This window comes from Salmo trutta, chromosome 16 (genome assembly GCF_901001165.1).
Source record: "Salmo trutta chromosome 16, fSalTru1.1, whole genome shotgun sequence".
Classification (NCBI taxonomy): Eukaryota; Metazoa; Chordata; class Actinopteri; order Salmoniformes; family Salmonidae; genus Salmo; species Salmo trutta.
Genome location: NC_042972.1, coordinates 30,710,280 through 30,854,458, shown reverse-complemented (window position 1 = coordinate 30,854,458; position 144,179 = coordinate 30,710,280). Strand labels below are relative to the sequence as shown.

Here is a 144,179-nt window from a genome sequence, read left to right as displayed (position 1 = left end):
ATTCAAACAGTTTTAGAAACTTCAGTGTTTTCTATTCAAATCTACTAATTATATGTATATTCTAGCTTTTGGGCCTGAGTAGCAGACATTTTACTTTGGGCATGTTTTTCATCCAAGCTACTCAATACTGCCCCCCTTTCCTAGAGACGTTACACTTAACACAGGTAGGGCCACTCAACCCTGTCAAAGGCCTTCTCTGTGTCCAACGACAGGATCGCAGTGTCTGACAACCCAATTCTAGCATGTAGAACATTTAGCACTTTCCTAACATTATGAAATCCTTGACGACCTTGAATAAAGCCATTTTGGTCTCAACCCACCACATCCGGGAGAAAACCCTCCAACCTCCTCGCAAGTGCTTTACAAAGAACCATAGTGTCAGAATTCAAAAGTGAAATAGCACAATAGGAATCACATTTGGTATGCTCTCGGTTGCTGGCCCTTGCTTCATACTCGTCGCCAAACCAACTGGCTCCAGGTCATATACAAGACCCTGCTAGGTAAAGTCCCCCCTTATCTCAGTTCGCTGGTCACCATAGCAGCACCCACCCGTAGCACTCGCTCCAGCACGTATATCTCACTGGTCACCCTCAAAGCCAATTCCTCCTTTGGCCGCCTCTCCTTCCAGTTCTCTGCTGCCAATGACTGGAACGAACTACAAAATCTCTGAAACTGGAAACGTTTATCTCCCTCTAGCTTTAAGCACCATCTGTCAGAGCAGCTCACAGATTACTGCACCTGTATATAGCCCATCTATAATTTAGCCCAAACTACTACCGCTTCCCCTACTGTATTTATTTATTTTGCTCCTTGCACCCCAGTATTTCTACTTTGCACATTCATCCACTGCAAATCTACCATTCCAGTGTTTTACTTGCTATATTGTATTTACTTCGCCACCATGTTTATTTATTTACTTATTTATTTTGCTCCTTTGCACCCCAGTATTTCGACTTTGCACATTCATCCACTGCAAATCTACCATTCCAGTGTTTTACTTGCTATATTGTATTTACTTTGCCACCATGGCCTATTTATTGCCTACCTCCCTTATCTCACCTCATTCGCTCACATTGTATATAGACCTATTTTTCTACTGTATTATTGACTATGTTTGTTTTACTCCATGTGTAACTAACTCTGTGTTGTTGAATGTGTCGAACTGCTTTGCTTTATCTTGGCCAGGTCACAGTTGTAAATGAGAACTTGTTCTCAACTTTCCTACCTGGTTAAATAAAGGTGAAATAAAAAAAAATAAAAATGCCGCTTTCCAGGTTTTAGGAGCAGAGTGATCAGAGCTCCTCTCAAAGAAGGGGGCAGGAGACCATTTTCGTAAGATTCCAAAAACATCTCCAGGAGGGGAGTGCACAGTGTGTTCTTAAATCTCTTGTAGATGTCAATGGAGAGCCCTTCTGGGCCAGATGCCCTCCCCGCCCTCATACTATCAATTGCATTGGAAATGTCCTCCACAGTCAGCTCAGCATTAAGAATATCCTTAGATTGGAGTTTCCCAATATTTCAGATGAATCTATCTAAAAAGCTAGCCTGAGTGTCAGTTTCAGGAGGATACTCTGATGCATATAATTTTTCATAAAAGGATTCAAAGGTATTGTTTATCCTGTTGAGGACCTGATCCCGCTATTAGGATTTATTGTCAAGAGACCATGGCAGGAAATTCAAAACTGCAAGAATCTAATAATTTCAATTTCTCAAACAATCAACTATTTTTCACCATTTGAAAGATAAACATCTCCTAAATCCAACCACATTGTCCGATTTCAAAGAGGCTTTACGGCGAAAGCATAAAGTTAGGTTATGTTAGGAGAGTACATTGAAAATAGCCGTGCGTAATGTTTTGTCAATTCAAAGACAGGCGTCACCAAAAGCAGATAACCAGCTAAAATTATGCACTAACCTTTGACAATCTTCATCAGATGACACTCCTAGGACATTATGTTATACAATACATGCATTTTTTGTTCCATCAAGTTCATATTTATATCCAAAAACAGCATTTTACAGTAGCGGTGAAATTCCGAATTTTTTTTCCCTCAAATGCTTCCAAATGCTTTACAAAATTACTATTCGAAAACATTGGTAAATTATAATATTGTCATTCAAAGAACTATAGATTAACATCTCGTAAATGCTACCGCATTGCCAGATTTCAAAATAACTTTACTGGGAAATCACACTTTGCAATAAACGGGGTGCTATGCTAAGAACATGCTAAGAACAATAGGCTAGGATATACAGGTTAGCACCATCTAATATCAATAATACTAATGTAAATAATCGCTTACCTTTGATTATCTTCATCAGAAGGCACTTCCAGGAATCCCAGGTCCACAACAAATGTGGTTTCTTTCGACAAAGTTCATAATTTATGTCCAAATAACTCAGTAGGCTCCTCAAAATGTAGGGCGGGGGGGCAAAAGTCACGACGAAAAGTAAAAAAAAAAAAAAAATCTATTTACGTTCGTTCAAACATGTCAAACGTTGTTTAGCATCAATCTTTAGGGCCATTTTTAACGTGAAACATCAGTAATATTTCAACCCGACCTCTCATGTTTCTTGAAAAAACGTTTTTGAAAAATGTCTCGCCTCACATGCACGCGCATGAAGTGACGACATCCCAGGGACGTCAACTTCCCTGCATTCTAATTCGGTCTCTGTTCATCATAGACGCTTCAAACAACTTTATAAAGATCGTTGACATCTAGTGGAAGCCGTAGGAAGTGCAAAATGAATCCTTTGTCACTGTGTGATCTATTAGCAATGACTCGAAAATAGTACAGCCACAAAATTCTCATTTCCTGGTTGTATTTTTCTCAGGTTTTTGCCTGCCATATGAGTTTTGTTATACTTACAGACACCATTCAAACTGTTTTAGAAAATTCATAGTGTTTTCTATCCAAATCTGTTAATAATATGCATATCCTAGCTTCTGAGTTGGTGTAGGAGGCAGTTAAAAATGGGCACATATTTTTTTCAAAATTCTCAATACTGCCCCCTAGCCCGTAGAGGTTATCACCCGAGGGTCTACCATCACAGCTCCCCCTGCATCCTGTATTGATTGCTCTCTCTGCTTGCTGCTGTTTGATTCGCCAGGCCAACAGCTTCCCAGCTTTTTCACCCTTGTCATAATATTATCGGTTTAGTCTCAATAAGCTTGCTGCAGCTCTACCCATAGAAATTATGTTATATTGAGCCCTGAGCAAGAGCAACTCCTTGTGTGCACCTGCGGAAGTAGTGAGGAAAATGTCTCTCTCCAGAGTCTTAAGTAATTTCATTTTTTGACGAGTATTTTTTTACTTGGAGCTGGTGAAATGTATAATTTGACCCCTTATGAAAGCTTTACAGGTGTCACGACTTCCGCCGAAGTCGGCCCCTCTCCTTGTTCGGGCGGCATTCGGCGGTCGACGTCACCGGCTTACTAGTTATCACCGATCTATGTTTCCCTGTTCGTTTGGTTTTGTCTTTATTATACACACCTGTTTCATATTCCCTGATTATGTTCATTATTTAACCCTCTGGCTTTCATGTTTGTCTTGTCCGTGATTGTTACCTGTTTTGTAGTTGTTGGAGGATTTTCTCCCAGCCATGTTTTATTGCTGCGGGAGAAGTTGGATTATTGTTTTTGAGTAAAATGTTTTGTTTGCACTCATCCCTGTGTCCTGCGCCTGACTTCGCTACTTCTCCTATGAAAAAGCATTACAGAATCACGGACCACTATAATGGAGTCAGCAGGAGCAGCCAGTACTCCTAGTCCAGTAGTAAAGGAGCGCGTCCAGCAGCACGCGATCATGTTACAGAGTCTCGGGACAGCCATGGATCGCGTGCTGCAGATTATGGACAGTATTGAGAGAAGAGGATTTCCCTTCGACCCAGCCATTCCATCGCCACCAGAACCACATCATGCACACATGCTCAACCATCCGTCGTCAGTATCCAGTGGGATTCGGCTCTCGCTCCCGGGAACGTATGACGGAACAGCTGCCGGGTGCCAGGGGTTCCTACTCCAGCTGGAGCTCTACCTGGCGGCTGTCCAGCCGGCACCTTCGGGACACGAGAGAGTGAGCGCTCTCATCTCCTGTCTGACTGGTAAAGCCCTGGAGTGGGCCAACACCTTCTGGGAAGGGGAAGGCCCTACTCTGGATAACTACGAGGACTTCTCCCGCCGCTTTCGGGCAGTATTTGATCATCCACCAGAAGGGAGAGCGGCGGGGGAGCGATTGTTGCAGTTTAGACGGGATGAGGAGCGCTCAGGAATTTGCGCTGGACTTTAGTACTCCGGCGGCGGGTGCGGGATGGAATGAGCGGGCCCTGATCGACCACTACAGGTGTGGTTTGCGAGAGGACGTTCGTCGGGAGCTAACCTGTAGGGACACCACCATCCACCTGGACCAGCTGGTGGACTTATCGATCCGGCTGGATAACCTGTTGGCCTCCCGCGAATGTCCGGATCGGGGTTCGTTGATTCCATCCCCCAGCCCCTTAGACCCAACACCTATGGAGTTGAGAGGGGCTGGTACGAGGGAGACCGGAGGGGGAACCATTCCATGCACTAGCTGTGGCCACAGAGGACACACTGCTGGTCGGTGCTGGGGAGGTTCTCCAGGAAGTTGAGGTGGTAGGCGGAACACTGGTGGTTCATCTCAGGTCAGTAGGCACACGACTCACCCAGACCCCCCTGTTGCTCACATGTGGTTATCTATAGGATTTCTGGGGTTCTCCCCGCATTCCCAGCATAAGGCGCTAGTAGATTCAGGCGCAGCTGGGAACTTTATTGATTGGTCTTTGGCTCATAGATTAAGGATTCCTATTGTTCCCGTTGATGTTCCCTTCCCTGTACATGCCCTAGATAGTCGTCCTTTGGGGTCGGGGCTGATTAGGGAGGTCATGGCTCCCATTGCTATGGTGACGCAGGGGTGTCATGAGGAGAGAATTAGTCTCTTTCTGATTGACTCTCCTGCGTTTCCGGTTGTTTTGGGTCTTCCCTAGTTGGCTTCTCATGATCCTATTATTTCGTGGCAACAGAGGGTTCTCAAGGGATGGTCCTGTCAGTGTTCAGGGAGGTGTTTAGGTGTTTCCTTAGGTGCCACTACGGTGGAAAGTCCAAACCAGGTTTCCACCATGCACATTCCCCCCGAATATGCCGATTTGACAATCGCCTTCTGTAAAAAGAAGGCGACTCAATTACCACCCCATCGACCGGGGGATTGTGCGATAAATCTCCGGGAGGGCGCTGCACTTCCCAGGAGTCACGTGTATCCTCTGTCACAGGAGGAGACGGAGGCTATGGTGACATATGTCACCGAATCTCTGGGACAAGGATACATTCGGCCCTCCATTTCACCTGTCTCCTCGAGTTTCTTTTTTGTGAAGAAGGATGGAGGTTTACACCCGTGCATTGACTATCGAGGTTTGAACCAGATTACGGTAAAATACAGTTACCCGCTGCCTCTTATCGCTAGTATGACAGAATCATTGCACGGGGCGCGCTTCTTCACAAAATTGGACCTCAGGAGCGCGTACAACCTGGTGCGTATCAAGGGAGGGGATGAGTGGAAGACGGCATTTAGCACTACTTCTGGGCACTATGAGTACCTCGTCATGCTGTATGGGTTAATGAATCCTCCATCCGTCTTCCAATCATTTATGGATGAGATCTTCAGGGACCTGCACGGGCGGGGTGTAGTGGTGTATATAGATGACATTCTAATATACTCCACTACCCGTGCTGAGCATGTGTCCCTTGTACGCATGGTGCTTGGTCGACTGTTGGAACATGACCTTTACGTCAAGGCGGAGAAATGTCTGTTCTCCAACAGTCCATCTCCTTCCTTGGGTACCGGTTGTCCGCGTCAGGGGTAGAGATGGAGGCTGACCGCATTTCAGCCGTGCGTAAATGGCCGACTCCAACCACGGTAAAGGAAGTGCAGCGGTTTTTAGGGTTTGCCAACTACTACCGGAGGTTAATCCGGGGTTTTGGCCAGGTGGCGGCTCCCATTACCTCCTTACTGAAGGGGGGACCGGTGCGACTGTGGTGGTCGGCTGAGGCGGACAGAGCTTTTGGTAACCTGAAGGCTCTGTTTACCACGGCTCCAGTGCTGGTGCATCCTGATCCCTCCTTAGCGTTCATAGTTGAGGTGGATGAATCCGAGGCTGGAATAGGGGCTGTGCTATCTCAGCGCTCGGGTAAGCCACCAAAACTCCGCCCCTGTGCTTTCTTTTCGAAGAAGCTCAGCCCGGCGGAGCGTAACTATGATGTGGGGGATAGGGAGTTGTTGGCTGTGGTCGGGGCTCTGAAAGCGTGGAGACATTGGCTTGAGGGGGCTAGACACCCTTTCCTCATTTGGACTGACCACCGAAATCTGGAGTACATTCGGGCAGCGAGGAGACTGAACCCTCGCCAGGCTAGGTGGGCTATGTTTTTCACACGCTTTGCTTTCACCCTTTCCTACAAACCAGGTTCCCAGAACGTGAAGGCAGACGCACTGTCCCGGCTGTATGATACAGAGGAGTGGTCTACGGAGCCCACTCCCATAATTCCAGCTTCTTGCCTGGTGGCACCGGTGGTATGGGAGGTGGACGCGGACATCGAACGGGCATCACGTGCAGAACCCACTCCACCCCAGTGTCCCGTTGGGCGCGTGTACATTCCGTTTGATGTTCGCGATCGTTTGATCTGTTGGGCCCATACATCACCCTCCTCTGGTCATCCTGGTGTCGGTCGGACGGTGCGCTGCCTTGCGGGGAAGTATTGGTGGCCCACGTTAGCTAAGGACGTGAGGGTTTATGTCTCCTCCTGTTCGGTATGCGCACAGTGCAAGGCACCTAGACATCTGCCCAGAGGGAAATTACAACCCCTTCCCGTTCCGCAATGACCGTGGTCACACCTATCGGTGGATTTCGTGACGGATCTTCCCCCGTCACGGGGTAACACCACGATCCTGGTCGTTGTGGATCGTTTTTCTAAGTCCTGCCGTCTCCTTCCTTTGCCCGGTCTCCCAAACTGCGGAGGCCCTGTTCACCCATGTATTCCGGCACTACGGGGTGCCTGAGGACATAGTGTCTGATCGGGGTCCCCAATTTACGTCTAGAGTCTGGAGGGCGTTTATGGAACGCCTGGGGGTCTCGGTCAGCCTTACCTCGGGTTTCCACCCTGAAAGTAACGGGCAGGTGGAAAGAGTCAACCAAGAGGTGGGTAGGTTTCTGCGGTCCCATTGCCAGGACCAGCTGGGAGAGTGGGCCTCGTTTATCCCCTGGGCGGAGATGGCCCAAAACTCCCTACGCCACTCTTCGACTAATCTTACCCCTTTTCAGTGTGTGCTAGGTTATCAGCCAGTCCTGGCTCCATGGCATCAGAGCCAGATCGAGGCTCCTGCGGTGGATGAAGTGTTTCGGCACTCGGAGGAGACATGGAACGCTGCCCATGTAAGTCTACAACGAGCCATCAGGCGGCAAAAGGCGAGTGCCGACAGCCACTGCAGTGAGGCCCCGGTTTATGCACCGGGGGATCGGGTCTGGCTCTCGACCCGAAACCTGCCCCTTCACCTGCCCTGCCGGAAGCTAGGTCCGTGGTTTGTGGGGCCTTTCAAAGTCCTGAGGAGATTGAACGAGGTTTGTTATAGGTTACAACTCCCCCCTGATTATCATATTAGCCCCTCGTTCCATGTGTCTCTCCTCAGGCCGGTGGTGGCTGGTCCGCTCCAGCAGTCTGAGGTACGGGAGGTTCCTCCGCCCCCGGCGTGTACAGTACGAGCCATTATGGACTCCAGACGTCGGGTGAGGGGCCTTCAGTACCTTGTGGAGTGGGAGGAGCGAAGCTGGGGACCGGCGGTCCGGAGGAGCGAAGCTGGGTACCGGCGGAGGACATCTGCTCCCCGGCCTCCGGGTCGTCCCCGAGGCCGGTGTCGGCACGCTGCTGGAGCTGCGCGTCGGGGGTGGGGGTACTGTCACGACTTCCGCCGAAGTCGGCCCTTCTCCTTGTTCGGGCGGCGTTCGGCGGTCGACGTCACCGGCTTACTAGTTATCACCGATCTATGTTTCCCTGTTCGTTTGGTTTTGTCTTTATTATACACACCTGTTTCATATTCCCTGATTATGTTCATTATTTAACCATCTGGCTTTCATGTTTGTCTTGTCCGTGATTGTTACCTGTTTTGTAGTTGTTGGAGGATTTTCTCCCAGCCATATTTTATTGCTGCGGGAGAAGTTGGATGATTGTTTTTGAGTAAAACGTTTTGTTTGCACTCATCCCTGTGTCCTGCGCCTGACTTCGATACTTCTCCTATGAAAAAGCATTACAACAGGCTTCCCATCTAGTACAAGCTGAAGTCTGTGTAGTATTATTTGAAAGTATAGGTCAATTTGCTGTCCAATGTATTCTGTAAAACTTGTATCTTGTAGCCATTTAGGTTGGAAGCACCATTTAAGTGGGTCACCTACTAAATTAGAATCGGAATGTATAAGAGATGCTGGAACATGGTCAGAGATGACAATACTGTCATAAAAGCAATCTTCAATTTTAGAGCGTAACGCTGCTGAGATCAAAAATGTGTCTATTCGGGAATAGGTCTGGTGAGTGCTAGAGTAACAGGAGTATTCCACATCATCTGGTTTCATTTCTCTCCAAATCTCTATTAAGTTTAAATCCTTCATAAAATGCTCTATGGTTTTCCTAGATTTGGTGTAGGAGTAGTTTGAACCCGAGGTGTGATCTTTAACAGGATCTAAAGTGCAATAAGTCTCCTGCAACAATATAATTACCTGGAAGTGTGGAAAGGTTTAAATACAAATTGTTAAAGAATTTAGAATCATCTTCGTTGGGACCATACACATTAATTAAATTCAACTGCTCGGACAGCAAGATACCCCGTATAATAATATATCTGCCGGCGGGATCACAAATTGTTTGCAATATCTGATATGGAATGGACTTATGGATAAGAATAATAACTCCACTTGCATGGGAACTAAATGAGGCTGCAATGACCTGCCCAGGCCACCTCTTGCGTATCTTAGGAATGTTGTCAGATAATAGATGTGATTCTTGCAAAAATATGATCTTCGCCTGATGTTGCTTTAATCTACTTATTACCTGTTTTATTTTGGTGATTTTATTTAATCCCCTACAGTTCCATGATGTAAATTTAACCTTAACACTATGAGTCATCAAATTTACCAGGGAACTAAAACATTGCACCATAAGAGCACATTGGATCAGCCTAATATACCAATAGATCTCTGTTACCACCATAAACAAAAACACAAAGGACGCTTTAAAGCACGTCATTGTACAAAAACACATGCCTAACAATCAACCACGAATGTGTGAATAACCCTACCTTGGGTGGCAGGTAGCCTAGTGGTTAGAGCGTTGGACTAGTAACTGAAAGGTTGTAAAATCAAATCCTTGAGCTGACAAGGTAAAAATTTGTCATTCTGCCCCTGAACATGGCAGTTAACCCACTGTTCATAGGCCTTCATTGAAAATAAGAATGTGTTCTTAACTGACTTGCCTAGTTAAATAAAGGTCAAATAAAATAAAACCCTCTTACCCCAAAGTCTCTGAAAGACCTCAGTGACACTCCTTATAAGTTGCTCAACAGATCCACACACATGAGGAGCTGCCTCTGTCTTTTTTCCCCTCTGTACAGCTACTGCCCAAATCAAATCAAATGTTATTTGTCACATACACATGGTTAGCAGATGTTAATGCGAGTGTAGCGAAATGCTTGTGCTTCTAGTTCTGACCATGCAGTAATATCTAACAAGTAATCTAATCTAACAATTTCACAACAACTACCTTATACACACAAGTGTAAAGGAATGAATGAGAATATGTACATAAAAATATATGAATGAGCGATGGCCGAACGGCATAGGCAAGATGCAGTAGATGGTATAGAGTACAGTATATACATATGAGATGAGTAATGTAGGGTATGTAAACATTATAAAAAGTGTCATTGTTTAAAGTGGCTAGTGATACATTTATTACATCAATTTTTCATTATTAAAGTGGCTAGAGATGAGTCAGTATGTTGGTAGAAGCCACTCAATGTTAGTGATGGTTGTTGTCCTTGATGATCTTTTTGGCCTTCCTGTGACATCGGGTGGTGTAGGTGTCCTGGAGGGCAGGTAGTTTGTCCCCGGTGATGCGTTGTGCAGACCTCACTACCCTTTGGAGAGCCTTACAGTTGTGGGCGGAGCAGTTGCCGTACCAGGCGGTGATGCAGCCCGACAGGATGCTCTCGATTGTGCATCTGTAAAAGTTTGTGAGTGTTTTTGGTAACAAGCCAAATATCTTCAGCTTCCTGAGGTTGAAGAGGCGCTGCTGCGCCTTCTTCACCACACTGTCTGTGTGGGTGGACCATTTCAGTTTGTCCGTGATGTGTACACTGAGGAACTTAAAACTTTCCACCTTCTCCACTACTGTCCCGTCGATGTGGATAGGGGGCTGCTCCCTCTGCTGTTTCCTGAAGTCCACGATCATCTCCTTTGTTTTGTTGACATTGAGTGTGAGGTTATTTTCCTGACACCACACTCCGAGGGCCCTCACCTCCTCCCTGTAGGCCGTTTCATCGTTGTTGGCAATCAAGCCTACCACTGTAGTGTCGTCTGCAAACTTGATGATTGAGTTGGAAGCGTGCATGGCCACGCAGTCATTGGTGAACAGGGAGTACAGGAGAGGGCTGAGAACGCACCCTTGTGGGGCCCCAGTGTTGAGGATCAGCGGGGTGGAGATGTTGTTACCTACCCTCACCACATGGGGGGCGGCCTATCAAGAGTCCAGGACCCAGTTGCACAGAGTGGGGTCAAGACCCAGTGTCTCGAGCTTAATGACGAGTTTGAAGGGTACTATGGTGTTAAATGCTGAGCTGTAGTCGATGAACAGCATTCTTACATAGGTATTCCTCTTGTCCAGATGGGTTAGGGCAGTGTGCAGTGTGATTGCGATTGCGTCGTCTGTGGACCTATTGGGGCGGTAAGCAAATTGGAGTGGGTCTAGGGTGTCAGGTAGGGTGGAGGTGATATGATCCTTGACTAGTCTCTCAAAGCACTTCATGATGATGGAAGTGAGTGCAACGGGGCGATAGTCATTTAGCTCAGTTACCTTCGATTTCTTGGGAACAGGAACATGGTGGCCCTCTTGAAGCATGTGGGAACAGCAGACTGGGATAAGGATTGATTGAATATGTCCGTAAACACACCAGCCAGCTGGTCTGCGCATGCTCTGAGGACGCGGCTGGGGATGCCGTCTGGGCCGGCAGCCTTGCAAGGGTTAACACGTTTAAATGTTTTACTCACGTTGGCTGCAGTGAAGGAGAGCCCGCAGGTTTTGGTATCGGGCCGTGTCAGTGGCACTGTGTTGTCCTCAAAGTGAGCAAAGAAGTTGTTTAGTTTGTCTGCCCCGCCACTTGTCATTACAGAATATCGTGTTCACCATTTAACAAAGAACCAAACAAAATACCAGGAGTGAGCCAGAATATAAGACCACTGTGATCTAGCCTCATATAGGCCTAAATAAAACAAACCCGCACCAGGATGTTCCATTGCATAAAAGCAAAGTTTCATGGTACATAAAATTATAATAAGGCTGTCTACTTGTAAACTGGCCATGTTATTATAGTTCAATAGACAGTGCTACTATGCTACCAGATAAATTATAACACAGTGAACTGGCTCAAACTTAAAATACATGTTTAGACAAAACCGAAAGCAGTTAAAAAAATGTCAAAAAAATAGTTCAAAGTGTAACTTTACATTGCTATTTCCTCTTCTTCAGCGTTGCACTGCTTCCACACTTCTGCCTAGCTTCTCAATAAACTGCTGCGTCTTGGCTGGTGTTTCAAAAATGTAGGAACGATCGCCATGGGAGACCCTCAGGCGTGCTGGAAAGATGATTTCACACCGGATGGCCTTAACCCATAGCCGCTGCTTGACACTGTCGAAGCGTTTCTGCTGCTTGTGGACTTCCATGGAGAGATCTGGGAAGAACATAACTTGCCGATTCTTGTAGAGTACGCTCCCTTTCGCCCTGGCTGCAATCACCACGTGCATCTTATCTTTATAGTTTAAGAACTTCATTATCAGAGCCCTCGGGGGTGTGTTGGGGTCGGATCATGGGCCAGAAATCCAATGAGCTCTCTCAATGATCAAAGGAGAGCGGAGTGGCTCCATCTCCAGAGCCTCGGGAAGCCACAGCTCTAGGAATGAGCAAGCATTGCTCCCCTCAGCGCCTTCGGGGAGATGTACTAGTCTCAAGTTCGACCTCCTGCTGCGGCCCTCCAAATCAACTAGTTTAGAGGTAAGCGATTCAACCTTTTCCTCAAGTGCGGTGGTTGTTGCCTGCGGGGCTATAATGTTGTCTTCGGTTCGAGATGCGTACCTCAGCCTGAGAGGTTTGCCCAGCACATTCTTTGACTTCCTTTTTAACGTTGTCCACTGCAGACAGTACATTTTGGAATTTGATAGAGAATTCTGCATTCATATCTTTGATGGCCTTGAGGATATCTTCGGAGCTAACGGTACTGCATGTGTTTATCGCCTCAGTCCTGCTTCCACCACTAGCACATGAAGCTAGCACTGCGCCTTCATACTCAGACTCTAAACTTTCCCTTGTTAAGTCCGGCTTTTTGGTGTGACTTTTCTTTGTCGGCATTGTGGGTTTCGGAAGCTAATAAACTATTACTGCCTTTCCTGGTAGATTAAGCTTAAGGGTGCACTTATTTCTGGATTTATTTCAATTTTTTTGCGGAGCTAAAAAAAAGATGCGCATGATCAGCTCTGCGCCATACCGGAAGCCCCCAATAATCCACTTGTTAAACTACATAACATGCTGGCAAAATGTTCTAATAAATGAGCCAACTAGACAAGATGACAATGAGCAGCCCTCACCTCAATTAAGCTAACATTTTCCCAGCCTAATTGTAGCCTAACCAATATCCAAACAGAGATTCAGTGAAATCAAAATTCTGACATTGATTGATTTATCAAGTCCCCACGGTTGTCTCAAAGCAGCAATCAAAACGGTGCTGCCTGAAATTATCATCTAGTTTATATTTGTATTTATTATGGATCCCCTTTAGCTGCTGCCTTAAGGCAGTTATACATTTTTAAAAACATGACAATAAATTCACAACAGATTTCACAACATATTATCGATGGGGCTGTAGTGGAGCAGGTTGAGAGCTTCAAGTCCCTTGGTGTCCACATCACCAACAAACTATCATGGTCCAAACATACCAAGGCAGTTGTGAAGAGGGCACGACAAAGCCTATTCCCCCACAGGAGACTGAAAATATTTGGCATGGGTCCTCAGATCTTCAAAAAGATCTACAGCTGCACCATCAAGAGCATCCTGACTGGTTACATCACTGCCTGGTATGGCAACTGCTCAGCCTCCGACCACAAGGCACTACAGAGGGTAGTGCGTACGGCTCAGTACATCACTGGGGCCAAGCTTCCTGCCATCCAGGACCTCTATACCAGGCAGTGTTAGAGGAAGGCCCTAAAAATTGTCAAAGACTCCAGCCACCCTAGTCATAGATTGTTCTCTCTGCTTTCGCACGGCAAGCGGACCCGGAGCGCCAAGTCTAGGTACAAAGGCTTCTTAACAGCGTCTACCCTCAAGCAATAAGTCTCCTAAACAGCTAATCAAATGGCTACCCAGACTACTTGCATTGTCCCCCCCTTTTTACGCTGCTGCTACTCTCTGTTTATTATCTATGCATAGTCACTTTAACTCTACCTACATGTACATATTATCTCAATTACCTCGACTAACCTGTGCCCCCACACATTGACGATGTACCGGTACCCCCTGTATATAGCCTAGCTAGTGTTATTTTACTGCTGCTCTTTCATTTTTTTTTTTTGCTTATCTATTTTTAACTTAACACTTATTTTTCTTAAAACTGCATTGTTGGTTAAGGGCTTTTAAGTAAGCATTTCACTGTAAGGTCTACTCCTGACCTTACACTATTCGGCGCATGTGACAAATAAAATGTGATTTTGATTGAGTTTGTGCCCTCAGACCCCTACCCTACTACCACATATCTACAACATAAAATGTATGTGTATGTGTGTGTATAGTACATACACTAGCGGACAAAAGTTTTAGAACACCTACTCATTCAAGGGTTTTGTAATTTTGACTATTTTCTACATTGTAGAATAATAGTGAAGGCATCAAAACTATGAAATAACACATATGGAATCATGTAGTAACCAAAAAAGTGTTAAACAAGTCAAAATATATTTTAGATTTGAGATTCTTCAAATAGCGACCCTTTGCCTGGATGACAGCTTTGCACACTCTTGGCATTGTCTCAACCTGCTTTTTTTATTTACATTTTTTTATTTCACCTTTATTTATTAACCAGGTAGGCCAGTTGAGAAAAAGTTCTCATTTACAACTGATGTCACGCTTGTCGTCGGTAATGGAGGATCAAAACGCAGCAGGTATGTGTATGCTCATCTCGACGTTTTAATGAATACAAAAATGAACACCAAAATAACAAACAGAAATAACGATCGACAAAACAGTCTGGCAAAGCATAAGGCTTACACACAGAACAATTTCCCACAAATGACAAACACACCCCAATATATGGGACTCTCAATCAAAGGCAAAGAGAAAACACCTGCCTTCAATTGAGAGTCCCAACCCCAATTAATCAACCATAGAAACACAAACATAGACCATAAACCAAAAACCCGGAAATACTAAATCAAACACCCTTTTAACAAACACACCACCCTGAACTACATAAAACAAATACCCTCTGCCACGTCCTGACCAAACTACAATAACAATTAACCCTTATACTGGCCAGGACGTGACAACTGCGACCTGGCCAAGATAAAGCAAAGCAGTGCGACACAAACAATAACACAGAGTTACACATGGAATAAACAAACGTACAGTCAATAACACAATAGAAAAAGTATATATGTACAGTGTGTGCAAATGGCGTGAGGAGGTAAGGCAATAAATAGGCCATAGTTGCGAAGTAATTACAATTTAAGAAATTAACACTGGAGTGATAGATGTGCAGATGATGATGTGCAAGTAGAAATACTGGTGTGCAAAAGAGCAAAAAAGTAAATAAAAACAATATGAGGATGGGGTAGGTAGATTGGATGGGCTATTTACAGATGGGCTGTGTACAGCTGCAGTGATCGGTAAGCTGCTCAGATAGCTGATGTTTAAAGTTAGTGAGGGAGATATAAGTCTCCAACTTCAGCAATGTTTGCAATTCCTTCCAGTCATTGGCAGCAGAGAACTGGAAGGAAAGGCAGCCAAAGGAGGTGTTGGCTTTAGGGATGACCAGTGAGATATACCTGCTGGAGCGTGTGCTACGGGTGGGTGTTGTTATCGTGACCAGTGAGCTGAGATAAGGCTGAGCTTTACCTAGGAAAGACTTATAGATGACCTGGAGACGAATATGTATCAAGGGCCAGCCAACGAGAGCATACAGGTCGCAGTGGTGGGTGGTATATGGGGCTTTGGTGACAAAACGGATGGCACTGCGATAGACTGCATCCAGTTTACTGAGTAAAGTGTTGGAGGCTATTTTGTAAATTACATCGCCGAAGTCGAGGATCGGTAGGATAGTCAGTTTTACGAGGGTATGTTTGGCGGCGTGAATGAAGGAGGCTTTGTTGAGAAATAGGAAGCCGATTCTAGATTTAATTTTGGATTGGAGATGTTTAATATGAGCTTGCCTGAGGTGCACCCGTGACCAGCTCGGAAACCGGATTGCACAGCGGAGAAAGCACGGTGGGATTCAAAATGGTCAGTGATCTGTTAATTAACTTGGATTTTAGAAAGGCAGGGCAGGATGGATATAGGTCTGTAACAGCTTGGGTCTAGAGTGTCACCCCCTTTGAAGAGGGGGATGACCGCGGCAGCTTTCCAATCTTTATGGATCTCGGCGATACGAAAGAGAAGTTGAACAGACTGGTAATAGGGGTTGCAACAATGGCGCCGGATAATTTTAGAAAGAGAGGTTCATGAGGTAGTCACCTGTAATGCATTTCAATTAATAGGTGTGCCTTCTTTAAAGTTTATTTGTTGAATTTCTTTCCTTCTAAATGCGTTTGAGCCAATCAGTTGTGTTGTGTCAAGGTGGGGAGTTTACAGAAGATGGCCCTATTTGGTAAAAGACCAAGTCCATATTATGGCAAGAACAGCTCAAATAATCAAAGAGAATCAATAGTCCATCTTTACTGTAAAGACATGAAGGTCAGTCAATACGGAAAATTTCAAGAACTTTAAAAGTATCTTCAAGTGCAGTCAAAAAAAACATCAAGCGCTATGATGAAACTGGCTCTCATGAGGACCACCACAGGAAAGGAAGACCCAGAGTTACCTCTGCTGTAGAGTTCATTAGAGTTACCATCCCCAGAAATTGCAGCCTGAATAAATGCTTCACAAACTGTTCAGAGGAGACTGTTTGAATCAGGCCTTCATGGTCGAATTGCTACAAAGAAACCACTACTAAAGGACACCAATAAGAAAAGACTTGCTTGGGCCAAGAAACACGAGCAATGGAAATTAGACCAGTGGTCTAAATTGGAGATTTTTGGTTCCAACCACCGTGTCTTTGTGAGACGCGGTGTGGGTGAACGAATGATCTTCGCATGTGTTTTTCCCCACCGTAAAGCATGGCGGAGGAGGTGTTATGGTCTGGGGGTGCTTTGCTGGTGACAAGGCACACTTAACCAGCATGGCTACCACAGCATTCTGCAGTGATACGCCATCCCATCTGGTTTGTGCTTAGTGCGACTATCATTTGTTTTTTAACAGGACAATTACCCAACACACCCACAGGGTGTGTCAGGGCTATTTTACCAAGAAGGAGAGTGATGGAGTGCTGCATCAGATGACCTGGCCTCCACAATCCCCCGACCTCAACCAAATTAAGATAATTTGGTATGAGCCGGACTGCAGAGTGAAGGAAAAGCAGCCAACAAGTACTCAGCATATGTGGGAACTCCTTCAAGACTGTTGGAAAAGCATTCTAGGTGAAGCTGGTTGAGAGAACGCCAAGAGTGTGCAAAGCTGTCATCAAGGCAAAAGGTGGCTATTTGAAGAATCTAAAATATAGTCGTGACCACACGACTGAACAGTAGTCCAGGTCCGACAAAACTAGGACCTGTAGGACCTGCCTTGTTGATAGTGCTGTTAAGAATGCAGAGTAGCACTTTATTATGGACAGACTTCTCCCCATCCTAGCTTCTGTTGTATCAATGTTTTGACCATGACAGTTTACAATCCATGGTTACTTCAAGCAGTTTAGTCTCCTCAACTTACTCCATTTCCACATTATTCATTACAAGATTTATGGCTATTGCTTCAAATTTATTACAATGATTGGATGACTTTGGCCTTTGGGAGTTTCAGTAAACAACAATTTGATAAATGCCTTCAATTGCATCAGCCTACTTTATTCCAATATTTTCATCATTCAGTGATATTTATTCCCACAGTAATTCTTTATGGATCCATCCAGTTGTGGTTAAGAAAACACTGCATGATTGGTGGGATATGCAAAGAGATGGGAGAAGTGACATGCCTCAAAGTTAATTAAGAACTGGCAAGAGGATGGTTAATAACTGCCGCTGCCTAGCAATTATCAAGAGTTTAAGAGCATAGTGTGTGCCAATGCTCAGCATTACGGCTACACTTCATACTGTTGGGGTAGGTTCCTTGTTCCTTGTCAATCATTTGCTTATTGGTGAAATCAGCAATCAGACAATATCTTTAAGTAAATCAATCAAAAACCTTTATTAATGCAATTGCAGACAGAAGTTGACAACAGGAACATAGCACGCATGTTTCAGAGTAAGTTCTGCAAAATAGGAAAGGGTCCAAGTTGCTTTATTGTGCTTACAGTCAACCCCTAATGATGTCACTGCCCATGTCAACACCCTCTACTCATGAGACCAAGCCCATGCACACACAGCTATACAAACAATAGTTCCAGTGTTATCTAAAAGCTCAGCAGTAATTGTCCACTCCCCAAGTTGATTTATAGTGGTATGTCCTTCTTGTCTCTTATCTCTTTCACTCCCCTGCAGGGTTCTGTGTCTATGAATCTCTTTTAGCCTTGAGGCGCTTTCTCACAGACACCCAGTTTTGACTGCAATAACTCACATCTCTCAGGACCGTTTCTTTATAAGAGGCAGAGACTAGAAAAGAAAAGTGGAACAATATTAAACCTAGTATTGAATATATAGATTGTTAATATGTAGTCTAGGACCCTATAAATGTAGTGGGGGAGGGGTCTTATAGCCCTTCCCCTTCTATTAATACAACATAAGCATAATCAATTATTATAATACATCAAACATTTGGTACATGTCACGTCCTGACCATAGAAAGCTGTTATTTTCTATGGTAGAGTAGGTCAGAGCGTGACAGGGGGGTTTTCTAGTTGAGTTTTTCTGTGTTATGTTCTAGTTTTGTATTTCTATGTTGGGTTTTGTTTGGGATGAACTCCAATTAGAGGCAGCTGGTCATCGTTGTCTCTAATTGGATATCATACTTAAGTAGGTGTTTTTCCCACCTGGGTTTGTGGGAGATTGTTTTTGAGTTAGTGTATGTTTCACCTCTGCGTCACGGTTTGTTGTTTTGTTCTTTAGTTTATTTGTATGTATTGCATAGTTTCACAGTTCAATAAACTATGTGGAACAATAATCACGCTGCACTTTGGTCCGCTTCATCCTACGACAACCGTGACAGTGCAGCCCGTATCATGACCCCAAGGTGAACCCCATCAATACTATGTTGTAGGAAGACATTTACCAAAATGATTAGGCTACTAGGTTGTAGGTGGGAAATAATAGTTAGGGCTTTGATACCGGCAATTGCTTTCAGATATAAGCAAAAGGCGGAAAAAAGTTAGTGATATGAAAAAGGTCTTATAAAGATTCATTAAAAAAACTACTACAAGGCCTCCCGAGTGGTGCAGAGGTCTAAGGCACAACATTGCAGTGCTAGCTGTGCCACTAGAGAACCTGTTTCGAGTCCAGGCTCTGTCGCAGCCAGCCGCGACTGGGAGACCCATGGGATGGCGCACAATTGGCCCAGCATCGTCCGGGTTAGGGGAGGGTTTGGCCGGCAGGGATGTTCTTGTCCATTTGTGCACTAGCGACTCGTGTGGCGGGCTGGGCGCAATGCACACTGACACGGTTGCCAGGTGTACGGTGTTTTCTCCGACACATTGGTGTGGCTGGCTTCCGTGTTAAGCGGGTGTTGTGTCAAGAAGCAGTAAGAAGAAGAAGCCTGGATGGGTTGTGTTTCGGAGGATGCACAGCTCTCGACCTCCGCCTCTCCCGAGTCCATGTAGGAGTTGCAGCGACGGGACAGGACTGTAACTACCAATTGGATACCACGAAATTGGGGGAAAAAAGGGGTAAACATTTTTTTAATAAATAAAAACAAACAAAAAAAGATATAAAACTAATACATGTCAAGAGGACAGATCAAGAGGGATGCTTAGATAGGCAGAAAAATATACAGAATTAACTATAACGATTATATGGCTCTATTGAAGGAAAAAGCTGTTTCAGGTGTTTGAAAAATACAAAATTCTCCAACTTCCCAACTGGGGGCCTAGCCCCCCTCCTGACCACTCACCAGTCATCCTCATGTACTTTGTGCCCCATCAGACTTTTGGGGTGCATGATGGCCCTGCGGGACCTTGTAAGAGAGTAACACTCTAGACTTCCTAAATCTCTTTCCATGCTGCTCCATGTAAATTGCTGATACACAAGACAAAATGTCTGTTGTTCCTCTTATCATACACTATTCATCTATCAGTTAGTCACAGTCAATGGTACCTCTAAGTGAACATGGAAATATTTGAGATGAGGACATTTCAATAACACAATAAGATATTCTATTTCAGGGGTACATGGCTACACTGCAAATTGCTAATTTTCTACATCAGTATTATGAAGCTTATACTCTTTAATTTGGGTGAGTGCATATGATCACACCAATAAATAGGAATAGCTGGCTATGAATACAGTCTGTGTGCCAATATTGGTGAGGGCAATCACACTAAAAACCAACCTGGTCTCAGAGAATTTCGTATTATTCTAAACCGAGACACTCCATGAACCTGTTGAGGACAGACGTTCCGCTAGCGGAACCCCGTTCCACCTGCGGAACCCCTAGCCAACAGCCAATGGCATCGCACGGCGCGAAATACAAAACCAACTAAAATACCACAATTCAATTTCTCAAACAATCAACTATTTTGCACCATTTTAAAGATAAGACTCTCGTTAATCTAACCACATTGTCCAATTTCAAAAAGGCTTTGCAGCGAAAGCAAAACATTAGATTATGTTAGGAGAGTACATAGACACAAATATTCACACAGCCATTTTCCAAGCAAGCATATATGTCACATAAACCCAAACCACAGCTAAATGCAGCACTAACCTTTGATGATCTTCATCAGATGACACTCCTAGGACATTATGTTATACAATACATGCATGTTTTGTTCAATCAAGTTCATATTTATATAAAAAAACAGCTTTTTACATTAGCATGTGATGTTCAGAACTAGCATACCCACCGAAAACTTCCGGTGAATTTACTAAATTACTCATGATAAACGTTGACAAAATACATAACAATTATTTTAAGAATTATAGATACAGAACTCCTTTACGCAATCGCTATGTCCGATTTTAAAATAGCTTTTCGGCGAAAGCACATTTTGCAATATTCTGAGTACATAGCTCGCCATCACAGACTAGCTAATTTGACACCCACCAAGTTTGGGGCTCACTAAACTCAGAATTACTATTAGAAAAATTGGATTACCTTTGCTGTTCTTCGTCAGAATGCACTCCCAGGACTTCTACTTCAACAACAATTGTTGTTTTGGTTCCAAATAATCCATAGTTATATCCAAATACCTCAGTTTTGTTCGTGCGTTCAGGTCACTATCCGAAGGGTAACGCGCGAGCGCATTTCGTGACAAAAAAATTCAAAATATTCCATTACCGTACTTAGAAGCATGTCAAACGCTGTTTAAAATCAATTTTTATGCTATTTTTCTCATAAAATAGCGATAATATTCCAACCCGGGCGACGTTGTATTCATTCAAAGGCTGAAAGAAAAAAAATGGAGAAGTCTCGTGAATGCGCATCTCAGTCTCACTGTCCCCAGGCTGACCACTTACAAACTCTGCTGTTGTACTTTGCCCAGAGACAGCAGACACCCCATTCCACTTTCTGGCGGCTTTAGAGAGCCAATGGAAGCCTTAGAAAGTGTCACATTACAGCACAGATGCTGTAATGTCGATAGAGATGCAACAGAAGGACAACAAATTGTCAGACAGGGCACTTCCTGTATGGAATCTTCTCAGGTTTTGGCCTGCCATATGAGTTCTGTTATACTCACAGAGACCATTCAAACAGTTTTAGAAAATGCATATTCTAGTTTCTCTGCAGGAGTAGTAACCAGATTAAATCGGGTAGGTTTTTTATCCGGCCGTGAAAATACTGCCCCCTATCCCAAAGAAGTTAAAAGGGAAAGGTGGATACCTAGTCAGTTGTACAACTGAATGCCTTCAACAGAACTGTGTCTTCCGCATTTAAAACAACCCCTCTTTAGTATGCTATGTTATGTTTCGTATGGTATGAATTAATTTGTCAATGCCCATGACCTATTTCGTATGATATGTTATGAATTTCAATTCGTTTTATATGTTATGAATTTGCAAAACATACAACATGTTACGAATTTGCAAAATGTACAATATGTTACAAATTTGCAAAAAATGTATGATATGTTATGAATACTATCTAGGTGGCTAATTTGAGGCACCTGGCTAATGTTATCTAGGTTAGGGGTTAGGGTTAAGGTTAGGGTTACGTTTAGGAGTTGGGTTAAGGTAAGGGTTAGGGGAAGGGTTAGCTGAAAGGGTTAAGGTTAGGGTTAGTGGAAGGGTTATCTAGCATGCTAAGTAGTTGTAAAATAACTGAAAAGTAGTAAGTAGTTGAATATTTGCTCATTAGCTAAAATGCTAAAGTTGTGCATGATTTGGGTTGCTAGACATTCGTGTTATACGCCCACCAGACCACCCACCCACCCTACTTTCATTTTTGCCTTTAGTAACTATCTGTCTTATATAAACATATCAAAAGTAACATTTCATACTAATTTGAGTGTCCCGAATTAACATTTACTATGTTTCGTCCAGTCTATGAGACCAGGCTGTAAAACTGGTCCTGACACCTGGTCCTGACACACAGTCACTTGTTAACATAATTGAGTAACCATAAGAGACATTCCAATCATGCACTGCAAAGTTGATAAGGTCTGTTAATATGAGTAATAGAAGAGTTTTAGGTATAGAGAGCTCTCTGTTTAAAAGTTACACCGGCTACACTTTCCCCAGTGATTGGGCAATATAGTGTGCCATAATCTGAGCAAATATTAACCTATATCATGATACAGTACTATATGATATGACCATTTAAAATAAAACAGTGTAGGGCAGGCAAATCAAGTTGTACATGAATGGCCAGACCATGGTTGATAAAACAGTCACACCTGCCACCTGAGTCAAAGAGGACAGTGTGCAGCTGTGATTGGGTGCAATCTGGAGGCTGGCTCACCCATCACTAGTCTCCTTGAGGCAAAGGTCATGTCAGTAAGGCAGGACTCTCAGAGGCTGCTGTAGGGTCAGGTCAGATACTGTAGGTAGGCTGGTGTAAATCACATTCAAGCCAGAATCCAGCTGGGGCCGGAGTCTGCCTTCCACAGGTATGCGAGACATTTTGGAAAACAAACAGAAACCTGAATCCTCACATTGCACAAGTTGAATTCAATGTTTTGACAGCTTGTACCCAACTACTCTCAGGTTGAAGTTACAGGACAGACAGAGACCAGGCAACTCTGATCAGAACAACTCTAATTATGCCATCTTTAGCAGTCTTCTTCTTCTTCTGTATAATGGTGTTTGCAACAATAGCCTACCTGTAGTAGTTTGGTAGCAGTCCCTTATTTATGAGGACCAATTGCCAATGCGTTTTCAATGCCTGATAATACTTTTGTATTCAATACAGAATGGCAGAACATTGAATTCAGAAATTCAGATTGAATTCCCTATCAAATAAAGTGCACATGTAGGTCTCAGTGTGTAATATGAATTACGGACCACACCTTGAATGGACAGTCTCTCTATAACCGGGATGGGCAACATTGATAGGGGGGTGGCCACAAAAAATCTGAACTCATCATGAGGGGCAGCAGTGGCTCTTGGGTCTGCAGTATCCACATCCATACCCACACATGCACTCAAAGCCGGCACTAGCCGGCTTTGGCCCCAAAGCATTTTAGCGGCCCCCCTCTTGACAGCAGAGAGAATTTTCAGAGTTCATTTTCTGCAATTCTACACATTTTGCCATGGGGCGTAGAGAAAATGTTGTACTTTTTTTTATCCCTTGGGCCTCCAGTTGCCCATCCCTGCTCTATAATGTACATTTGTATCCGCAACTTTCTGAATGCCGCTTACCCCGCCCCCTCTAAAAGCGGAAGTGGAACTTCCTCGACAGTCGGTGAGAAGTGTGTCTGTCAAAATATTGTGTTCTGCTACTTCTGACAGTGACCGCTCGACCTGCCGAATACCTGCTCTAAGGTAAGTAGCAAGTCGATAAAGGTTCGCAAATGATTTAGCTAGCTTCCAATTTCTGTCAACTGTAGCGGCATCCATAGCCTTGTAGTTAGTTAGCTAACGCGTGAACATCTCGATACCAACGGCGTTTAGCTAACGTTAGCTAGCTAGCTACACATCTACAAAATGAAGTTATTGGACTTTGCGCCAAGCTAACTAAACTAGCTAGCTATCTACCTAAACATTACTGAGGGGTTGTACATGGAAATACAGCTAGCACAGCTGCTGTAGCTAGCTAATTAGCACTCGCTCAACCTCCTCAGTGCCTCCTTAGACAGGTCAGGGAATTTACCAGCCACGTCAGAGCTTGTCTGCTGTTTCTACTGTGTCTGCTGCTGCTACTTCTGTGTTACTGGAAGTACCACGCCTCACTCAGCTGTATCAAAACACCACTGCCATTGGCCAGTGTGCCAGAAAAAGGTGAAAGGGGATTAGGTGAAAGGCTCCTGCCTCAATACTATCATTCATTCTTCAAAGTTTAGTGTGTTGATGCATAATGTTTCTCTTTTCTGCAGTAATTGAAATACGGATAAGGGATGGCACCAAAGAGAAGGGCTGCCTCATCCACCAAAGCCAATAAAACGGGTGGAAAGAAGGTCAAGCAAGAGCCTGACACACCAAAGGATGCCTTTACCTCTGCCAAAGAGGCTCTGAAGGCTGCAGGGCCAGAAGTTAAGGGCAAAAGGAAGGCTGATGAGCACTGCTTGCTGTCAGAACAGCATTCAGGAAGGGTGAGTTGGACATCATGCCATATCAAGGCAGGGAGTAGACAATTTATTGGGCTGCCTGTGCCACCAATCATATAAATGTATTGTGTACTATTTCAGCTCAAAAGTCCTCCTGTGCAGTCAGTATTACTCATTGAGGTACTTTGAACGTGTTACTGTGATTGAAGCACTTGTCACACACTGACTGTAAAGGCTATGACAATGAATGGCTGTGTGAGTTTAGTTCAGCCACACCCTTCATTTAGAATGAGGTTTGACTACTTTCCAATATACAAACCTTAGAAGTGACATGTAGGGTACAGTAATAGTTTCAGTTGGAAGTAAACTCCCTGAGAGTGAGAGACACTTGCCTCTTGCATTCATCTAATACAGAAGGGGACTATTCTCTTCTTTCCTTGTTCAAGACATTACCTCTGCTCAGTTGTAATGTACGCTCCCCCAAGATACCTGAGATAATGAGTGTGTAAGGTCACTCATATCTACTGTATATGCTGCATTCAGTTACAGCTGTTTCAATAGACCAATGTGTTGCTACAGCCTGTTTGCTAATCATTCATATGTAGCAGAATCTGAGAAACTGTCACTAGTAACTGGTATTTGACTTGATTTGTTTGATCAGCCTTGCAGTCACGTCAGTAGGACAGACTGCTGTGCAGTGCAATAGATGAATGTCCTCCTTTAATCTCCCCCACAGGTGTATGAAGATTATGATTGCATGCTGAATCAGACCAACATTGGAAATAACAACAACAAGTTTTATGTCATTCAAGTGTTGTGTATAGATGACTCTTACTACTGCTGGACCAGATGGGGGAGAGTGGTAAGCTTAATTTCAGACAAAGACACGATGGTAGTTTACTACACATTCCTGTGTATACTTTAGTAGTAAATCTAAATGTAATTAATTATGTTAAATACTAAGCTATTAATTTCTTGAGCACCCAGAATTGAGCATCATCTTCTCCTCTCTCCCTTAAAGGGAGAAACAGGCCAGTCAAACCTATCAGACCTCTCCAACAGCCCAGACAAAGCCATCAAAGACTTTGAGAAGAAGTTCAAAGACAAGACGAAGAACAGCTGGAAGGAGCGGGACAACTTTGTGTCTCACCCGGGGAAGTACACACTGATAGAGGTGGATGGAGACCAGGATGCAGAGGTCAAGGTAAAGTGGTGGCTGGGTCTCAGTAGGACCACGGATTCTAAAGTAGGGTTTGGCAATTTTATGTATCAATGATGTTTGACAGTCATTGTCGATGGTAATGAAACTATGTTTTAGCATATTTGAACTTGAATTCACCACCGGAGTCTGGCAGCGCAATGCTGAATACACAGCATTGCGACAAGCCAAATGGCCTATTCCCTATTTGCCATAGAGTACATTTTTTGTATACTCAGCAAAAAAAAACGAAATGTCCACTCGCTGTCAATTGCGTTTATTTTCAGCAAACTTAACATGTGTAAATATTTGTATGAACATAAGATTCAACAACTGAGACATAAACTGAACAAGTTCCACAGACATGTGACTAACAGAACTGGAATAATGTGTCTCTGAACAAAGGGGGGATCAAAATCAAAAGTAACAGTCAATATCTGGTGTGGCCACCAGCTGCATTAAGTTCTGCAGTGCATCTCCTCATGGACTGCATCAGATTTTCCAGTTCTTGCTGTGAGATGTTAACCCACTCTTCCACCAAGGCACCTGCAAGTTCCCAGACATTTCTGGGGGGAATGGCCCTAGCCCTCACCCTCCGATCCAACAGGTCCCAGATGTGCTCAATGGGACTCGTCAATGAAGAGCACTTTTTTGCCAGTCCTGTCTGGTCCAGCGACGGTGGGTTTGTGCCCATGGGCAACGTTGTTGCCGGTGATGTCTGGTGAGGACCTGCCTTACAACAGGCCTACAAGCCCTCAGTCCAGCCTCTCTCAGCCTATTGCGGACAGTCTGAGCACTGATGGAGGGATTGTGCGTTCCTGGTGTAACTCGGGCAGTTGTTGTTGCCGCCATCCTGTACCTGTCCCGCAGGTGTAATGTTTGGATGTACCGATCCTGTGCAGGTGTTGTTATACGTGGTCTGCAACTGCGAGGACGATCTGCTGTCCGTCCTGTCTCCCTGTAGCGCTGTCTTAGGCGTCTCACAGTACGGACATTGCAATTTATTGCCCTGGCCACATCTGCAGTCCTCATGCCTCCTTGCAGCATGCCTAAGGCACATTCACGCAGAAGAGCAGGGACCCTGGGAATCTTTCTTTTGGTGTTTTTCAGAGTCAGTAGCAAGGCCTCTCTAGTGTCCTAAGTTTTCATAACTGTGACCTTAATTGCCTACCGTCTGTAAGCTGTTAGTGTCTTAATGACTGTTCCACAGGTGCATGTTCATTAATTGTTTATGGTTCATTGAACAAGCATGGGAAATAGTGTTTAAACCCTTTACAATGAAGATCTGTGAAGTTATTTGGATTTTTACGAATGATCTTTGAAAGACAGTGTCCTGAAAAAGGGACGTTTCTTTTTTTTTTTGTTTACATACAGTGCCTTTGGGAAGTATTCAGACCCCTTGACTTTTTCCACATTTTGTTACGTTACAGCCTTATTCTAAAATGCATTAAATAAATTATAATCCTCAGCAATCTACACACAATACCCCATAATGACAAAGTAAAAACCTCATATTTATTCAAATATTCTTTACATAAGCATTCAGACTCTTTGCTATGAGATTAGAATTTGAGCTCAGGTGCATCCTGTTTCCATTGATCATCCTTGAGATGTTTCTACAACTTGATTGGAGTCCACCTGTGATAAATTCAGTTGATTGGACATGATTTGGAAAGGCACACACCTGTCTATATATGGTTCCACAGTTGACAGTGCATGTCAGCGTAAAAAAAAAGTAATGAGGTCAAAGAAATTGTCTGTAGAGCTTCGAGACACACTTCGAGGCACAGATCTGGGGAAGGGTACCCAAAAATGTCTGCAGCATTGAAGGTCCCCAAGAACACAGTGGCATTCATCAATTTTAAGTGAAAGAAGTTTGGAACCACCAAGACTCTTCCTGGAGCAGGAGCTGTCTTTACGCTGACATGCACTGTCATTCCAGGGTTTTTCTTTAATTTTCCTTTTTTTTTCTTTGTAGAATAATGGTGAAGGCATCAAAACTATGAAATAACACATATGGAATCATGTAGTAACCAAACAAGTGTTAAACAAATCAAAATGTTGAATATTTGAGATCCTTTAAAGTACCCACCCTTTACCTTGAACAGCTTTGCGCACGCTTGGCATTCTCTCAACCAGCTTCATGAAGTAGTCATCTGGAATGCATTTAAATTAACAGGTGTGCCTTGTTTAAAGTTATTGGTGGATTTTCTTTCCTTTATAATGCGTTTGAGCCAATCAGTTGTGTTGTGACAAGGTAAGGTTGGTATACAGATGATAGCCCTATTTGGTAAAAGACCAAGTCCATATTATGTTAAGAACAGCACGGCTGGGCGTCCAAGAAAGTCCAGCAAGCGCCAGGACCGTTTCCTAAAGTTGATTCAGCTGCGGGATCGGGACACCACCAGTACAGAGCTTGCTCAGGAATGGCAGCAGGCAGGTGTGAGTGCATCTGCACGCACAGTGAGGCGAGACTTTTGGAGGATGGCCTGGTGTCAAGAAGGGCAGCAAAGAAGCCACTTCTCTCCAGGAAAAACATCAGGGACAGACTGATATAATGCAAAAGGTACAGGGATTGGACTGCTGAGGATTGGGGTAAAGTCATTTTCTCTGATGAATCCCCTTTCCGATTGTTTGGGGCATCCGGAAAAAAGCTTGTCAGGAGAAGACAAGGTGAGCGCTACCATCAGTCCTGAGTCATGCCAACAGTAAAGCATCTTGAGACCATTCATGTGTGGGGTTGCTTCTCAGCCAAGGGAGTGGGCTCACTCACAAATTTGCCTAAGAATAAAGAATGGTACCAAAACATCCTCCGAGAGCAACTTCTCCCAACCATCCAGGAACAGTTTGGTGACGAACAATGCATTTTCCCGCATGATGGAGCACCTGCCATACGGCAAAAGTGATAACTAAGTGGCTCGGGGAACAAAACATCAATATTTTGGGTCCATGGCCAGGAAACTCCCCAGACCTTAATCCCATTGAGAACTTGTGGTCAAGCCTCAAGAGGCAGGTGGACAAACAAAAACCCACAAATTCTGACATACTCCAGGCATTGATTATGCAAGAATGGGCTGCCATCAGTTAGGATGTGTCCCAGAAGTTAATTGACAGCATGCCAGGGCGGATTGCACAGGTTTTGAAAAAGAAGGGTCAACACTGCCAATATTGGCTCTTTGCATCAACTTCATGTAATTGTCAATAAAAGCCTTTGACACTTATGAAATGCTTGTAATTATACTTCAGTATTCCAATGGTAACATCTGACAAAAATATCTAAAGACACTGAAGCAGCAAACTTTGTGAAAATTTATATTTGTGCCATTCTCAAAACTTTTGGCCACGACTCTGTGTGTGTGTGTGCGCACACAGTTTGTGGTCACTTAAAAATGTCCTTCTTTTTGAAAGAAAAGCAAAAAATGTCCATTTTAAAACAACATCAAATCGATCAGAAATACAGTGCAGACATTGTTAATGTTGTAAATTACTATTGTAGCTGGAAAAGGCTTTTAATGGAATATCTACATAGGCGTACAGAGGCCCATTATCTGCAACCATCACTCCTGGGTTCAAATGGCACATTGTTAGCTAATCCAAGTTTATCATTTTAAAAGGCTAATTGATCATTAGAAAACCCTTTTGCAATTACGTTAGCACAGCTGAAAACTGTTGTTCTGATTTAAAGAAGCAGTAAAACTGTCCTTTAGACTAGTTGAGTATCTGGAGCATTAGCATTTGTGGGTTCGATTTACAGGCTCAAAATGGCCAGAAACAAACACCTTTCTTCTGAAACTCGTCAGTCAATTCTTGTTTTGAGAAATGAAGGTTATTCCATGTGAGAAATTGCCATGAAACTGAAGATCCCGTACAATGCTGTGTACTACTCCCTTCACAGAATAGCGCAAACTGGCTCTAACCAGAATAGAAAGAGTGGGAGGCCCCGGTGCACAACTGAGCAAGAGGACAAGTACATTAGTGTCTAGTTTGAGAAACAGACGCCTCACAAGTCCTCAACTGGCAGCTTCATTAAATACTACCCCGCAAAACACCAGTCTCAACGTCAACAGTGAAGAGGCGACTCTGGGATGCTGGCCTTCTAGACAGAGTTGCAAAGAAAAAGCCATATCTCAAACTGGCCAATAAAAATAAAAGATTAAGATGAGCAAAATAACACGCACACAAAAGTCAGCTCCTGAAAAACGAATTATTTAGCCTATAACATTCTTTAACACTTGAATGAACATTGGTGTAGGCAAAAAATGAATAGGCCAATTAGCATATACTTTTTTGCATTTCGAACTGTACAAATCCTAAGTATAGGCCAACAAGTTAGAAAATAAATAAAGTAGCCTAAACAAAATATGTACCAAAATAACAAATGAGTCCAAAAAAACTATGCATGTATGGTTTGACAGCCTATAGATTAGGCTAAAATATTCTATATCTTTCGAATAAGATGCATCTGGATCTGAATATAGGCTACATTTAAATAAAGTGCAATGAGGAACCATTAGGTTTAGTTGTTTTTTACCATGTCTTAGACCTACCTGAAGGTTTCTGGCAGCAAACGCCAGCATGTTCACCTTTTCTGCCCAGAGTAACTCCGCAGGATGATGGACTTGTAAATGTTGGAGGTTTGTAGTCTGTCCATCCATTGCCTGAAACCGAAGGACTGCTTAACACCAAGTCAGCCATTGTTTTTTTTCTGATTTGATATCAGGCAGGCTATTCTAAAGTTACTAAGTGAAATGTTTTTTTATTTTTTTATTATTTACAGTCTGAAGTAGCCTAAATGAAGAAAGAATTATGCAAATGCCCTTACCCAGATCCTCAACATGATGCAATAGCCTGCACTTGATATGGCTGTAATATATATATATATATATATATATATATATATATCTCTTTCTCTCTGATATCAAATAATAGCTGTAATTTCAGACATCGCCCAACCATACTCTAAAGAATAACAACATTTTACCTTCCTGGTTCCTGTAATTAGTATATCTTACAATACGCTCAGGCGGTCAGGCTGACTCATTATAGTTTTGCTGTGTCCATTTCTGTTCCCTCTCTATAACATGCTCTCTTCTGGCTTTTGCAGGTGGACTGTGTTGATGGGAAGATTGTCAAGGGCCCCAGAAACATCCTCCCTTGCACCCTGGATAGCCCCACGCAGAAGCTCATCCAGCTCATCTTCAGCAATGACATGTTCAAAGAGGCCATGGAGTGCATGAACCTGGGTGGGTGTCAATCTGTCCAGCACACCACCTGTACCCCTCCAGCACTGAAGCAACTTTCTGTTCCTCAGTCAGTAAGCCTGGGTGCTGTCTGTCTATGTACACATGTTCTGTTATGTAACATACCTGTTGGACTGGACTGCTTGTTGTATTGTGTTTTACTCTGTCAGTGCAATGATATACTAGGCTGTTAAACTGAAATCAGGGAAGCCCAGGCATCTGTTCTATGTGATCAGAGAAGAGTATCCTAAATCATTAGTCATTTTAAATGGAGGGTAAAGCCTGGCAATCTGGAGCTAAATGTCTAATCCATATAAAAACCTAGTTTGTCTGATCGATAATGTAAGTATGACTGTAAAATGTATACAATGTTTATTCAGCTGTGTTGCAAGTTCCCTAACTACCACATTTACCAATGTAGAGGAGAGCAGTCAACATAGGCCTATATAAACTTTGCAGGTGTCTAACATATGAACTCATATCCCCCCTTTTTGTCTCTCTCTTTGGGCCACCAGACATAAAGAAGATGCCCCTGGGGAAGCTGAGCAAGATGCAGATCGCTAAGGGCTTTGAGGTGCTGGAGGAGATCGAGGGAGCCATGAACGCCAGCAGGCCCAAACTGGAGGAACTCTCCTCCAAGTTCTTCACCACCATCCCACACAACTTCGGACGCACCAGGCCCCCGGTCATCGACAGTTCTGAGATCGTGGAGAATAAGAAGGAGATGCTTCTGGTGAGATCACCTTGTACTTGATTAGACGCTGTCACAGTATTGTGCTTTATGGAATGACATTGATCTTGGTCAGTACTATTTAGGGCCAATAGTTTTTTAATAGCCTAAAATAAGAAACCAGTTTTCCCTGATCAGGTCTGGTGAAACTCCTGGCCCTAATCATGAGTGGTCTTGTCCAGGCCTGATCCCATTCCTGACTGTGCTGTCCCCTGCAGGTGCTGGCTGATATAGAGATAGCCCAGAACTTGAAGGCTGAGACTGAGAAGGCCCAGGAGCAGATGGAGGTGGAGAAAGTACCTCATGCACTGGACCAAAACTATCTGTCTCTCAGCTGCAAACTCAGTCTACTACAAAGAGATGCACAGGAATTCAAGGTACTGTGGTCTCTAATAGAAGTTGAATTCTATACAAACACCACTGTATTGTTCAAAATCAGACAAGTCTTTAGTGATATACTGATGGTCATATTTAAATGGGTGACTATATTTACTGTGACAAAGCATCATTTGTATTACAAAGAGAAGAATATTGCAAATGTTAAGCTTCCATTGTATTTCCATTCTTGCCTCATTTAAAGGTAATAGAGAAATACCTGAAGGCCACTGCATGTAGTCACAACCAGCCAAAGATTATAGATGTCTGGGAGGTGGACAGAGAGACTGAGGTGGGTAACATATGGCACAACAACTTCATGTCATAATCCTTGTAGCGTGTAATAGAGCATTTTTTTTTTTTTTACTAATTTGCTGTGATCTTGATTTTTGTGCTGATGAATGTACAAGATAAATAAAAAATAATATATTGTTATAACTGTAGGTTTGTTTGACTTAGCATTAGTATTTAAAGTGATTGATCTTTCTGTGGGGATTGTTCTCCCCAGGCGGAGAGATTCAGGGAGAACGACGGTCTAGAGAACCGGCGTCTGCTGTGGCACGGTACCAATGTGGCGGTGGTGGCAGCCATATTGAAGGGCGGCCTTCGGATCATGCCCCAGTCAGGGGGCCGTGTGGGCAGGGGCATCTACTTTGCCTCGGAGAACAGCAAGTCAGCTGCATACGGTGAGGCTATAGCTACCATGTGGCTGAACTACCGGTATCTCTTTTAGACGTCATCTTCGGAATATTCAGTCAATTTCCAAATGAATGTTCATGTAGTGAGTATAAGACTGTTAGGTGCACTACTACACACTGTTTGTTTTGTGAAGAAATAACGTGCTACTTACTACATATGTGTCCTGTCCCTGTGTAGTTCGTACATCTAAAGACAGGGGGGTGATGTTTCTGAACGAGGTGGCGCTGGGGAAGGAAAACACCATCACTATGGACGACAGCTCCCTGAAGGAGGCTCCTACCGGCTACGACTGCGTGGTGGCTAGAGGACAGTTGGAACCAGGTACAGTAGCCTGAGCTATGTTGATGTCAATTAAGAAGAGCGTGGGTCCTAGAATCGCGCTTTGGGGTACTCCCTTGGTGACAGGCAGTGGCTGAGACAGCAAATGTTCTGACTTTACACACTGCACACTTTGAAGAGGTAGTTGGCAAACCAGGCCAAATACCCCTCAGAGACACCAATACTCCTTAGCCGATCCACAAGAATGGAATGGTCTACCGTATCATAAGCTTTGGCCAAGTCAATAACAGTAGCAGCACAACATTGCTTAGAATCAAGCGCAATGGTGACATAATATAGGAACTTTACATTGCAGTGACACATCCATAACCTAAGCAGAAACCAGATTGCATACCAGAGAGAACACTGTAGACCAAGAACTAGTCAGTTGACTTTTGATAAAAAGGACAAGATAGAAATTGACCTATGACAGTTAGGATTTCCCAGTGCCTTCCAAGCACTGGGAAACTCCCCAGAGAGGAAAGACATGTTAAAGGTGACAGAGGCTCAACGATGATGGGGGCTGCAACCTTAAAGAAGAAAGGGTCTAAACCATGTTAGGTAGGGCAGTTAGGGTATAAGCGGGTGCTGATGGTGGATGATGGCAGTCAACAGTCAACAGTCAACAAATAGCTATTTGAAAGCTTAAAACCAGCTAATCAAGTTGTTTGGGAACAGACTTAGTGGAGACTACCGAGCACTGAATGTGTTCCTTGGTAAAGATTGCCACTCCACCACCTTTGGAAGATCTGCTTGCCGAAAAAGGATATAACCAGAAAGGTTAACATCAGTGTTCAGAACACTCTTTCTTAACAATGTCTCAGTAATGACCAACACATCTGGATTGGAGCTGTGAACCCACACTTTAATGTACTTGTTTTCTTGCTCAGTTGTGCACCGGGGCCTCCCACTCCTCTTTCTATTCTGGTTAGAGCCAGTTTGCGCTGTTCTGTGAAGGGAGTAGTACACAGCATTGTACGAGATCTTCAGTTTCCTGACAATTTCTCGCATTGAATAACCTTCATTTTTCAGAATATGAATTGACTGATGAGTTTCAGAAGAAAGGTCTTTGTTTCTAGCTATTTTGAACCTGTAATTGAACCCACAAATGCTGATGCTCCAGATACTCAACTAGTCTAAAGAAGGCCAGTTGTATTGCTTCTTTAATTAGCACAACTGTTTTCAGCTGTGCTAACATAATTGCAAAGGGGTTTTCTAATGATCAATTAGCCTTTTAAAATGATAAACTTGGATTAGCTAACACAATATGCCATTGGAACACAGGAGTGATGGTTGCTGATAATGGGCCTCTGTACGCCTAAGTAAAAAATCTGCAGTTTCCAGCTACAATAGTCATTTACAACATTAACAACATTAACAATGTCTACACTCTATTTCTGATCAATTTAATGATATTTTAGTGGACAAAAAATTAGCTTTTCTTAAAAAACAAAGGACATTTCTAAGTGACCCCAAACGTCTGAAACTGTAGTTATATTCTTACCCGTATACATGGATTAAAGCTTCACAGCAGACTGCAACCCCTTTCATCTTTTCCATTTAGATTGCACAGCTTGTTTGGCCCGTTGTGTTCCACTGATTTCAAAACTCGGGTCAACGTCTTCCGTGACAACAACACTGTTGATCGTCGTTTCTTCCCCATCACAGTCATCAGAAGACTACAATGTCTTCTTCAATGAAAATGTTTTTACCTAAATCAGGGATTTCCTCATCGTCTGATACATTTACAGAGTCCGAGAGAAAGTCAGCATGGCACGGTCGTCCTCCAGAAAGTAGTCCATCACAACTTTTTCCCACTGACCTTTGTCGATAGCGCCTGATAAATTCTGGGCAGCGGTGTTATTGAGAGCAGTAGCAACATATTTGCAGTTCTCCATGGCTAAAGTTATATCTTTCGAACAAACTGCAGTAGAAAGGATTATTTACGCATAACGAGCAGCTCATTTTAAAGACACAAGATGCTACACCACAGAACAATCTGAAACTCATCTCTCGGCATGTCTGGCCCACTCATTATCTCAGCTAGTCATGGTTACCGGGAATGTTCCTGGCTTTTTCTTTGGCTAAACCAACTAGGCTATTAATTTAACAACTTTATTTGTGTTTACAGATGGCATAAAAGTTTGTTTTTAAGGCACTTGAAAGTTCATGTTCGAGAAGACATTTCTGCCAGAAAACGCATTTTGATCAAATATTTTTTTACGTTCTAAAGTCTCTCCTGTGAAGTCGTGACTTGTGACATATGCCTAGTTTCCTGAATCGGGTCACATATTGTACAGCATTTTCATCAGGTAACGTGAATAAAAAGCCAGAGGGAGGTAGTTGAATAGGATGGGAAACCAAGAGTCTGTGTAAGAGAGTTGTAGTTGCAAGTGTCTTTCTCCATATGCACTACTGAAGTGGTCACTCTGTCTAAACATCCGGTAGATGATTAGCAGATATCCAGAAGACTGCATAAGTCTAGTGAACACTTTTGTTGTGTATATCAGTACAGTGTTTGTATAGTGTTTGTATACTCTACCAATTAGACAGAGTAGGAGACATCTCCTAAACACTTGTGTGTTTCAGCTGTATGGTTGTGTAGTGAACACTGTGTGTTGTTTCAGACCCGTCTAAGGACATCTTCCTGACTCTGGATGGTAAGCAGGTGGCTGTGCCTCAGGGTGAGCCCATTAAGCAGCCCCAGTACAAGGACAGCTTCTTCTCCAACAGCGAGTATCTGGTCTACAAGGAGAACCAGTGTCGCATCCGCTACCTGCTGGAGCTCAAGTTTTAACCGGAGAGGGGAGAGGCACCTATGCCATCTAGGAGAGAGATGTCTCCTACTCTGTCTAATTGGTAGAGTATCAAGAGTATTATTCAAATGAAGGTGGTTGTTAGACATCACTGTCACTGAGTACCATATTCAACCAAAGTTGTCTATAATGTATCTGATATACTTATCTGTGCCTTATGCTTTACACAACAGGCTTTGAAGTCTTCCATTGTCAGTTTTAGTTGCAAGTCGTTGGTGATTCTACTCTTAACCGGAGTATAAATACTGCACTCACTTAAAATTATAATCCTTATTGTAATTCTATTAGTCTACAATATTTACTTTGAGCAGACCATAGTATTGTGGATTTTCAATGTTATTGTACTATTTGGCCACTCATTTCTGTTATGGGAGGACTATTCTCTTTACCTTTACTGGATTTAATGTGAATACTGTACCTTTACTAATATGCAATACAATACCTACCTGTATCTTTATTCTGCACTATATGTTTTCATTTAGCTCTGAGTATTACTCTGAATATACTTGTATAAAGCTTTATTTTCACTTACCTACTTTGTGAAAACATCTCTCTTCAATAACTGTTTGAATGTTAGTACATGCAACATAATTCAATACACTAGATAGGCCTATATGCTGTATTGGCATGAAATAAAATGCATGTTTGAAGGAATAACTGTAGAGTTGATCTGTATGCTTATAGAAATTTGATTTGCATGTAGTGTGCGTTTATGAAGGAGACCATGCAGCTTTGCAAATCTATAATCCCAGTGCACTGTGTATATTAATATTCGTGTGTTACCTAGCAAGGCTCTGAAAGTTCCTGTGGTGATGGTCAATGCTCTTGTTTCAGTTTATACATTTTCCTGGGCCTCAAAGCGTCTTGAGTAGGAGTCGTGATCTAGGATCAGTTTTGCCTTTTAAATCGTAATGAATAATTGGAAGTTGATCTGATTCTGGATCAGCACTCAAACTCTGAGACGCTGTAAGACTATTGGGCTGTTTATTGCACATAGCATCCTGTTGAGAGAATGTCCTTCTGCCTCGTAACCAGGAGGTGTCACTAGTGAACACTCAGTCTCAGACCACCTCTCTGAGCCTTTTTGCACCTGATCTATTTACTTGAAGGCTCAATAAACAAATAACCCTCCAGCTGGCTGTCAGACCTCTCTCTCTCTCTTAGGAGACTGCATATGCTTTCAACTATTTATGTAACTCAGCCCAGACCCCAGTGTTTTGACAAATCACTCTTAAGTTATTTTTTTCAGCACTTTTGATACTTCTGTGGGTTGCCACTATTTAGTGGTTGTTGCTCAACATGTTTGCAACATGCTGTAGATGCACAGTTGGATGTGTTGACCACATTCTTCAGACAACACATTCAACATTTCCATAAACAGCAACACCAACACAGATGGTTACCATTAGTTTCTTCCATAAACCTATATATTGAACAGTGTCATCCAGAGATTGGTGGAAATGTTCTCATATCACCACAGCTGGGTCAATCACTAAATCCAATATAGGAAAGTTCAGGAGTCACGACAATATTATACCTCATGTTTTAATAACCCTCACTCTATGAGTAATGTGATATTTGGTTGTAAAACATTTGTGCGGGGGGTGGGGGGGGGGGGTATTTGCATCTAAGTAGTACAGACACACATTGTTGGAAAAAGCCAACATGTTAGCTGCAACTGGCATATACATGTTAATGCAGAGCTGATGTCAGTCTTTTGAATTGGTGTGCTCTAGGGCCCAGGGAATAACTCTCTTTAAGGGACAGTGGAGTGTGTGTCTGTCTGGGAGGGAGGGAGGGAGGGGGGGAATCACACAGTGCACAATGTGTGACAGTCACTGCCTTCCACAGTGATAGAGAGGAGGAGGAGGGATGGAAAGCGCATCCTCACATCTGTCGGACTTAGACACCATCCTGAGTGAAGTGAAGTGATCACCCTCTACACACCTGCTCACACACCAGTGTCCCTCTGTGATCACAGCCTGGTCTGGACCAGGGAGATTCCCTCTACACCTATACCAGAGACTTCAAAACCTCCGGAAAACCCACTGGCTAACTCTATCCTCAGCAGTATGGAGCTTGTCCTGCTCATCCAGTGGAAATACCCAGTGTAACTGGTCTATGTGGACCTGTTCAGGTCTGGATCTACTTAACTGAGGTCTCCTCACTAAAACAACACCTGGGATATCCAGAAAGGACGAATCATAAAATCCTGGTCTCTTTGAATTGGACTGGACATATCATAATCTCATATGGGTAGGTTACAATACTTCTTATCATTCTACTTATTTTGACTCAGTTCACAAGTTCACAAATCCATAAAATGTATCTTCAACAGGGGGCATAGCTAACAGGTGTACATTCTGTTGGAGATGCACTGTGCATTTTTACATAGAGTGAAATCACTTGAATGTTTCATCAGATAATCATAGATGAGCTGAAAGTTGAGGCAACAAGCTATTTTAAGAGTCATTGTTTTTTGGGGAGTGGGTTTTCTAGTTCAGGTGCATGTGTTTCAAATACAAGGTAATGTATAGTATATCTCCAGTGTTAACTATGTCTATGTGCTCTTAAGAAATTACTTCATCTTTTGAGTAGAATAGTATATGGTAATTTCCTGAATGGAAATTTAACAGAAATGTTTTTATATCCCATCTATTATCATTCATAATACACAGCCTTACAAGACATTTGCCTCTAAAGCTATCTTTAGCTACATCCTAAATACAAAATGTACATTTTAAGAAAATACTTGTAATATATTAACATTGAAGGATATTATAGTGACTCATCTCAGTGGGTTACCCAGTTGACAGTAGCTGTGCAGGGACAGCTCGAGCTGAAATGGCTGGGGGAGAGGGAAGGGGTGGGCTCAGAGAAGGACAGGAAGTGGGGTGGGGGCAGTGAGGGGTACATTGGAGGGACAAGCATGAGTGACTCATGTGACCTCTCAAAAAATAGCGCCATTTAACAGAAGTCATTGATCCTTCAGTGCAAAACATATTATTTTTAAGTGTTATACTTTTTCTCCTGTCTGTAGAAAATACACCTTTCTAAAGATGGAAAGGACCAGGACATTAATTAAAGGGACTAATACTGGGCTTATGAATCAAAGTCAAAAGGCAAGGACAAAGTTGTTTTGCTTTCCTCTGTGAGTGAAAGGTTGTTGTTGCTCAATGTTTGAAGAGAAAGTAGGAAAAGCACCACAATCCATCCATATGCCCCGTGCACCACACCGTATCTAATGTGCCCTTTGCTGTTACCTACTTCGTGTTCCCCAAATCCATGCAATGCTGACACCATGTAGCAAGGAGTAAGGACTATATGTTTTAGACAAACTGTAGTAACCCACTGGGCATAGACGGCAGTTCGTCTAGTTTTGATTTACATTCAACTAACATGAATTCAACAAGAAATGTAAAACAATTATTCACCATGTCATTATATTTAGGTTAAAAGTTAGCTGAAGAAAATAAAAAAATGCCCTCATGTTTATAACTGTTTGGAAATCTAATAATTTTTCCAAGTTGGTTCAACTTCATCACATTATTGAGGTTTTGAAATGACATCTAAACAACATTGATTCAACCAGTTTTTGCCCAGTGGGAAGTACTTTATCTGAACTAAAACAGTTTTTTTCTAATTCAGAATCAACTTATGCATCTGTTTTTCTTATCAAAATAGTGAAAATGCATGTGTATTCTCATTTCTTTAGCTGTCTTGGTTTTAGGTCCATGTGATCTGGTAGTTTGGCTTGTCAGATAACCTCCAGGCAGTGAAATAGAGAGCGCTCAGGCCATCCTCTTATGACTATAATGCTGTAGAAATGTAAATAATATCCAACATTTTACAAATTCATTTGCTTTGTTTTATTTTTATTCTAACTTCATTACTATATTAGATTATACACTGAGTGTACATAACATTAAGGGTTAGGGTTAGGCATGGACTCTACAAGGTGTCAAAAGCGTTCCACGGGGATGCTAGCCCATGTTGACTCCAATGCTTCTTGGCTGGATTTCATTTGGGTGATTTCATTTTGGATTTCATTTTGTATTTTATCCCCCTAATTTCATGATATACAATTGCGATCCAATTACAATCTTGTCTCATAAACACAGCTATTTTTACTCTTATTTTACCCTAAATGTTTTTTTTATTACCCTCTCATCCTCTTCTGTGTGAGCAAGGCAGAGCAAAGACGTCATGAAGATTCAACTTGTAGAATATTTTTTTCTCAAGAGCCTGTCAGACAGAATGTCTTTGAAGGCTTAAAGGGTTATTTAATGTAGAACATATTCCTTGTCAATACAATGGGGTCTCCAGGGCCTTCTGAAATGGAATAAATCAGTTTGGGTGTCCCTCACATGACAGGGATGAAGACTGATTTAATAGAAAAAGATTACTAGGCATCAAAGCACTATGTACTGTAAGAGTAAACCATATGTTCAAAGCACTATGTACCGTAGGAGCAAACCATATGTTAAGCTGCATCAGCATGACATTTCAATCTCCTATACAGTAAATGTTTAAATTGTGTTTTTGTCTCCTTAACAGGACATATCCAGCATGATGACAAGTACGTGAAAAGAGAAGAAAGTAAACATTGCAATGGGGCCTGCTGCTGTAGTGATGCCTCTGACTAGTCTTCTGTGAAATATGGAGAAATCTGGTCCGATGCTGGCCTCTATTCCTAATCGCACAGGGGACAACCTCACAACCGGTCTATGGGGACCCAACCCCACAGTCCCTGCAGAGGTGGGAGTGGTCACCAGCTCCCAGTCTCAGATTAAAGATCTGATTGGGCTGTTTGCAATGGTGACCCTTAATCTCATCGCCCTATTGGCCAACACTGGAGTCATGGTGGCCATCGCCCGCGCCCCACACCTGAAGAGGTTTGCCTTTGTGTGCCACCTGTGTGCAGTGGACCTGCTGTGTGCCATCCTCCTCATGCCCCTGGGCATCATCTCCAACTCACCCTTCTTTGGCACCGTGGTGTTCACCGTGTTGGAGTGCCAGGTCTACATCTTCCTCAACGTGTTCCTCATCTGTGCCTCCATCCTCACCATCACCGCCATCAGTGTGGAGCGCTACTACTACATCGTCCATCCCATGCGCTACGAGGTGAAGATGAGCATTAATCTAGCCATCGGCATAATGCTCCTCATATGGGTCAAGTCCATCCTTCTGGCCCTGGTCACCCTGTTTGGTTGGCCTGCCTACGGGGCCCACAGCTCCATCGCTGCCAACCACTGCTCCCTCCACTGGAGCCACAGTCGGTTGAGGAAGGTGTTCGCCGTGCTCTTCAGCGTGGTGTGTTTCCTGTTACCTGCCATTGTCATCTTTGCTGTCTACTGTAACGTGTACAAGGTGGCGCGCTCGGCTGCCCTGCAGCACGCACCCGCGACCACAACCTGGGCCTCGTCCAACCCAGCCAAACGTGCCAACCGTTCTGACTCCATCAACAGCCAGACCACCATCATCACCACCACCCGCAGCCTGCCCCAGAGACTGTCCCCTGAGAGGGCATTCAGCGGGGGTAAGGCTGCCCTCACCCTGGTGGTCATTGTGAGCCAGTTCCTGCTCTGCTGGCTGCCTTACTTCTCCTTCCACCTGCACTTGTCCTTCAGATCGTCCCTGCAGAGTCCTGGGGACGTGGAGGAGGCCGTCACCTGGCTTGCCTACTCCTCCTTCGCTGTCAACCCTTTCTTTTATGGCCTTCTCAACAGGCAGATCAGGGAGGAGTTGGTCAAGTTCCGGCGCTGCTGCTCCTCCGGGCCAGTGGAGCTGGTGGCCTCCAGCCATGAGGGCTCCTTTCAGGAGAACTTCCTCCAGTTCATTCAGAGAAGCAGCAGCACGGCCGACAAGCGCTCCAGCTGCACCAACTCCAGCCCCAGGAATACTCTGGACCAGGGGGTCAGAATACCTGGCCAGATACCAGAGGAGCATGGCTAAACAAAGGACAGTGGACAACACACTTCAATTTGGACTGTTAATATGACAGCTCTCTGTACTCTCACCCTGAGTTTTTCCTGATTATGTGTCCTGACCAGGAAAACTATAGGGCCCTGAGGTTTTTCAGGTCAGATCATGTGGTTGGTAAAAACTCAATCCTGTACTCATAAGCTGTCTGAGTAGGTGTCCATTATTTATTGGTATGGGATTCATTCAGGTAAGGTCTCCAACACAAGACCAGTGTTTTAATGTGAAATAAGAAATAATTGTGACAGAATTTAATTGACTTTACCATTGTTTCATGACAGGCCTAAACCGAAACATTATGTTAAACAGTCTCCATATATACTTCCATTCATTGTTTCAACTGGTAGCAAGGGACCTTCAGATGAGTTTCGTGAGGCCTGTGGCCTCACCATCATGTTCGTTAGAGTCTCATCTTTCCATAGTTTGTAGGCCAAACCGTTGGTACGCTACAGATGATTTTGTGAGCAGACCGATTTTCGGGATTGTCTTGTGGTCTGACGAACACTGCTCTAGTTCTGTCACCTTTCACCACAGATGCAGAATTGTGATATAGGCAGATGTGGTGGACTGAGAGGCATCCATTCCCCCCCAAAACACATCTCTAGCTTAAATTGACAGATTTTTATGGGGATTTTTTTATTATTACAATTAGATTTACACAGGGGCGCGGTCATCGACCTTAGGGGGTTAAAATGTATGCTTGTTTTATATAATGTTGTATGAATCATAATCTCAGCAAAAAAAGAAACATCCTCTCACTGTCAACTGCGTTTATTTTCAGCAAACTCAACATTTGTAAATATTTGTATGAACATAACAAGATTCAACAACTGAGACATAAACTGAACAAGTTCCACACACATGTGACTAACAGAAATGTAATAATATGTCCCTGAACAAAGGGGGGGTCAAAATCAAAAGTAACAGTCAGTGTGGCCACCAGCTGCATTAAGTACTGCAGTGCATCTCCTCCTCATGGACTGCACCAGATTTGCCAGTTCTTGCTGTGAGATGTTACCCCACTCTTCCACCAATGCATCTGCAAGTTCCCAGACATTTCTGGGGGGAATGGCCCTAGCCCTCACCCGCCGATCCAACAGGTCCCAGACGAGCAGTATGGCTGGTGGCATTGTCATGCCAGGATGAGCAAGGATGCCAGGATGTCAGGATGAGCCTGCAGGAAGAGTACAACATAAGGGAGGAGGATGTCTTCCCTGTGACACACAGCGTTGAGATTGCCTGCAATGACAACAAGCTCAGTCCGATGATGCTGTGACACACCGCCCCAGACCATGACGGACCCTCCACCTCCAAATCAATCCCGCTCCAGAGTACAGGCCTCGGTGTAACGCTCATTCCTTCGACGATAAATGCAAATCCGGCCATCACCCCTGGTGAAACAAAACCGCGACTCGTCAGTGAAGAGTACTTTTTGCCAGTCCTGTTTGGTCCAGCGACGGTGGGTTTGTGCCCATAGGCGACGTTGTCGCCATTGATGTCTGGTGAGGACCTGCCTTACAACAGGCCTACAAGCCCCCATTCCAGCCTCTCTCAGCCTATTGCGGACACTCTGAGCAATGATGGAGGGATTATGCGTTCCTGGTTTAACTCGGTGTTACGGGAATTAAGTTATCAATGTTCTTAAACCGAACTTCAATTTAACTACTCAGTTTGTATACCAGAAGGTGTAAGGTTCTGGTTGAAAGAAACAGACTGAGACCCAGCTAACAATGGTCAGAACGTTTATTTACGAGAGCTCTAAAATCCATACAATGCACACAGCTTTTTATATTACCACACACACCCAAATGAACTCGCATCAGTAGAGAACTCCACCCCGCTTTAGGCGGCTGTATTTTTCCACAGTACACATACATTCATTATCAAACCTTGCAACCTGTCTTCTAATCTCCTGCCAGCTAAGCCGTTCTCAGGCAGTTGTTTCTCTCCCTAACTTAGGGAGGCCTCTTCTCCTGTTCCTTTCCCAAGGTCGTCTTATCAACTCTACCCTGCTCATTTTGAAGTAGTAACAGTGTCCTAGTCTTAAAAATCTACTCACACACAGCATTGGATTATAGTCTTTAACACCTTATTATAGCCTTATAATTTCTAATACATTTCAACAGGTTATATGGTTTCTGAGTGAAATCATTTAGTCAAACCTTTAATCATATAATTTCCATTACACTCGGACAGTTGTTGTTGCCATCCTGTACCTGTCCTGCAGGTGTGATATTCGGATGTACCGATCCTGTGCAGGTGTTGGTACACGTGGTCTGCCACTGCGAGGACGATCAGGTGTCCTTCCTGTCTCCCTGTAGTGCTGTCTTAGGCATCTCACAGTACGGACATGGCAATTTATTGCCCTGGCCACATCTGCAGTCCTCATGCCTCCTTCCAGCATGCCAAAGGCACGTTCACGCAGATGAGCAGGGACCCTGTGTTTTTCAGAGTCAGTAGAAAGGCCTCTTTAGTGTCCTAAGTTTTCATAACTGTGACCTTAATTGCCTACCGTATGTAAGCTGTTAGTGTCTTAACGACTGTTCCACAGGTGCATGTTCATTAATTGTTTATGGTTCATTGAACAAGCATGGGAAACAGTGTTTAAACCCTTTACAATGAAGAGCTGTGAAGTTATTTGGATTTTTATGAATTAACTTTGAAAGACAGTGTCCTGAAAAAAGGAAGTTTCTTTTTTTGCTCAGTTTATATTCTGAAATAACATTTATGGACGTGTTTACTCATGTTTCCAATGAACAGGAAAAAAGGTATTGGAATACTTTCCTATTATAAAATTGTACAGCGGGAATGTAAAGCTTCTAATTTACTTTCTCTCATTAACACATTATTTAAATAAAGCATAATTACAAGAGTAACAACAATGGATTTATCTTTTCTAATAATTACAATAATTAAAACCATCTTACAGTGAAAAACTATATGTCATGTGCAAGTACATATCAATGCAAGTGATACAAGGCAAAACTAGTATAAAACATCAAAAAAGCAACATGGAGATTTAGAAATGGAACCATCCACCATGAATCTGAGGGATGCCTTAAATGTCGTCTGTGCCTGTCGCCATGGAAATGCAGTGAGGCAGTAGGCAGGGACACATAGCAACAATGCTGGATGCAGTGCTGCAGTGCTGGATGCTAGGCTTTTGATCCAGTTTGGGAGAGCATAGAGCGAAAGATAGAGAGGCCTGAACCTGCTCTTCACATTACATAGGCTGTGTGTCTCATAACCCACAGCCTATAGCTACAGACATACAGAGAGACAGAGCTTATTATCATCTGAATAAAGCCAGTGAAAAAGGACAGGCCAGCATGAGACTTCTCAGTGATTGAATCTACCTGACTACATATAGTGGCACAGTTCCAGTGAGAAAGAGAGAGTGAATGTCCAATGGAAATCATTACTTGGTGACGTTAACGCTCTAGGAGTGATGACACTCATTTTATGACTGCTCTTAATCTGGATTGGGGCTCAGGGTGGATTCTTCCCAGCAAATAATGTCACATAGCATCGCCATAGAACAGGTGTATTTGCGTATTGTTATGTAACCTGCGTTGTATGACCGATCCATGAGTTAGTAAGAACAGGGAGGTAGATTCTCAAACACACACACCAGACCTGGGTTCAAATACAGTTGCAAGAAAAAGTTTTTGAACCCTTTGGAATTACCTGGATTTCTGCATTGATTACTCATAAAATGTGGTTTGATCTTCACCCCTTAAAATTAGTGGATTCGGCTATTTCAGTGACACCCGTTGCTGACAGGTGTATAAAATCGAGCACACGGCCATGCGATCTCCATAGACAAACATTGGCAGTAGAATGGCCTTACTGAAGAGCTCAGTAACTTTCAACTTGGAAACATCATAAGATGCCACCTTTCCAACAAGTCAGTTCGTCAAATTTCTGCCCTGCTAGAGCTGCTCCGGTCAACTGTAAGTGCTGTTATTGTGAAGTGGAAACATCTAGGAGCAACAACGGCTCAGCCGAGGTGGTAGGCCACACAAGCTCACAGAACGGGCCGCCGAGTGCTGAAGCACGTAGTGTGTAAAAAGGGTCTGTCCTCAGTTGCAACACTCACTACAGAGTTCCAAACTGCCTCTGGAAGCAACGTCAGCACAATAACTGTTCATCGGGACATTCACAAAATGGGTTTCCAGCCGCACAGAATCCAAAGATCATCATGTGCAATGCCAAGCGTCGGCTGGAGTGGTGTAAAGCTCGCAGCTATTGGACTCTGGAGCAGTGGAAATGTATTCTCTGATGAATCACACGTCACCGTCTGGCAGTCCGACAGACTAATCTGGGATTGGCGGATGCCAGGAGAACGCTACCTGCCCCACTGCATAATGCCAACTGTAAAGTTTGGTGGATGAGGAATAATGGTCTGGGGCTATTTTTCATGTTTCGGGCTAGGGAAATCTTAACTCTACAGCATACAATGACATTCTAGACGATTCTGTGCTTCCAACTTTGTGGCAACAGCCTGGGGAAGGCCCTTTCCTGTTTCAGCATGACAATGCCCCTGTGCACAAAGTGAGGTCCATACAGAAATGGTTTGTCGAGAACTTGACTGGCCTGCACAGTGCCCTGACCTCAGCCTCATCGAACACCTTTGGGATGAATTGGAACGCAGACTGCGAGCCAGGCCTAATTGCCCAACATCAGTGCCCGATCTCACTAATGCTCTTGAGGCTGAATTGAAGCAAATCCCCGCAGAAATGTTCCAACACCTAGTGGAAAGCCTTCCCAGAAGAGTGGAGGCTGTTATAGCAGCAACAGGGCAACAAACTCCATATTGATGCCCATGATTTTGGAATGAGATGTTCGACGAGCAAGTGTCCACATACTTTTGGTCATGTAGTGTATTTCATCCGTTAAAACATGTTTAAATTATTTATTTAAAGGTAGACTCAGCGATATGACATAGATGCATTAAGTAAACAGCATAGTAGGTCAATTTCCGGAACAACTAAGAGTGTTGATCGCGAGGCACAACTTCTCCGCTGTTTTGGTGGCCTGGCTACCACACTGTACCAACGTGAAGTGCACCCGTGCACATGCGAAGATACTGTGTACGACGGTTTGAGAGTGTAGTCTTTCATCTCAATATCTGCGGTGCTGCTTGTGGCAATGTCATTTCGCTGAGTCTATCTACCTTTATGTACATTATTTATTGAAATGTCTTTTAAAATGCCAGTCCGATGCATCCGGGGATCAGACACACACACTTTAGATCTACTAATGGGTCTAAAGGTTGGATAAAGCAGATGTTCCCTTTAAAGCACCCTGGGAATCCACTGTGCCAAAACTGGTAGGGGGTAATGTGCTAAGAGCAAATTCAGACAGAGTTGTCTATTTGAACCTGTAGTCAGCTGGAGGTCCTGGCCCAAAGCCCCTCTCTCTGATGATCTACAAAGATAACATAGAGTAGTGTCTGGCAAAGGTGAGGGCCACAAAGGGCTGCCTGCTAGCTTAGTAGTTGTATAATTCAATGTTTCTATCCACACATTACTTGATTACAGTGCTTTCAGAAAGTATTCACACCCATTGACTTTTTCCACATTTTGTTGTGTTAGTCTGAATTTAAAATTGATTAAAAAAATATAATAATGTGTCACTTGCTTACACACAATACCCCATAATGTCAAAGTGTATTTAAAAAACAAAAAATGTTTACAAATTGATACAAAATAAAAGCTGAAATGTCTTGATTCAATAAGTACTCAACTTCTTTATTATGGCAAGCCTAAATAACTTACAAATGTGCTTAACAAGTCACATAACAAATTGTAGGGACTCACTCTGTATGCAATAATGGTGTTTAACATGATTTTTGAATGACTACCTCATCTCTGTACCCCACACATACAATTATCTGTAAGATCCCTCAGTTGAGCAGTGAATTTCAGTCACAGATTCAACCACAAAGACCAGGGAGGTTTTCCAATGTTTCGCAAAGAAGGGCACCTATTGGTAGATGGGTAAAAAAAGAAGCAGACATTGAATATACTTTTGAGCATGGTGAAGTTATTAATTACACTTTGGATGGCGTATCAATACACCCAGTCTTTACACATATACAGGCGTCCTTCCTAACTCAGTTACCGGAAGGGCACTCCGGGATTTCAGGGATTTCACCATGAGGCCAATGGTGACTTGAAAAAAGTTATAGTTTAACTTCTTAAAGTATAGGGGGCAGTATTTTCATGGCCGGATGAAAAACGTACCCACATTAAACTGGTTACTACTCTGGCCCAGAAACTAGAATATGCATATTATTAGATTTGGATAGAAAATACTCAAGTTTCTAAAACGGTTTGAATGATGTCTGTGAGTATAACAACTCATATGGCTGGCAAAAACCTGAGAAAAATCCAACCAGGAAAGTCTGAGAATTGTAGTTCTTCTTTTGAATCTCTATCGAAACTACAGTGTCTGTGGGGTCACGTTGCACTTCCTAAGGCTTCCATTGGCTGTCAACAGCCTTCAGAAAGTTCTTTCAGCATTCTCCTGTCACTGGGCAGATAATAGTAGCTCAGTCAATCAATGGACTGCCTGGGGACAAAGGGATTGGATATGCGCGATCCCGCGAGCGCACCGTTCCTTCTTTTTCTTCTTGAATGAATATGCTATTGTCCGGTTGGAATATTACAGCATTTTTACATTAAAAATACCATAAAGATTTATTTTAAACAACATTTGACATGCTTCTAAGAACGGTAATGGAACATTTTGACTTTTCGTCTCTGGTACCGCGCTCGCGCGTTATGCCTTTGGATAGTGCTCTGTACGCACGAACAAAACAGAGGTATTTGGACATAAATATGGATTATTTAGAACAAAAACAACATTTCTTGTGGAAGTAGCAGTCCTGGGAGTGCATTCTGACGAAGATCAGCAAAGGTAAGAGAATATTAATAATACTAATTCTGAGTTTAGGTGACCCCGAACTTGGTGGGTGTCTGTATAGCTTGCTGTGATGGCTGAGGTCTGTACTCAGAATATTGAAAAATGTGCTTTCTCCGTAAAGCTATTTTAAAATCTGACACAGCGGTTGCATCCAGGAGTAGTCTATCTATAATTCTTTAAATAGTTGTTATATATTTTGTCAACGTTTATGATGAGTATTTTTGTAAATTGATGTGCACATTCACCGTCCGTTTTGGTGGGAATACATTTTCTGAACATCACGAGCCAATGTAAAATGCTGTTTTTGGATATAAATATGAACTTTATCGAACAAAACATACATGTATTGTATAACATGATGTCCTAGGAGTGTCATCTGATGAAGATCGTCAAAGGTTAGTGCTTCATTTAGCTGTGTTTTGGGTTTTTGTGACATATATCCTTGCTTGGAAAATGGCTGTGTGGTTATTTTTGTCTATGTACTCTCCTAACATAATCTAATGTTTTGCTTTCGCTGTAAAGCCTTTTTGAAATCGGACAATGTGGTTACAATAAGGAGAAGTGTATCTTTAAAATGGTGTAAAATAGTCATATGTTTAAGAAATTGAAATTATGATATTTTTGCTATTTTTTTATTTCGCGCCATGCTATTTCACTGGCTGTTGAATAGTGTGGGACGGTCACGTCCCACCTAGGCCAGAGAAGTTAATGGCTGTGATAGGAGAAAACTGAGGATGGATCAACAACATTGTAGTTACTCCACAATACTAACCTAATTGACAGACTGAAAAGAAGGAAGCCTGTACAGAATAAAAATATTCCAAAGCATGCATCCTGTTTGCAACAAAGCACTAAAGTAATACTGCAAAAAATGTGGCAAAGCAATTAACTTTTATTCCTGAATACAAAGTGTAATGTTTGGAGCAAATACAATACAACACATTGCTGAGTACAACTCTCCATATTTTCAGTCATAGTGGTGGCTGCATCATGTTATGGGTATGCTTGTAATGGTTAAGGACTGGGTAGTTTTTAAAGATAAAAAATTTATGAAATCCTAGAGGAAAACCTGTTTCAGTCTACTTTCCACCAGACACTGGGAGATGAATTCACCTTTTAGCAGGACAATAATCTGAAACACAAATCGGCCAAATCTACACTGGAGTTGCTTACCAAGAAGACAGTAAATGTTCGTGAATGGCGGAGTTACAGTTTTGACTTAAATTTACTTGAAAATCTATAAAAAGACCTGAAAATGGTTGTCTAGCAATGATCAACAACCAATTTGACAGAGGTTGAAGAATTCTGAAAGGAATAATTGGCAAATGTTGCACAATCCAGGTGTGGAAAGCTCTTAGAGACTTACCCAGAAAGACTCACAGCTGTAATCGCTGCCAAAGGTGCTTCTACAAAGTATTGACTCGGGTGTGAATACTTATGTAAATGAGATATTTCTATATTTAATTTTCAATACATTTGCAACATTTCTGAAAAGCATGTTTCACTTTGTCATTATGTGTTATTGTGTGTAGATGGGTGACATTAAAAAAAAAAGTTAGGCTACATAATTTCTGTTGTGTGATAAAGAGCAGGCACATCTCTATCTCTGTCTGTGCGGCTCACCCACCAAGATGCCTGGTACACTCCATCACCATGATTTCACCACACATCAGTCATCCCATCCAGTCTCAAAACCCTACCCCAGAACGGCTGCTGTAAAACCAATCAACCCATCAAGACACTCCATTCAGTACACTATATCACCAAGTCAAAGCTTATTTGATGATGATTGTTGTCTGTATATTTATCTACACTTTGACTCAAGTCTGCAGTAAGCAGAAATGGGTAGTGGTACAGTACAGCAGACAAAGATGTGTGAGGAAACTAATTCTAATTCACCCTGCATGTTTGGCAATAATGTTTCATAGGCTACTAAATAGACAAATGCAGAGTACAAGGTCTTGGCCAGCAGAGAGCGCTATAAAGCCATACGTTCTATCTCACTTTCAATGGCTCTATTACAAGACTTTGAAGGGCATACTGAAGGGCATACTGCGTCAGCTCCGTCTCCTGTGCTGTTCAACCAGGCGATGACAACAAAATCACATCACATCCATGTGAATCATGCTGGGTGTGGATCTATTGAAGCAATTCAATGTCTGACACTTGTATATGCCCTGCGATACACTAGATGACCAAAAGTATGTGGACACCTGCTCAATGAACATCTCATTCCAAAATCATAGGCATTAATATGAAGTTGGTCCCCCTTTGCTGCTATAACAGCCTCCACTCTTCTGGGAGGGCTTTACATTAAATGTTGGAACATTGCTGCAGGGACTTGCTTCCATTCAGCCACAAGAGCATTAGTGAGGCCGGGCACCGATGTTGGGCGATCAAATCAAATCAAATGAAATGTATTTATATAGCCCTTCTTACATCAGCTGATATCTCAAAGTGCTGTACAGAAACCCAGCCCAAAACCCCAAACAGCAAGCAATGCAGGTGTAGAAGCACGGTGGCTAGGAAAAACTCCCTAGAAAGGCCAAAACCTAGGAAGAAACCTAGAGAGGAACCAGGCTATGAGGGGTGGCCAGTCCTCTTCTGGCTGTGCCAGGTGAAGATTATAACAGCACATGGCCAAGATGTTCAAATGTTCATAAATGACCAGCATGGTCAAATAATAATAATCATAGTAGTTGTCGAGGGTGCAACAAGTCAGCAACTCAAGAGTAAGTGTCAGTTGGCTTTTTCATAGCTGATCATTGAGAGTATCTCTACCGCTCCTGCTGTCTCTAGAGAGTTGAAAACAGCAGGTCTGGGACAGGTAGCACATCCGGTGAACAGGTCAGGGTTCCAGCAGGTCTGGGACAGCAGGTCTGGGACAGGTAGCACGTCCGGTGAACAGGTCAGGGTTCCATAGCCTCAGGCAAAACAGTTGAAACTGGAGCAGCAGCACGGCCAGGTGGCCTGGGGACAGCAGGGAGTCATCATGCCAGGTAGTCCTGAGGCATGGTCCTAGGGCTCAGGTCCTCCGAGAGAGAGAAAGAAAGAAAGAAAGAGAGAAAGAGAGAATTAGAGAGAGCATATTTAAATTCACACAGGACACCGGATAAGACAAGAGAAATACTCCAGATGTAACAGACTGACCCTAGCCCCCTGGCGTAAGCTTTTGCAGCATAAATACTGGAGGCTGAGACAGGAGGGGTCGAGAGTCACTGTGGTTCTGTTGAGTTTATGGACCCAGTTTTCCCATCTCGAGGCCATAATACCCACTTTAAAATACCCACTTTATAATACCCACTTTATAATACCCACTTTATAATACCCACTTTAAAATACCCACTTTACAATACCCACTTTACAATACTCATTTTATAATGCCCACTTTACAATACCCACTTTACAATACCCACTTTATAATACCCACATTATAATACCCACTTTAAAATACCCACTTTATAATACCCACTTTAAAATACCCACTTTATAATACCCACTTTATAATACCCACTTTATAATACCCACTTTAAAATACCCACTTTATAATACCCACTTTATAATACCCACTTTAGGAGGGGTCAGGAGACACTGTGGCCCCATCCGATGAAACCCCCGGACAGAGCCAAACAGGCAGGGTATAACCCCACCCACTTTGCCAAAGCACAGCCCCCACACCACAAAGCACAGTCCCCACACCACACACCACGCGATTAGACCTGGCTCGCAGGCTACATTCCAATTCATCCCAAAGGTGTTCGATGGGGCTGAGGTCAGGGCTCTGTGCAGGCCAGTCAAGTTCTTCCACAACGAACTCGACAAACCATTTTTGTATGGACTTCACTTTGTGCACAGGGGCATTGTCATGCTGAAAAAGGAAAGGGCCTTCCCCAAACTTTTGCCACCAAGTTTGAAGCACAGAATCATCTAGAATGTCATTGTATGCTGTAGCGTTAAGATTTCCCTTCACTGGAACTAAGGGGCCTAGCCCGAACCATGAAAAACAACCCCAGACCATTATTTCTCCTCCACCAACCTTTACAGTTGGCACTATGCATTGGGGAAGGTAGCGTTCTCCTGGCATCCGCCAATCCCAGATTCTTCCTTCAGACTGCCATATGGTGAAGCATAATTAATCACTCCAGTGAATGCTTTTCCCCTGCTCCAGAGTCCAATGGCGGCGAGCTTTACACCACTCCAGCCGTCACTTGGCATTGCGCATGGTGATCTTAGGCTTATGTGCGGCTGCTCGGCCATGACAACCCATTTTATGAAGCTTCCGACGAACAGTTTTTGTGCTGACGTTGCTTCCAGAGGTAGTATGGAACTCGGATGTGAGTGTTGCCACTGAGTACAGACGATTTTTATGCGCTTCAGCACTTGGGGGTCCCGTTCTGTGAGCTTGTGTGGCCTACCACTTTGCGGCTGAGCCGTTGTTGTTCCTAGACGTTTCCACTTCACAATAACAGCACTTGCAGTTGACCGGGGCGGCTCTAGCAGTGCAGAAATTTGACAAACTGACTTGTTGGAAAGGTGGCATCCTATGATGGTGCCACGTTGAAAGTCACTGAGCTCTTCAGTAAGGCCATTCTACTGCCAATGTTTGTCTATGAATATTGCATGGCTGTGTGCTCGATTTTATATACTTGTCAGCAATGGGTGTGGCTGAAATAGTAAAATCCACTAATTTGAAGGGGTGTCCCCATACTTTTGTATATACACTGCTCAAAAAAATAAAGGGAACACTTAAACAACACAATGTAACTCCAAGTCAATCACACTTCTGTGAAATCAACCTGTCCACTTAGGAAGCAACACTGATTGACAATAAATTTCACATGCTGTTGTGCAAATGGAATAGACAACAGGTGGAAATTATAGGCAATTAGCAAGACACCCCCAATAAAGTAGTGGTTCTGCAGGTGGGGACCACAGACCACTTCTCAGTTCCTAAGCTTCCTGGCTGATGTTTTGGTCACTTTTGAATGCTGGCGGTGCTTTCACTTTAGTGGTAGCATGAGACGGAGTCTACAACCCACACAAGTGGCTCAGGTAGTGCAGCTCATCCAGGATGGTACATCAATGCGAGCTGTGGCAAGAAGGTTTGCTGTGTCTGTCAGCGTAGTGTCCAGAGCACGGAGGCGCTACCAGGAGGGCAACAACCCAGCAGCAGGACCACTACCTCCGCCTTTGTGCAAGGAGGAGCAGGAGAAGCACTGCCAGAGCCCTGCAAAATGACCTCCAGCAGGCCGTAAATGTGCATGTGTCTGCTCAAACGGTCAGAAACAGACTCCGACGTCCACAGGTGGGGGTTGTGCTTACAGCCCAACACCGTGGAGGACGTTTGGCATTTGCCAGAGAACACCAAGATTGGCAAACTCACCACTGGCGCCCTGTGCTCTTCACAGATGAAAGCAGGTTCACACTGAGCACATGTGACAGACGTGACAGAGTCTGGAGACGCCGTGGAGAACATTCTGCTGCCTGCAACATCCTCCAGCATGACCGGTTTGGCGGTGGGTCAGTCATGGTGTGGGGTGGCATTTCTTTGGGGGGGCCGCACAGCCCTCCATGTGCTCACCAGAGGTAGCCTGACTGCCATTAGGTACCGAGAAGAGATCCTCAGACCCCTTGTGAGACATTTACATTTTACATTTTAGTCATTTAGCAGACGCTCTTATTCAGAGCGACTTACAGTAGCGAATGCATACATTTCATATATTTTTTCTCCGTACTGGTACCCCGTGGGAATCGAACCCACAACCCTGGAGTTGCAAACACCATGCTCTACCAACTGAGCTACACGGGACTATGCTGGTGCAGTTGGCCCTGGGTTCCTCCTAATGCAAGACAATGCTAGACCTCATGTGGCTGGAGTGTGTCAGCAGTTCCTGCAAGAGGAAGGCATTGATGCTATGGACTGGCCCGCCCGTTCCCCAGACCTGAATCCAATTGAGCACATCTGGGACATCATGTCTCGCTCCATCCACCAACACCACGTTGCACCACAGACTGTCCAGGAGTTGGCGGATGCTTTAGTCCAGGTCTGGGAGGAGATCCCTCAGGAGACCATCCGCCACCTCATCAGGAGCATGCCCAGGCGTTGTAGGGAGGTCATACAGGCACGTGGAGGCCACACACACTACTGAGCCTCATTTTGACTTGTTTTAAGGACATTACATCAAAGTTGGATCAGCCTGTAGTGTGGTTTTCCACTTTAATTTTGAGTGTGACTCCAAATCCAGACCTCCATGGGTTGATAAATTGGATTTCCATATAATTTTTTTGTGTGATTTTGTTGTCAGCACATTCAACTATGTGAAGAAAAAAGTATTTAATAAGATTTTTTCTTTCATTCAGACCTAGGATGTGTTGTTTAAGTGTTCCCTTTATTTTTTTGAGCAGTGTATATAGTGTATATCATTGTCTCACTATGTATTTTGTGTCTTAAAATCCGGCAAAATATGTTTTGCAGGATGAAGCAGCATTACCAACATCATTGTAATTAGCACAGTGTTATCAATGGACTCAAATCAACATGTGTGCCTCAGATATTTTTTGTATATAATTCGCTAATTTTACTCTGTCAATTACAATGTGGAGGACAGCTCCTACTTTAGGAAAGTTCTCACACAGGTCAAAATTAGCTCCTTCATTTGACCTGTCAGTTGTAGAATGTCATGCGTTATGGGCCTGTGAAAGCCAATTTGGGAATTCCACATTGAGGGAGTATGCACAGACGCAGTCACCAGTCCACTATGTCCCACTGGGGTGTCAGCGACTGGGCTGCTGGGGTGAGAGGAGTAGGATTGGTCTATGGTGGTCAACCTCCAGAGCGACCCCCGCCTTCATCCTCTGTCCCAGCCCAGTGAAGGTGCATGCCTCTGAGACACACACACCATGGCCACGGGACATACGCCAGCCAAGACCAGGCTAGACCTGGAGGACATAGTGGAGCAGGAGACTCCTCTGTGGGTCCCACCCCTGGGGATCCCTCCAGACAGATACACAGCAGAGGGACTACTGGAGGAAGTAGTCGAGGTAGAGGCAGAGGAACCAGCCCAGGAGGATGACTCTGTTTCACTCTCCATCTCTATCCACAGTTACACCAGGCCTCTGGTGAAGGACAGGGACCCAAGGGGAGTCAACAAGTGTCTAAAGGTAACTGACACACACGGCTGCACAGCCCGGTAAACAGCGAGTTAATGTGAAGGTTTATACAGACAGAGAGCACTCTGTGGGAGATAAAAGCACTGCGTGTGCTTGCAAATACTCCACATACCACACATCCCCTGTCTGTTGACTTCCAGATAGGGGAAGGGGAGGTTAAAACACAGGGATGACATAAGAGAGACAGTATGGATATAATCACGTATTGATGTTCTGAGATCCTCTGGAAATGTTATGGTTGAGATAGGGAAGGATTTGGGTTACCTACATAGAGCTCTCAGTACGACATGAGCCTTTAATGGTAAACTTGTTAGATAATGTCTATACAATGCATACAATGTTCAGTGGTATGGATTAACTGGCTAGGATTTTATTGAGATAAGCACTCATGTATCTCAAACCCCATAGCTTTAATGGTAAGCTGGACATACATCTGAAGGCAATAGAGAGGGAGATCTGGCATCCAACATAGTGGAATCTGATGTTGAAAACTGGTGTGCTGAGCGATGCTGACCTCATGTGGACACAGTTTGAGCTATACCTTGTTTTTCATCTCGCACCGTGACCATATTATAAGTAATGATTCAGTCCCATTGTAATGTGGTTATTGCAGTGAGTGTGATTAAGTTCATGTCTGTGGCTTCTCTGCATCACATTAAATAAATAAAAAATAAAAAGTATTTGAGAACCTCCCAACCTCCTTATTCTGACCATCCCTATACATAGAACTTCACTAAAGTCCCATTCTAAAGAGAGCTCGCACCAGGCCATGCCCTGACTGTACTCTGTGTCTCCTGAGGTGACGTTTGAGGACGTGATAGCCGAGCCCCCCTCGGTGCGGAGCTTCGATAAGGTGTGGCTGTGGAGCCACGCCCTGTTTGAAGTGTCCCGTCTCTGGTGCTACCGGCTCATCTCCCTCCTCCTGGCTGTGCCCATCTCTCTGGTAGCAGGGATCCTCTTCGCTGTCCTCAGCTGCCTACACATCTGGTGGGTCCTCTCACCTTTGACCTCCTCTGATGTGGTCCATTCAATGTTTTCAGTTGGTGCTTGATGGAGTTGAATGATGCGCCTGTTGTTTCAGTGCATTGTGTATAGTATAAACTTGCTTTAAAAGATATTGCACTGGCCTGTTAATGCTCAATCTGTCTGTCTGTCTGTCTGTCTGTCTGTCTGTCTGTCTGTCTGTCTGTCTGTCTGTCTGTCTGTCTGTCTGTTTGTCTGTTTGTCTGTTTGTCTGTCCGTCCCCAGGCTGATCATGCCCTGTATGCAGCTCTTCCTGATCAACATGCACTGGGTTCAGACCGTGTGGAGCAGTTTGTTAAACATCGCCATCACTCCCTTCTTTAAGAGTATGGGAAAGTGCTGTGGTAGCATCAACATCCGACTAGCCAGGGACTGATGTTGGGCTTTGCCACCTTCTATGGGAGTGTGGAGGGATGGTGGAGGGAGGGTGGAGGGAAGGAGGGAGGGAGGGTGGAGGGAGTGGGCTGGGCTGAAGCACACGACATTGGCACTGGTTGTTTGCAGTCATGTCTTATTCTCAAAGAAAAAACTACTTTGCAACCTTTACTCTGCAAAGGACAAATTTTGAAAAGCAGAACTTGTCATATTTATTTAGTAAATCTGTTCAATTATATTACACAGTATCTAAAAAGGATATAATTTATGTTTTTATTTTAGTACAAAATACAAATTTAGAACTATTATTGGTTCATTGGAGTCAGTTTCATCTCTAAACCATAGCTTGATAAAACAGAAGGAGCTACTGACTTGCCTCTGGAGCCTAAATAGACTTAGGCAATTATAGCTGCCCCAGCAATTCAAATTATGTAAACTTTAAAAGCACCGCACAGCTGTTGTGAGATGTTAATGCACTCTACCGTACTAATCATTGGTATTTCTGACCCTTAGCATGCATACACTACCATTTTCTGGAGCTAGGAGCTGTGCAAAGATACAGCAGGGGAAAGGGCCAAACTTATGAAGCAACTATTTTTGTGATACAGTTCATTTTCAATGGAAATTGCAGTGAACCTTGCCTATACCACAGGGATACATTCTTCAACTTCTCTGGGATTGTAAGAAACCCTTTTAAGTTGTCTGGTGGACCGTACTGTTCAGTAAAGAAGTCAACATCAACGTCAAAACATCTAGGAGTCTTAGACAGTCAATTTCACTCCCATGAGGTCTATCTGTGGGGGTGCCATCTGTCTGTCTGTCTGTCTGTCTCAGTCTGTCAGTCAGGACCCACTGCAGTTTACAGCATTGACACACACAGGAGACACAGGCATGCCCTCCGTGACAATCAGGGATCTATTTCTATCCCTCCTCCTTCTCCGTGCCTCGACCCCCAGCCCACCAGACCCCAGACCACACTCTGATCCCATTCCACCACTCCCTTTTCCTCTCTCCTACCCCCTATTTCCATCTCTCCCACTCTCTGCCTCTCTGCCCAAAGGGAACTGGTACAGGGAACATGATCAAGCCACTGCTCTTCCCTAAAGACACACTTCACTTGACTCAATACAGTATTTTTTGCATGCTACTGGACAGCAGTCTGTTGATGGAGATAAATTGCAACAGGCTTACAATAGTGATACACTGCTATTACTGTTGCTTGCTTAGCTAACGCTTCTTTTTCCTCCTCTCCTTCCTCCCTCTTTTCCATATCATCATAATGTATCTATGGTCTTGTTTATGCAACAAGTAAATATAGGATGCAATGACTGATCGTGACAACTGTAAGGAATCCTAAATCAGATGATACATTTATTTTGAGAGAGTATTGCGTTTTATAGGGGTATGTAAGCAGTTGGACAGAGCTGACACTGTAAATCATGAAAGATCCCAGTTGAAATTATTTTTTGTGCATTGGTGTCATCATCTCAACATAATATGCATGTGAGAGGGACCAAAATTGTTTCTGTTCTACTATGGGATATATTGGTAGTGGTATATACTGTATAAGTTTATTTTTCATATTAGGAGGTCAAATCTGCTTACTCATCTTTAACTAGTTAATCAAAACATTTGTATTTCAATCAAATGTATTTATAAGGCCCTTTTTACATCAGCCGATGTCACGAAGTGCTATACAGATAAGCGCTACACCGGATAAGACAGGAGAAATACTCCAGATATAACAGACTGACCCGAGCCCCCCAACATAAGCTTTTGCAGCATAAATACTGGAGGCTGAGACAGGAGGGGTCGAGAGTCACTGTGGTTCTGTTGGTTTATGGACCCAGTTTTCCCATCTCGAGGCCATAATACCCACTTTAAAATACCCACTTTATAATACCCACTTTATAATACCCACTTTAAAATACCCACTTTATAATACCCACTTTATAATACCCACTTTATAATACCCACTTTATAAGACCCACTTTAAAATACCCACTTTAAAATACCCACTTTACAATACCCACATTACAATACCCACTTTAAAATACCCACTTTATAATACCCACTTTATAATACCCACTTTAAAATACCCACTTTACAATACCCACATTACAATATCCACTTTATAATACCCACTTTATAATACCCACTTTAAAATACCCACTTTATAATACCCACTTTATAATACCCACTTTATAATACCCACTTTAAAATACCCACTTTATAATACCCACTTTATAATACCCAATTTATAATACCCACTTTAAAATACCCACTTTATAATACCCACTTTATAATACCCACTTTATAATACCCACTTTATAATACCCACTTTAAAATACCCACTTTATAATACCCACTTTATAATACCCACTTTAAAATACCCACTTTATAAGACCCACTTTAAAATACCCACTTTAAAATACCCACTTTACAATACCCACATTACAATACCCACTTTAAAATACCCACTTTATAATACCCACTTTATAATACCCACTTTAAAATACCCACTTTACAATACCCACATTACAATACCCACTTTATAATACCCCCTTTATAATACCCACTTTAAAATACCCACTTTATAATACCCACTTTATAATACCCACTTTATAATACCCACTTTAAAATACCCACTTTATAATACCCACTTTATAATACCCACTTTAAAATACCCACTTTACAATACCCACATTACAATACCCACTTTATAATACCCACTTTATAATACCCACTTTAAAATACCCACTTTATAATACCCACTTTATAATACCCACTTTATAATACCCACTTTATAATACCCACTTTAAAATACCCACTTTATAATACCCACTTTATAATACCCACTTTAAAATACCACTAAAACTGATGATGTCCATAAGAAGTAGAGATCATTTGTGTGGGCTTATAATACAGAATAGATACAAAATGCACTGGTGAGTTAGTTGAGCTTTTAAGGATGATAAATAATACAAATAATAATAAAGGCTTATGCGAAGTCAATGACATGCTCTTGCTTTCTTCATACAGAATGCATGCCATCAAAGAGGTGGATCCCTAGTATCTATCACCTACAGTACAATGACGAGTTTGAGTATGCTCTTTCCCTGGTAGAAGATGGATGTGCCTGGGTTGACGGGAGACATGGGATAAAACACCCAATTTCTTGTCTCCAAAGTACTCTAATTTAATATTGATTTTGATTTGTCAATGAAATCAGCTACTACTAACTAGGGTTGCAAAATTCTAGGAAAATTGAATGAATTCCCTGGTTTTCCAGATGTTCTATGGTCCCACTTGTTCTGTTCTGTCTTGCCCTGAGACTCACAAGGACATTCTCCTCTGCAGATAAAACAGGCTTTGATGACATCAGCTGTTCCAGTAAAGTCAACACCGCCAACACTCTCCTTGTGAGATAGATACTTCGTACTTCATAGTGTAGAGGAGTCTAAACAGAGAGTGCAAAGGGATTTTGCCAATACTCTGATTTTCTTTTGCACACAAACTGTTTTGAGTTGACTTTAAGTCGAATACTTAGAGACAATATCATAAAGGGTGATTGCTACAGAGACATACATAATCATACATTGATTCAACTGTGTTGAATTGTATTTTTTTTATTGTATTATTTTGTCTGGTTTTGCAATGGAATTGCCACTGTAGTGTTGTGGAAGCTATCTTTAAAATACAGCACCAACCATTTAGGTACATTAAAACATTTAAATGTAAATAATAATAATAATTAAAGGTTTGATTCCCTTACAATCCCATTTCAAAACGAACTGTATATTTACAAACATATACAGTTATTCTCAATACTTAATCTAAAAGGGCATATAGCCTATATCTATTATATCTGGAATATCAAGGTGGAATTGTCGTGTCCTGTACATCCCTCATTGCTTCCTTGCCTATCTTTTTAATAAAAACTTTCAGCATCACCCTGTCTCAGCATGATCAACTTATACCACTGTTAAATAAACAGTGGTTACCTCAATCAGCAGCACTTTTATTAGTAGTATCTATTCATATTTTATTGATGATTATTTATGAACATTATTATTACGTTTTACAGTAACTAGTCTTCCCAAAATACATTGGCACTGACTCACTACTATGTGCTGTCCAGCTATATGCCATAGGTCAATGAAATACTTTATAGTGGACGTATTGAGACAGTGACACACTGCACAGTGTTCTCCCACCAGTGAGGCTTGACTCATAAATTAAAATGTCATTTTATTTTTTATTCTAATTGCTCGCTGTACAGCCCATAGAATTTGTTAATAGACATAAAGGAAGTTGTATAATATGTCACTGACAGCTTGTTAACTGTAACATTTTCAATGTCAGCGGTAGTTTATCAATATAAAGCTGGACAAGATTCTCAATAAAATATTTTTTTTATCACAGTGGGTGACAGCTTACTGATGACTGAAAATGAGCACCTCAACAGGGCATTTGCCTACAGGGCTAGCTGAAACTCATTTGACATTGTATAATGATGGTCAGTTCACGGCTGAACTGCACATCATCCGTTGCTTATTAAAAGTAATTACATTCCAAAAGATGCATATGTAAAGTGCATGTTTCTAATTGTTAATGTAGGTATGCGTCAACACCTGCTGAACTACAGTATGCTTTCTTGTGCTTTCATCAATACATGGATGAGTAGAGGTGGACGAGTTTTACTTCAATGACCGGTGAGGATACAGAGAGAGGATCACGTTCACCTTTTATGAATGAAGGGAAGCGGTAAAGACACCAAGCTGGGATTACAACATAAACCTTGTGCTAGTGACCAGAGGGCTGAGGACTGTTACATAGTCAAACAACATTCAATTACTTTTGGCCTCTATAAAAACAAAAACAAATCATACAACAACAAAACATGGATGAATGATGAATGATCTGGTAAATCCAATATGTATCAATTAAGTATCTTGTTTTGAAAATGTTCTATGCATTCACATATACTTTGTTGACTAAGCATAATACAGTGGATTTCTGTTTATGACAAAGTCCTACATTCTTCCTGTCTGGAAGTTGTTGGTCAGTGGGGATGGTACTGTAGTGAACTGTTGGTGTTAGTGGGAGCAGGAGTAGGAGAGTCATCACTGCATCACCCTAGAGTGGAAATTCATGCTACCATGTAAGCCCTGCCCTGCTGACCCCACAGCCCAGTGTGAAATTTGACACGGCCATGGGGTCCCCTTTAAGACATGCTTTTGCTGTGTGTGTGTGTGTCTAGGTGTGTGAGTCTAGGTGTGTGAGTCTAGGTGTGTGAGTCTAGGTGTGTGAGTCTAGGTGTGTGTGTGTGTGTGTGTGTGTGTGTGTGTGTGTGTGTGTGTGTGTGTGTGTGTGTGTGTGTGTGTGTGTGTGTGTGTGTGTGTGTGTGTGTGTGTGTGTGTGTGTGTGTGTGTGTGCATGAATGTGTGTGTTTGTGTGTGCGCATGTGGGGGCAGCAGCTGTCCACTGGAATTTCAGCCGTGTCGTCACAGTAGTAACAGGGAGGATCAGTGTGACTGAGGGGGCTGCCTGCAGTCTGCTTCAGTGGGTTCACACTCACTGTCCTCTGCCCCAGCCCTCCACGCCCCACTACTCTCCCTGCCTCTGCCCCAGCCCAGGCCCACGGCCCCACCATGGCCGACCAGTACCAGTACAACACCAATGAGGAGAAATTTGTGAAAGACAGCCACACCAAGGAGATCGACCTGATCAACAGAGACCCTAAATTGATCAATGAGGATGTGATCAAGGTAGGTAAACCATGACGACACCACCCACTCACACACACACTGAATCTACAGGTTGAACTCTTTTTACCTCAAGTAAGGAAAGACAAGTTTTAAACCTTTAAAATTAAGTCTAAAGTCTAAACTTAAAGCCAACACTGTACACTTCAGTATGTTGCTGTGTTGCTGCCATGAAGGTCCCAAAATAGTCCCAGGCCTATTCCTGGGTGCCCCAGCACGGCACCCAGGGTTTATTTCTGGAATGGGGCTAAAGGGCTGTGACAGACAGGGATATTATGAGGTGGTTTCTTTTCAGAGCTTTATCGCTTCTTTTCCTGTGTTTGTTGTCATGTTTACATACAGTAATATCTATCATGCGCTACATTTCCCCAGAGCTCAGGAGAGCGTGGAAGAAGATAGTCTACTGCCTGGCTAAACAGGGTGTATGGAAAAACGTTTATTGACTTGAGTGAGTCATCTGTTAAGTATAGCATGTACAGTGGGGTCAGAAATTATTGATGAAGATGAGCAATAATGACTGTATAAAATAAAAAACATAAATACTAAACTATATTGTATGCAAATCATTTTTGGGGGGAAATTATATTATTTTATACTAATATAATTGCTCAGAGAAGGTAATGTATTTTTTCTCAAAAAGGTAGGGGTCAAAATTGTTACCCCTAAAGATTTGTATAAATAAATTAATCGAAAGTTTAGTATTTGGTCTCATATTCCTAGCATGCAATGACTGCATCAAACTTGTTGGAAGCATTTACAGTTCATCTTGGTTATGTTTTAGATTATTTTGTGCTCATTATAAATTAATGTTAAATAATGTATTGAGTCATTTTGGAGAGACATTATTTCTAAATAAGAGTAAACCATGTATCTAAACACTTCTACATCAATGTGGATGCTACTACGATTACAGATAATCCTGAAAGAATCGTGAATAATGGTGAGTGAGAAAATTACAGAGGGTCAAAGATTGTAATGTACCCCCAAGACATGCTAACCTTTCCTGTTATTGGTAATGGTTAGCATGTCTTGGGGGTGTGATCTTTGACCCTCTGTGTTATTCACGATTCCTTCAGGATTATCTGTAGTCATGGTAGCACCCACATTAATTAATGTAGAAGTGTTTAGAAACCTATTATTTACAATAAAAGTGACTCCAGAATGACACAATACATTATTTAGCATTTCTATAGTGCACAAAATTATCTAAAACCCAATCCAAATGAACTTCAAATGCATCCAAAAAGTTTGTAGTCACAAGCTTGACGTAGTCACCGCATGCTAGGAATATGGGACCAAATACTAAACTTTTGACTACTTTATTTCTAAGAATCTTTCGGGGTGTCAATATTTTTGAGAGAAATATTTTATATATTTTTATAGAGAAAAAAAGTTTGACTTGTTAAACATTTTCTTTCAGCGTATACTATAGCTCAGTATTTTCATGACTTACAGTGGCTTGCAAAAGGATTCACCCCCTTGGCATTTTTCCTATTTTGTTGTTAAAATGTATTTTGGGGGGGGTTTGTATCATTTGATTTACACAACATGCTTACCACTTTGAAGATGCAAAATATTTTTTATTGTGAAACAAACAAGAAATAAGACAAAAAAACAGAAAACTTGAGCCTGCATAACTATTCACCCTCCACCCAAAGTCAATACTTTGTAGAGCCACCTTTTGCAGCAATTACAGCTGCAAGTCTCTTGGGGTATGTCTCTATAAGCTTGGCACATCTAACAACTGGGAATTTTGTCCATCCTTCAGGGTTGCAGCTCCTTCAGGGTTATCTTTGGTCTCTTTGTTGCCTCTCTGATTAATGCCCTCCTTGCCTGGTCCGTGAGTTTTGGTGGGCGGCCCGCTCTTGGCAGGTTTGTTGTGGTGCCATAGTCTTTCCATTTTTTATAATGGATTTAATGGTGCTCTGTGGGGTGAGCAAAGTTTCTGATATTTTTCATAACCCAACCCTGATCTGTACTTCTCCACAACTTTGTCCCTGACCTATTTGGAAAGCTCCTTGGTCTTCATGGTGCCGCTTGCTTGGTGGTGTGCCTTGCTTAGTGGTGTTGCAGACTCTGGGGCCTTTCAGAACAGGTGTATATATACTGAGATCATGTGACAGATCATGTGACACTTAGATTGCACACAGGTGGACTTTATTTAACTAATTATGTGACTTTTGAAGGTAATTGGTTGCACCAGGTCTTATTTAGGGGCTTCATAGCAAAGGGGGTAAATACATATGCATGCACCACTTTTCAGTTTGGAAAGCATGCCTACAGCCAATTTTAAAGTTGTGTTAATTAAAATGAATAGACTGTGATTCAGTAGTAATATTTCAAATTCTAGAAAATGGTTTACATGTGTTAGGCATCTGTTGAGTGTAACAAGTTAATTACCATTCAGATGTCTATGCAACAGTGAGTCAGGATTTTGTAAGGACCAGGTGTTGGATACTGAATACAACAAGCAATTACAAACTGGGCCATCATAGACATGCATTTTACGTGAAGAAACTCTGGGTTTCCAGAAACTTTATCCAAATCGTCCTCTGAGAAAAGTTTGGACTATGCATATTCATCAATAGTGCGAAACTGTGGGACATTTTGAGCAAATTTTTGAGATAAATGCAAAGTAACAAACAATACCATATGAGGGTGAAAGTTGACAGGGTTCTCATCACTCATAAATAAACAAAGATATAGGCCCCTTTTCGGTACACAACACAATGACGTCACGCACTGACTTTTGGAGGCAGAATGAAAGCCATCACCATCTGCGTCCATTCAACATAGACCGCATTTACATACTGTAGTTATTACTTCTAAACAAAACAAGTTTTTGGGGTTCTCATACGCTTACAATGTTGTTTTGGTTATTGCTTGAGCAGTTGCTAAGAGTATATTTAGTTGTGATCTTTACCAAATACCTATTTTGGATTCAGTAGTTAACGCTCATTGATATAGTCTGTAGCAAAGTTAGCAAAGGGTATGTTTACTGGTTGAAGTTTAAGTGTTGTTTAGTTTTTTTTCCGTATAATGCAGTTGATGGGCAATGATGACACACACATTATAATAAGCAGGTCATTCATACAAGCTTTACAATCCAATCATAATCCAAGGTAGTGTGAAATGCACTCATAAGCAACATGTAAATGGAGGCTTTTTTGCTAGTGGTCTATAAGAACTACCTGTGTCCCTCGTGTGGCAATGTTTGCACAGTACACAGAACAGATTTAAGGGTGGTATAGGTCCTAGGTATAGTTGTGTTTATTTCATCCACTATGTATCCCAGGCACTACTAATGATAACAGTAATATCGTTAAGTCACAATAACGCATGTCTTTTTGCATAATCATAACCATTGATTTGTGAGGAAACTGGGCAGGGATTCAATCAAGGGTGCACTGTTGCCAAGCGCATTGCTCTTGACTTTAAAAGGGAATTTACACTTGTACCGACATTCACAGCATTTACCATGACTTTTCCGTGAATATTATGAAAATTACCGTCGAAAGGCATATTGTCGACAGTGCAATGGGTTTGTTGACAACAAGTCGTTGATTAAATCATGGCCCTGGTGTTAGGTACTCAGAAAACACTAGACTTCCTTTCATCAGTGAGAATTCACTAACGTCGTCCATGGTATTCCTTCCCTGCAGGTAGAGTTTGAGGATGTAATCGCAGAGCCCGACGGCACACACAGTCTGGATGGGGTGTGGAAGCTCAGCTACACCACCTTCACCGTGTCCAAGTACTGGTGCTACCGCATCCTCTCAGCCATCTTCGGCATCCCCGTGGCTCTGCTCTGGGGCTTCCTCTTCGCCTGCATCTCGTTCTGTCATATCTGGGCCGTGGTGCCCTGCATCAAGAGCTGCCTGATCGAGTCACAGTGCATCAGTCGTATCTACTCCCTCTGCATCCAGACCTTCTGTGACCCCTTCTTTGAAGCCCTGGGCAAGATCTTCAGCAGTGTGAAAGTGGCCCTGCGCAAAGAGGTCTAGACACTCACACCAGAGGTGGCTGGTGAGGGGAGGACGGCTCATAATAATGAATGAAATGGAGTCAATGGAATGAATCAAACACATGGAAACCATGTTTTTAATGTGTTTGAGACCATTCCATTATTCTGTTCCAGCCATTACTGTAAGCCTGTCCTCCCCATTTAAAGTGTCACCAGCCACCACTGACTCACACCCACCACAGTGTTTACATGTGTTTGGATGAAATGTTGCACCCTTTTTATATGCCAGACCAGATGACCAGTCCTGGTGTCCTCATATTTCCCAAGACAACCCCCGTTACCCTCACCCTGCCCGAAGCCCTGGGCCCCGCCCTGCCCGTCTTGCCCTTTGAGTCCTGACATGCTACGAGCAACCAGCGCCATTAGAGGCTCTGTGATAGCTGCAGCATGGTTGGGTGACAGCTCTGGCTCCGTTGGAAGGCAGAGAGCTGCCTGTTCATTGAGGGAATAGAGTGCTGGCAGCCATGGCATGACCAGGACTAACATAGCGAATGTATCTTGAGATGCTGAGGACAGTGGCTTCTCGGTCACATGACATAAACACCCGAGTTACTCTAACAACATTGCAGCACCTGTAGGACAATACTGTCTACACAGGGCTCTCCAACCCTATTCCTGAAGAGCTCCCATCCTGTAGGTTTCCGCTCCAACCGTAATCTAGCACACCTGATTCTAATAATTAGCTGGTTGATAAGCTGAATCAGGTTAGTTACAACTGGGGTTGGAGCGAAAACCTACAGGAGGGTAGCTCTCCAGGAACAGGGTTGGAGAGCCCAATTCTGAATTAATATACAGTATATTAAACAGTCAGATGTGTGTGTGTGTGTGTGTGTCTATGTGTGTGTCTATGTGTGTGTATTGTGTGTGTGTGTATTGTGTGTGTGTGTGTGTGTGTGTGTGTGTATTGTGTGTGTATTGTGTGTGTGTGTGTGTGTGTGTGTGTGTGTGTGTGTGTGTGTGTGTGTGTGTGTGTGTGTGTGTGTGTGTGTGTGTGTGTGTGTGTGTGTGTGTGTATTGTGTGCCTGCTGATAAACTAGTTGATGTTGTACAATAGAAAAGAGAATTGTACTGCTTCAACAAGATTATATCACCTTTAACAGAATCAATAAGATGCATGTTCTCTACTGAATAATTTTGATTAAACACATTCTAAATTGTAAATTTTGCTTCACATTTCTTTCACATAAGCTACCAATAGCTTGACTGTGTGGCTGTTGAAACTGTAAGAATGTTAGAAAGAAAGGAGACTCAGGTTTTAAAATGATAAGTGGAATTTTCTATTTGCAGGTCCTACAATTCAGCCAAGTATGTGGCATCAGAGTGTATGCCAACTATCTCACTAAAGATATACGACATTGGTATTATTGCATTTGTTTATATATTGATTGAGAAAGAGAAGTACAAATATCTGTTGTCGATTTATGATGAGTGGGGCCTAACCTAATCTGTGGGGAATTTGCTCTATCAGCATTTGCACATAATTATTTGATGGATAAGACTGTGGCTATAAATATTCCAGAGCAGTATTTGTGTTTCTTTGAATTGATATCACAGATTATTATTATTTCTAAACATTCACAAGAGTCTTGAGACCTTGAGACCACAGTACAATAGTGCAGCATCCTCTTGGCCTCTATAGATGTAGGATCTTAATTTGAACCAGTTTGCTACAGTAGTAAAATAATCCTGCAGGCAACAGGACATTTTAATTATTATGTGGATTATAATACATTTTTGTAGGGGTTGATAAACTTTTTGTAAGGGAAAATCAAGTCTGAGATTTTAAAGTGGAAATTACAAACTTATTTTTGTAACCAGGTGGACCAGTCATTCTCATTGGAAGGTAGGGATAGAAAAGCCATCTGAGAACCAGTGGTCTGGATCCAAACACGTAAGGCCATGCCTATAAAAGTAGCATTATCCCATCCCAAGTCTTTTTCCTATCTTTCTATGACATGTATGTATGTGCACAATAATTACAATTTAAGATTACAGAAGTTCAACATACTTTATGAGCTGGGTCATTCCTACAATGTGGTGCCTTTTCTGTCCCCAGGAAATATCACTTATTATTTAGTGTAAAATGTGGATTCCAAAAGGCTTTAATAAGTAGAAGGTCAGTGTCCTTTACCTTAAAAACACAAAAATATGTATCTTGACAGGGAATTCTATGCATTTTGAACACTTTTTTTCACTGGATATAGGTGTTTTTGACATGTCCCTGGGTGTTATCAAATCAAATCAAAGTTTATTTGTCACGTGCGCTGAATGCAACAGGTGTAGACCTTACAGTGAAATGCTTTCTTACAGTCTCTAACCAATGGTGCAAAAAATGTGCTAGGTGAACAATAGGTAAGTAAAGAAATAAACAACAGTAAAAAGACTATAAAGGCTATAAAAGTAGCGAGGCTACATACAGACACCGGTTAGTCAGGCTGATTGAGGTAGTATGTACATGTAGATATGGTTAAAGTGACTATGCATATATGATAAACAGAGAGTAGCATCAGCATAAAAAGAGAGGTTGGGGGGGCACAGAAATGCAAATAGGCCGGGTAGCCATTTCATTACCTGTTCAGGAGTCTTATGGCTTGGAGGTAAAAACTTTTGAGAATCATTTTTGTCCTAGACTTGGCACTCCGGTACCGCTTGCCATGCGGTAGTAAAGAGAACAGTCTATGACTGGGGTGGCTGGGGTCTTTGACAATTTTTAGGGCCTTCCTCTGACACCGCCTGGTGTAGAGGTCCTGGATGGCAGGCAGCTTAGCCCCAGTGATGTACTGGGCCGTACGCACTACCCTCTGTAGTGCCTTGGGGTCAGAGGCCGAGCAATTGCCGTATCAGGCAGTGATGCAACCAGTCAGGATGCTCTCGATGTTGCAGCTGTAGAACCTTTTGAGGATCTCAGAACCCATGCCAAAGGTTTTTAGTTTCCTGAGGGGGAATAGGCTTTGTCGTGCCCTCTTCACGACTGTCTTGGTGTGTTGGACCATTCTATTCATCAACTTCCACGAGAAATATTAGCATTGAAATAATAATATATTTATTTTATAGTCCTAGTTAAATTCTCTATCAACAATAATGTTTTTTTCATGATTATTGTATTTATTATTATTTTATTTAAGATTTGCTGTGTGCCCTTGATATCACTTTGAACCGTGTTAGTTTGTTATAGTTCTCCATTAACATTTCAAAATGTTAAAATATGTTTGGTAGAGAAGTAAAAATCCTGTTGAGGGGTTATGCAAGCTCAATCTTGCTCACTCACAGAGCTATGGCTAATTTGGGCTCCAAATTTACACCCTGTTAGGATTATGGACCTAACAGGTAGAAAAATGGCCACCCTTTTTTATCATAGAATAGTATTTTTTTTAAATAAAATATATTTTTTTCTAAAGTTATGAGGTCTAAAAGGCTCAACTCCATTTGATGCACAAAAAAATTCATTTCAGACTCACTTGATAGAACACAAACAATTTATTTCAAATAAATAAGAGATACATACAGTACGTACTTTCCAAAATACAACACTCTAAATGCAAATAAGGTAATTATGTTTTCTATTAAAAGTTCAGTAGGTTTAAGGATAAATTGAAAATCATGACGTTTACAGTAAAAGCAGAAGCCAACTTTGTAAAAAGTAAAATAAAATAATACTGCCATTTGTGATGTGCAGAAGGACCAGAGTTTCAAGTAGCTTCATAATTAAGGCAGGTCACCCTCTTTATGCAATAGGTTCTAAATTACATTGAATAATCCAGATAGATCAAAGCAGGATTCATGAAATTGCTCTCCCAATTCTGAGTGTTCTGAGTGTGTGTAATCCATTTTCTCAATCCTATTTTGCAATGAAGAAGACGTCAGCCTACCACTCAAAAAGTACAGACAGAGTCATTATGTAGGAACATTTTTGCCAATGTACACCACAATCTTCATAGAAATACATTTGGATGTTTGTGTTCATCCTAGAAGAAAATGGTAGCTAGTTTATTGAGTTGCCTTCTGTAAAATTAAGTAAGTAAACATTTACAGCATGACAGATATGGCAGTTGTCATTTCACAAACTGTGTAATAGTTGAAACCTACTGTGTGTGTGACCTAACGGATGGTGTGATGCAACAGACATGAGCAACATAGCACAGAAGACATCCTATATGTCAATATGTGCAAAGGAATGTAAGAGGAGAGTAGCTTTACCTTCAGGCTGACAAAATTAATAAGAATTGTCACTCTGTCTTGGTCAGTATTCACAATCCAAACCACCATAAAAGATCTGATTGACACGAAGTCTGTGGCATGGGAGGCCTATGTTAATGGACTTTAAGTCCATGGTGAGGAGAACACAGCTCCCTCCTCTCCTTGGTTGGGAGTGACAGACAGTCAGTGCTTCATTTTTCATTTACCATCTCCTGTCCTCCTCCACAGACCAAATATGTAAATCCATCAGTCTGAAAACACAATCAATGGATGACTCACTCTGAACTGCGACAGGATATTTCCCTGTAAGTGGAGGCGTTCAACATGTCCCCAAATAAATCTCCATCAGTACAACAATCAATTGTTCAATTTACTCTTGACAAACCATGTCTGAGACGAAATATAAAAATCAGTGCAATAGTTTTAGGTGAGCCTCCCCCGGAGCAGGACAACAGTAGGGGAAGGAGAAATGTGGGTCTGGGGCGGTGTTGGAGGGTGTGTGTGAGGGGTTTACAGTTCTGACTGGGGGGGTACCATTGTGGGGAGTGAGGGCGTCTCATGTGGTGGAGGTCTGTGTGACGCTCCTCTGGCTACTGGTGCTCTTGATGACGTAGGTGGAGGAGTTGCTTTTGCGGCTGGAGTCATTGTCACGCTCGCAGTGGCACTGGGAGGACTTGAGGTAGCGGGCCGAGCAGCACACAAAGTTCTGCCTCAGGTCTGAGAACAGGTGGCCCGCAAAGCACATGTAGATCCACGGGTTACAGCAACTGTTCAGACTGGCCAGCAGCATGGAGATGATGAAGGGCATGGCTGGGGAAACAAGACACACACAAACACTTAGATTTTTATTGATTGCAAATTGCCTATACATTTTTAAAGATGATATCTGATTGGATCGATCGATTTCCATTGATCTCATTCACACGTTGTAATGATCTACATTTCAGACAGTGCTTAACATCTTATAAACATGACTGCTGGTCTCATTATGAAATTATCCTCTGGTTCTTCTAAGGACAAACATGAGGAAACCATTTACATCTTAATTATCTCTCCCTTTCTCCTTTCTCCTTTCACCCTTTCTCTCTCTTTCTCTTCCCCAGGGATTTTACCCACACACCGCTACTGATTGGATAGCCTATCTATGGGGCTAGTTTGGGTCCGTCAATGTGTCATTAAATGCTTTCAATATGTGTATATGCAGTGGCGGATTTAGGTATAGGAGACATGGGCAGACGCCCAGGGTGGCATCTTACCGGGGTGAGCTGCACAAAAAAAAAATCGTAAGGGTGACATTTGCGCGATTGGTTTTCTATCGCTCATTTGCACGTCACGTCAATGATATCATGTCACTGTGTGAGACTGTGGGTCAATTAACTTTGTCGGAGTGGGCGGCCTTATTCTAGTTTGTGAGCAAGGCAGGCTACTGCCTGGGAAGGTCTCCCATTCAGAAGTACGAGATGGGGAGGGGGGCTGAGGTAGGTTGACCTCAGGTCTCCCCACTGGAATCCCGAGGTAGGGAGAGCGGGGGTAGGTTGACCTCAGGTCTCCCCACTGGAAGCCCGAGGTAGGGGGTGCGGGGAAATCTATCAAATAGCGCACCTCTAACTTTGAACAGTACTAATGCAATTAGTAAAATCATCACTACGAAATGCTACCAAATAAACCACAATTCATTCATAACACTGTGAATATATAGTTTCACAGACATATTGATGCATTTTTTTTATGGTTTGTGCGAAATTGTTAAGAATAATATAAAACCAGTCTGCACACCACCAAGGTGAATTGGTTTAGTCTTGACTCTTGGTTGACAGTGTTGGGGGATGGGTAATGTATTGATGCCTGAGTGCCAAATCAACACAAATTTGTTTCTATTTGTCTTTGTTACTTCTTTTTGATATTTAAGAGGCTTATTTTTGTATTTATTTTTATATTTATATCGTTTTAAATGTTATGATTATTTATTTGTGTTGTTCCGAATGTCTGAATAAAAATGACAGTTAGTGCAGAATGGTGCTTTTCATTTTTTGGCGGGGGGCTGAAGGGGGGGGTTCGCCCAGGGAGCCATACAAGCTAGCACCGCCACTGTGTAAATGAATTTCAAAAATGTATAGTAGATTTCATTTTTTTAAGTCATTGGATTTTGGTGATGTTGACATTTAAAAATATTGTTCCATGTACATTGTCTAATATACTGAAGGTCCCTAACTAGCCCCGTAAGGATATCAAATGCCAAACCAAATTGACCATGGGCATTACGATTGGGTCGCGTGCAGTGCAGCTGCGTTCCGAATTGATGATTACTTGGGTGCTGCCAGCTGTGGGCATTTGGGCAAGATTGAAATAAATCCAACCCAATGAAAACTGTTACGGTATCCTTCATTCTGTGACATACCATTTTTTCCTACCATCTCGCAAATCTCTGTTTGGGACGAGACTGACTTTATGACCAATTTTATCCTATTTACACTTAGTAGTCAATTTTGACACTAGAAAACATTTTCTGAATTGGAATTCTTTAATGGAATTGTCTCATATCCTGTATTTAACCTCTTCTTGGTGATTGCTAATCTCTCTCCATATGTCCCTCTCCTCCAATATTCCTCTCACATCATCTTTAATGGCTGGCCCTCTAGCTCAAATACGAAGGTTGCTCAAATCTAAATCACTGGGAGCAATCAGCAGAAGGGCACAGGAGCACAACCGAGTAAATAGGGACTAATTGATCCGTCAGTCATTAAGGCTGTGAGTTATATGAGCACAAGTGTCCCGATGTGAACACTGTAACCCATTCTTTTGTCTGGTGATTACAGTGTCAGAGCAGGGAGGACACACATTTACCGGGGATAGGGCCGACATGTGGGAAACAACTTTCAGTATGCAAGAGTGAAGTGGAATTGATCTACTAGATAACTACAATGTAAAGGTAATACAAAACAAAGTAAACTCAGTCATATGACAAGTCATTATGTCCTGCAGCATTAGGATGTCCTGCAGCATTAGGATGTCCTGCAGCATTAGGATGTCCTGCAGCATTAGGATATCCTGCAGCATTAAGATGAACTGCAGCATTAGGATGTCCTGCAGCATTAGGATGTCCTGCAGCATTAGGATGTCCTGCAGCATTAAGATGTCCTGCAGCATTAGGATGTCCTGCAGTATTAGGATATCCTGCAGCATTAGGATGTCCTGCAGCATTAGGATATCCTGCAGCATTAAGATGAACTGCAGCATTAGGATGTCCTGCAGTATTAGGATGTCCTGCAGCATTAGGATGTCCTGCAGCATTAGGATGTCCTGCAGTATTAGGATATCCTGCAGCATTAAGATGAACTGCAGCATTAGGATGTCCTGCAGTATTAGGATGTCCTGCAGCATTAGGATGTCCTGCAGCATTAGGATGTCCTGCAGCATTAGGATATCCTGCAGCATTAAGATGAACTGCAGCATTAGGATGTCCTGCAGCATTAGGATGTCCTGCAGTATTAGGATGTCCTGCAGCATTAGGATATCCTGCAGTATTAGGATGTCCTGCAGCATTAGGATGTCCTGCAGCATTAGGATGTCCTGCAGCATTAGGATATCTTGCAGTATTAGGATGTCCTGCAGCATTAGGATGTCCTGCAGCATTAGGATGTCCTGCAGCATTAGGATGTCCTGCAGCATTAGGATATCCTGCAGTATTAGGATGTCCTGCAGCATTAGGATATCCTGCAGTATTAGGATGTCCTGCAGCATTAGGATGTCCTGCAGTATTAGGATGTCCTGCAGCATTAGGATATCCTGCAGTAATAGGATGTCCTGCAGCATTAGGATGTCCTGCAGCATTAGGATGTCCTGCAGCATTAGGTTATCCTGCAGCATTAAGATGAACTGCAGCATTAGGATGTCCTGCAGCATTAGGATGTCCTGCAGTATTAGGATGTCCTGCAGCATTAGGATGTCCTGCAGCATTAAGATGAACTGCAGCATCAGGATGTCCTGCAGCATTAGGATGTCCTGCAGTATTAGGATGTCCTGCAGCATTAGGATGTCCTGCAGCATTAGGATGTCCTGCAGCATTAGGATGTCCTGCAGCATTAGGATATCCTGCAGCATTAGGATGTCCTGCAGCATTAAGAGGCAGCATTAGGATGTCCTGCAGCATTAGGATGTCCTGCAGCATTAGGATGTCCTGCAGCATTAAGATGAACTGCAGCATTAGGATGTCCTGCAGCATTAGGATGTCCTGCAGCATTAGGAGGAACTGCAGCATTAAGATGAACTGCAGCATTAGGATGTCCTGCAGCATTAGGATGTCCTGCAGCATTAGGATGTCCTGCAGCATTAGGATGTCCTGCAGCATTAGGATGTCCTGCAGCATTAGGATGTCCTGCAGCATCAGGATGTCCTGCAGCATTAGGATGTCCTGCAGCTAGTGAAGTAGGTACTCTGTAATTCCATTGCTTTGTAGCTTACTTTGAGCCACAAAATGACACAACTTAAATCTCAAAGGAACACAAGGCAGTATGAAAGATGAATTAATAACTCAATACGTTTCCTCTCTCACACTCATAACCGTGCTCTTGGATAGATGTGAGGTAGGGAGGGATATGAATGAATGCATCTTGGCATTGAATCGATTATCTTTTCACTGAGGCATGACAGGTGGTTGAGACCCAGAGACACCACAAGGGGCACTAAGCAGCAGTCAAACAGACAAACACGGGCTAACACTTACACACAGCTTCTTTGAAGCTCTGGCAAATCCAGAGCTTCCGTGTTTGGAAGTATTTACCAGTAATAATAATGGTCCAAATGTAAATGAATGTTCTGTGTATGCTACAGTACATTCAATATATACTGTATGCTATGCTAAATAGCATACAGTATATGGGCTCCTGAGGGGTACAGCGGTCTAAGACACTCCATCTCAGTACTAGAGGTGTCACTACAGACACCCTGGTTCAAATCCAGGCTGTATTACAACTGGCTGTGATTGAGAGTCCCATAGAGCGGTGCACAATTGGCCCAGCGTCATCCAGGTTTGGCCGGTGTAGTCCGTCATTGTAAATAACAATTTGTTCTTAACTGACTTGCCTAGTTAAAAAAATGTCTTGCCAGATCATGTCTATAAAAATGTTTTATGGCTTTGTAAAAGGTGGAGCACGGGTGAGAATGGGGCCAAGATGTCATTTGAAGGAAGGAATTATGATGATAAATAACCTTTGGTAGATTAGCTCATGGTGCCATTTACCAAGAGACAATCAATCACACTAAACTGGCAAATTAGAATCTTTCCCTTGATTCGTAAATCTGCTGTCAGGTCCTGACTGATGGCCACGGTTTAGGCTCTTTAGCACATTCATAAAGGCTGACACAACATCAAACTATTTTATTTCCTCTTCTAAGAAAGACAATTATTTACAATCATCTGAGTTTAATATCAAGACTGCACTTCAGATGATTCACTGCCAGAGAAGCTAAGCAGTAGAATTCCAAAACAAGACTCTGTTTTGGCTCTCAGCCAACCACTGACCTGGCTATCAGATGCACTACACTATTAATTCCTTAAATGGAAGCTGGTACAATAACTCTCTATTTAGTCTCTAATCACAGATTGTTTGAGTCAACACAACTGAAAAGGACTTCCGTATTTTAATAAAAGGCGCATCTAACATTATATTTAATAACACTTTACTAAGGCCTCCACAGTGCTAGCTGTGCCAATAGAGATTCTGAGTTTGAGTCCAGGCTCTGTCGCAGCTGTCTGCGACCGGAAGACCCATGGGGCGGTGCACAATTGGCCCAGAGTCCGGGTTAGGGGAGGGTTTGGCTGGCAGAGATGTCTTTGTCCCATCGTGTATGGTGTTTCCTCTGACACGGTGGTGCAGCTGGCTTCCAGGTTAAGTGGGCATTGTGTCAAGAAGCAGTGCGGCTTGGTTGGGTTGTGTTTCAGAGGATGCACGGCTCTCGACCTTCACCTCTCCCGAGTCTGTACAGGAGTTGCAATTGGATACCATGAAATTGGGGGAGAAAAGGGGGTAAAAAAAATATATATATATATTTTAAAAAGAAAACTTTACTTTCTGAATGACAATAACAACAATGAGGCTTGGTGTCTCTTTAATAAAGCTTCTTTAAATGCAGGGAGGAGCACACCGTGGCCATGGACAAAAGGAGTCCATGGGGACAAGGCAGACTTGTGGAGGAAATTCATATTCATTACATACTAAACTGTTTAATTAGACATAATGTTTTTTATTTAAATAATTGTCCATTATTACATGCTAGTATTTTTTACTGATACAAACTTTTTGGGTGCGACCGCAGTATGTGACCTCCTGTGCTTGCGATCGGCAGGAATTTAGCTATGTGGGAATTGCTGGGAGGAACAGAGAATGGTGGCAATATCAGCTATCTTGATCTACACAGACGAGCTAAATTACTTTTTACAACTCTGTTCCCAGGGCCTGTTTCTGTACAACTGCTAACTGTCACAAAGATAAAAGGATGTACTTTCTATAAAAGGAGAGAGACAACTCTGTTCGTTGAGCTTTCAACTCTGAACTATTCTTAGTGATGGTTGATTCCTTCATTTCTGCAAATCTTATAATAATGTTGTTGTTTGAAAGAATCTGAAGTCTCTCTTACTATAGAATTTCTACCACAGAATGCTGATCGATGGAGTCACTGCCAGTCAGCATCATACAGCAGAGCAGAGGGTGAGGCAACTTGGGGAGTATGAAGGCTATACACTCAGGTATGGATGGGCATGAACATAACTCATAGATGGGATGCTGCAGATCAGCACCTGATAATCAATATTGAGACAACATAGGCAGCAAACTTTGTCTTGGTAAAAAACATTTACGGTTTAGCCAGTTTTCTTCATTATGTTGCCATTCAAAACAAATTACAATATAGTGTTAAACCCACAGGAACAAGCTCAAGATACCCACATGAAAAAAGACTATAGTACTGTAGTATTACTATATGTATATATTATACACTGAGTGTACAAAACATTAAGAACACCTTCCTAATATTGAGTTGTACCCCCAGGAGGTCACATACATAGCTTTCACCTGCACTTCACGGTAAGGTCTACATCTGTTGTATTCTGCGCATGTGACAAATAACATTTGATTCTTTTTGACTTGATTCACCTGGTTAGTCTATGTTTTGTACACTGTGTGTGTGTGTGTGTGTGTGATTATGTATTTACATGTGTGCACTCTAGAGTGCGTTTGTTTATATGAGTAGGAGAAGGTATTCAAGTCCTAAATCCCTTAAATGTGAGCTATGGTACTGTTGTGTAGCAAGAGGGAGGAAGCACAGGTCCACATGAAGCTTCAATCAATGATATTGCTGTGGGTTGCTGTTTGGGAATCATGTTTCTGCTGAGTTCACCCCTTTTCAGGGAAAGCAGGAAACAGAGAACTTGAACTTTTGTGTTTGCAGTTTGATTTTATTGCGAGAGTGGTGGAAAATTCTCTTATTTGAGCCCATCTCTGGGGAGCCAATGTATAATGGTTTTCGAGGAGGAAAAACACCACTGACAACCATTCTGTACTAACTGATGTTTCCAATTTACAGTTTAGCTTCTCTGTGGCAAGAAAAGGAAGCTACAGGTTATTTTAGCTCTATCAAGGGGTATGTCAAATAATCTGCTCTGTAATAAAGTGTCATGACTTAAATCCTACATTATAGTTTAATCAGAATAGTATTACAAGTGTGTCTTGATAGGTTGTTATCTGAATGTGAATAGGTGTAATGCTGACATCATTTTCTGCCATGATGGAGGTAATAGGCAGTGTGATGTGGTCCTTATCAAACATTAGCAAAGTACTGCATGTGTTACTAATGGCCTCCTCAGTAATAGCCATTAGTCTGTACGGCTGTCTGGGCTCACTCTGCTGGCTGTGGTGCTGCTAGCTAATGGAAACCTTATCTCTCCATAGCCACATGCAGCCAGGTTCTCTTCCACAATGGCTGCTTTCAAATAGTTTATAAGCTACTTTCTTTCCATTTTAAAGCCAATATATTATGGATTTTCCAATTGTATTTTATGGAAACGTATAGTGAAAATAAACTATTTGCACCATGTTGCATCCCCTGTGTATCCGTGAGAGTTAATGCCCAATATGGCAATACAACTGCATTGGCCTTACTGCTGTTAGTCCATAGAAACTCAACAAATAAAAGATTCACTACATGGAACAACAGATAGTCTAGCGTGTGCTCTGGGAGTCGGGAAGCAAGTTCAGGGAGTGAATCATTTAATCAATAAACGGAACATAATACAAAACAAGAAACACGAACAACGCACAGACATGAAACTGAAACAACAACACCTGGGGAAGGAACCAAAGGGAGTGACATAAATAGGGCAGGTAATCTAGGAGGTGATGGAGTCCAGGTGAATGTCATTAGGCGCTGATGCGCGTGACGATGGTGACAGGTGTGCGCAATAATCAGCAGCCTGGTGACCTAGAGGCCGGAGAGGGAGCACACGTGACAGTACAACCTCCCCGACGCGCGGCTTCAGCCGTAGGATGCCGACCAAAATGACAATCCCGGGGACCAGGAGCGAACCGGTCACCTGCTGAGGCGCGGGAACCTGTCGATCCAGCTGAGGCACGGGAGCATCGCGACCTAGAGCGCTGGAGAGAGAGCACATGTGACAGTACCCCCTCCCTGGCACGGAGCTCCAGCCGCAGGACGCCAACCAAAGGGACGATCCCGGGCAACAGGAGCGGACCGGTTGCCTCCACTGAGGCGTAGAAACCTGACAAACCAGCTGAGGCGTGAGAGCCTGATGACCCGGCTGAAAACTCCCCGGTTGCGTCGGCTGAGGCACGGGAATCTTTTCACCCAGCTGAGGCATGGGAGCCTATCGATCCCAATAAGGTATGGAAACCTGTCGAGCCAGCTGAGGCAGGGGAACCCGTCGAACCCGCCGAGGAATGGGAACATGTCAAGCCAGCTGAGGCAGGGGAACCTGTCAAGCCAGCTGAGGCAGGGGAACCCGTCAAACCCGCCGAGGCATGGGACCCTGTCAAGCCAGCTGAGGCATGAGAGTCCGACGAACCACCTGAGGCCTCCCTGGTAGCTCCGGTACTGACACCCGGACCCGACCACCTCCAACACAAAAACAAAAAAAAACACTTCCTTTTGGTGAGGCGTTATTCTGTAAGTCGGGAAGCATGTCCAGGGAGTGACTAATTTAATCAATAAACATAGTGTCTGTTCTATATCAGAAAGATATAAGAAAGATCAGGAAATTATTATCTATTTTGCCCATACAAAATATTTGGGGGCACTAAACCACTTCCATATATACTGTACTTCCTTCAGATGAGTCTTGTGAGGCTGGTGAAAAACAAGTCTCATCTTTCCATAGAGTGGTCATATTTGTCTGTAGGGCAAACCGTTCTGACGCTACAGACGTTTCTGTGACAAGACCGATTTTTGGGATGTCTCATGGTCTGACAAACACAGCTGTAGCTTGGCCACCTTCCAACGCATATGTTGAAGGCTGCCATTGGCGGATGCGTTGGATTGAGACGCAGCCCTTGCAAAAACTGTTATCTCTAGCTTAAACAGATGGATTTGGATGGGGGGTTTTGATTATGCTAATTATATTTCCATGGGGGCGCGGACATCTACTCTACTTTTTACAAAAAAATAACTTTGGCTGAGAATTGTTATTTCTATACTTTTCCATACACTTGTAATGCAAGATTGTTTGGGGATTCTAATAACTGTTTACCACCTCGTTTTATTTCCTGGTTTTTGTCTTGAAATGTTGGGAAATCATTTGTGATGCTGCTGCTGTGGAAATCAGAAGGGAACAGAACAGAAGAGAACAGTTGTGTTGAATATTATTATTTGACCCTGCTGGTCATCTGTGAACATTTGAACATCTTGGCCATGTTCTGTTATAATCTCCACCCGGCACAGCCAGAAGAGGCAATCACAAGCCTGCTGTTCACTAGCCTGCAAAGCAATCACTAGCCTGCTGTTCAGTGGAATGGCTGTGTGGTCCCAAGTCTAAGATTAAGGGTCTCTTTTCCTAGTTTAAAAATATAATCATTCCACATTGGCCATGCTGTCAATGAAGCATGATTTGTGCTGCACTCAAAACAACTGTTAACTCGGAACTGCAAAATCTGACTTTAGTGAGTTCAAGATAACTGAGAACTCTGGAAAAATGAGCCACGACTGGAAAAATACATTTGGAACTTTCATCCAACTCGGAATTGTAAATTGGGAACTCGGGCCTCTTTCTAGAGCTATGACCTGAAGATCGCTGACGTCATCATGATTCAAACTTTTTTTCTGCGAGTTCCCAGTTCTCTTGAAAGCACCATAAATCCAGAGAATGCCAAACTTTGATGACAAAGTTTGATGATAAAATTTGTCCACAAGAAGGACCGCCGCGCCACCTTCCTGTTCAAGTGAGCACAGCACAACAAGGTGAGTCCAAAAATGGATTGTATGCTTCTGCATAAATTATGTAATATGGCAGGGAGATATATATACTGTAGCTAAGAAGGTAATACTAAGTGTATGTTGTGTAGTAAGCTGTTAGTAGCCCATGTGCCTCACTCTAATAATTTGGTCTATTTTCACCTCTTAAAATGTTGCTTACTGTTCTGACTTGGTGGTGCACATGTAGCCTATAACCTGTTTTTGAGAAACGTAATGATCAAATCAAATCAAATGTTATTGGTCACATAAACATGGTTAGCCTGTCTGGGGTATGTGGGACGATTTCGTCCCACCTACGTAACAGCTACTGATATTCCAGTGGCGCGATTTTTGAATCGTTAGAAATACTATTACTTCAATTTCTCAAACATATGACTATTTTACAGCTATTTAAAGACAAGAATCTCGTTAATCTAACCCCACTGTCCGATTTCAAAAAGGCTTTACAACGAAAGCAAAACATTAGATTATGTCAGCAGAGTGCCCAGCCAGAAAAAATCAGACAGCCATTTTTCAAGCTAGCATATCATGTCACATAAACCCAAACCACAGCTAAATGCAGCACTAACCTTTGATGATCTTCATCAGATGACACACCTAGGACATTGTGTTATACAATACATGCATGTCTGTTCAATCAAGTTCATATTTATATCAAAAAACAGCTTTTTGCATTAGCATGTGACGTTCAGAAAACGCATAACCCCCGGCAAACTTCCGTTGAATTTACTAACAGTTTGCTAAATTACTCACGATAAACGTTCACAAAAAGCATAACAATTATTTTAAGAATTATAGATACATTACTCCTCTATGCACTCGATATGTCCGATTTTAAAATAGCTTTTCGGATGAAGCACATTTTGCAATAATCTAAGTACATAGCCCGGCATTACAGGGCTAGCTATTTAGATACCCACCCAGGTCAGCATCCACCAAAATCACATTTCCTATAAGAAAAATGTTCTTACCTTGCTTGTTCTTCATCAGAATACACTGCCAGGACTTCTACTTCAATAACAAATGTTGGTTTGGTCCCAAATAATCCATCGTTATATCCAAACAGCGACGTTTTGTTCGTGAGTTCTAGAATGCTTCTTCCCGGTTTCGCGCATGGCGCATTGGCGTGTCAAAAATGTCTAAATATTCCATTACCGTACTTCGAAGCATGTCAACCGCTGTTTAAAACCAATTTTTATGCCATTTATGTCGTAGAGAAGTGATAATATTCCGACCGGGAGTATGCATTGAGCCTAAACAGCCGAATAAAATTTCTCCTCAGAAGCGACTCATGCACGCGCATCATTCAAAGGTCCTCGGAGCATCCACTTACAAAAGGCGATAATATGTTTCAACCTGAGGCTCCCTCGTAAACCTTCAGTTATTTCGCGGGCTCTGAGAGCCTATTGGAGCCCTGGGAATTGTCACGTTACAGCTAAGATCCTTACTTTTCAATAAAAAGATGCAAGACGCACGACTCCTTGTCAGACAGGGTACTTCCTGCTTGAAACCTTGTCAGGTTTTTGCCTGCCATAGGAGTTCTGTTATACTCACAGACACCATTCAAACAGTTTTAGAAAATTCAGAGTGTTTTCTATCCAAACCTGAACAATAATATGCATATTCTAGCTTCTGAGTTGGTGTAGGAGGCAGTTAAAAATGGGAACATATTTTTCCAAAATTCTCAATACTGCCCCCTAGCCCAGACAGGTTAGCAGATGTTAATGCGAGTGTAGCAAAATGCTTGTGCTTCTAGTTCTGACCATGCAGTAATATCTAACAAGTAATCTAACAATTTCACAACAACTACCTTTTACACACAAGTGTAAAGGAATTAATAAGAATATGTACATAGAAATATATGGATGAGCGATGGCCGAACGGCATAGGCAAGATGAGAATATTGTAAGAGCTTTCATTGTCTGCTTATATGCCTATTTTATTTATCTTATGGTTCTGACTTGGTGTACAGGGAGAGCACTGTAAGGGCGGCCCATGTTCTGAATTATTTCGCTGTACATTTAAAATGTGTTGAACAAATAGTTAAATTGACTATGTCTGTCCTAGCTCGCTCATTAATGTCTTAATCGAAATTACGTATTTCCTCTTATTCGCTTTTCGTCCCCTTATGCCATAGTTTGTACATCTCAATTGTCAGAAGAAACCACATTTGTTTAAACAATTCAGCCATATCAGCTGTTTTTTTAAAAGACAGTAAATGAGGCTGAATGAACTGTTTCGCTGCCAGACAAGGCTCTGCTGATAGCCATGTGTAGCAGTGGTAAGGTGTTGGAAATGCTGTTGGGACTCTGCTGTTGGGACTCAGCTTTATGTAGACCCTAACAGTTTGTGGGCACCGTTTGTCACCGTTACAGTGCAATTCATGTATTGTTTAGTGTTGTGTTGTGGACTGGCTTTGCTGGCATACATCCCACTTTTTTTTTTGCACCACCAAGATTTATATGCTAAAATCGCCACTGCCAACAGCAAAAGCATATTTGACGAAAACCAATGAATTAATGAATAACATTGGATGTGGCCATAAAACGGGTCATTAAGAGATTAATTGCAGTGGACTGTCCGCTGCGCCATCGAAGAGCTCTAGGTGTCGTGCCGTGCCGCTGCCCTGTGTGCTGGACTGAGGAGATGACATGCGTGGCCCCACTTGCACGCCGATGTGCCGCCCAGGTAACAATAGCTCGGCGTACATGTATAATCAGACTAATGATTAACTGCAGGCAGGCTCGGATGCTTGGGTGGGCCTCAGAGATGCGCGCAAACCACGCAGGTTACACTCATGAAAGACTGCTTCCAGTGATTTATTTTGCTTGCATGTAAATTATCGTGCGTAGGATAATTTGCTTCGCTTCAGTGGAGGGGTATTGTAGCCTAATAAGATCACTGTTGTCAATGTTGTTGTTGTTCGTTATAGAGAGTGAATCAAATGGACGGTGGTGGTGTTTTTTTGTCTTCATAAAACAAACTGTACCAATTCTGGACAACCATTGTCAAATTCAAAACTTTTCAAAAATGAAGGATATGTTGATGGCTTATATAGGCCTATATGAAATTAATAAAACGAATAATGTTTTTTTTGCAAATGTAACATTATTCCATACATATTCGGATTGTTGCACCCGCATCTCCACAAGTCACCATAACATTCGATAGGTGAGCAGAGCTTCATTTGCAACATGGCATTTTGGTTGGCTGGAGGCATATAATGAGATGCTGCGAAATTATCTAAATTTCTGTTGTCATTTCATCCACTGCCTGTGTGGGTGGGCGGCTACTCCATATGATGCGTCTAATCTTACAAATACATCCTCTGGCATACATCCTCTGACGTTCCTGAGGTTGGCCAACATTTTATGTGTAAAAGTGCAGTGTCCAATATTGTGCGAATTTCAATTGACTGTCAATGGCAAAGGCTGTATAGTGTATCTTTGTATATTTGTATTACCATCGAGGCTATTTGCTATTCGTAATGATTTAAGTATTTACGTACACCATTACTGGAGCTGTGGGCTGCTCCGGTGCGCAGAATGCCGAAGTCTGATAAATAATAGTACACCGCATGCAACATTACGCACGCCGCATGATACACTCCAAGGCAGAATACGTTCTGAGCGCTTAAATTAACCATGGACATTCATTGTCGTTTAACTTTAAAATGTACATATAAATAATTGCTTCCGTCTAGAATTGCGAAGCCCCTCGTTAAAGTAGCTCCTATTACGCACATAATCTCACCGCACTGCATTGTACTGGTTATTTTCGAGGTGAAGTTTAAATTTACCTTCCCGGGGCGCCGCTGGATCCCAAGCCGTCCACATCTGCACGGTGAAGAAAGGTGTCCAGCAAACAATATACGCCAGGACTATGACAAATGTCATTTTAACGGTGGTTATCTTCGCTTTGGAGATGAGCTTTACACTGCTCACCCGGGCGAGCGCATGGCCTTTCGAAGTCTTCGGGGTGAGGCTTATGCACTGGTCCCTCTTGGTTTTCATTCTAAAGTTTTGCCATATCTTAAAGCTTATTAGCCCATAGCAAAGGCTCAGTATGGCCACTGGTATAATGTAGATGGTAAGGCTAATCCAAGTTATATACGCTTTGGCACCCCAGGGCTCCACGAAGTCGCCCCAACAGTCATACACTCCGGCTCCAACGTCCTTCAGAGAAAATATGTACATCTGTGGGCTGCTGAACAATAGGCTGAGGACCCACGATATAATCACATAGAAGCGGTCCTTTCTCTTTTGCAGAGACCGAAGCGGCTGACAAATCGCCAAGCACCTGTCTACGGACATCAAAACAAGCACATAGGTAGAGGCGAACATCCCGACGATTTGAAGGTATTTCACCAACCTGCACAGGATATCGGGTCCATAGAAACGGAAAGTAATGTCCCAGATAAGTTGTGGCAGGACCTGAAATATAGCCACCACCAGATCAGCGATGCTGAGGTGTTTCATGAAGTAGTACATTCGGGACTGGGTGTGCTTGGTGGTGTGGATGGCCACCAGAACACACAGGTTCCCAGCCAGGGCCAGGAACAGGACCAGGGCGAGCACGGTCACCTCCACTTTAGCCACCTCATCGTTCCGTTTCAGGGGGTTAGTCTGGTTTCCCCCCGTGGTCCCGTTGCCAAGGGTTGAGTTCCTCCAGGATTTGTTGAATGACCAAAAGTCCTGCTCATTTAATATGGTACTTTCCATTGCGTTGACCGTATCCTCTGCCAGTCCTCGTGCGACGCCCAAAATGCACTTGCAGCAACGTCCAGCCACCTTTAAACAGTGGAGGGTTGTTTTAAAGTACCGCGTATTCTTTGGCTTTTCGTCTAACAGGTGTCAAGGCAAAGCGTCCTAGTGTGGAGCCGTGTTGTTACCTTTTACGCACGTGGGAAAATGCAATCGCAATTTTGCGCTGAAGCCTTATTTCTTATTCATATCCGAATAGGAGCAGACACTGAAGGAGAGGAAATAGAGGAAACCCATAAACACCTTGTTTTAATTCAAAACAATTCAATTATATATACCAAATTAAAGGGGCAATCTGAGATTGCTGCATCCATTTTTGTAATTTAAAATGAATGCGATTTGGCTACCCGTAGCTTTTAAGAATATAGCTTATACATGCCTCGTGAGCTTAGTTCAACTGTCGAACCCCATCAGAACCCAAAATATATGCTCATTTAATTGTAAACAAACATTTTACAGTAAAAAAATATGGTTAAAACGATAATTTTGATAGCATGGAAGGTCTTTGTATTCATAGCTCTGTCTGCTTTGTTATTGTTTGAAATGTAGATAGCCCCTTTAAACGAAAATGGAACAGAACCACATATGATTGTAGAAATGATTGATAGAGGCTCACCAATGTCTAACACATTGTCTATGCATATTCTTCAGACATCCAAATGATATTTTAACATAGCCTACAAGTAATAAATAGCCTATTATGATGGGTTTTCCTAATGTAAATGTAGACTACTTACATGTGCATCTGCTTTACTCTCTGTCTTGTAAATAGAATACTGGAACGCGACAGTGTTTTTTTTTCTTCATAAACCATAAACCAGCCTCCCTCACTAGCAGCGATCAGAATGGCCAGGATCATGATATTTATACCACTTGTATCCCTGGCCAAGATCACACGATAAATGGATTTACACATTATTTCCACTAGGTGTCCATATGCGCCACTCTTATGGATGATGGCCTGGTACTGAACAAGTCACTTCATCTGAAATGAAAAACTGACAACTGTTCTATTTCCGAAAACGAAGTGGTCATCATCATCATCATCAGAATCATCATTTATCCTAAGCCTATAATGACAAACATAACGAACAATCATAATTAAATGGCCAATTAAAGAACTTCACACTAGAGATTAAATATATGGACACTAGCTTTACAGTCGACAATACAGCCAATCTGTAAATAGCATACCCGACTACCCCATCCCCATATTGTTACTTATCCTCTTGCTCTTTTGCACCCAGTATCTCTACTTGCACATCGTCATCTGCACATCTATCACTCCAGTCTTAATGCTAAATTGTAATTATTTTAGCCTCTATGTCCTATTTAATTGCCTACCTCCCTACCCTTCTACATTTACACACACTGTACATAGATTTTTCTATTTTTCTTTTGTGTTATTGACTGTATGTCTGTTTATGTGTAACTCTGTGTTGTTGTTTTTTTCGCACTACTTTTGCTTTATCTTGGCCAGGTCACAGTTGTAAATGAGAACTTGTTCTCAACTGGCCAACCTGGTTAAATAAAGGTGAAATAAAAATAATAATACAAAATGGCTAGGCTAGTGCAACATTCCATTTCATTCCATGAATGCCTCTGAAACAATTGTGGAACAAATGTTATCCCACTGAGCCCACATGTTGAATCAATGTTGTTCCCATGTCATTTCAATTAAGTTATGTTGAACCAACGTGGAATAGAAGTTTAATTTGTGCCCCAGTAGGTTCTTTCTTCGGCAGCCTGCTGCTCAAGGTACGTAGGTACATAGGCAAATTATTGATCGAATTTAGGATGGTTGTAAATACAAATGTTGACTACATCCATGCCATGCATAACCTTGAAATTGCATATTTGTCTCATTGATGATGTTTTATAAAGGCGTTCGGCACAGAAATCTATTCTGTATGCCTGTGATGAACCACACCGCACTACCCCAGCCACTGAAAGGAATGAGCTCGCCTGCATCCGAGTCCCCCAGGGCAGCAGACAAACTTCTTCTGAATTCTAAAAGTCAACAAGTTCCCAAAAATAGCCATAAGAAGAACTAAGAAGTATGGGGTTGCTGGACGATTATTGAGGAAGAAGTCAGCCTATGAGATACTGTGCAGATAGCCTTAGAAGAGACTACAATGTGTGGACTGACTTGTCTTGGCCTAATCTTAGAACATTATTATAGGCCTAGTTACCGCTCCTCTGCTTCCTGACTGCAGGTCAATCAGCCCACATGCTGATGTTACATGCCATTAGTTTCGCCACTGCTGCTGCTTTTTATGTCACACACATTAGTTTAAAACATGGCAAAGGTTAAAGGGGCTTATTAAAATAATTAGTCAATTAGTCAATGGTGATCCCCTTTGTAGATCACTCATTAAAATGTTTGCCTATCCTTAAAAGCAGTTGAGCTGACAGCCATTTTGCACTGTTTCACTATGGTTTTAGTCAACAATCTTAGTCAACACACTATGGTTTTAGTCAACAAACCCCCCCCCCCCCCCCCCAGAAATCTTTGTCCTTTAGCTTTCACCTGGAATTGTTCATTTATGTCTGATAAAAAAAATAAAAAAAATAAACCCATATGATCTAGTACACAATAAAAGTATAATAAAGCAAATATAGGATGTTTGTGAATAAATCCAAAATGATAATTTTGAAAAAATGTTTTATTGTGAATGAATAATCTTTTTCATACTTAATAATATGTCCATATATAGTTATATCCTGTTTTTGGAACATCTACCCAAAATATTTCACCTTCTTTATTACTTTACCAAACATATCATTGCATTAGTGATAGTCAAAATCTGTTAATATTGTGAATGTCTAAATCAACATTTGGGCCATTTAAACAGCATTTCTCCCTCATAGACAAGGGGAGATGGGCTGGATTTTGTCATTCTGAGCATATGCAATGTCTCTGCCTCACACGTAAAACAAATGTTTGACTTCCACACAATATTACTTATTTACTTATTTTAGGTTTAAGGAAGTGTGTAGATTGCATGCTTTATTATAGTTATATGAAAGTTATGTATTTAGATCTGCCTGCTCGCACAAATTCAGCGATTTCTTTGCCATGTCTGTGCTGTGAAGCAGTCGAGCTGGATAAATGTTTTTCTAAGGAATGCCCATCTAACCTAAAGTTGCAGTGAAGTGATATAAATTGATGTAATGATGCAGCTGACCACCAGAGGGAGGGAAATACACATTTATTAGACAGAGGACGTTTACGTGGTCCGAGGAAGCTCTGGATGGTGAACAAGGCCTTGGGTAGAAGTTTTCTATATCAAACTGTGCTCTTCTTTCTCCTTTGAAGGGAGCTGAGGGGAAAAATAATAATGTTTTAACTTAATTATCCACCCCCTCAAACATAATCTGTTTCCATTAACTACATAGTTCACATTTTTTAAGATATACTGAACAAAAATATAAACACAACATGCAACAATTTCAAAGATATTACTGAGATACAGTTCATAGAAGGAAATCAGACAATTGAAATAAATATGTTTTTTCCAACAAAAGGTCTTTATTACAGACAGAAATACTCCTCTACCCAGAAATACTCCTCAACTATGTGACATAAATCACTCCCAAAATCTACTGTAGCCCACATCCCACCCAGAGCTCATCCCAGTCACTTCTACATTCTCCCACAGATTCCAGTGGCTGTGGAATTTCCACTGACGCAGGGGCCAGCTACGGAGTTAATTATTCTATAGCCCTGATGATGAGGATGGTGATATCACTAACAAAAGGATCATTGGTTGCATAAGCACACCCCGGGGCCCAGACCCTTCTCTTCTCTTCCCCTCTCTGTTAGTCGAGGCACATGGCCAGCAGACCCAGGTTACACATTTTAACAGGATGTGTTGTGATTCTACCCTTTAAAGTAACTGTTCTGTGTTTCCAGATTTCTATGAACATAACCCATAATAATTAATTACAATATGAGTGAAATGGTTTTCCTTCTAAAAATGTGTAATTATGTTTAAAAAACAGCTTTTCTATGTTAGAATGGTGTGGGTGCACCCCAATAACAGAATGTGAGTAGACCGCTGATTGGCTAGCTCAGCCTATGAGCCAACATGACATCATCTTCTGTGAGGAAATAGCAAGCATTTTTTAAATTATCTGTTTAAATACAAGTTTGAGGTGGGGTGCTTGAAGTATTTTTTCTCCGATTTATGCTTCGGCCACAAATAGTGGCCCACTCTGACAGCCTCCGCAGAGCCTCTTCAGAGCCTGACTCAGTCTTTTTGTAAAGTCAGGAACCCAGCCCTCTCGCTCCCAAGCAATAGCAGGATGAAGCCTCCTGTGGTGTCTGTGGAGTGCCTCTGGGAGAGGTGTTTATTTGGGTTAGCCCAGTCTGAGGGGCACGGCGTGGGCAGGGGTGGTCAACCCTGGCCGCTCCTCAGGGGGAAATGAAACTAACAAGTCCAACCATATCCGTCTTTCATTTCAGAGGATTATGCCCTGTTCATATGGAACACAACACAACAAGCGAGGGTGCTGCTGTCCTGTATTTGGATCCAGTGTTAACTGAGCAACCAATTGTTTGTAATTCACATTTTGCCTGTCTTCATGATGAAAACATCCATTATCATAATAGGTGGATGTGGATGAGTCATGCTTCTCTATTTCTAGGAGGAGTAAAGATGGAAACAGCTAGAACACAGTGATTCGAGGTGTTATTTTCATCCACTTTTCATTACAAGTGGAGTCGATGTCAGACCGGAATAATTGGGTTTTCTGAATTCCCAATCTTATCGGCAACAGTCCTAAAAAAGCTAAAATATGACTGTTTTTTCAGCTCCTCGTTAGTTTGACAAAAGAATACACAGCGGCTTGTCCGGTTCTCTTTCCAATACATATTCAACAAGGAACAGTTTATGTACCCATTGGGTACAGATGTAAATAAAATAAAAATTCCACAATGGTTCAACGTAATTTAATTGAAATAACGTGGAAACAAAGTTGATTCAACCAGTGTGTGCCCAGTGGGTAGTCCCTCTCCTCTTGCAGCTGTGCTGCAGCTTCTTTACCAACTGTATTATTTCATACTTCAGAAATAAGTATACTTTTATTCTTAAGACAAATTTATATGAAGTGGGGACACGCTTGATAAAGATGAATAAAAATGACTGTATAAAATAAATACTTCAAATACTGAGCTACTGTATATTGTATGCTCAAAATATGGGAAAATTATATTATTTTATACTAATACAATTCATGCTTTCTCATTTTGATGCCAAACCCACCAATGGTGTGCGTGGCCAAAGAGCTCTATTTTCATGTCAGCTGACCAATCCAAGTGCCAATGTCATTTAGCAAACTCCAGGCATTTCCATTTGTTAAATGACATGAAAATTCAGCTCTTTGGCTACGCACACCAGTGGTGGGTTTGGTGTCAAAATGAGAATACATGAGCAGAATAAAAACCTAGACCTACTGTAAAATATGGTGGTGGATCTATGATGTTATGAGGCTAATTTGCTTCCACTGGTCCTGGGGCCCTTGTTAAGGTCAATGGCATTATAAACTTTACCCAGTACCATCGATCTTCCAGCAAGATAATAAATAAATGGTTAATTTTACACAAAATCAACGTTTCACAATGGCCATCTCAGTCTACGGACTTGAGACCCATTGAAAACCGGTGGTTTGAATTGAAAAGGGTAGTCCATAAGCGCAGACAAAGGATATCAAGGATCTGGAAGGATTCTGTATGGAGGAATGGTCTAGGATCCCTCCCAGTGTGTTCTCCAACAAATGTTCTTGTTGTTGAAAAAGGCTCAGTGTCATTATCATCGCAAGGTGAGGTATTGAAAGATATTAAAAACAGGGGTGTCAATAATCTGACCCTTACCTTTTTGAGAAAAAAATGTATTACTTGTTCAACATAACATTTTTCTCAGAGTAATTGTATTAGTATTAAATAATATAATTTCACAATTTTTTGGTTGCATGAATACAGCTTAGTATTTGAATAATATATTTTATACAGTCATTTTTGCTCATCTTTATAAGGGTGTCAATCATTTCAGACCCCACTGTGGGTAGCCTAGTGGTTAAGAGTGTTGGGACAATAGCCAGAAGGTCACTGGTTCGAATTCCTGAGTGAAAAAGGTTCAAATTCCTGAGTCAAAAAGATGAACAATCTATAGACGTGCCCTTGCGCAAAGCGCTAAACCCTAATTGCGCCTGTGAGTCGCTCTATTGCTTTATTGACCAGACAATATGGATCTGCACGAGAGGGAAATGTTATTGTCCAGTTACACCTGAGTACAAAGTCAACCAGCTGACAATCAATCAAATTTATTTATAAAGCCCTTTTTACATCAGTTGATGTCACAAAGTGCTGTACAGAAACCCAGCCTAAAACCCCAAACAGCAAGCAATGCAGATGTAGAAGCACGGTGGCTAGGAAAAACTCCCTGGAAAGGCCGGAACCTAGGAAGAAACCTAGAGAGGAACCAGGCTGTGAGGGGTAGCCAGTCCTCTTCTGGCTGTGCCAGGTGGAGATTATAACAGAACATGGCCAAGATGTTCAAACGTTCATAGATGACCAGTAGGGTCAGATAATAATAATCACAGTGGTTGTAGAGGGTGCAACAGGTCAGCACCTCAGGAGTAAATGTCAGTTGGCTTTTCATAGCCGATCACTCAGTTAGAGACAGCAGGTGCTGTAGAGAGTGAGTCCAAAACAGCAGGTCTGGCACAAGGTAGCACGTCCAGTGAACAGGTCAGGGTTCCATAGCCGCAGGTAGAACAGTTGAAACTGGAGCAGCAGAATGACCAGGTGGACTGGGGACAGCAAGGAGTCATCAGGCCAGGTAGTCCTGAGGCATGGTCCTAGGGCTCATGTCCTCAGAGAGAAGAGAGAAAGAGAGAGAGAAAGAGAGAGAGAAGGAGAGAGAGAAGGAGAAAGACAAAGATAGAAAAAGAGAGAGAGAATTAGAGGGAGCATGCTTAAATTCAGACAGGACACTGGATAAGACAGGAGAAAAATACTCCAGACATAACAGACAGACCCTAGCCCCCCGACACAAACTATTGCAGCATAAATACTGGAGGCTGAGACAGGAGGGGTAGGGAGACACTGTGGCCCTGTACAACGATAGCCCCGGACAGGGCCAAACAGGCAGGATATAACCCCACCCACTTTGGCAAAGCATAGCCCCCACACCACTAGAGGGATTTCTTCAACCACCAACCTACTACCCTGACACAAGGCCCGAGTATAGCCCATGAAGATCTCCCCCACGGCACAAACCCAAGGGGGGCGCCAACCCGGACAGGAAGATCATGTCAGTGACTCAACCCACTCAAGTGACGCACCCCTCCTAGGGACGGCATGGAAGAGCACCAGTAAGCCAGTGACTCAGCCCCCGTAATAGGGTTAGAGGCAGAGAATCCCAGTGGAGAGAGGGGAAGGGTGGTTCGTCGCTCCAGTACCTTTCCGTTCACCTTCACATCCCTGGGCCAAACTACACTCAATCATAGGACCCACTGAAGAGATGAGTCTTCAATAAAGACTTAAAGGTTGAGACCAAGTCTGCGTTTCTCACATTGATAGGCAGACCATTCCATAAAAATGTAGCTCTATAGGAGAAAGCCCTGCCTCCAGCTGTTTGTTTAGAATTTCTAGGGACAGTTAGGAGGCCTGCGTCTTGTGACCATGGCGTACGTGTAGGTATGTACTGCAGGACCAAATCGGAAAGATAGGTAGGAGCAAGGGCATGTAATGCTTTGTAGGTTAGCAGTAAAACCTTGAAATCAGCCCTAGCCTTAACAGGAAGCGAGTGTAGAGAGGCTAGCACTGGAGTAATATGATCACATTTTTTGGTTCTAGTCAAGATTCTAGCAGCCGTGTTTAGCACTAACTGAAGTTTATTTAGTGCTTTATCCGGGTAGCCGGAAAGTAGAGCATTGCAGTAGTCTAATCTAGAAGGGACAAAATCATGGATACATTTTTTGCATCATTTTTGGACTGAAAGTTTCAAATTTTTTGCAAGTTTACGAAGATGGAAAAAAGCTGTCCTTCGTCAAAAGAGAGATCAGGGTCCAGAGTAAGGCCGAGGTCCTTCACAGATTTATTTTAGATGATGGTACAACCATCAAGATTAATTGTCAGATCCAACAGAAGATCTCTTTGTTTCTTGGGACCTAGAACTAGCATCTCTGTTTTGTCCGAGTTTAAAAGTAAAAAAATTGCCACCATCCACTTCCTTATGTCTGAAACACAGGCTTCCAGGGGCTTCACCATGTTTCATTGAAATGTACAGCTGTATATCGTCCGCATAGCAGTGAAAGTTAAAATTATGTTTCCAAATGACATCACCAAGAGGTAAAATATGTAGTGAAAACAATAGTGGTCCTAAAACGGAACCTTGAGGAACACCGACATTTACAGTTGATTTGTCAGAAGACAAACCATCCACAGAGACAAACTGAAATATTTCCGACAGATGAGATCTAAACCAGGCCAGAACTTGTCTGTGTAGACCAATTTGGGTATCCAATCTCTCCAAAAGAATATGGTGATCGATGGTATCAAAAGCAGCACTAAGGTCTAGGAGCACGAGGACAGATGCAGAGCCTTGGTCTGACGCCATTAAAAGGTAATTTACCACCATCACGAGTGCAGTCTCAGTGCTATGATGGGGTCTAAAACCAGACTGAAGCGTTTCGTATACATTGTTTGTTTTCAGGAAGGCAGTGAGTTGCTGCACAGCAGTTTTTCCCAAATTCTTTTTGAGAGGAATGGAAGATTCGATATAGGCCAATAGTTTTTTATATTTTGTGTCAATGTCACGTCCTGACCATAGTAAGATGTTATTTTCTATGGTAGAGTAGGTCCGGGCGTGACAGAGGGCTTTTTCTACGTTTTCTATTTCTATGTTGTCAGGTTCTAGTTTTGTATTTCTATGTTGGGATTTTGTTTGGGATGATCTCCAATTAGAGGCAGCTGGTCCTCGTTGTCTCTAATTGGAGATCATACTTAAGTAGGGTTTTTTTTCCACCTGGGTTTGTGGGAGATTGTTTTTAAGTAGTGTATGTTTCACCTCTGTGTTACGGTTTGTTGTTTTGTTCTTTAGTTTATGTATTGCATAGTTTCATAGTGTAAATAAAATGTGGACCGTCACACGCCGCACTTTGGTCCGCTTCTCCTTCCTATGACAACTGTGACAGTCAAGGTTTGGCTTTTTCAAGAGAGGCTTTGTTACTGCCACTTTTAGTGAGTTTGGTACACATCCGGTGGATAGGGAGCTGTTTATTATATTCAACATAGGAGGGCCAAGCACAGGAAGCAGCTCTTTCAGTTGTTTAGTTGGAATAGGGTCCAGTATGCAGCTTGAAGGTTTAGAGGCCAATACTTTTTTTCATCATTGTGTCAAGAGATATAGTGTTAAAAAACTTGAGTGTCTCCCTTGATCCTAGGTCTTGGCAGTGTTGTGCAGACTCAGGACAACTGAGCTTTGGAGAAATATGCAGATTTAAAGAGGAGTCTGTAATTTGCTTTCTAAGGATCATGATCTTTTCGTCAGAAGTTCATGAATTTATCACTGCTGAAGTGAAAGCCATCCTCTCTTGGGGAATGCTGCTTTTTCATTAGCTTTGCGCAAAAATAAATGTAGGATTGTTCTTATTCTCCTCAATTAAGTTGGAAAAATAGGATGATCGAGCAGCAGTGAAAAAAATGTCGGAAGACATTCCAGTTTGGTGTAGCGCCATTTCCGTTCCAATTTTCTGGAAGCTTGCTTCCGGGCTCGGGTATTTTATGTATACCAGGGACCTAGTTTCTTATGACAAATGTTTTTTGTTTTTAGGGGTGCGACTGCATCTAAGGTATTACGCAAGGTTAAATTTAGTTCCTTAGTTAGGTAGTTAACCAATTTTCGTACTCTGACGTCCTTGGGTAGGTGCAAACGTAATAAAATGGTGGTCCGATAGTCCAGGATTATGAGGAAAACATTAAGATCCACAATATTTATTCCACTGGACAAAACTAGGTCCAGAGTATGACTGTGGTAGTGAGTAGGTCCGGAGACTTGTTGGACAAAACCTACTGAGTTGATGATGGCTCCAAAAGCCTTTTGGAGTGGGTCTGTGAACTTTTCCATATGAATATTAAAGTCACCAAAAATTGGGATATTATCTGCCATGACTACAAGGTCCGATAGGAACTCAGTGAGGAACGCAGTATACGGCCCAGGAGGCCTGTAAACAGAAGCTATAACGTTATTTAGTAGGCTGCATAGATTTCATGACTAGAAGCTCAAAAGACAAAAACGCAGTCATTTTTTTGGGAGGCAAATTGAAATTTGCTATCGTAAATGTTAGCAACACCTCCGCCTTTGCGGAATGCGCAGGGGATATGGTCTCTAGTGTAACCAGGAGGAGAGGCCTCATTTAACACAGTAAATTCATCAGGCTTAAGCCATGTTTCAGTCAGGCCAATCACATTAAGATTATGATCAGTGATTAGTTCATTGACTATAACTGCCTTGGAAGTAAAGCCATCCTGTGGAAACCAGTTTATAGCTCATGACTGATCCTGTCCAGTCAATAGCCACACGTGTCTCAGCCACTGGTCCTCTGCCTGTCTAGTATCAACATTAGCCAGGGTTTAGGGATCACGCTATCACACCTGGCAGCTTAATGTTGTTTGTCTTTATCGACAATCACACACAGCTCTGTACGTCTGTTTCAGAAATAATCTCTCTTTCCCATTGCCACTATGAGATTATACATTTAAATTAATTAATTAAATTACTGATTTCTGTTAGAGAGTTGTAGGCTCTACTCTCTGAACTTCTATTTCAGATAAATGTATGTTTTCCCACAATGGACCAGCGTCAGCTCAAAAGTTAGAATCCAGTGCAATAAAATTGAACAATCAATGAAGTGCAGGTTGACCTTCAGAACACCACCATTCTGAGCAGGGCTCTCCTCTGTCTGTAAAAGCAGAAGGACCTTGAAGCCAAAGCTAATGCAAGGACAGGCTGGGAGCTGGGAGGGAGCTGCAAGAGCAGTGTAGGGCTGTAATGCTTGCTAATGGACGGTGCGTAGGCTGAGCCAAGGGCACTGTGGCCATGATCGGGAGTGGACTGGACACCCTTCTAAAGTCACATGATACAGAGTCTGACTCACCACCACTGGATTGTCAATGTCACATTCACAGCAAACTGACTGGCAGCAGAGAGACATGCACTGTGAGATGGAGATACCACTTTCACTAAGGAAATCAAGGTTTCTTAAATTGAAGTTAATGGTTATGAAAATAGTCCAGTCAAAAACATAATCATTATAGCAGTAATTGCTACAGTGCATTCGGAAAGTATTCAGACCCCTTCCCTTTTTCCACATGTTACGTTACAGCCTTATTCTAAAATTGATTAAATTACTTTTTTTCCTCATCAATCTTGTGTGTACAATACCCCATAATGACAAAGCGAAAACAGACATTTTTACAAATTTATCCAAAATTTGAAACAGAAATAGCTTATTTACATAAGTATTCAGATCCTTTGCTATGAAATTCAAAATTGAGCTCAGGTGTATCCTCTTTCCATTGATCATCCTTGAGATGTTTTTACAACTTGATTGGAGTCCACCTGTGGTAAATTCAAAGGATTGGACATGATTAGGAAAAGCACACACCTGTCTATATAAGGTCCTACAGTTGACAGTGCATGTCAGAGCAAAAACACAGCCATGAGGTCGAAGGAATTGTCCGTAGAACTCCGAGACAGGATTGTGTCGTGGCACAGATCTGGGGAAGGGACCTTCAATGCTTCAAAAATTCTGCATCATTGAAGGTCCCCAAGAACACAGTGGCCTTTGTCTTTCCTAAATGGAAGAAGTTTGGAACCACCCAGACTCTTCCTAGAGCTGGCCGCCCGGCCAAACTGAGCAATAGGGGGAGAAGGGCCTTGGTCAGGGAGGGGACCAAGAACCCGATGCTCACTCTGACAGAGCTCCCGAGTTCCTCTGTGGAGATGGGAGAACCTTCAAGAAGGACAACCATCTCTGCAGCACTCCACCAATCAGGCTTTTATGGTAGAGTGGCCAGACTGAGTAAAAGGCACATGACAGCCCACTTGGAGTTAGCCAAAAAGGCACCTAAAGGACTCTCTGGTCTGATGAAACCAAGATTGAACTCTTTGGCCTGAATGCCAAGCGTCACACCTGGAGGAAACCTGGCACCATCCCTACGTTGAAGCATGGTGGTGGCAGCATCATTCTGTGGGGATGTTTTTCAGCGGCAGGAACTGGGAGTCAGGATCGAAGGAAAGATGAACAGAGCAAAGTACAGAGAGATCCTTCATGAAAACCTACTTCAGAGCACTCAGGACCTCAGACTGGGGGAAAGGTTCACCTTCCAACAGAACAACAACCCTAAGCACACAGCCAAAACAATGTAGGAGTGGCTTCGGGGCAAATCTCTGAATGTCCTTAAGTGGCCCAGCAAGAGCCCAGACTTGAACCCGATCAAACATCTCCGGAGAGACCTGAAAATAGCTGTGCAGCGACGCTCCCCATCCAATCTGACAGAGCTTGAAAGGATCTTTAGAGAGAAGAATGGGAGAAACTCCCCAAATACAGGTGTGCCAAGCTTCGAGGCTGTAATCGCTGCCAAAGGTGCTTCAACAAATTACTGAGTAAAGGGTCTGAATACTTATGTAAATGTGATATACATTATTATTTTATATAAATTAGCAAAAAAAAATTGTTTTTCGTGGAGATTGATGAGGGGGAAACGATTTAATCCATTTTAGAAGAAGGCTGTGACTTAAAAAGAATTGTAAAAAGTCAAGGTATCTGAATACTTTCCAAATGCACTGCATAGATGTGGGAAGACAAAAATAAGTCATGATTACTGAATGATGTTCATATTTTTCGGACTAATTTAGCGTTTGTCCATGTGACCAAGGTAAGACTGCTCTACCCTGTTCTTATTTTGTCTCTAAATTAGGATTTAAAAGGTATTGTCCAGCCCAACTGTTGTCCTACCATCTTATTGCTCTCCATCACTACTCAGGTAATGTAGAGAGGATGATAAGAAACAGGTTATTGGACTCCCATGTTATAAGTCCGAACAGACCCAGCAGAAGCATGTTTGTGTGTGTATAGTATATGCATGTGTGTGTATGCTTGTGTGTGTGCAAGAGTATGGGAGGATAATCATCCTTCCCAGAAGGGGCACATAGCCTAGTGGTTAGCGAGTTGGGCCAGTAACCAAAAGGTTTCTGGTTTGAATACCCAAGCCAACAAGGTGAAAAATCTGTCCATTGTGAGAAAAAAAAATGTTGTGTGTTTATCCTGACCAATACACCTGATCACTGTGGGGTTAGGTGTATGTGGACTGGAGAGGGTTAGTTGGGGCTCTCATATTTCACACCAGTGGGACGGCGTCCACGGCTCTGCTCTTTGGCAAGGGTTTAGCTTCTGGCTCTCATTTCAGATTTAATTCATGTCAGACCAACTCTGCTATCTGTCACAACGTCATGGTGAGTTAGCATACCACAAGGGAGCTCACAGTCAGGAAAACAACTCCAGTTATGTTTCTTTCTCGTGAGAAATATGTTTTAGCATGTTTATGTTTTGAGTTAGGATGGGAACGAAGTTGGTAAAAATGCTAGTCATTATTGTATCCCAGCAGGCAAAATTTGCCATGGTTACATCATAAAGACGTTTCTCACTTCACTGATTTTGGAAGCAGGGCTTCTTATAAAGACAAAATTAAATAACAGAGGGAACATAAAAAAACACAGAACGCTCTCTTTTCAATCAAACTAAAATCCATTGGATTGTGGACAGATTGTGATTGATCAGCCATAGATGGAATGAATAGACTAAGTGCTGCCAGGTCAGAGGAAGCATCTGAAGGTTTGGCTTGGCCCACAATGCACTGGAGCACCTGAGATTTGTATTATTATCCCTTAATCCCTCTCACCTCACCTCTCCACAAGGTTATTGTTCAGCTGTTTTGACAGTACGGTGAGGTAAGAGACAAAAAGCCTCAGGAGGACTATACAGAAATGTCAGATAATGGGAAATATGAAAATTTATAGGCTCATATAAAACTATTTCCCCCATATTTTAAGGTTAAGAACAAAACAGAACAGTAAGGTACATCCAAAAAAGCTCTTTTGAATAATCCATGGGCTGTTGTAGATTGATGATATCTGCCTAGCAGATTGCGGAAGCTTGCGTAACACTTATACAGTTGCAGAAAGCCATAGCGTGCAGGAGACTGCTCTTAGTAGCTTTAAGAAAAACCTGCATGTGTCAGAAGTCATAAGAGTTTAATTATGTTATTGTTGGGCAGTAGGTGGGAATTACAGGAGTGAACTTTTGCCCCACTCCCAATCTCAGCACCAAGAGCATGAAATCACCGTCTGATAAATCTCATTTACTTGAAACAAAACATAATCCTCTTAGCTCATGACATTTAGCTTATTAGTAAGGCAGGGTGAGCCCATTAAAACTCGCTCCGCTCTTTTGTTCAGTTTGTCGGTCATCCTACAAACATTTGTCAAGCTAGTTGGAGTTTTTCACTCCATTCACACTTTACAGGTGAGAGAAAATAATAATACACATTATATGCATAGCCTACTGCTGAATGACCACATAGTGAGAGAGAATCAGTGGTTTGTTACATGCCCGAGACATTACTCCATAGGCAATGTTACAGCTGGGCAGTTATCTGACTACAGAGAAGGCAACTCCAGTCAACCCATTTTCACTCCAGCTTCTCCTTCAATCTTTACAAGACACAAGAAAGTTGATTCTAGAAAAGGAATGAGAGTAAAGGGGATTCTTCAGATGAAGGAAATATCTGACGGTTTGGCAGGCAGCCCCAGCCAAGGTGATGCTTTGAAGCTCTCAGTGTTTAATCCTTCCCAGTTTCTTTCTCCTCTTCCTCTCAATTTCACCCAACATTCCTGTCTGGTTTACTAATCCCATTTCACTTCCCTGTCCTCCTATTATTGTTTATTTTGTTTGTTTGTTCCTTCTCTCCTTAAAGCCGGGTCTCGTCAGATGCAGTGTTTGTTATCACACGGTGCTTGTCTTGGTTGCCCACGCCCATCGGTCGCCATAGATATAGCCTTTCCAATTACTGGACCAATTTGGATTACAGGACATGATATCAGTTCAATGAAGAGGATCCCATCAAATAAAAATGCAATAATGCGCATGCACTGATGTTAGAGATGAACTAAATAACTTTCCCTAATATCCTGCTTGGATGGAATATGGGTCAAAGGTGTCGGGAACTCAAATAAAGTAAACGGAGGAATTAGCAGGAGAAAATACAGAAACTCAGGACCAGGGGGTATTCAACTCTTACCCTACGAAGTCCGGAGCCCACTGGTTTTCTGTTCTACCTGATAATTAATTGCACACGCCCGGTGTCTCAGGTCTAAATCAGTCCCTGATTAGAGGGAAACAATAAAAAAAATTCAGTGGACCTGGCTTCGTGGTCCAGAGTTGAGTTTGAAGGCTTTAGACTTTGAAGGCTCACTTTATCACTGAATTCTATCAAATACCAATCATGGCCAATAAGAAAATATTGACCATGACACTAATATTTAATTACCATTTATGATGTGCTGTACTGCACTGTGTGTACTATGATCAGAGCTTGGAATTTAAGACCCCACAGGAGATCTTAAAGTAGATCTCAGTGTAATTGTGATTTTATAAAACAACTATTTGATCCTTTATCTGATTTGCAGCTTGCCAGATCATTTTAATTCACTGTAGAATCTATAAAATGGACCTCAAATAAGATTATACTAGATTAGATTACTTGTGATTACTTAGATTTATTCCAGGCAAATGTAGTGGTCTACCTGAAACATAAAGCACTGATCACGTTGAATGTTACAGTTGCTGATAAAAAAAAACAGAACTGTAGGTCTACATTTGGAATACCTCATCAACCTGTAGAAAACAGCCAAGCTTGGTGCATGCTCAAATATGGAGTTTGCTCAGATTATCGTCTACATTGATACTCTTTACATGATGGGCAATTATTAATGGACTTTTCAGGTTGTGGCATTATGTCATGCCAGGGTAATGAAGAGCACTTAATCAATCAAGTAAACATGGTGTTCTTACATTTTCGAGGCCCTATTTGTAATGGAAAATCTGGTTCATAAGTGAGTTATCAAAAACTGGTTTGACACAGAAAGGAGCACAAACAAGTGATACAGTACTAAAGTGAAATTCACTTAAAAATGTTATGGGTCCCAATCAGCTACATGCAATCTCTATGACAGGACAGAACGAGTGTGTCAGAGCGGCTCCACTAAGAACATGTCTGGCAAGGACATTGACCATTACTGTAGAAGTCTAAAAGTAGTAAACGTAATACTGTGTGAAAACTGGATGGCACCATTTCTTTTCCATTGATACTTGAATGACCAGGCAGAGGATGGGATGTTCAAACCATTGAAAATACTGCTGACATAAATGACAAATCGCAATGTCTTAAGAACATTCTAGAAAGAAAGTATCCATTTCTATTTCGCAGGAAATTTGTTTGAAAAAACCTTCTGCTTTCTAACCCATGGTATTTCAATTACACTGGGCAAATCAGCATATTTTAAGACAGGCTACACGATTAAAGACCCAGTGCAGTCAACATATTTTTTTCCTGTGTTTGTATCATATTGTACAAGAGCTGATGAAACTAACACTGTAAAAGTGTGAAAAAATATCCTGTTAGTTGCTGGTTGAAAATACAATATACACAGGACCTTCTAATCAGCAGGTTTTCATGGGCGGGAGGTTCAGCTTTCATTGGTTACATCACCATGCGGTAAATTGGTTAATAGACCAATAAAAAACATTGTTCCCAACCTCTCTGCCAATAAAATCAAGTTTTCAGTATTTATGCCCATTTTAATGAAAATCTATTACAATAAGGTACTTCATTGTTACCCAGAAATTATTTGATATTGACGTAAAAATGGCTGCATTGGGCCTTTAATTATTTACAACAGTTGAGTCGAAATTGAATTGGGGTTGGCTTGAAAATGATAGCTTTATCAAAAACACTTCAGAAACTCTTAGAATGGTAAGACTGTGAAACTGAAGCCATTACACAGCTAATCTGATAGAAATCTGTTTGTTGTAATATAAAAAAATATTCAATATGATCTGTGGCTAATGAAAACTGCTTTGTTGCCTAAAGGAATGGAAGAAAGTGAGAAATCCTGGGCATATTGGATTTCAGTTTGCATTTTGAAAGACTTAAATGCCAGTTCCGCTTCTTTTGATGTTTTGTCTTAGTGCCAATGTCTTGCTGTTCATCTTAATGAAATGTGCACAAACCTGTACTACACTCTAAAAAGAAATGGTTCCTGCAGGATCCTTCAGGAAATGTTAAGGTAAAACATTAACCTTAAGGTTCATGTAGGATCCTTTAGGAAATGTTAATGTAAAACATTAACCTTAAGGTTCATGTAGGATCCTTCAGGAAATGTTAAGGTAAAACATTAACCTTAAGGTTCATGTAGGATCCTTTAGGAAATGTTAAGGTAAAACATTAACCTTAAGGTTCATGTAGGATCCTTTAGGAAATGTTAAGGTAAAACATTAACCTTAAGGTTCATGTAGGATCCTTTAGGAAATGTTAAGGTAAAACATTAACCTTAAGGTTCATGTAGGATCCTTTAGGAAATGTTAAGGTAAAACATTAACCTTAAGGTTCATGTAGGATCCTTTAGGAAATGTTAATGTAAAACATTAACCTTAAGGTTCATGTAGGATCCTTCAGGAAATGTTAAGGTAAAACATTAACCTTAAGGTTCATGTAGGATCCTTTAGGAAATGTTAAGGTAAAACATTAACCTTAAGGTTCATGTAGGATCCTTTAGGAAATGTTAAGGTAAAACATTAACCTTAAGGTTCATGTAGGATCCTTCAGGAAATGTTAAGGTAAAACATTAACCTTAAGGTTCATGTAGGATCCTTTAGGAAATGTTAAGGTAAAACATTAACCTTAAGGTTCATGTAGGATCCTTTAGGAAATGTTAAGGTAAAACATTAACCTTAAGGTTCATGTAGGATCCTTTAGGAAATGTTAAGGTAAAACATTAACCTTAAGGTTCATGTAGGATCCTTTAGGAAAATATAAGGTTAAAACCTATACTCTGCCGTCAGTTAGTTTTTTTAACCTTTGTAGGCTTTGAAGAACCCTTTTCAAAAGAAAGGTTTGTTTTAGAATCAGTGGTGCACTCATGAGTAAAGGGCGCTCGTATGTGTAATTCAAATTGAGAACGTTGGTTAAAAGACTGGAAGCTGGAAGTGCACGGATGGTTGGAGACGCGACAGAGGATCGACGGGGAAGGTGAGCGAACCTTTACTATTCGCTAGCTAAGATAATAATTAATCAAACTATCAAAAAACAAAAAAACAATAATGTACATCATGTAGTGTACTCTTCATTTTTCATCAGCAAAGCTATAGAGTGCAGCTTAATGTTAGCTGGTAATTGTTGTAGCTATAATCTTTGGTAGCTACATGTATATTTTAGCTAACGTTAGCTAACTTTAGCTAGATAGATTCAATATTTAGACATTTTTGTCCTAATTTAAACAAAATGATACACATTGTTAATGTAAATTACTATTGTAGCTGGAAATGGCTGACTTTTAATGGAATATCTACATAGGCATACAGAAACCCATTATAAGCAACCATCACTCCTGTGTTCCAATGGCACGTTGTCACTAGCGGTTCTGGGGGGAGGGGGGAGGGGGGGGGCAGTTCCCCTGTGACAACAATTTTGGACCCCCTTGTGGCCCCCCTAAATGTGGAGTATGAAATCATTTTTACATAACTAATTTTTGCTATCGTTCTTTTTTTACATCCGTTATTAGACAGTGGCAACGATGATGATTATGAACATGGTCTTTTGCCTGCTAATGCCGGCAATGCAGTGAAGAAAACGATATGACAACAATAACGTCTAATGTAACTGACCCCTCTAACAGTACAACTGGCCCCAGCTTGGCCCCCCCAGTTGAAATGGTCTAGAACCGCCACTGCACATTGTGTTAGCTAATCCAAGTTTATCATAGCTAATCCAAGTTTATCAAGGCTAATTGATCATTAGAAAACCCTTTTTCAATTATGTTAGCACAGCTGAAAACTGTCATGCTGATTAAAGTAGTAATAGAACTGGCCTTCTTTAGACTAGTTGAGTACAACAAATACACACAAATGTAAAGGGATGAATAAGAATATGTACATATAAATATATGGATGAGCGATGGTGTGCGGCATAGGCAAGATGCAGTAGATGTTGTAGAATACAGTATATTCATATGAGATGAGTAATGTAGGATATGTAAACATTATTAAAGTGGCATTTTTTTAAAGTGACTAGTGATACCATTATTAAGTCTGTTTATTTAAGTGGCTAGAGATTTGAGTCTGTATGTTGGCAGCAGCCTCTCTATGTTAGTGATGGCTGTTTAACAGTCTGATGGCCTTGAGATAGAAGCTGTTTTTCAGTCTCTCGGTCCCAGCTTTGATGCACCTGTACTGACCTCGCCTTCTGGATGATAGCAGGGTGAACAGGCAGTGGCTTGGGTGGTTGTTGTCCTTGATGATCTTATTGACCTTCCTGTGACATCGGGTGCTGTAGGTGTCCTGGAGGGCAGGTAGTTTACCCTCTGGAGAGCCTTGTGGTCGAGGGCGGTGCAATTACCGTACCAGGTGGTGATACAGCCCGACAGGATGCTCTCAATTGTGCATCTGTGAAAGTTTGTGAGTGTTTTAGATGACAAGCCAAATTTCTTCAGCCTCCTGAGGTTGAAGAAGCGCTGGTGCAACTTCTTCACCACGCTGTCTGTGTGGGTGGACCATTTCAGATTGTCTGTGATGTGTACGCTGAGGAACTTAAAACTTTCCATCTTCTGCACTACTGTCCCGTCGATGTGGATGGGTGGGGTGCTCCCTTTGCTGTTTCCTGAAGTCCACGATCATCTCCTTTGTTTTGTTGACGTTGAGTGAGAGGTTATTTTCCTGACACCACACTCCGAGGGCCCTCACCACTCGTCGTTATTGGTAACCAGGCCTACCACTGTAGTGCGTCGGCAAACTTGATGATTGAGTTGGAAGCGTGCATAGCCACGCAGGGAGTACAGGAGAGGGCTGAGAACGCACCCTTGTGGGGCGCCGGTGTTGAGGATCAGCGGGGTGGAAATGTTGTTTCCTACCTTCACCACCTGGGGGTGGCCTGTCAGAAAGTCCAGGTCCCAGTTGCACAGGGCGGGGTCGAGGCTCAGGGTCTCGAGCTTAATGAGGAGTTTGGAGGGTACTATGCTGTTAAATGCTGAGCTGTAGTCAATGAACAGCATTCTTACATAGGTATTCCTCTTGTCCAGATGAGATAGGGCAGTGTGCAGTGTGATGGCGATTGCATAGTCAGGGGACCTATTGAGGCGGTAAGCAAATTGGAGTGAGTATCAGGTAGGGTGAAAGTGATATGGTTCTTGACTAGTCTCTCAAAGCACTTCATGATGACAGAAGTGAGTGCTACAGGGCGATAGTAATTTAGTTCAGTTACCTTAGCTTTCTTGGGAACAGGAACAATGGTGGCCACCTTGAAGCATGTGGGGACTGGGATACGGATTGGTTGAATATGTATGTAAACACACCAGCCAGCTGGTCTGCGCATGCTCTGAGGACGCGGCTAGGGATGCCGTCAGTTAAGAACAAATTCTTATTTACAATGACGGCCTACACCGATCAAACCTGGAACGACGCTGGGCCAATTGTGTGCCGTCCAATGGGACTCCCAATCCCAGTTGTGATACAGCCTGTCTTCATCAATCTACAAACAATACCCCATTATGACAAAGCAAAAAAACATTTTCTTTTTGCTAATTTATTAAAAATAAAAAACTGAAATATTACATTTACATAAGTATTCAGCCCCTTTATTCAGTAATTTGTTGAAGCACCTTTGGCAGCGATTACAGCCTTGAGTCTTCTTGGGTGTGACACTACAAGCTTGGCACACCTGTATTTAGGGAGTTTCTCCCATTCTCTCTGCAGATCCTCTCAAGCTCTGTCAGGTTGGATGGGGAGCGTTGCTGCACAGCTATTTTCAGGTATCTCCAGAGATGTTCGATCGGGTACAAGTCTGGGCTCTGGCTGGGCCACTCAAGGACATTCAGAGACTTGTGCCAAAGCCACTCCTGCATTGTTTTGGCTGTGTGCTTAGGTTTGTTGTCCTGTTGGAAGGTGAACTTTTCCCCCAGTCTGAGGTCCTGAGCTCTCTGGAGCAGGTTATCATCAAGGATCTATCTGTACTTTGCTCTTTTCATCTTTCCCTCAATCTTGACTAGTCTCCCAGTCCCTGCCGCTGAAAAACATCCCCACGGCATGATGCTGCCACTACCATGCTTCACCATAGGGATGGTGCCAGGTTTCCTCCAGTCGTGATGCTTGGCATTCAGGCCAAACAGTTCAATCTTGGTTTCATCTGACCAGAGAATCTTGTTTCTCATGGTCTGAGAGTCTTTAGGTACCTTTTGGCAAACTCCAAATGGGCTGTCATGTGCCTTTTACTAAGGAGTGGCTTCCGTCTGGCCACTCTACCATAAAGGCCTGATTGGTGGAGTACTGCAGAGATGGTTGTCCTTCTTGAAGGTTCTCCCATCTCCACAGAGGAACTTGGGAGCTCTGTCAGAGTGAGCATCGGGTTCTTGGTCACCTCCTTGACCAAGGCACTTTTCCTCCAATTGCTCAGGTTTGGCCGGGCGGCCAGCTCTAGGAAGAATCTTGGTGGTTCCAAACTTCTTTCATTTCTTGGGGACCTTCAATTCTTTAGAAATGTTTTGGTACCCTTCCCCAGATCTGTGCCTTTACACAATCCTGTCTCGGAGCTATACAGACAATCCTGTCTCGGAGCTATACAGACAATTCCTTCGACCTCATGGCTTGGTTTTTGCTCTGACATGCACTGTCAACTGTGAGACTTTTATAGACAAGTGTGAGCCTTTCTGAAACATGTCCAATCAATTGAATTTACCACAGGTGTAGTCCAATCAAGGTTTAAAAACATCTCAAGGATGATCAATGGAAACAGGATGCACCCATCTGTCACGACTTCCGCCGAAGTCGGTGCCTCTCCTTGTTCGGGCGGCGCTCGGCGTCGCCGGTCTTCTAGCCATCGCCGATCCACTTTTCATTTTCCATTGGTTTTGTCTTTGTTTCCCACACACCTGGTTTTCATTTCCCAATTACTGGTCATGTAGTTAACCCTCTGTTTCCCCTTGTCTTTGTGTGTGTTTGTTTATTGTTCAGGTCGGTACGTTTCCGGCAGTTTTTTTCCGGGTGCTGTTTTCACTCGTGTTTTGTGGCAACCGTTATTGTTCGCACATTTGGTATGTTTACTGTGTGCTATTTCTTTAGTAAAGTGCGTTGTTCACTCATCTCTGCTCTCCTGCGCCTGACTTCCTGCACCAGCTACACTCACCGTCTGACACAAGCTCAATTTCTAGTCTCATAGCAAAGGGTCTGAATACTTATGTAAAGTATTATGTATTATGTACATTATGTACACTTATGTACATTTGCAAAAATGTCTAAAAACCTGTTTTTGCTTTGTCATTATGAGGTATTGAGTGTAGATTGATGAGGAAACATTTTTTTAAATTAATTTTAGAACAAGGCTGTAATGTAACAATATGTGGAGAAAGAGAAGGGGTCTGAATACATACATACACACACACACACACACACACACACACACACACACACACACACACACACACACACACACACACACACACACACACACACACACACACACACACACACACACACACACACACACATACATACATACATACATACATACTTGTATTTGAAGTGTGATTAAAGTGTGTTCTGTGTTATTCCTTTGTCTTTTCCAATACTAACTGAATGGTGAAAGAATGTATTTACAGTGTAATTATTGTGTGTTATGTTACTCCTGTCTCTGTCCTCCATACTCTTCCTCTCCATACTGTCTTGTCATAATCACTGCAGCTGATAGCATAGCACATATTAAACTTTTACTTGATAATAATCAACGCCATCAAACAATGTAATTTGTATTCCAAACATAATTGTTAATCTAAATGTAATCTTGTATTTTTCTATTTTGCTTTAGGTACCCCTCTAACCAGAAATACATAGATGTGGGCACAGCACTCATTCAGAAGTACTCCTCATTGAGAGACCACAAGGGGAAGGGATTTGTAAGAATTCTTCAATTTTCATTCTCACATTATTCACACACTAATAACCTTTTTACACCACATTGTGCCTACCCAGATCATAATGTGCTGGTTTGGATTTTTTCTTGTCATATTGTTTATTCCATCACATTTTTAGCAGCATAACGAGACAATCGCAAGTTATGTAATTGACTGAGTCTGCTCCTCTGACCTCGGTCAAATGCAAAGTTAGAAGTAATACTGTGTAAGGTCAAATCAAATGAAATAACATTTTATTTGTCACATGTGCCAAATACAACAGGTGTAGACCTTACAGTGAAATGCTTACTTATAAGCCCTTAACCAACAATGCGGTTTAAAAATAAATAAGTATTAAGTAAATAATAAATAAGTTTTAAAAAATGTACAAAAATACTAATAATAAAAGAGCAGCAGTAAACAGGGGGTGCAGGCTATATACAGGGGGTGCAGGTAAAGAGTCAATGTGCAGGAGCACCGGTTAATCGAGGTAATTGAGGTAGTATGTACATGTAGGTAGAGTAAAAGTGACAATGCATAGATAATAAACAGAGAGTAGCAGCAGCGTAAAAGAGGGGAGGGGGGCAATGCAAATAGTCTGGGTAGCCATTTGATTAGCTATTCAGGAGTCTTATGGCTTGGGGGTGGAAGCTGTTAAGAAGCCTTTTTTACCTAGACTTGGCGCTCCGGTACCTCTTGCCATGCGGTAGTAGAGAGAACAGTCTATGACTAGGGTGGCAGGAGTCTTTGACAATTTTTAGGGCCTTCCTCTGACACTGCCTGGTCTTGAGGTCCTGGATGGCAGGAAGCTTGGCCCCCGTGATGTACTGGGCCATACGCACTACCCTCTGTAGTGCCTTGCGGTCGGAGGCCGAGCCGTTGCCATAACAAGCAGTGATGCAACCAGTGAGGATACTCTCGATGTGCTACGTTGTTAACTTACTTAGAAATATGACTTAAACTTAAGCAAACTTAATCTTATTTTTTCTTCTTAGTGTGTTAAGTTCCCATCACCTACCATGAGAATAGTTGGGAATCCCTTTGAGGATGAGAGCCACGTTCAAGTCTTCCTGGATGGAGAGGAGCTACTCACTGAAGAGCCTGAGGACATCTCCATGTGATTGGGACTGGCATGGGGGTCCATTTCCTTTTTCATATTTAGTATGCAGCATCAGTGAAAAGCACTATGCTGTGCATTCAGAAATTGCTAAACAGAAGTTGAATGACAAACTTTTTGCTGTGGAGAGGGATAGGGGAGACCAGAGCACGAAGTAACGGGAGGTCAGTTGTAACAGCCACACAACTCAAATTAGAAACCACTTAGAAGCTGTTATTCAATGTGCTAATGCTTTAAGTGTCTCTACATGCCTATGAGTTTTATTATTGGCCTGTGAAATATTTTTTATGTAAACATATCATTTGTATCTGTAAAATGGGGTATTTTGATTGGTGTCACGTCCTGACCAGTAAAAGGGGTTATTTGTCATTGTAGTTTGGTCAGGGCGTGGCAGGGGGTGTTTGTTTTGTGTGTTTCGGTTTTTTGGGGGGTTTAGGTTCTATGTTCTCTATTTCTATGTTTATATCTAGTTTTCTACTTCTATGTTGGGTTTTTGGCAATGACCTCCAATTAGAGGCAGCTGGTTGTCGTTGGCTCTAATTGGAGGCCATATTTAGTTGTGTTTGTTTCACTTGTGTTTTGTGGGTGGTTGTTTTCCTGTATAGCTTGTGTTGCCTTACGGAACTGTTTTGTCGTTTTGTTTATTTTGTTCAAGTGTTATCTTTAATAAATTAAGAAGATGAGCACTTTACCCGCTGAGCCTTTGTCCAATCCTTACGACGCCTATGACAATTGGAATAGTTAATAACAATAATTGTTATTGTGTTTTTATTTATTGATTGCATATTTGGATTTCTGTAACTTTCAAAGTTAATACAATTAATTTGTGACTTCAAGTTTGCCATTCAATGTTTTTTGTATTATTATTATTGTTAAGTATTATTGTTATTATTAATAGAATACATGGGACATAAAAGGTTCCTACAGAAATGTAAAACCCTAGAAAGTTCTATGAGGAACCTTTTTAAAAGGTTCCTCAGGGAAAAGGTTCCTGAAGGCACCTTTAGGGGTTCTGCCGGTGTTGCAATCTGAGGAGCCCCTAAAGGTGCCTTCAGGAACATTTCCTTTTGAGTGTACATCCCACGTGACTGAGATCATGGATGTTATCCCTGATATTCTCTCACACTAATGTGTATTCCCTATCCCATGTTACCTGTAAGAATGGGATGATATGGCACTATGATGACAAATGACATTCACCTGGCCTCCTCAGTACAAATGAGAGAGGAGGATGGGTTCTTTAACTACAGTATATACCCCCGTAGGAAATTGGAATGGATGTTAGTTTTTCATATGGGACTAAAGGACCTTTACACCACCACTCCCCCGTACTCTATGTTTACTAAAGATAACAAAGGCCTTACGGTCCATCATCAGTGTCAGTCATGATGGATGAGGAATGTCATCATCCATACTCTGTAACCAGAGAGCCATGTCCGCAGCCAGTATGCCCCTGCATAGTCGGCTAGTTTGACATGGAACTGGCTGTGGATATGGATACACATCCCTAGGGGCAGAGGGATGTGATATGTATCATATCAAAATGAGACAGAGTGAGAGGGAGAACAAGGAAGAGAGAAAGAGAGAATGTAAAGGTAATGGGGCTCATTTCAGAGGTGCTAATGAGGCCCACGGAGGCCAGTAATAACTCCGGACCAGCCGCTACAGCCAGCCACGTTTGCTCTGCTGTACTGCAGCATGCAGCAGAGAACATTTGGCCTAACAGAATGTTGTCTGCACTGTTTGTCCTACAACTCTGTCTACATCCGTCTGTAGTCAGACCAGTGGAAGAGACATCCACAGCCTGTAGCAGGATGTCTGGCCCAACACAGCCCAGGGACGGAAGCCTAGCTGCAGGTCCAGTCCGGGAAACTCCACCCTGGGGCATTCCTCAGGTTCTGACTGGATTGTTAGAACCTCCCACAGGTGTACAGCTCCCAGTTTGCGGTCCATAGAAATGTAATGATATTTCTATTTCTATGGTGCAGCCTGCATGGTGGAATGGATGTTTGTTCTGAAATATTCAGTGGAACTGTGACGCAATGCTGGAGAGAGGTCCCAACTTGAATATAACTAAGCAAAAGAGAAAAGAGATTTGGATAGTGAAGACATGGGATCGGTCAATTGCATGCTTTGAATGGTAGAGGTCTGCTTTGATGCAGCATGTTGACAGATGCATATGGTTCAGAGGATTTATGGATGTGACTTCACACCTAATATGTGGTAAGTAGGAAGATATACAGTAGTAGTCATTTGCAGGTGGAAATTATACCTCTACCACATGCATCATCTGTCAGTAAGTGCAGTCCTGGAAATTCAATCTTCCTTAGCCCATCTCGTTCCCTCCTCTTGAATTATATACTGCTGGCATCTAGTCCAGTAAATAACATGTAAAGGAGCTAAAGTGGTTATTACATAGTAACAACACACTGCACTATAAGGACCTGTCTCTGGTGAGCTGAGCAGCCTTGCAGTTAAGCAGCTTCGACATTGTGAACATAATGTGCTGTCGCCAGGGACCCATTTAATTTCCCAGCCATTGGAATTATTACAGGCTCTACGTTCGGTTCAATACTAATTCATAAAAGTGCGGATGGCTCCTTTATCCCTCATCTTATTACGCTCCTTTACAATCCCCATGACAACTGGAGGTGCCTTAATCAGAGAGGTCCATTAAAAACATATTTCACCCTCTCCATTTCACATTCTGTCACAGGACCCAACACGGCTCCTTATGGCTCCACAGACAGGAATAGAATTATGGAGATGGGAAAGAATCAGGTCTCTTTAATACACATCAGATCTATGTCAGCGCTCAGCTCAGCACTCAGCCATTCCAACGAGCAGAGCAGACAGGCACGCCACTGTGCACCTTTTTAATTATATCCATCTCACACTCATAAAATGTTAACCTAGACCTCATCACTGGCTGTAATCCTGAGTCTGGCTATAGGAATATAGCACTACACAAATTCACACTTTCATTCTGGACATCTGCGTTATAAGATCTGTATTTCTCTGAGTGAAGTTGTGGTTGCGTGGTCTCCAAACCCTCGAAAGAAATGTGAACCTCAATGTTCCGTGCACTTTCATCACCTAGTAAATCTCCTCACACTGTAAGTATGGAGAGGGATCCCTCCTGCAGCAGTGCCAAGTGCCCCCTCAATAGACCAAAGATAAACATAATAACATGTAAATGGGCATATTTATATAATGACTAAAGGCTTCAGTTATACAAAAACTATACTTATATCCAAACTGGTTCTCTAGCGGATTAGTAAGAATGGCTCACCCCGTGTTCAAGATTGGCCCTTTTCACTTCATTCAGATTACATCCTCTCACTTTTGGTTATTTGAAAATGAAATGATCTCCAAAATATTGCTATTTTTAAAACAAGCCATAGAAAGCTGGTTAATATTTCAGTTTAATCCACCTGAAAAGACAGAAAAAATATTACAACAAATATTATGGTTCAATTAAAATATACTAACTGATTCCCTCACACATGCAGTTAACAGAAATATATGGAAATGTCTGCTCAATCCCAAAATTACAACCAACTGATTGCAGCATTATTGCAAAAAGTGGAAAGGGTAGAAAGTAAGGAACTTGTCTGTCGGCATTAAAGACGAAAGAAAATTGTGCAAAACAAAAAAGTATGCCAGTTCCATTTAAGGACCAAAAAAAGTACAGCTGTGCCATACAGGTTGCAAAATAATTGGCAGGATATTTTTGATGTACCCATTCCATGGGTACATGGTTTATGTCACGACTTCCGCCGAAGTCGGCTCCTCTCCTTGTTCAGGCGGCGTTCAGCGGTCGACGTCACCGGTCTTCTAGCCATCGCCGCTCCGCTTTTCATTGTTCCATGTGTTTTGTCTTGTTTCCCCGCACACCTGGTTTACATTCCCTAATCCCACTACATATATATTCCCTCTGTTCCCCCCAGGTCTTTGTGTGGAATTGTTTTGTTACATGTTTTGTGTGACGCGCCAGGCTGGTTTTTCCCCGGGTACCGTGTTTAGCTCAGTTGGTAGAGCTGGTGTTTGCAACGCATGGTGTTTGCAACGCCAGGGTTGTGGGTTTGATTCCCACAGGGGGGCCAGTACGGAAGAAGAAAAAAATATGTATGAAATGTATGCATTCCCTACTGTAAGTCGCTCTGGATAAGAGCATCTGCTAAAATGTAACCCGAAGTATGTTTAATTGTTAAGCATTTGCATCATTGTGACTGTTGTCGCACTTTTGCCATTGGCTGGAAGTTTTTTGACGCAGTTGCGTCCGTCTGTTGTTGCTTCTGCCAAATAAAGTGTGCAACTGATCACAACTCTCTGCTCTCCTGCACCTGACTTCTATACCAGTAGCGCACAACCTGACAGTTTATGAACTGATACACAAAACAATGCCGGATTCAAAACGTAGAGTTTTTCTATTTAAATTATTATACAGGATTCTGGCAACCAATATAATGTTCTATATTTGGGGGATACAACCATCCCAGCTATGCAGATTTTGCTGCGAAGAGACAGAATCATTAGATCATTTGTTTTGGTACTGCCCATATGTAACTTGTTTTTAGTTGCTAACTTGGAGCTAACTCTGAAAATAGCACTGTTGGAAGATTTGAAAAGTTATTGTCAATCGATCAATAATATAATAATACTCTTGGCAAAAACGTTATCTTTACAATCTGTAGCAACTATGAGAATAGAAATATTCTGAACTTTTGTTAAACATCACAGCACAGTGGAAACATATATGGCAGCTAAAACTGGATGGTCTTCAGAGATAAATGGGAGGGGTTGAGGGTAGCTGAAGGCTGGGACAAAAACAAACAAAAGATAACTAATGTAAAATATAGTGTGCCCGTAAAATGTATATAGTATGTTTAAGCTGGAAGTAGAAGTATTGTGGTCCATTAGTTTACTCCAAATAGCGTAAGGGTGGCAGGGTTAGGGGGAAATAATAAAGAAGGAAAATATATTTCAAAAAATATATACAGTTGAAGTCGGAAGTTTACATACATTGAGGTTGGAGTCATAAAAACTTTACAACCACTCCACAAATTTCTTGTTAACAAACTATAGTTTTGGCAAGTCGGTTAGGACATCTACTTTGTACATGAAACAAATCATTTTTCCAACAATTGTTTACAGACAGATTATTTCACTTATAAATCACTGTATCACAATTCCAGTGGGTCATAAGTTTACATACAGTAAGTTGACTGTGCATTTAAACAGCTTGGAAAATTCCAGAAAATGATGTCATGGCTTTAGATGCTTCTGATAGGCTAATTGACATCATTTGAGTCAATTGGTGGTTTACCTGTGGATGTATTTCAAGGCCTACCTTCAAACTCAGTGCCTCTTTGCTTGACATCATGGGAAAATCCAAAGAAATCAGACCTCAGAAAAATAATTGTTGACCTCCACAAGTCTGGTTCATCCTTGGGAGCAATTTCAAAACGCCTGAAGGTACCACGTTCATCTGTGCAAAGAACAGTACACAAGTATAAACACCATGGGACCACACAGCCGTCATACCGCTCAGGAAGGAGACGCGTTCTGTCTCCTAGAGATGAAGGTACTTTGGTGCAAAGTGCAAATCAATCCCAGAACAACAGCAAAGGATCTTGTGAAGATGCTGGAGGAAACAGGTACAAAAGTATCTATATCCACAGTAAAACGAGTCCTATATCGACATAACCTGAAAGGCCGCTCAGCAAGGAAGAAGCCACTGCTCCAAAACCGCCATAAAAAGCCAGACTACGTTTTGCAACTGCACATGGGGACAAAGATCGTACTTTTTGGAGAAATGTCCTCTGGTCTGATGAAACAAAAATAGAACTGTTTGGCCATAATGACCATCGTTATGTTTGGAGGAAAAAGGGGGAGGCTTGCAAGCCGATGAACACCATCCCAACCTTGAAGCACGGGGGTGGCAGCATCATGTTGTGGGGGTGCTTTGCTGCAGGAGGGACTGGTGCACTTCACAAAATAGATGGCATCATGAGGAAAAATATGTGGATATATTGAAGCAACATCTCAAGACATCAGTCAGGAAGTTAAAGCTTGGTTGCAAATGGGTCTTCCAAATGGACAATGACCCCAAGCATACTTCCAAAGTTGTGGCAAAATGGCTTAAGGACAACAAAGTCAAGGTATTGGAGTGGCCATCACAAAGCCCTGACCTCAATCCTATAGAAGATTTGTGGGCAGAACTGAAAAAGTGTGTGCGAGCAAGGAGGCCTACAAACCTGACTCAGTTACACCAGCTCTGTCAGGAGGAATGGGCCAAAATTCACCCAACTTATTATGGGAAGCTTGTGGAAGGCTACCCGAAACGTTTGACCCAAGTTAAACAATTTACAGGCAATGCTACCAAATACTAATTTAGTGTATGTACACTTCTGACCCACTGGGAATGTGATGAAAGAAATAAAAGCTGAAATAAATAATTCTCTCTACTATTACTCTGACTTTTCACATTCTTAAAATAAAGTGGTGATTCTAACTGACCTAAGACATGGCATTTTTACTAGGATTAAATGTCAGGAACTGTGAAAAACTGAGTTTAAATGTATTTGGCTAAGGTGTATGTAAACTTCCGACTTCAACGGTATTTAAAATGATATATACAGTACCAGTCAAACGTTTGGACACACCTACTCATTCCAGGGTTTTTCTTTATTTTTACTATTTTCAACATTGTAGAATAATAGTGAAGACATCAAAACTATGAAATGACACACGTATGGAATCATGTAGTAACCAAAAAACTGTTAAACAATTCAAAATATATTTTAGATTCTTCAAAGTAGCCACCTTTTGCCATGATGACAGCTTTGCACACTCTTGGCATTCTCTCAACCAGCTTCACCTGGAATGCTTTTCCAACAGTATTGAAGGAGTTCCAACATATGCTGAGCACTTGTTGGCTGCTTTTCCTTCACTCTGCAGTCCAACTCATTCCAAACCATCTCAATTGGGTTGAGGTCGTGTAACGCTCGTCGTCGGGTGATAAGGAAGCGGACCAAAACGCAGCTGGGAGCGAACACATGTTTATTTAGACACAAATAAACACGTTACCAAAACAGACAAAGAATAGACGAAACGTTAACTTGCTCAAACAAAAGAGGCAACAACCCACAAACATCGTGGGGGAAAAGGAACTTAAATGTGATTCCCAATCAGACTTCACAAGCGACAGCTGTCTGATTGGGAAATCACCCCCGAGCCCAACATAGAAATAAAACACAAAGAAAGGCTATAACCAAAACATAGAAAATAAACCATAGAAATGCCACACCCTGACCAAAATAGCAGAGTTCACCTGGTCAGGGCGTGACAGTACCCCCCCTCCAACGGTGCGTACTCCCGGCGCACCAACCTAAAGTCTATTAGGGGGGGTACCCGGGTGGGCGCCTCACCCTCGGTGGAGGCTCTGGCCCCGGGCGTGTTTCTCCCCCTGCCTCCACCCTAGCCCTACCCCTCTGGCCCGGACTGGACCACGGTGGAGCGGCATGCTCAGGCTCCGGAGCGGAGCCGCCGACCGGAACAAGACTGGTCACCTGTGGACCGAACACAGGCCGTGCCGGACTGTGGACACGCGCCGTGGGCCTAGTGCGGGGAACAGGGACGGGCCGGACAGGACCGGGGACACGCACCACCAACCTGGTGTGGGGAGCAGGGACGGGCCGGACTGGACTGGGGACACGCACCACTGGCTTGGTGCGGGGAGCAGGGACGGGCCGGACTGGACTGGGGACACGCACCACTGGCTTGGTGCGGGGAGCAGGGACGGGCCGGACTGGACTGGGGACATGCACCACTAACCTGGTGCGGGGAGCAGGGACGGGCCGGACTGGACTGGGGACACGCACCACTGGCTTGGTGCGGGGAGCAGGGACGGGCCGGACAGGACTGGGGACACGCACCACTGGCTTGGTGCGGGGAGCAGGGATGGGCCGGACAGGACTGGGGACACGCACCGTGGGCTTGGTGCGAGGAGCAGGGACGGGTCGGGCCGGACTGTGGACACGCACCGTAGCCTTGGTGCGGCGAACAGGGATGGGCCGGACAGGACTGGGGACACGCACCACTGGCTTCGTGCGGGGAGTAGGGATAGGCCGGACAGGACTGGGGACACGCACGACTAACCTGGTGCGGGGAGCATGGACGGGTCGGGCCGGACTGTGGACACGCACCGTAGCCTTGGTGCGGCGAACAGGGATGGGCCGGACAGGACTGGGGACACGCACCACTGGCTTGGTGCGGGGAGCAGGGATGGGCCGGACAGGACTGGGGACACGCACCACTAACCTGGTGCGGGGAGCAGGGACGGGCCGGACTGGACTGGGAACACGCACCACTGGCTTGGTGCGGGGAGCAGGGATGGGCCGGACAGGACTGGGGACACGCACCACTGGCTTGGTGCGGGGAGCAGGGATGGGCCGGACTGGACTGTGGACACGCACCACATTCGCCCGGCAAGGGCGAGGTGCTGGCACAGGACGTGCTGGACCGTGACCGCACACCGGCGACACAGTGCGCATTAGCGGCGCCGGATATCCTGGACCGAGGAGGCGCACTGGAGGTCTGGAGTGCACAGCTGACATCACCCGTTCTGGCTCAACGCCCACCTTAGCCTGGCAAGTGTGGAGCGCTGGCACAGAACGCACTGGGCTGTGCAGCCGTACCGGAGACACAGTGCGCGTCCTCGGCGCAGGATACATCGGACCGAGAAGGGGCACCGGAGGCCAGGAGCGCTGAGCTGGCACAACACGTCCTCGCTGAACACTCCCCCTAGCCCGGCAAATGCGGGGCGCTGGCACAGAGCGCACTGGGCTGTGCAGGCGCACTGGCGATACCGTGCGCACCTCTGCCACCCAAGGCTCTTCCTCCACACTGTCCCTACGCAGGTCCTCCAGGACCTGCCACATCTCTGCCTCCTCCTTCGCCGTTATCCCCCACGAGAGCAGTGGTCTGGGCTCTTCGTCTGCCCTTCCGGACCACCCCATTAGCCCCCCCCAAAAAAATTATTGGGGGTGTCTTCCGGGCCTCCTCGACCGCCGCCTGCGACTCCTTCCACCGGCTGGCATCACCTCCTCGACCTGGGAATCCCTCCGCCAGGGTCCTTTCCCCGACATGATCTCCTCCCAGGTCCAGAACTCCTTTCCCTCGCGAGCCCATCTCTCGCGCTCCTTTTCCTCCCGCTGCTTGGTCCTGGTTCGGTGGGTTGTTCTGTAGGTCCTGGTTCGGTGGGTTGTTCTGTAACGCTCGTCGTCGGGTGATAAGGAAGCGGACCAAAACGCAGCTGGGAGCGAACACATGTTTATTTAGACACAAATAAACACGTTACCAAAACAGACAAAGAATAGACGAAACGTTAACTTGCTCAAACAAAAGAGGCAACAACCCACAAACATCGTGGGGGAAAAGGAACTTAAATGTGATTCCCAATCAGACTTCACAAGCGACAGCTGTCTGATTGGGAAATCACCCCCGAGCCCAACATAGAAATAAAACACAAAGAAAGGCTATAACCAAAACATAGAAAATAAACCATAGAAATGCCACACCCTGACCAAAATAGCAGAGTTCACCTGGTCAGGGCGTGACAGGTCGGGTGATTGTGGAGGCCAGGTCATCTGATGCAACACTCTCCTTCTTGGTGAAATAGCCCTTTCACAGCCAAGAGGTGTGTTGGGTCATTGTCCTGTTGAAAAACATATAATAGTCCCATTAAGCACAAACCAGATGGTATGGCGTATCACTGCAGAATGCTGTTGTAGCCATGCTGGTTAACTTGTTATGGATAGGGGGCAGTATTTTCACGGCCGGATAAAAAACATACCCGATATATTCTGGTTATTACTGCTGCCCAGAAACTAGAATATGCATATAATTATTAGCTTTGGATAGAAAACACTCCAAAGTTTCTAAAACTGTTTGAATGGTGTCTGTGAGTATAACAGAACTCAAATGGCAGGCCAAAACCTGAGAAGATTCTGTATAGGAAGTACCCTGTCTGACCATTTCTTGGCCTTCTTTGCCATCTCTATCCAAAACAAAGGATCTCTGCTGTAACATGACATTTTCTAATGCTCCCATAGGCTCTCAGAAGGCGCCAGAACGTTGAATGATGACTCTCCAGTCTCTGGCTGAAAAACAGTAGCGCATTTGGTAAGTGGTCGATCTGAGAACAATGAGACGGGGGCGCGCGTGTCTTTGAACGAAAACAACGACTCCCGGTCGGAATATTATTGCTTTTTTACGAGAAAAATCGCATAAAAATTGTTTTTAAACAGCGTTTGACATGCTTCGAAGTACGGTAATGGAATATTTTGAATTTTTTTGTCACGATACGCGCCGGGCGCGTCATCCTTCGTTACCCTTCGGATAGTGTCTTGAACGCACAACAAAACGCCGCTATTTGGATATAACTATGGATTATTTGGAACCAAAACAACATTGGGTGATGAAGTAGAAGTCCTGGGAGTGCATTCTGATGAAGAACAGCAAAGGTAATCCAATTTTTCTTATAGTAAATCTGAGTTTGGTGAGTGCCAAACTTGGTGGGTGTCAAAATAGCTAGCCATGATGGCCGGGCTATCTACTCAGAATATTGCAAAATGTGCTTTCACCGAAAAGCTATTTTAAAATCGGACATAGTGATTGCATAAAGGAGTTCGGTATCTATAATTGAATCCTACAGACGAAGAACCGTATATGTGACATTTTTCAAAAAAAAGAGATATACATGAAAAATCATTATTGGACATCCTTTTTCTATAGTGAACCGGTTTCACAAGCTTTTCACGCGCTAATTAACAATATTTTTAAATTTAAAGATAGGCTCTCGTGGAATAACCGTTTATGTGCACCACTCAGAATGGACGGACAAGCGCACAACTTTTCTGTTGCTGATGAAAATCGCCGAAATGTGGGAAAGAAACGTAAAACAAAACTAAAAGAATGGAAAGACAGGCAAAGGAAGATCTTACGGGATGTGGGAAAACCCTATACAAATCGTAAGGGTCAAGATAAAACTGTGAAAAGCTGTCCAAAAGAGGTATGTGGAAGAACCGTATATCAAACAATCAAGCTAGCTAGCTATAGAGTACAGTAACTAACATGTATGTTCTGGGTTGTCTAATTTGTAACTATAGAGAAAACATATTAGCTAAAGTTCGTTGGCTACTAATTTATACACTATCGTTACAAATGTTATTGCTCGATTATAGAAGAAACATAGCTAGCTACTTTTTCCTCCATCCACCGGATGATTCGACATGGCTACAGTAGCTAGCTAGTTATATGTAACGTTACACTGTATCCTGCAGGGAAGAGCGTGTTCCACGACGTGCAGAAGGATTGTGGAAAGTTGACTGATGAGCGCAAGCTGCATCTGTTCAACAGTTTCTACACTGTCCCATACGAGAAACAACAAGCGTTGATTCTCTCCGGCTTAGAACAGGTTAGAAACAGGACAAAAAACAGCTATATTGAACACTTGCATAGTTTAACTTTGACAGTAATGATACGTACATTAACTCTAAAAGTGCAGTGTTACACAATGGTGCAATACAAACTCATTCTGTGTATAGGTTGGGAGTGTGTGAAAGATGGGGGTCCTGATCAAGCAATACCCTGAATGTGCTACAGTATATGTTTTACTATCAATAAATGTATATGTTCTACAAAGAGAAGAATACCACATCATCTGCAAAATTCTGGGTTTATAGGGACATTTTCAAACAGCAGAGTCTCAATTTCGGCCAACCCAGGAGTGACACCTGTGGCAAATGTGAGGCATTCTTCACTAAGATGTCAGCAGCAACATCTGAAGAGGAGAAGAGGAAGATTGCAGTTGAAAGTGAGTTGCACCATCGAAAAGCCGAAAAGGCCTACACACAGCTTCAAAGTGACACAGTGGGCTAAAGCCAATGCTGACTGCCATGTCATTTCTGTGGATCTACAGGGGGTGATGTACACCCCTAATCTGACCCACTCCAATGTCTACTATCAGCGGCAGCTGTCAAATTTTAACCTTTGCATCCAGGAACTTGGAAAAGAAGATCCTGCATACATGTGTGTTTGGCATGAGGGGATTGCACACCGAGGGTCCATTGAGGTAGCAAACTGCATATTGAAGTGGGTGAAGACAAAATTCACATCACTCACCAAACCAGAGGTGCGCAAGTTGATCATCTTCAGTAACAGATGCTGTGGGCAGAATAACAACTGGCGGATGCACAATCTGATGTCGATGCTCGTCTCTATGGGTTACTTTACCCAAGTTGAGCAGAAGTTCATGGTCTCTGGTCATTCTTTTCTTCCTTGTGATCGATCTTTTGCCACCATCGAGAAGAGGTGCAAGGAGTCAGTCCTTCATACACCTGATGATGTTTCAAAGATGATACTTGAAGCACAACCAGCAAAACCATTCAAGGTGATGAGGATGCAATGTGAAGACTTCAGGCACCTTCCAGATTCTGTCCTCAAGCGACCAGCTGGACTACAGATCACCTCAGTGAGGTGGTTAAAAGTCACAGGTATTGCACAGAAAATAGTTTACTAACATCCCATCAACATGTAACATGTTGTTCTAACAATAAAATATCCTAATGATTCCCTTTTTTTATTCATTACAATATACAGTACATCTCTCTGTCACCACATTTAGCATTAACTCTAAGCAGTTAATACTTATTTACTGCTGTCACCTCAGTACAGAAGGACATTTCTTGCCTTTAGCATGGGTTTAACGCATTTCAAAACTTAATTGCTGATCATAGTGTTAAAGGCAAAGAGAATGGTTTTCTGAACGTTTTGTAATATTGACCTTAGGGACCTGGATAATGGACATGCATATTGGCACATCACATTGATCCATATTTGATATGTACAAGTTGTGCTTCTTTTGATTGAATTAATTTAATTGTATTCTATTTTTGTAGTTATTCTATGGTATGTTCACATTGAGGGCTTCATTTTAAATGAGACTAAGATTTCATGACTCAACTTTTAAGAAAAGTAATCAGTGCTAAAGTTGATAGACCACCTTTAAATGAACCTCCATACAAATTAATTAACTACATATTGCATTTAAGTTATTTACATGAAGGGCATCTGTACTTGAAAGTACTTAAAACATCATATCAGGTGTTAAAAAAGGACATTTTACAAGTGTCATGCAAAATGTCACATATACTGTTCTTCCACAAACTGAAATCATCGCTGGAGATATACTGTTCTTCCACATTCTAAAAATGAAAACAGCAATAAAATAAGTATTTTTTGAAATAACAAAAAAATATCAATTGTTGTTGGAAGATATGAGTATGGTGAATTATTTGTCAACCATAAAACACCTAATGTGGTACACACAATTAATAATATAAAAATAACTGATTATCTTAAAATGGAAAAATTGTCACATATATGGTTCTTCGTCTGTAGGATTCAATTCTTAAAATAATTATGTTTTTTGTGAACGTTTATCGTGAGTAATTTAGTAAATTCACCGGAAGTGTTCGGTGGGAATGCTAGTTCTGAACGTCACATGCTAATGTAAAAAGCTGGTTTTTGATATAAATATGAACTTAATTGAACAAAACATGCATGTATTGTATAACATAATGTCCTAGGAGTGTCATCTGATGAAGATCATCAAAGGTTAGTGCTGCATTTAGCTGTGGTTTTGTTTTTTGTGACATTATATGCTAGCTTGAAAAATGGGTGTCTGATTATTTCTGGCTAGCGGAACACCGCTCCAAAATCCAATGATAGGGCGTGGCGCGAAATACAAACTCCTGGAAAATCCGAAAACTTCCATTTTTCAAACATATGACTATTTTACACCATTTTAAAGACAAGACTCTCCTTTATCTAACCACACTGTCCGATTTCAAAAAGGCTTTACAACGAAAGCAAAACATTAGATTATGTCAGGAGAGTACCCAGCCAGAAATAATCAGACACCCATTTTTCAAGCTAGCATATAATGTCACAAAAAACAGATTAAATCGGGTAAGTTTTTTATCCGGCCGTGAAAATACTGCCCCCTATCCATAACAGGTTAAACTCTGTAACCATGCACAAAGGGATATTCAGTGTCTGTTTCAATAAAAAAAAGCCGATTTACCAATAGGTGCCCGACCTTCTTTGCGATGCATTGGAATAACCTCCTTGGTCTTTGTGGTTGAGCCTGTGTTTGAAATTCACTGCTCGACTGAGATAATTATATGTGTGGGGTACAGAGATGAGATAGTCATTAAAAATCATGTTAAACACTATCATTGCACACAGAGTGAGTCCATGCAACTCATTATGTGACTTGTTGAGCACATTTTTACTTCTGAACTTACACTACATGACCAAAAGCATGTGGACACCTGCTCGTTGAATGTCCCCCCTTTGCTGCTATAACAGCCTCCACTCTTCTGAGAAGGCTTTCCACTAGATGTTGGAACATTGCTGCAGGGACTTGCTTCCATTCAGCCACAAGAACATTAGGGAGATCAGCATTGATGTTGGGCGATTAGGCCTGGTTCGCAGTTGGCGTTCCAATTCATCCCAAAGGTGTTCGATGGGGTTGAGGTCAGGGCTCTATGCAGGCCAGTCAAGTTCTTCCACACAGATCTTGACAAACAATTTCAAACTCATCATCAAACTTTGATTATTTGAATCAGCTGTGTAGTGCTAGGGCAAAAAACAAAAGTGCGCCCAGGACCGAGTTTGGAAAACACTTGCAGGCTATGGGCTCTCCAACCATGTTCCAGAGGTCTTGGGCCTATAGGCTACGTTTGGAGTTATTTGGCCATTTCAGTTGTGATACAAACCTTAGCAAAACAAATAGGCTTGTGGGCTAGGTTACATGATGACTATGATTTGAAAAAGTCACAAAAGAAATGCATGGGCTGTGTATCATCCACAAGTGCTAATTTTCTCACCATTCAGACTATTCTCAATTTAATCTTGTCTTTACCAGTACTTACTTGAGCCGGGTCCTGCCGGAACAGGTCACTGCACCTCTCTGTTTTGGACTGTTTCGTTCCAGAATCAATTTGGCCGGATCCGGTACCTCACAATGCATGAAAAACAAATTTCACTTTTTGCAATGTAAAAATTATAATAAAGCAAATCAAAGTTTATTCGATTTGCCTCTCCAGTAGTTCTCCTGCCACATAATGTGAAAATCTGTAAGTCATGCAGACAAAACAAGTAATCCTTCAAATACAATCGTGGGAAAATACAGGTTGAAAAGCAATGACTCCTGCTGAAAAGAGAAGACTCCAATCCTTATGCTGTAGGCTACCAAAATATTGATCAAGTTCCAAATATTGTTTTAAGTAAAACAAGAGCGAGATAGGCTTTTGGCACATACGCATCAGCCATCACCAGCGAGTGAGCTGCGCATCAATGGGTGAGTCAGAGAGACTGGAAAGCATTTTTGAACATGACCTTTGCCTCTCCCGAGTCCGTACGGGCGATGAGACAAGACTGTAACTACCGATTGGATACCACGAAAATAGGGGAGAATGTTTTTGAAAGGTGCCGGAACAAAAAGTGAGCTCAAGAAGGGGGTGACCTGGGGAGCGGAATGCATGATTTAAAAAAAATCACCTTTATAATGAAGCATTGCATGCATAGCATCACATTTGCATAGTGGCATAGAACAGTAGAGTTAAGGCACTTAATGAAGTTGCACACATGGGGAACATTTTTAGTAGCCTAGGATTCCAGAAAAATGTGTCCTTTTATAAACGCATTTCATGCAAGTCATTTTAGATGACTGGAGACAGGCAAAATCTTTTTTAATATCGCACAAATTATCGAAATGACAGGCTACTTCGACACTGACAAACTGAGATCAATAAAAACGACCTTGTCTTGAATCCATCAATAGCCTAGGTCTAAGTGTATGTGGAGACGCACATATTGTAGGCTCAAGTTTGGTAGGCTACTAATGATCATCAGAGGCATCAGAGCACAGTTTTGGAGAAGGCTAGTTACCATGACCGCAGTCATGACTCCTGACTGCCGATAATATTGACACCATAACAGCCCTATGTTTGGCACCTACTACCATACCCCATTCAAAGGTACTTAAATCTTTTGTCTTGCCCATTCTCCCTCTGAATGCCTCACATGCACAATCCATGTCTCAATTGTCTCAAGGATTACAAATCGTTCTTTAACCTGTCTCCTCCCCTTCATCTACACGGATTGAAATGGATTTAACGAGTGACATCAATAAGGGATCATAGCTTTCAGCTGGATTCACCTGGTCAGGCTATGTCATGGAACGAGTAGAGCTGTGTTCGAGACCTAAAGATGGCACAGGAGGGGAGGGCTGCCGTCTTATCGGCTCTTAATCAAGCATGCTATTTTGTTGGTTTTTACGCGTTATTCATAACTTGTTTTGTAAATAATGTTGCTGCTACCATCTCTTATGACCGAAAATAGCTTCTGGACAGCAGAACTGGGATTACTTTCCTCAAATTGGACCAGGAGTTATTCTTCAATGAGTCGGACGCGAGGGATGTACAACAGACACCTGACCAGGCCCAGATCCCTGTGATTTGCTGGAAAAGGAAACGTAGGTTTTGCGGAAAAAGATCAGGATGCCTTGCGAGGATCAGGCGATGAGTGGCTAATCTGCCCTTGCCTTTCGTTCTGCTAGCTAATGTTCAATCGCTGGAAAATAAATGGGACGAACTGAAAGCACGTATATCCTACCAACAGGACATTAAAAACTGTAATATCTTATGTTTCACAGAGTCGTGGCTGAACGATGACATTAAGAATATACAGCTGGCAGGTTATACACTCTATTGGCAGGACAGAATAGCAGCCTCTGGTAAGACACGGGGTGAGGGCCTATGCATATATGTAAACAATAGCTGGTGCACAATATCTAAATAAGCCAAGGTTTTGCTCGCCTGAGGTAGAGTATCTCACGATAAGCTGTAGACCACACCATGTACCTAGAGAGTTTCATTTGTATTTTTTGTAGCTGTCTACATACCGCCACAGACTGAGGCTGGCACTAAATCCGCACTCAATGAGCTGCATTCCGCCAAAGTCAAACAGGAAAACACTCATCCAGAGGCGGCGCTCCTAGTGGCCGGGGACTTTAATGCAGGGAAATTTAAATCAGTTTTACCACATCTCTATCAGCATGTTAAATGTGCAACCAAAGGGGAAAAAATTCGATACCACCTTTACTCCACACACAGAGACCTGTACAAAGCTCTCCCTCACCCTCCATTTGGCAAATCTGACCATAACTCTATCCTCCTGATTCCTGCTTACATGCAAAAATTAAAGCAAGAAGCACCAGTGACTCGGTTTTAAAAAAGTGGTCAGATGAAGTAGATGCTAAATTACAGGACTGTTTTAAAAGAAATCCCGCTATGCCCTCTGCCAAACCATCAAACGGGCAAAGCATCAATACAGGATTAAGATTGAATCGTACTACACCGGCTCTGACACTTGTTGGACGTGGCAGGGCTTGCAAACTATTACAGACTACAAAGGGAAACACAGCAGAGAGCTGCTCAGTGAGAGCTGCTCAGTGACACTAACTTACCAGACAAGCTAAATAACTTCTATGCTCGCTTCGAGGCAAGTAACACTGAAATATGCATGAGAGCATAAGCTGTTCTGGACGACTGTGTGATCACGCTCTCCGCAACCGATGTGAGTAAGACCTTTAAACAGGTCAACATTCACAAGGCCGCTGGGCCAGACGGATTACCAGGACGTGTACTCCGAGCATGCGCTGACCAACTGGCAAGTGTCTTCACTGACATTTTCAACCTTTCCCTGTCCGAGTCTGTAATACCAACATGTTTCAAGCAGACCACCATAGTCCCTGTGCCCAAGAACACTAAGGTAACCTGCCTACATAACTACCAACCCGTAGCACTCACGTATGTAGCCATGAAATGCTTTGAAAGGCTAGTCATGGCTCACATCAACACCATTATCCCAGAAACCCTAGACCCACTCCAATTTGCATACCGCACCAACAGGTCCACAGTGATGCAATCTCTGTTGCACTCCACACTGCCCTTCCCCACCTGGACAAAAGGAACACATATGTGAGATTGCTATTCATTGACTACAGCTCAGCGTTCAACACCATAGTGCCCTCAAAGCTCATCACTAAGTTAAGGACCCTGGGACTAAACACCTCTCTCTGCAACTGGATCCTGGACTTCCTGACGGGCCACCCCCAGGTGGTAAGGGTAGGTAACAACACATCCACCACGCTGATCCTCAACACGGGGCCCCTCAGGGTTGCGTGCTCAGTCCCCTCCTGTACTCCCTGTTCACTCATGACTGCACGGCCAGGCACGACTCCAACACCATCATTAAGTTTGCTGATGACACAACAGTGGTAGGCCTGATCACCGACAACGATGAGACAGCCAATAGGGAGGAGGTCAGAGACCTGACCGTGTGGTGCAAGGACAACAACCTCTCTCTCAAAGTGATCAAGACAAAGGAGATAATTGTGGACTACAGGAAAAGGAGGACCGAGCACACCCCCATTCTCATCGACGGTGCTGTAGTGGAGCAGGTTGAGAGCTTCAAGTTCCTTGGCGTCTACATCACCAACAAACTATCATGGTCCTAGCACACCAAGACAGTCGTGAGGAGGGCACAACAAAACCTATTCCCCCTCAGGAGACTGAAAAGATTTGGCATGGGTCCTCAGATCCTCAAAAGGTTTTACAGCTGCACCATCGAGAGCATCCTGACTGGTTGCATCACTGTCTGGTATGGCAACTGCTCGGCCTCCGACCGCAAGGCACTACAAATGGTAGTGCGTACAGGCCAGTACATCACCGGGGTCAAGCTTCCTGCCGTCCAGGACATCTATACCAGGCGGTGTCAGAGGAACGCCCTAAAAATTATCAAAGACTCCAGCCACCCTAGTCACAGACTGTTCTCTCTGTTACCGCACGGCAAGCGGTAGCGGAGCGCCAAGTCTAGGTCCAAGAGTATTCGAACACAGCTTAGGTGTTCTTAATGTTTTGTATAGTCAGTGTACATCTCCAGTTTGGCTTGTCTCTTCTGTTCCAGTTTGCAGCAGCACTGACAGATGTGTTGACATGACAACTGTGTGGGAGTTTTGAATGACTCTTCCCCCCTTTTGCTCCATGCTGGCTGAAGACCTAGCTAGCCCGTAACTAGGTAACACCAGGCACAGATGAAAGGGAAAACCTATAAGTATCTTTGCCATAAATAAATAGGGAAAACCTGCAGTTTTATTTGCTGACACCCTACAGTAAAATGTTGGCACTAGACTAGCTAGCTAGCTATGTAAACCACACCATTCTGCGAACATGCTTGCTGCAATGACGGTTACAAGGGGGTTCTGATTTAAATTAGGTAAGAGATAAGACGTTACCATTGATGCATTCAAATGAGAGGCTTCATGTGATGTCACACTAAGCCCTTAATAATCCTGCCTCCTAAATTCAAGTTTTTGAATATTGCCGTTCCAGAAAATTGGAACGGAAATGGCGCCACACCAAACTGGAAGTCTTCCGACTAGCTTGGAAAGAAAGTACCGTGCAGTATCGAAGAGCCCTCACTGCTGCTCGATCATCCTATTTTTCCAACTTAATTGAGGAAAATAAGAACAATCCGAAATTTATTTTTGATACTGTCGCAAAGCTAAGTAAAAAGCAGCATTCCCCAAGAGAGGATGGCTTTCACTTCAGCAGTAATAAATTCATGACCTTCTTTGAGGCAAAGATCATGATCATTAGAAAGCAAATTACGGACTCTTTAAATCTGCATATTCCTCCAAAGCTCCATTGTCCTGAGTCTGCACAACTCTGCCAGGACCTAGGATCAAGGGAGACACTCAAGTGTTTTAGTACTATATCTCTTGACACAATGATGAAAATGATCATGGCCTCTAAACCTTCAAGCTGCATACCGGACCCTATTCCAACTAAACTACTGAAAGAGCTGCTTCCTGTGCTTGGCCCTCCTATGTTGAACATAATAAACAGTTCTCTATACATCGGATGTGTACCAAACTCACTAAAAGTGGCAATAATAAAGCCTCTCTTGAAAAAGCCAAACCTTGACCCAGAAAATATAAAAAACTATCGGCCTATATCGAATCTTCCATTCCTCTCAAAATTTTAGAAAAAGCTGTTGCGCAGCAACTCACTGCCTTCCTGAAGACAAACAATGTATACGAAATGCTTCAGTCTGGTTTTAGACCCCACCACAGCACTGAGACTGCACTTGTGAAGGTGGTAAATTACCTTTTAATGATGTCAGACCGAGGCTCTGCATCTGTCCTCGTGCTCCTAGATCTTAGTGCTCCTTTTGATACCATCGATCACCACATTCTTTTGGAGAGATTGGAAACCCAAACAAGTTCTGGCCTGGTTTAGATCGTATCTGTCTGAAAGATATCAGTTTGTCTCTGTGAATGGTTTGTCCTCTGACAAATCAACTCTACATTTCGGTGTTCCTCAAGGTTCCGTTTTAGGACCACTATTGTTTTCTCTATATATTTTACCTCTTAGGGTTGTCATTGGAAAACATAATGTTAAATTTCACTGCTATCCGCCCTTGCTGTCTCTGCCTGGCCGGTTCCCCTCACTCCACTGGGATTCTCTGCCTCTAACCCTATTACAGGGGCTGAGTCACTGGCTTATTGGTGTTCTTCCATGCCGTCCCTAGGACGGGTGCGTCACTTGAGTGTGTTGAGTCACAAGTGCCCCCCCTTGGGTTGTGCCATGGCGGAGATCTTTGTGGGCTATACTCGGCCTTGTCTCAGGATGGTAAGTTGGTGGTTGAAGATTTCCCTCTAGTGGTGTGGGGGCTGTGCTTTGGCAAAGTGGGGTTATATCCTTCCTGTTTGGCCCTGTCCGGGGGTATCGTCGGATGGGGCCACAGTGTCTCCTGACCCCTCCTGTTTCAGCCTCCAGTATTTATGCTGCAGTAGTTTATGTGTCGGGGGGCTAGGATCAGTCTGTTATATCTGGAGTATTTCTCCTGTCTTACCCGGTGTCCTGTGTGAATTTAAGTATGCTCTCTCTAATTCTCTTTTTCTCTCTTTCTTTCTTTCTCTCTCTCGGAGGACCTGAGCCCTAGGACCATGCCTCAGGACTACCTGGCATGATGACTCCTTGCTGTCCCCAGTCCACCTGGCCGTGCTGCTGCTCCAGTTTCAACTGTTCTGCCTGCGGCTATGGAACCCTGACCTGTTCACCGGACGTGCTACCTGTCCCAGACCTGCTGTTTTCAACTCTCTAGAGACAGCAGGAGCGGTAGAGATGCTCTCAATGATCGGCTATGAAAAGCCAACTGTCATTTACTCTTGAGGTGCTGACTTGTTGCACCCTCGACAACTACTGTGATTATTATTATTTGACCATGCTGGTCATTTATGAACATTTGAACATCTTGGCCATGTTCTGTTATAATCTCCACCCGGCACAGCCAGAAGAGGACTGGCCACCCCTCATAGCTTGGTTCCTCTCTAGGTTTCTTCCTAGGTTTTAGCCTTTCTAGGGAGTTTTTCCTAGCCACTGTGCTTCTACACCTGCATTGCTTGCTGTTTGGGGTTTTAGGCTGGGTTTCTGTACAGCACTTTGAGATATCAGCTGATGTAAGAAGGGCTATATAAATACATTTGATTTGATTTGATTTTGACACGGGGGAAGGGGTCAGTAACTTTATGATCAAACTTTATAAATGTACCAGCAACAGTAATCTTTTATACTTTGGTTATCCTACTTTTTTGATCTGGTTTCATTAAAATATAATCAAAAGTGCATTGCACTTTTATTGGTGTAATGCAGTGCTCTCCAAACCTATTCCTGGAGAGCTAGCCTGTAGGTTTTTGCTCCAGCCCCAGTTGTAATTAACCTGATTCAGTTTATCAACCAGCTAATTATTAGAATTGGGTGCGCTAGATTAGGGTTGGAGCAAACACCAGGAACAGGTTTGGAGAGCTCTGGTGTAATGTGTATGTTGTATTTTTCTTTTCTGTACCATCATAATAAATTAAATACTATTGTGTTGACATCAAATTACCTGATACGAAACAAAGTCACTGAGGTGATCTGATTACATCATTGTTATCCACTAAAGCAAGGGTTCTTAAACTTTTTCAGCCTGGGACCCAAATTAGAAATTCTGTGTTTTCCTGGGACCCAAGCTTATAAAAACATGCAACTATAAGTAAATATTGGTACATTTCATTGCCCTTATGCTTAACACAAATGCAATATAGGCAAAAACAAATAACAATTAAATGAAATACCCATATAAATATCAATTCATGTTTATTTTTCCCTATTAATAACACATACATATCTGTCTAGGTTGGAACTGTTGCTGTTAAAATACAATAAATGCTTTTCATTCTGAACTGGAATAAACTGATTGATCACATCATACAGATGTATAACAGAAAACACAAACACACTTCTAATGAGAGGTGTGTGGCTGGTTGAAGTTTTCAACAAGCAGGTCTATTCTGGGCTCAGTTTTTGACAGTGCAGCACTGAGGTCATGCTCAGCATTGAGTCTGTTTCTGTACTTGTTTTTTAAGTACTCCAGAGTTGAGAACCCTGACTCGCATATATATGTGGTGCCAAACTGGATCAGAACATCTATTGCTTTCTCAGCCAGGCAGGAGACCGCTTCCTGCTGTAGATGAGCAACCCAGAACTGTATGAGTGTGTTTGCCTCAAAAAGCATCTTGCTGCCATTGCTTGCTTGCAATGTCACTAAGGCCTCTATCTCTGTCAGACAGTCCTAGGTCTGATGAGGACACTGCTTGAAAGGGATATCTCACCCATTGAAGTTTTTGAGATCTCTGTTGTTTAGGGAGTACCAATCAAAGTTCTGCTGCAGGCTGGCCATGTGATCAGCCATGTCCTTCTTCACAGCTTCACACATGGGTGAATCGATCTGCTCAGTTCCCACACCCTCTCCAGGACCCTCCCCCTGGAAACCACCTAACCTCACAATAAAAGAGCAGGTGCTCATGGTCTGCTCCCATCTCCTTGCAAAGCTCTCTGAACAGCCTTGTTTGAAGAGGTCTCTTCTGGATCAGATTCAACACCATTACAACTGAGTCAAAAACGGCCCTTAGGTAAGGTTTAATGCTTTGCTGGCCAAAGACTACCTGTGCAGAATACAATGTGTCAGCTTCACGTTAGGCACCACTCTGCAGACATGCGCTATGAAGTCATGCATCTTGCACCATCAGTGATGATCCAAACACAATTTCCCCATTCAAGTTGCAAGTCTTTCAAATGAGTGTCTACCACCCTGAACATGTCCTCTCCCCTTGCTGTTGTTTGTATATGGTCACAGAAAATAAATTCCTCATCATCAAATAAGTATCTTGCATATACCATCAACTGCGGAATTCCAGCCACATCCACTGACTCATCCAATTGAAGAGATCATTTATTGTGCTGTTTAATCTTTTCTATCACAGATGCTTGTATGTCAACTGACATATCTCATTCTTTTGCCCACTGTGTCATTGGAAAGTATGACTGAGTTCACTTTTTTTGCTCCCTCTTCACCCAAGAGACACAGCCATCCCTCAGGCAGGGTTTGATGAACTCCTCTCCTATATTGTGGGGCTTCTTTTTTCCCTTGGCAATATTCACACTCACCTGGTATGAAGCTTTGAGGATAGCTCTGTTCCCTTTGAATGCCTGTTAGCCACCTACAATTAACTATCATGCACAAAAATGAATTCGAAATATGTTGAATTGAATTCGACCTACTCTTGATTTATCTTATCAGCTGTGGGTGTGTGTTCTGGTCTACATCTGTGTGATGGGTTTAATCATTTTCTTCCAGTTCAGAATAAAAATTATTTGTATTTTAACAGCAACAGTTCCAACCTAGACTTGTTTTCAACAATAATTTCTACAGTAAGATGTACAGCATGCCTGATCATTTTTCATCTTCATCTGTACTGTTACTTAGGGTTGCACTAAGTAGCTAGCTAGCTTGCATTGGCTAACATTAGATAGCTAGCCATTAGCTGTGTACAAGGAGATTGTTTGAAAGAGAAACTCACATCTACTACTATGAGAGATAGTACTCCCTTTTTTCTGCTTATCATCACCTGTTATAAAATGACAACATTGCCTTGCTAGTTGACTTACTCTTCCATTGCCAAAACACTGTTTCCTGAAGCATTATGCCCTGTTCTGAAAGTAGTCCCTGGGTTTAACATCATGCTGTGGATGTTTGGTCAGGATGTGTCATTATTAATTTGTTCGTTTTGAGAGACTAATCACTAAGCACTTCCCTGCACAAAAAACATTGTGGGCGCTCCTTGTTATTTATCAAAGTTTGTATGAAACCGAGAGAGAGAAAGACATTGCTGTATTTGCATTTCATGACGATTGAGCTCAGTCAGAACTTGTGGCTAGCTTGAGTCCATTCGATGACATCGGTGAGTGATGGCGAGTGGGAATGACAAGTCAGTGGCTGACAGTGCATCATCTGCTGCTGAACGACAGCGCTGCAGCGTGTGGGTCGCGGAGTGATCTTGAAGAAAACTGCAGATAAAAGATCTGGCAAACAGCGAAGCACATGTGCATCTCTCTCCCACTCACGCAGCTGCCAAACTGAGCAGAGACACCGCAGCTAAGCAGAGAGCTCAGTTGCACTTGGCCAAATCAATTCCAGTAATTCATGAAATAATTATACTCTGACACGTCGTGACCCACCATTAACATGTCCGCAACCCACATTTTAAGAAAGGCAGCAATAAAGGTGTAGCAGGACTTGTCATAGACTACTCAGAAATATCTCATCCATCCTATTCACACATACAATGACACACCAACACCAACAAACACACACAAACACAACGCCAACTACATTACCTCCTGAGATCATTTTCTTAATCGGCACGGCCGTGTATATCCCAACCCAAGCCGACACCATGACAGCTCTCAAGGAACTACACTGGACTTTGTGCAAACTCGAAACTGCATATCTTGAGGCCGTATTTATTGTAGCTGGGGAATTTTAAAAAATGTATCTCAGGAAAACGCTACCAAAGTTCTATCAACACATCTCCTGTGCTACTCGCACATCGAGATCTCTGGACCATTGCTACACCCCCTTCCGGGATGGCAACAACACTTTTCCACGACCCTCCCTTCTGTAAATCAGATCACACTTCCATTTTTCTACTCCCCTCCTATAGGCAGAAACTTAAACAGGAAGTACCTGTGGTAAGGACTGTTCAACGTTGGTCTGACCAATCAGAATCTATGGTTCAAGATTGTTTTGATCACGCGGACTGGGAAATGTTCCGGGTTGCCTCTGATAATGACTCGGTGACAGAGTTCATCAGGAAGTGCATAGTGGATGTTGTTCCCACTGTGATGATTAGAACTTATTCAAACCAAAAACCGTGGATAGAAAGTGCAAACCACAGCATTCAACTATGACAAGGTGACTGGGAACATGGATGTGCACAAACAGACCAGCTATGGCCTCCGTAAGGCAATCATAGAGGCAAAATGACAGTCGCAATTCAATGGCTCTGACACCAGACGTACAGTACCAGTCAAAGGTTTTGACACACCTACTTATTCAAGGGTTTTTCTTTAGTTTTAAAATGCTCTACATTGTAGAATAATAGTGAAGATATCAAAACTATGAAATAACACATATGGAATCACGTAGTAACCAAAAAAGTGTTAAACAAATCAAATCAAATCAAATTTATTTATATAGCCCTTCGTACATCAGCTGATATCTCAAAGTGCTGTACAGAAACCCAGCCTAAAACCCCAAACAGCAAGCAATGCATGTGAAAGAAGCACAGTGGCTAGGAAAAACTCCCTAGGAAAAACTCCCTAGAAAGGCCAAAAACCTAGGAAGAAACCTAGAGAGGAACCAGGCTATGAGGGGTGGCCAGTCCTCTTCTGGCTGTGCCGGGTGGATATTATAACAGAACATGGTCAAGATGTTAAAATGTTCATAAATGACCAGCATAGTCAAATTATAATAATCATAGTAGTTGTCGAGGGTGCAACACGCACGTCCGGTGAACAGGTCAGGGTTCCATAGCCGCAGGCAGAACAGTTGAAACTGGAGCAGCAGCACGGCCAGGTGGACTGGGGACAGCAAGGAGTCATCATGCCAGGTAGTCCTGAGGCATGGTCCTATGGCTCAGGTCCTCTGAGAGAGAGAAAGAAAGAAAGAGAGAAAGAGAGAATTAGAGAGAGCATATTTAAATTCACACAGGACACCGGATAAGACAAGGGAAATACTCCAGATGTAACAGACTGACCCTAGCCCCCCGACACATAAACTACTGCAGCATAAATACTGGAGGCTAAGACAGGAGGGATCAGAAGACACTGTGGCCCCATCCGATGATACCCCCGGACAGGGCCAAACAGGCAGGATATAACCCCACCCACTTTGGCAAGCACAGCCCCCACACCACTAGAGGGATCAAAATATATTTTATATCTGAGATTCTTCAAAGTAGCCACCCTTTGCTCGTTCTGATATTTCATGATATTTCATCATTTCGTTATTTTTATTTTTGTAGAACCAGGAACAGATATAGCCCTTGGTTCTCTCCAGACCTGACTGCCCTTAACCAACACAAAAACATCCTGTGGCGTTCTGCATTAGCATCGAACAGCCCCCGTGAAATGCAACTTTTTAGGGAAGTTAGAAACCAATATACACAGGCAGTTAGAAAAGCCAAGGCTAGCTTTTTCAAGCAGAATTTGCTTCCTGCAACACAAACTCAAAAAAGTTCTGGGACATTGTAAAGTCCATGGAGAATAAGAGCACCTCCTCCCAGCTGCCCACTGCTGCACTGAGGATAGGAAACTCTGTCACCACCGATAAATCCACTATAATTGAGAATTTCAATAAGCATTTTACTACGGCTGGCCATGCTTTCCACCTGGCCACCCCTACCCTGGCCTTCCCTGTGGCTCAGTTGGTAGAGCATGGTGTTTGCAACGCCAACATGGTGTGTGCAACGCCAGGGTTGTGGGTTCGATTCCCACGGGGGGCTAGTACAAAAAAAAAATGCATGAAATGAAATGTATGCATTCACTACTGTAAGTCGCTCTGGATAAGAGCGTCTGCTAAATGACTAAAATGTAAATGTAAAAATGTCAACAGCACTGCACCCCCCACAGCAACTCGCCCAAGCCTTCCCCATTTCTCCTTCTCCCAAATCCAGTCAGCTGATGTTCTGAAAGAGCTGCAAAATCTGGACCCCCACAAATCAGCCGGGCTAGACAATCTGGACCCTTTCTTTCTAAAATTATCTGCCGAAATTGTTGCAACCCCTATTACTAGCCTGTTCAACCTCTCTTTCGTGTCGTCTGAGATTCCCAAAGATTGGAAAGCAGCAGCGGTCATCCCCCTCTTCAAAAGGGGGGACACTCTTGACCCAAACTGCTACAGACCTATATCTATCCTACCCTGCCTTTCTAAGGTCTTTGAAAGCCAAGTTATCAAACAGATCACCGACCATTTTGAATCCCACTGTACCTTCTCCGCTATGCAATCTGGTTTCAGAGCTGGTCATGGGTGCACCTCAGCCACGCTCAAGGTCCTAAACAATATCTTAACCGCCATCGATAAGAAACAGTACTGTGTAGCCGTATTCATTGACCTGGCCAAGGCTTTCGACTTTGTCAATCACCACATACGTTTTGTCACCAAAGCCCCATATACTACCCACCACTGCGACCTGTACGCTCTCGTTGGCTGGCCCTCGCTTAATACTCGTCGCCAAACCCACTGGCTCCAGGTCATCTACAAGACCCTGCTAGGTAAAGTCCCGCTGGTCACCATAGCTGCACCCACCCATAGCACGCGTTCCAGCAGGTATATCTCACTTGTCACCCCCAAAGCCAATTCCTCCTTTGGCAGCCTCTCCTTCCAGTTCTCTGCTGCCAATGACTGGAACGAACTACAAAAATCTCTGAAACTGGAAACACTTACCTCCCACACTAGCTTTAACCTGTCTAGGACCGGCGGGACGAATTCGTCCCACCTACGTAACAGCCAGTTGAATCCAGTGGTGCGATTTTCACAACCTTTGAAATGCTATTACTTCAATTTCTCAAACATATGATTATTTTACAGCTATTTAAAGACAAGACTCTCGTTAATCTAATCACACTGTCCGATTTCAAACAGGCATTACAACGAAAGCAAAACATTAGATTATGTCAGCAGAGTACCCAGCCAGAAATAATCAGACACCCATTTTTCAAGCTTGCATATAATGTCACAAAAACCCAGAAGACAGCTAAATGCAGCACTAACCTTTATTGATCTTCATCAGATGACACACCTAGGACATTATGTTATACAATACATGCATGTTTTGTTCAATCAAGTTCATATTTATATCAAAAAACAGCTTTTTACATTAGCATGTGACGTTCAGAACTAGCATACCCCCCGCAAACTTCCGGCGAATGTACTAACAATTTACTAAATTACTCAAGATAAACGTTCACAAAAAGCATAACAATTATTTTAAGAATTATAGATACATTACTCCTCTATGCACTCGATATGTCCGATTTTAAAAAAGCTTTTCGGTGAAAGCACATTTTGCAATATTCTAAGTAGATAGCCCGGCATCACAGGGCTAGCTATTTAGACACCCACCAAGTTTAGCCTTCACCAAAATCACATTTACTATTAGAAAAGTTTGATTACCTTTCCTGTTCTTCGTCAGAATGCACTCCCAGGACTTCTACTTCAATAACAAATGTAGGTTTGGTCCAAAATAATCCATAGTTATGTTCCAACAGCGACGTTTTGTTTGTGTATTCTAGACACTATCCCAATGGTAAATAACGGTCGTGCGCACGGCGCATTTCGTGACAAAAGATTTCTAAATATTTCATTACCGTACTTCGAAGCATGTCAACCGCTGTTTAAAATCCATTTTTATGCCATTTTTCTCGTAAAAAAGCGATAATATTCCGACCGGGAATCTGCAATTAGGTAAACAGCCGAAAGAAAATACTGCACGGGGTGGAATCGGGCACGCGCCTAATTCCATTGTCCTCTGATAGACCACTTGGCAAAGGCGATTATGTGTTTCAGCCTGAGGCTGCCTCGTCATCGTTCAGGTTTTTCCCGGGCTCTGAGAGCCTATTGGAGCCGTAGGAAGTGTCACGTTACAGCTAAGATCCTGACTCTTCAATAAACAGAAGCAAGAACAACAACACCTTGTCAGACAGGCCACTTCCTGCATGAAATCTTCTCAGGTTTTTGCCTGCCATAGGAGTTCTGTTATACTCACAGACACCATTCAAACAGTTTTAGAAACTTTAGGGTGTTTTCTATCCAAAGCCAATAATTATATGCATATTCTAGTTACTGGGCAGGAGTAGTAACCAGATTAAATCGGGTACGTTTTTTATCCGGATGTGAAAATACTGCCCCCTAGCCCAAAGAAGTTAAGCACCAGCTGTCACAGCAGCTCACAGATCACTGCACCTGTACATAGCCCATCTATAAATATTCCAAACAACTACCTCTTCCCCTATTTTATTTATTTATTTAGCTCCTTTGCACCCCAGTATTTCTACTTTGCACACTCATCTACTGTCAAATCTACCATTCCAGTGTTTAATTGCTATATTGTATTTACTTCGCCACCATGGCCTATTTATTGCCTTTACCTCCCTTATCTCACCTCATTTGCTCACATTGTATATAGACTTATTTTTCTACTGTATTATTGACTGTATGTTTGTTTAACTCCATGTGTAACTCTGTGTTGTTATATGTGTCGAACTGCTTTGCTTTATCTTGGCCAGGTCGCAGTTGTAAATGAGAACTTGTTCTCAACTTGCCTACCTGGTTAAATAAAGGTGAAATAAATAAAAAAAAACTCACCCACAAACAGGACCAAGCCTGGCCTGTTGAGGAGTGACGGACTCCATCCTAGCTGGAGGGGTGCTCTCATCTTATCTATGAACATAGTCGGGGCTCTAACTCCCCTAGCTCCACAATGAGATAGGGTGCAGGCCAGGCAGCAGGCTGTTAGCCAGCCTGCCAGCTTAGTGGAGTCTGCCACTAGCACAGTCAGTGTAGTCAGCTCAGCTATCCCCATTGAGACCGTGTCTGTGCCTCGATCTAGGTTGGGCAAAACTAAACATGGCGGTGTTCGCCTTAGCAATCTCACTGGAATAAAGACCTCCTCCATTCCTGCCATTATTGAAAGAGATTGTGATACCTCACATCTCAAAATAGGGCTACGTGATGTTAGATCCCTCACTTCCAAGGCAGTTATAGTCAATGAACTAATCACTGATCATAATCTTGATGTGATTGGCCTGACTGAAACGTGGCTTAAGCCTGATGAATTTACTGTGTTAAATGAGGCCTCACCTCCTGGTGTCACGTTTGTCGTATGAAGGAGCGGACCAAGACGCAGCGTGGGTATCGTTCCACATTTTTATTTAACTGTGAAACTATGCAAGACATACAATAAACTAATAAACAAAAACAACAAACCGTGACGAAGAGGTGCAACATACACAAACTCAAAATAATCTCCCACAAAACCTAGTGGGAAAAACAATAACTAAATATGATCCCCAATTAGAGACAACTATGACCAGCTTCCTCTAATTGGAGATCATCCCCAAAAACAACAACATAGAAATACAGAAACTAGAACCAACCAAAATAGAACATTTAAACTAGACAAAACGCCCTGTGACGCCCTGACCTACTCTACCATAGAAAATAAAAGCTGTCTATGGTCAGGACGTAACAGTACCCCCCCATAGGTGCGGACTCCGAACGCAAAAACCTAAACAACAAAAAAAAACAGGGAGGGTTAGGGTGGGTGTCTAATGCCGGTGGCGGCTCTGGTGCAGGACAAAGAACCTCCTCATCCTGCTTATTCACCAGCATAGGAGGTGGCTCCGGGTCGGGGCGTAGCCCCCGATCTGCCAGCTGATCCCTCCGCTTTCGTGTCACCGGACCGTGGCTCATCGCCGGAGGCTCTGGACTGCGGACCGCTGCTGGAGACTCCGGACTGCGGACCGCCGCTGGAGACTCCGGACTGCGGACCGCCGCTTGAGACTCCGGACCGCGGACCGCCGCTTGAGACTCCGGACTGCGGGCCGTCGCTGAAGCCTCTGGACTGCGGGCCATCTCAGGAGGTTCCGGACTGCGGGCCGTCTCAGGAGGTTCCGAACTGGGAACTGTCAAACTGGACTGGGAACTGTCACCGGAAGCTCTGGACTGGGAATGCGCACTGGAGGCCTGATGCATGGGGCTGGCACAGGTGGTGCCAGACTGGTAACACGCACCTCAGGGCAAGTGCGGGGAGCAGGAACAGGACACACCGGACTGGAGAGACTCACTGAAGGCCTAGTGCGTGGAGCCGGGACAGGTGGCCCCAGACTGGTGACACGCACTTCAGGGCGAGTGCGAGGAGCAGGCACAGGGCGTACTGGGCTGTGGTGGCGCACTGGAGGTCTGGAGCGTAGGGCTGGCACAATCCGTCCTGGCTGGATGCTCACTTTAGCCCGGCAAGTGCGGGGCACTGGCACAGGACGCACTGGGCTTTGAATGCGCACTGGAGACACCGTGTGTATCACCGCAAAACATGGTGCCTGACAGGTCACACGCTCCCCACAGTGAGTACGGGGAGTTGGCACAGGACGTACTGGGCTGTGAAGGTGCACTGAAGACCTAGTGCGTATAGCCGGCCTCATTTGTACCGGAACTTTAACACACTCCTCGGGATGAATACGGGGAGCTGACTCAGCTCCTCAGGGATGGCTAACACGCTCCTCAGGGAAAACATACTACGCCGTACATACTACGCCAAACCAACAACTCTCTCTCATCACCCCCCTCAAATATCTCACAGTACTCCTCGCTCAGTCTCTCCCAATATTCCTCTTCGCTCTCAGACTCACCCCTCGGCTTTGCCGACCAATCCGTGTGCCCCCCCCAAAAAATAAATAATTGGGGCTGCCTCTCGTGCTTCCGTCGTCGTTGTGCTAGTTCCTCGTATCGTCGCCGCTCTGCTCTCGCTGCTTTATTCTCCTCCTTCAGATGGCGATACTCCAGGGTCCTCTCCCGTCCAGGATTTCCTCCCATGTCCATTTGTCCTGACCACACTGATTGGTTCTTTGGTGGTGGGAGATTCTGTCACGTTTGTCGTATGAAGGAGCGGACCAAGGCGCGGACCAAGGCGAACTCAAAATATTCTCCCACAAAACCTAGTGGGAAAAACAATAACTTAAATATGATCCCCAATTAGAGACAACTATGACCAGCTGCCTCTAATTGGAGAAATACAGAAACTCGAACCACCCAACATAGAACATTTAAACTAGACAAAACCCCCTGTCACGCCCTGACCTACTCTACCATAGAAAATAAAAGCTTTCTATGGTCAGGACATGACACCTGGTTACATTAGTAACCATATCTCCCGCACATCCTGCAAAGGCGGAGGTGTTGCTAACATTTATGATAGCAAATTTAAATTTACAAAAAACCCGACGTTTTCGTCTTTTGAGCTTCTAGTCATGAAATCTATGCAGCCTACTCAATCACTTTTTATAACGGTTTACAGGCCTCCTTGGCCATATACAGCATTCCTCACTGAGTTCACTGAATTCCTATCGGACCTTGTAGTCATGTCAGATATTTTACAATTTTTGGTGACTTTAATATTCACATGGAAAAGTCCACAGACCCACTCCAAAAGGCTTTCGGAGCCATCATCGACTCAGTGGGTTTTGTCCAACATGTCTCTGGACCTACTCACTGCCACAGTCATACTCTGGACCTAGTTTTGTCCCGTGGAATAAATGTTGTGGATCTTAACGTTTTTCCTCATAATCCTGAACTAACGGACCACCATTTGATTACGTTTGCAATCGCAACAAATAATCTGCTCAGACCCCAACCGAGGATCATCAAAAGTCGTGCTATAAATTCTCGGACAACTGAAAGATTCCTAGATGCCCTTCCAGAATCCCTCCGCCTACCCAAGGACGTCAGAGTACAAAAATCAGTTAACCACCTAACTGAGGAACTCAATTTAACCTTGCGCAATACCCTAGATGCAGTCGCACCCCTAAAAACCAAAAACATTTGTAATAAGAAACTAGCTCCCTGGTATACAGAAAATACCTGGGCTCCGAAGCAAGCTTCCAGAAAATTGGAACGGAAATGGCGCCACACCAAACTGGAAGTC

At 42.9% G+C, this 144,179-nt stretch overlaps 5 protein-coding genes across 5 annotated transcripts; 4 read left to right on the top strand and 1 right to left on the bottom strand.

The window, feature by feature from the left end:
* The first annotated feature begins 23,553 nt into the window (after positions 1-23,553).
* LOC115150529 (protein mono-ADP-ribosyltransferase PARP3) lies at positions 23,554-36,919 on the top strand. Its single transcript, XM_029693935.1, has 11 exons — positions 23,554-23,688; positions 24,240-24,455; positions 25,147-25,272; positions 25,432-25,614; positions 30,713-30,851; positions 31,364-31,581; positions 31,797-31,955; positions 32,159-32,245; positions 32,462-32,639; positions 32,830-32,973; positions 35,598-36,919. The coding sequence occupies exons 2-11, from the start codon at positions 24,261-24,263 to the stop codon at positions 35,765-35,767; spliced, it is 1,599 nt and encodes a 532-aa protein (XP_029549795.1). The 5' UTR covers positions 23,554-23,688; positions 24,240-24,260; the 3' UTR covers positions 35,768-36,919.
* A 723-nt stretch (positions 36,920-37,642) lies between these two features.
* On the top strand, positions 37,643-42,533 carry LOC115150528 (probable G-protein coupled receptor). The gene is made up of 2 exons (XM_029693934.1): positions 37,643-38,042; positions 40,344-42,533. The coding sequence occupies exon 2, from the start codon at positions 40,446-40,448 to the stop codon at positions 41,739-41,741; it is 1,296 nt and encodes a 431-aa protein (XP_029549794.1). The 5' UTR covers positions 37,643-38,042; positions 40,344-40,445; the 3' UTR covers positions 41,742-42,533.
* A 12,949-nt stretch (positions 42,534-55,482) lies between these two features.
* Positions 55,483-57,296, top strand: LOC115149866 (caveolin-2-like). The gene is made up of 3 exons (XM_029692675.1): positions 55,483-55,859; positions 56,668-56,855; positions 57,117-57,296. Exons 1-3 carry the CDS (start codon positions 55,599-55,601, stop codon positions 57,265-57,267), a joined length of 600 nt encoding a protein of 199 aa, XP_029548535.1. The 5' UTR covers positions 55,483-55,598; the 3' UTR covers positions 57,268-57,296.
* Positions 57,297-62,801: 5,505 nt separating this feature from the next.
* On the top strand, positions 62,802-67,812 carry LOC115150527 (caveolin-3). The gene is made up of 2 exons (XM_029693933.1): positions 62,802-63,037; positions 66,697-67,812. The coding sequence occupies exons 1-2, from the start codon at positions 62,921-62,923 to the stop codon at positions 67,036-67,038; spliced, it is 459 nt and encodes a 152-aa protein (XP_029549793.1). The 5' UTR covers positions 62,802-62,920; the 3' UTR covers positions 67,039-67,812.
* Positions 67,813-70,516: 2,704 nt separating this feature from the next.
* Positions 70,517-87,314, bottom strand: LOC115150526 (isotocin receptor-like). Its single transcript, XM_029693932.1, has 3 exons — positions 87,235-87,314; positions 85,534-86,705; positions 70,517-72,065 (listed from the first exon to the last, which is right to left on the bottom strand). The coding sequence occupies exons 2-3, from the start codon at positions 86,453-86,455 to the stop codon at positions 71,812-71,814; spliced, it is 1,176 nt and encodes a 391-aa protein (XP_029549792.1). The 5' UTR covers positions 86,456-86,705; positions 87,235-87,314; the 3' UTR covers positions 70,517-71,811.
* Between the last annotated feature and the right edge of the window lie 56,865 nt (positions 87,315-144,179).

Coding starts and splice junctions, on each gene's coding strand:
- LOC115149866 (XM_029692675.1), top strand. CDS start 55,599: ATGGCCACGGGACATACGCCAGCCAAGACCAGGCTAGACCTGGAGGAC. Junction 55,860..56,667: donor GAGTCAACAAGTGTCTAAAG/GTAACTGACACA, acceptor GTGTCTCCTGAG/GTGACGTTTGAGGACGTGAT. Junction 56,856..57,116: donor CTCAGCTGCCTACACATCTG/GTGGGTCCTCTC, acceptor GTCCGTCCCCAG/GCTGATCATGCCCTGTATGC.
- LOC115150528 (XM_029693934.1), top strand. CDS start 40,446: ATGGAGAAATCTGGTCCGATGCTGGCCTCTATTCCTAATCGCACAGGG.
- LOC115150526 (XM_029693932.1), bottom strand. CDS start 86,455: ATGGAAAGTACCATATTAAATGAGCAGGACTTTTGGTCATTCAACAAA. Junction 72,066..85,533: donor TCCAGCGGCGCCCCGGGAAG/GTAAATTTAAAC, acceptor TTGTTTCCCCAG/CCATGCCCTTCATCATCTCC.
- LOC115150527 (XM_029693933.1), top strand. CDS start 62,921: ATGGCCGACCAGTACCAGTACAACACCAATGAGGAGAAATTTGTGAAA. Junction 63,038..66,696: donor TCAATGAGGATGTGATCAAG/GTAGGTAAACCA, acceptor CCTTCCCTGCAG/GTAGAGTTTGAGGATGTAAT.
- LOC115150529 (XM_029693935.1), top strand. CDS start 24,261: ATGGCACCAAAGAGAAGGGCTGCCTCATCCACCAAAGCCAATAAAACG. Junction 25,273..25,431: donor GGACCAGATGGGGGAGAGTG/GTAAGCTTAATT, acceptor TCTCCCTTAAAG/GGAGAAACAGGCCAGTCAAA. Junction 32,246..32,461: donor AGGTGGACAGAGAGACTGAG/GTGGGTAACATA, acceptor TGTTCTCCCCAG/GCGGAGAGATTCAGGGAGAA.